General features: G+C 47.5%; 2 protein-coding genes and 1 pseudogene across 4 annotated transcripts; 2 read left to right on the top strand and 1 right to left on the bottom strand.

Moving 5' to 3' along the window:
* Positions 1 to 12,011: 12,011 nt before the first annotated feature.
* On the top strand, positions 12,012 to 61,890 carry CSGALNACT2 (chondroitin sulfate N-acetylgalactosaminyltransferase 2). 3 transcript variants are annotated; one of them, XM_063086100.1, is made up of 8 exons: positions 12,012 to 12,110; positions 32,967 to 33,888; positions 35,993 to 36,209; positions 37,583 to 37,684; positions 40,904 to 41,082; positions 42,975 to 43,069; positions 54,496 to 54,577; positions 59,889 to 61,890. In XM_063086100.1, exons 2-8 carry the CDS (start codon positions 33,228 to 33,230, stop codon positions 60,179 to 60,181), a joined length of 1,629 nt encoding a protein of 542 aa, XP_062942170.1. In that variant the 5' UTR covers positions 12,012 to 12,110; positions 32,967 to 33,227; the 3' UTR covers positions 60,182 to 61,890. The 3 variants fall into 3 exon arrangements, with proteins under 3 accessions (XP_062942170.1, XP_062942171.1, XP_062942172.1); XM_063086101.1 differs by lacking the exons at positions 40,904 to 41,082; positions 42,975 to 43,069; positions 54,496 to 54,577; positions 59,889 to 61,890 and adding an exon at positions 39,303 to 39,453; XM_063086102.1 differs by lacking the exons at positions 40,904 to 41,082; positions 42,975 to 43,069; positions 54,496 to 54,577; positions 59,889 to 61,890 and adding an exon at positions 38,297 to 38,360.
* Positions 61,891 to 68,752: 6,862 nt separating this feature from the next.
* LOC134369155 (transmembrane protein 243-like) lies at positions 68,753 to 69,096 on the top strand (annotated as a pseudogene).
* A 2,969-nt stretch (positions 69,097 to 72,065) lies between these two features.
* RASGEF1A (RasGEF domain family member 1A) lies at positions 72,066 to 80,445 on the bottom strand. The gene is made up of 12 exons (XM_063087154.1): positions 80,251 to 80,445; positions 77,856 to 77,978; positions 76,751 to 76,888; positions 75,774 to 75,995; positions 75,256 to 75,330; positions 74,919 to 75,011; positions 74,461 to 74,563; positions 74,307 to 74,386; positions 73,716 to 73,907; positions 72,813 to 72,936; positions 72,353 to 72,425; positions 72,066 to 72,090 (listed from the first exon to the last, which is right to left on the bottom strand). The coding sequence occupies exons 1-12, from the start codon at positions 80,443 to 80,445 to the stop codon at positions 72,066 to 72,068; spliced, it is 1,443 nt and encodes a 480-aa protein (XP_062943224.1).
* Between the last annotated feature and the right edge of the window lie 63,036 nt (positions 80,446 to 143,481).

The raw sequence follows: 143,481 nt of genomic DNA on the forward strand, positions 1-143,481 counted from the left end.
CCTGGCAAGGATCAGGCCAGCCAGTCGGCAAACACAGGTTGTTGCCGGCGTAAATCTGACCTGCACTTGCATGGCACATTGGATGCCAGGGGCCTGTGTCATTTCTGGAGCTGGTGGCATATGTGTGGCACGTGTGCACGCAGGCCCGTGCTCACAACACCAGGGCCTGCCCTGCCCGTGAAGCCACAGCCCCTGCGCGGTGCCTGCATCTGCTCCTGCTTCTGTTTCCTACTCCCATGTGGACCTCGGGGGCTGGGAATGAATCTCTAGGGCAGGTTATTTGCTGAATGTTGGAAAACTCAGGCCAAGAAAGCTAATACTAAAATCCCCTTTTTCAAGAGCACAGACTTTTTATTGGGAGCATTTGTGTGTGTGTGTTTGCTTTTCATTCTTTTATTTTCTCCTAAAAAACACGCTTTCTGCCAGTCTTCACAAAGGATTCCTTCCCACCATGAGGCCAGTTTATTTGGGTGGAAATCTAGTTGGATATGTCTGAAAGTGGAGCGTGGATAAATGCTTTACATGTAAAAGACGATTCGAAAGGAAAGCATAATTTCCGCCAGTGTGAAGTTCCCTCAGGCAGAAGGAGCAGTGAGCAGTCCCTCCCCTTCCTGCAAGCATGTTCATACGCAGTGTATTTAGCTGTCCAGGCAACTGGAGGGTGGTTGTAGGAAGTGCTGAGAAATCCTGACCTCTCGGGCCCTGAGAAAGATGTGGAGAGAGCAGATGTGAAAGGCATGTGCAGCAGCAGGCATGGCCCCTTATGTCTTCAGCATCCTCGGCTCCTGTGTCCACATGGAAAGCACCCTCTACCTTGGCTGCCACCCTGTCCCCATCTCGTCTCTGAGGCAACAAACTTGACTAGAACTTTGTAGAATCTCCCACCTCTTTAGGGGGCTGGGACTCAAATGAAGGATCGTCTTAGCTGAGATCATAAAAAACCAGAGACTATGTGTAGAGGATTTTTCAGTGTGGGGCACGTTGCTGTGTCCTGCAGCAGTGGCTGGGAGGGTAGCTGTCTAACAGCAGCAAGGGCAAGCTTTCCTCCTAGAGTTAAGCAGGCAAAGGTCATGAACACCCAAAAGAAATCACAGTTAATTTTTCCAGCTACGGTTTTGAGTGCTGAGTCAAATGACAAGATATTTTTGCAGATGTTTGTGGAATGTGTTAGATTTCAAGATCTTGCCAACCAATATATCTCAGCCGAAGCCCAGGCAGGGAGCCTTCACAGGGGGCACATCTCGCTCTGGTGGCCACAGGGACGTCAATATTGCAGGGATCTGAGCTGGGCAGCATGGAGGAACCCGCAGCCCGAGACCACCCCAGCCCCTGTGACTTCAGGAGTTCCCTGCCACCCCAGGAGAGACCATAAACCTGCATCCTTTCAGATGACATTGAGCAATTCAAGTTAAAAATGAGTCAGCAAGCAAAGTAAGGAGACTGCGCTCTAAAGATAAAAGAATTATTTTTCATTTTTTGACAAGGGAACGATTTTGATATTTCATACACAGACAATATTTATCATGCTGTCAACGTCTTGAATAAAAATACAAAGTTCTTTTTAAGTGTCCGAGTTTGTGTTTGTCTTTGTCAATGTTGTAAACAGAACCAGGGCATAGTCAGCCTCTCAGTCTCCCTTTTTGGTTATTTTCTTGATTGTAAGAGGTTGACCAATTCAAGGAAGGCCAGGTCTCCAGATCTTCACAACTCAGGAGTTATTCAGATGTCTCCGGAGTCAACTGTGTCATCATGGTTATCATTAGACAAGACTAGGTTGCAGTGGACAGCATCGTCACCACCACAACAAAAACAAGAACAATTAGTCCCTGTTAGAGGCTTTGAACCAAAAACCCCAACTTACCAATGCCAGCCAAGAGCAAATCCCATATAGGTCATGAGAACCAACCTTGGAGAGCCAAGTAGGTTTTACTTCAAGGTGATGTATGGCCTTTTCTACTTCCCCTGTTTACTGATCCAGGAATAGTATTAGCAACACCAGACTATCATTAACCAACGAGAAGTCTAGAGCAATGTGACTGTCCATCACTACTCACACCAGTGAGCTGAGACTGATATGTGTTCCATCTGGGGAAGAGATTGTATCAATAATGACTTCTACCAAGATTAGTGATAAGTTTCTTACAATCCTAAGTGCATGATTCCTGCTGTTAAGAACACTGCTCTGATTGTTTGCATAAAAAATGAGCTGGTAATTCTCCTATGTAGAGTGCTTGTTTTGGGGAGCTCATCTGAGTTGGAATTTTCAGCCTTGATGATTTATAGAATTAGGGTCTCTGTGGGGTGATCTAAGAATGGTGTTAAAATGAGTATGTACTGACCTAACAATGTCACAAAGAGGAAAGAAAAGTCTTGGAAACTATTCCTAAAGTGCATGAGATGTTAGTCTGAAGCAAACAGGACCAGCTGTCCCTGCCACAAAGGAGGTGTCCTCTGCAAGGACACCTGGAGATGTGGGGAATAAGAGATGTTCATGACACAAGGTCAGAACCAGGCCTTACATTAGCTTGGTCACGTATCTGGATCTCTGTTGGTCTCTTATAGGTGGCAAGTATTTGGCTTATTGCACCATGAAGGTTGCTCAATTCAAATTCAAATTACCTAGGATCTGATCAACACACTGTAATAACTGGTTCTTTTTCTGGGAAAGGAGGATACTAGCAAAGTCACATGTTAACTTATTTAAGGTCATTTTTTCCATGTTGTTGCAAACGGAAATACCATCAATTATAGTCTGCTTTGATGAGACTGGAATTTCCCGGAAGTTTTCATCACAAGGGTCTGATGTCAGATTGCACACTCAGTTGTAAGACCGAGGGGCAGTGGCTACTATTTGGGATGATCTAAGAATGGCGTTGGAATGAGTATGTATTGACCTAACAATTGGAATAAAGAGGAAAGAAGAGAGAGGAAAGGGGCTGTCATTGGAGGGTGACAACCAGGAGTCTATAGAAAATGAGAAGAATGACTATAAAGAAGCAGATAAAATAAAACAGGAATGAGGTGTCTTGGTCCAATATCTTGGATGGAAATTGTCCACTCTGTAAGGTCACCTGCTTGTTCTGAAGGTCCTGAGCCAGATGTCTGCTCCTGAAGATCAGCTGCTTTTAGAGGATCTCTGGGGTTCCCCAGTTTGAGGTTTCCTAGTAGAGCAGCCTTCCAATTATGTGGAATTCTGGATTGCTTCTTTAGTTGTGAAAAGTGAACCCAAGGATTGATACCCTGGAGTTTCACTGCTATAAACATATTCAAGTCCCATGGAGGATGGAAGCTGGATAAAATCCATCTGATGGTGTTCAAAGGGCCCTGAGGCTTTGGTTCCTGGCCATGTCTCATCTTTACAGTTTTTTCAGGATTATGCTGTTGACAGGTGCCACATGACCCAAAAATAACCTCAGCTGTCTCCTTAAAGCTTTACTTCCAATGTTGATTTAAGATAGTAATCAATTTGTCTGTACATTTGAGTAGTTTCATGGAAAAATTTAGCTGATATCCATTTGAAATCATCTGGTACTACCAAGCCACTATCTTGAGAGCACCTGAGGTCATCTGAGTGAAGGGTACAGTCAGTTTTTCCCCATTCTTTCTTTGCAGAACCAGAGACTAAACATGTGTATTTTATAATGGCCTCTTTGAATCGCTCCAGAGATTTATCCTTTGAGGGTTTAGATAGCATCATAACCTTTGTGAAGGCTGCTTGTTTGGTGTAATGATCTGCTAGAGCATTTCCTTTAGCTTCAGTATTATCTCTTTTTGCACGGCCTCCCACCTTTATAATAGCCACCTCTCCAGGAAGTCAAGGTGCACCTAAAAGTTGCTTAACTTGCTGTCCATTTTGGTCAGGCTTCTAGCATCCCGAAGTCATGTACTACTCCAAAAGCATATTTCCTCTGTATATATGTTTACTCCCTGGTCTTTGGCTAGTTGACAAACTGTAGTAAGTGCAGTCAGTCTCCTGGATTGATCTTACCTCAGCTAGAGGACTGCATTCTAATGGAGAGTTTAAATTAATGACATTACGTCCTGCTTGATAACTTCCAGCTTCAGTTCTGAGATATGATTTATTAACAAATAGTATTAGGTGGAGTTCTCAATAGGAGTCTCTAATAAATCTGAGTAAGGTGCAGAGAGTTTCCTAACTGAGATAGGACAACCATGAGGTTCCCCTTCTGTTAGGGGCAGGAGAGAGTGGCAGGGTTCAATGTTGCAATGGTGAATAGGCCCAAGAGAGGGAGAGAGTAAAAGAGTCTCTTGGTTAGTAGCAATGTCTGTACTACATGAGGAATGATGAGGTCAGGCAGGGAGCCTTGACCTAGTTCAGCAGAACCATCAGCAAGTTTTGCAGCAGAGCTACTGCCCTAAGATGGGGGCCAGGGAGGGTCAGGGGACAGGGCTAACCTTTGCACCAGGTCAAAGGTAAGGTTATAGTAAGTGATGGCTTTAGATTGTTCTCATGAAACTCCAAGGATTTGTCCAAGTCACTCATGCACAGATAAACAAAAGAGCTTTCTGTTGTTATGAATTATGAATGTCTAGGGATGGAGGCCATTGGAGAGCTTTCTTCAGGTTCTAGAAGGCTTTTTCATGTTTGGGCTCCCTGAGGAGAATCTCTTACTGAGACTTTAGTCAGTTCGTAAAGTGATCACAATCTCAAAATAATTTAGGACCCAAATTTAATATTACAATTACATTTGCATTCCATTTGTCTGCAATATCCAGTTTAACCTGGAAATCTCAATTGTTGTTTTGTGAGGGGTCTAGGATAGTTTTTAGTCCATCAGGAAAGAGTATTTTTCCTGCCTTAGATAGGTCATGCCCTAAATAATGGGCTGTGTTTTGGAGAAGTTGTAATTTATCTTTTGAACTTTATGTCCCTTTTCTGCTAAGGCTGAGAACAAGTAAATGGAATCCTGTTTCTCTGAACAAGGAGGAAGATTATGCACATATTGTGTCAGACTTGAATTTCAAGGGAAATTTTAAACCTTTTAAGTCTTGATTAAGGACCTAAGAAAAATAGCAGGGGCTTGTGTGTCTAAGTACATTTTGTCCTCCCCGGATGAAGGCAAAAAGGTATTAAATGCCATTATTCAGCTCTAAAAAGGAATGAAATTCTGACACATGCTACGACATGGATAAACCTTAAGGATGTTAAGCTAAGTGAAATAAGCCAGTCACTAAAGGACAAATATTGCCTGATTCCATTTATATGAGGTGCCTAGAGTGGTAGGTATAGAGACAGAAAGCAGAATGGGGGTTTCCAGGGGTTGGGGGGCGGAGGGGATGGGGAGTCATTGATGAGTGTGTACAGAGTTTCAATTTTACAAGATGGAAAGAGTTCTGTGGATGGATGGATGATGGTGGTGGTTACACAGAATGTGAATGTACATTATTAATGCCACTGACCTGTACACATAGAAATGGTTAAAATGATTAAGTTTTATGTTATGTATATTTTACCACAATAAAATAAATATTGACTGTCCTGGTCTGGAAGCACACTAAGAAAAGCCGAACAAAGATCTGCTGCAGTAAAGCGAGTGGCTTTAGGTGGGATTGGTGACAGGATACTATTTCGCTTAGGAACTACTGGGAAGTGAGGGATAACAATTTTGTTGATGGCTCTGGCATCTTGAACAAATGGATATCCCCATCCGCTTGGTTTCTTTATTGGCAGGATAGGGGGTTACAAAGGCTAGTGCAGCGTATGAGAAAACCTTTGGATATGAGGCTTTCAACTACAGGTTTGATCCTTTTTCTGGCTCTGACTTTAAGGGATATTGGGAAGTGTGGGTAATGGTTTGGTAGGATCTCTCTGAACTTTGATAGGTTCTGTTCCAATTATTTTTCTCAAATCATGGAATTTTGAGCCCATAGAATTGTAGGTACAGTGTCAAGCTCCTTATCTGGCCTATGCATCGAATAGATGGAGGTGGCAAAGGTATTCAGAGCAAGCTCAACTTGCTCGTGAATTGAGGAGTCCTCTGGAACCTCCCAAATAGTCCCAAAGGCCCTGTTCTACATTTAAATTACAATTCCATTTGAAAAGTGAGTCTCTCCCGATTAAATTTGCAGGGGTGGTGTCACAGAGCAGGAAGGGGTGTTTGGCAATCAAGGATTCAAGACCTGCAGTGAAGGGCAGGGCATAGAAGAGATCTGAGGGTTATTTGAAATGCTTTCCACCTGTGCCATATTTTTACTCCAGGGGAGAGGTTGAAGGAAGGTGGCAGGGTTTAATGTAGAAAGAGAAGTGCCTATACCTACCAGAAATTAATGAGGTGCCATCTGTAGTGGGTGGAATTGTGTTCCCCCCAAAAGATATATTAAGTCCTCAACTCTGGAACATGTGAATTTGACCTGGTCTTTGCAGATATAACCAAGTTAAGATGAGGTCATACTGGATTAGGGTGGGCTCTAACACAATGACTGGTGTCCTTAGAAGAAGGAAATTTGGACCAAAGGAAGACATAGGGGAAAATGTCATGTGAATACAGAGGGAGAGATTGAAGTGAGGAATCTACAAGCCAAGGAAAGCTAGGGGTTGCTGATGACCACCTAGGGAAAGACCATGGAGCATTCTCCCCAAGAACCTGAAGAGGGATCTTGGCTCTGCCAATACCTTGATTTTGGACTTCCAGCCTCCAGAACTATGAGGGAATAAATCTCTGTCATTTTACACTACCCAGTCTGTGGTAATTTGTTACAGCAGCCCTAGGAAACTAATATCATCTGTATTTAAAGTTGATTCCCCTGGAGTGTTAAAGGGTATGGCAGGATATTGAGGCATTTTTTTCTTCCTTGGGGCATCTCATTGATTTGAACTGAGAGATTTTTCTTTGCCTTGGTTTTCTTCTGTAACAGGGCAGTCTTTTTCCAGTGTCCCTCTGTTTACAGTATCTTTGGGTGGTTGGAGTGTTGGGCCACCCACATATTTGATCTGCAGGGCCACAAATTTATTTCGTTTTTGTTCTAAAGCCCTCTCAATGTGTCCTCCAGGTTTTGTGGTTCAGGTAAAAGGGCTATTTCCCATTATAATTCCTGTTTTCAAATTAGGTCTCTAATTTCAGGTCTACCTACTTGACAAGATGAGATAAAAGGGCAGCTTTCTAAGCTCCCAGACACTGCAGTGTATTTTCTACCTTATCTCGAAAATCTCCTAGAGCTTCACCTCTTCTCTGTTTGCATGTTTGAATTATGGTTCAATCTTTTCTACTGGAAATGTTTTACATATGGCTTTCTGGAGTCTTCACCCTGTGTTTTGAGCCTTTTTTGGTCTCTCGGGTCTATTGTGGACAGAGGAGTCCTACAAGTCCCTTTCTGGGTGAGTCAGGTCAGCTTCAGCCTTTCAGGATTTTGCATTCATGTGTACAAGTTGGAATAAGTCAGGTAACCCTGGGTTGCATGCCCCCCTCAATAGTTCTAAATTATTCTATTAATAATTGTTGGTCTTGTCTGGGTTTGGGGAAATCCTTAATTATACTTCTTAATTCAGCTTGGGTCCAAGATTTAAATTCTATACTTGCCTACATACCTGGCTCATGGGATGGATGGGTCTTGAAAGAGGCAACTGGCATTTTAGGATCTTAGGAGGGTTGCTGGGAAAGGGTGGGGATCTGAACAAGGGGAAGGAAAGGGAAAAGTGGACAGATATGTGGAAAGAGAGAAAAGTCAGAAGGATAAGGAGGAAAAGGGAGAGCTGGATTTAGGGAGGCCACTGGAGGAGAAGCCAGGGAAGATTGGCCAGGAAAATTAGGCTACTGTGTTGCCACTTAAATTTGTCAAACTGCTTGTTAGCATTGGCCAAAGAATCTTTTAAAAAAGCCATTTTTGAATCAGAATTTCATTTGGAGACCTCTAACACCAATCAAAACATGCTGCCCATTGGGCCTGAGAAATCATATTCTCTCTCCTTTCTAAGGCATCTAAGCCATCTCTCAAACAAAGAATTTTGTTCAAGTTAGATGTTCCCCAGGATGGCCACTGCAGGCCCAAATCATCATGGAAGTTAATGCTTTTCAGAGATAGGCACAAGAATTGGGTTTTAAGGAGAGTACATATAAGAAGCAAGAGCTTTCCCTGGAGGAGAAGATTTAAACTTAGACAACACCATGTGACCTGCTGGCCACAGGGAGTAGGAGTGTAATGCTTGTCTCTCCAGACACAGAATTGAGATGGAAGGAGAACCTGAGCCTGTTTTGTTGGTAACCCACAGCAGAGTTTGTCCAGGTAGACTCCGGGCTGTTGAGAACTGCCAGCTCACAAGTCCGTGAGGCCAGCTTGAACAACAGCCTGTATTCTGCCCTATGATTCTCTTTCCTATGACAAACAACACTTTTAGAGAGCATAACACAAAACAGTAACAGTGAAAAGTGATGAAATGGAACAGGCTGATTGTACCAGAGATGCCAAACAGATGGGAATCAATCACAAAACCTGGGTACCAAACTGAGAATAAATAGCCAAGGAACTCAACCCAATGAGAGCAGAGTTCAGACCCAGGGCTTGCTCAGCCACGTCCGTACAGGCTTGATACGCCAAGAACAGTGAGGCATGGGGCCTCCATGAGTACTACACCTGATGGAAGGGGAGATTGCCAGCAGCAAGCTGTGCAGATCATACCTTGGGGCAACCAGGAAAATTGTTGACACAAATGAAGACACCCCCCCAAATGATAACCAGTAAAGCCTATTTATTCCCAACCTGCTGTAGCAGGAAGTCAGCCACCACCACTTACTTTTGGCAGAAACTCAAAGGCAGGCAGAGAAATGGGAAAGCTTTACAGTTTAAAAAAAAAAAAAGGCATTCAGATTGGAGGTTGTTGGGAGGAAAAGTTTTTTTAAAACCTACATTTTTCTGATATTTGACTCACCACAGTTGTACTTTAGTATTTTCCCCAAGGGAGCTACTTATTTTGTAAGCTGCAGTATTTCATGCATGATCTGCCACGGAATTTGAATGCTACATTATCTTCTTTCCAAATTCAAATCACATACATTTAGTATTTGACTTAGCTATATAAAACATAAAAAGCTAACAATTCAAATCAAATGATGGGAGAACCTCATTTACTTTAAAAACAACAATTCTACTGGAGGATTTAAAAGGTGTGACAAGTAACCCTAACCCTGCTGCTTCAATTTCATGCCAGGTCCTGTCCTGAAATAGCTTCTGCAGTTTTCTCTCCAAGTTTTTGTTTTCTCCACTTTAAACTGAGGGCCATAATCTACTTGACAGGGCTATTGGGAGGATTAAAAGGGTTCAGAGAACACTGGGAGAAGCACCCACTGCCAAGGGCACACTCTGTATGTGCCCAACATGTGGGTACACGGTACGATCAGTAAGGAAGGAGGATAAACGGAGGGCCACAAGTGGTAAAGAAACCCCAGTGTCTGTAGGGCTAGTGGAGAAGGACAGAGAAGATGCTTGACGTGGAGGGGAGTGGTCCTGAGCATTGCAGCACATCAGGAAGTGAGGCGGATTTGAGTTTGGTCAGTGGAGATACAGACTTGTCTTTCTGGAGGTTTACCAGCATTCATTCATTTAGAAATCTGTGGGGATGCAGTGAGTGCCCTCTGCCTGGCACACAGATGCTGTTACCAAGCAAGGGCTCGCTGTCTGATGCACACAGAAGCTGATACCGTGGCACCCATTTTTGAGAAACGTAAAAGGCTTTATTTCATAAGCATAGTAGATCAGCGTGGAGACATGAGGCAAGGTGCCTCAAATCTGTCTCCTCATTCCAGAGGCAGTGCAGGCTTTAAGGGGTATTAGGAAAACCTGAGTGGCAAGCTCTGAACCAGGGCATATATGATGATGAGGCAAAACTGATTAGCTAGCTCCGAACCATGCCATCTGTGGTGATGAAATTTCTGGATGCCAAATCTTCCTTGTTGCCAGAACTCTTGCTTCCAAAAAGGCTCTGCAGTTTCAGCTTCTAGCTTTTGAGTTCCACAGACAGAAGATTTTTGGTTCCTGTGGTGCTCAGAAGTAATCTGGAGGGCAAGGTCCTCTCCTTGTATGCTCAGCTTACATCCTGCAAGACAACTTGTAAATGCCAGAGAGAGTAGGAGAGGCCACATCACTGCTCTCATGGAACCGACAGTTCTGTCCAATTTCAAGTGTCCAGGGACTACAGAAGGAAAGAGAAGCCTAAACGTCTGCCATTATGGGACATGAATGATCATCGGTTGGGATGTCAGTTCCGGTCCCGAAATACAGCATCTTAACCAAGGGACACATGGTGGCCTTAAACTTCAACTAAGAATTTCAAAGCTGCCAACCTGTTAACAAAATCCCCTGCCATTTATATTTAACACCTTAAAGAACTTTTGTTTTATCCTCATAAACCTACCAATGTTGTGCTTTGTACCATTTTGCCAGTTTCCCCACTCTTGAATTCTCCCAAGAGAGAATACTGCATCTTTCAATTCACACCCCAAGTTAGGTCGTTGGACTTTCAGGATAAACATCCACGGCAGGTTTATACACTAGAGAACTAATTTACACTAATTAGACTTACACAAAGCTGATCTCCATACTGGCACATAACCAGCCAACCAGACAGAAAGCCTAATCATGACAGGCAGTAAGTGTAATTTGTCATGTCGTCTGCTCAAGGAGCTGGTCAAGGGGCAGAGATTCTGGGCACTGGAGGGATCTTTGCCTGTGCTTATTTTAATCAATTCAATTTGTATTTATTGAACACTTACTATGTGCCATGTACTGGAAGATGAAAAAGACATGGCCCGTACCTTCAGGAGCTCACAGGCTAGTGGAATCCATGACTAGATGAATTCTTTACTGTTAGGCCCGGTTGGGGGGAAGGGGTGTTGGCACTGTAACACCAGACAAGAGTAGACCTTGAAGTTGGGAAGAGACTGGACATTTGGGAAGCCTGGCTTAGAAATAGGCTGTCCAGACCGTCTCAGTCCTCCGGATTTCCCACGGGGCATCCGAGGAGAACATCTGGGATAAAGACATCCCAACCACTGTCACTGAAGACGGATACGATTCGGAACAAGTCCCCACCCCCGCCCCATGCTACTTCTACAGGACGCACCCGACAGTCGCCCCAGCCTTCAGCTCAAGTATTCATTTAATGATGATAATAAACACTGACTTTGTGCCGCATGCCAGGCATAGTGCCAAACACCTGAAATACAAAATTGCGTTTAATCCTCACAACAATGTTAGGAGTCCATAAAACACAGCTGAGGAAACTCAGGTTTAGAGAGTCTACATCCAGACAGCTTTCCAGCGTAAGCCGGTAAAGAGAGCCAGGGTGGAAGGCCGACCTCAGAGTCGGCTTTTAGCAGACGCAGGCCTGGCCTGTGGTGCCTGTGCCGGCCTCCTCTCGCCTGCTCGGGCGGGTGCTCAGGGGCGGGAACAAAGCACTTGGGGGTGTCCCCGGAACAGTTCAGTGGTGGAGGTGGGGAGAGGGCTCCTCGTTTGTTTTCACTCCGTAAAATCATACAACGTCAGACCTCGAAGACAAGTCAACTCTCTCACTTAACATTTGAGGAAACTCGGGTCCAAAGAAACAAAATGAGTAGCCTGAAGGCCCCCGGCGCCCAGCGCTCCCTCGCTGAGCAGCCTGCCGCGGTCCAGCACGCCCGAGGATGCTCGGACACCTCTGCAGACCTGTCAGTCCTTAACCCCGAGCCCGCGGACTGGGCTCCCGGCAGGACAGCGCCGCCCGCTCGGCCGAGCCCTCCCGCAGGGGCCCGGCCCGGCGGCTGCTCCGGTCCCGGAAGGCGCTCCCCGGGCAGGAGCGGTTTCCTGCCTCGGACACCCTGCTGGAGGTGCACACGCGTATTTTTTAACAGTGAACTGACTCATCGATACCACTATGCGAGTTATCGAGCTTTCTGCGCCCGGCGCAGGGCGCGCGGGGAGTGGGCGGGGCCGGGGCGGGGCCGGGGCGGGGCGCGTCGCGGCGGCCTCATTTCCTCGCGCGCGCCGGAAGTGGCCGTATTCGGCGCGGCGGCGCGCCCGGAGAGTGCGCTGCTGAGGCGGTTGCGGCGGCTGCGGCCCCCGCGCGCCGGGCGCCGCTCGGGTGTGCCGGCGGCCGCCGAGGAGCAGAGAGACCGAGCGCGGTGAGTAGCCCCCGCAGCCCCCGCCGCTTGAGCCCGGGAGTGCTGGGCCAGGTCGCGGGCCGGGGCCGCGGGCGCTTGTCAGGGTCGGGTCACCTCACGAGCGAGCCCTCGGGGGCCCGGTCCCTGAGGCATCGCTCGCGGACGAGCCTTCCGGAGTCCGCTGAGGTTTCGGGGAGAGCCCGGTCTGTTCTGAGAACGGCGCTGCCAGAGGCCGTTGGTTCGCATGTCAGTGGTTTTTTTTTTTTTTTTTTTTTTTTTTTTGTAAAACAGCTCGCCACCACTTCTCTCGGTGGATAAACTTTTTAGCCTGCTGTTGTCTCTTTATGGCGTGGAAGCCGTGGTCTCTGACAGACCCAGACACGAACGCCGTTAACAGACGTGGTTCGGGGGCCGAGCCCCTGGAAGTCACTGTATTCCCGAGCAGGGGCCCGAGGGCGATCTGTAAAGCAGCGAAGGGAGAGACTTCTGTTTGCGGTGTTGGTGTTGACAGTGTGACCATTCGATTTCAAGTCCGAAGCACTTCTAATTACACCCTTCCCTTGTGAAACTTGGAGGTATTTTCCAGCCTAATTTTGAGATATAGATGTGATGCCGTGACATTTCACCGCCGTTGAAGGCTCGCCGGAGCTGGGCCTCATTTCTGGTGGAACTATTGTCTTCTTTAATGTGGTAATTAGTGTCGTATCGAGTACCCTTGATTTTAGAAGTGAGAAACCAAGTACCTTTATGACTGAGAATGTTAACGTTCGTTTTGTTTTATTATTATAGTACCATTTGTTTAACATTGCTGTGCGACTGAAAGAATGTTGCATTTCCAGTATGTATGGCTCAGAGAATTTTGACCTAAATAATTAGTTTTAGTTCCACACAGTTTGGAAGTTACATTTTTTATTGAGGTATAAAGTACATATGAAGTCTACAAGTACATAATCTTAATTGTACAGCTCAATGAATTTTTACGCCTTTGTTACCTGTGTAACCACCACATAGATCAAGCTATGACTGTAAAACATTTCTGTCATCCCAAGAGTGTTCCTCTACTTCTTCCAAGTAAATTATACCTCTGCTCCCCAATCTGTATTGTGACTTCTTTCATCATTAGTTTTGTCTATTTTGACCTTCATATTAGTGGTTCACACAGTATGCTCAATCTGTTGCTTGTGGGATTAACCCATGGTATAGTATCATTTATGCATATTGTGGTATGATATCAGTAGTTCTTTCTTATCACTATGGAATATTTCATCATAGATATATGATTACTCTTCTGTTGATGGACATTTGTGTTCCCAATTTTTATATATTTTGTATGCTGGATATTAAGAATGCTATGAACATTCTTGTAAATGTCTTGGTGAGCGTCCATATGCATTTCTGACAGCTGTAGAATGACTGAGTCATAAGGTAGGCAGAAAATTACATTTTAACCAACATGGAGTCTTCCTTTTTTTAAAGTAATAGATTGTGTTATTTTAACTAATATAACATTAAGTTGGTAAAAAGCATAGCTATTATGAGTTCCAGACATAAGTGACTCATCACCATATTATTATTTACCTCTTGGATTTCATGTATGTGACACTCTTCTGTCAGAATGTCATTACTTGTTCAACTGTTAAACACGTTTGTTAGAGCTGTTGATCTCACTCTGAAGTTTGATATAACCCTCAAGTAAGAACTGTGTTACTCAAGTTAGTGGTTGTTAGAGGAAATGAAACACGAAAAGGATATGACTAAAAATGGATTGAAGAATCATGGGATTGCAAGTCAAAGAACTTTGTTATTGTCGTGATACAAAAATACTAGGTATAAATGTAAAATTTAATTATAGGGTTAGTTACAAATATGAATTTCCTGCAAGAGTACAGTGATTTCCACATATACTGAGATACTAGTAAATTTTTAATGTAAACAGACAATGAAACATTTGTGGGAAATCAGTAGTGTATAAGAGAAGCCCCAGACTGAAGAAATACAAAACTAGACCCTGAAACTATGGAATTAATGTAAGAAACAGAAGAATAAATATTAGTATTCTTAAATTTGGGAGGGTATTATGCCTATTGAACATATACAGGCTGCCGTGAAAAAAAGCAACTAGTTCTTGAATATTAAAACATAGAAGGTGGGAAAGAATAGCCATGACATGGAAAGTAGATCCAGAAGAGCCAGTGTACATCTAACAGGAGTTGCAAGAGGGAATAGAAATTGAAAGAGAAGAAATAACCACAGAGATGACAAAGATCCTGAGGGAAGAAGTATCTAGGCAGAGTCTTGGGCAGCCTGGGCCAGACAGAAATATGTGTGAGTTAGGGACAAAGTACTGGCAAATATAGATCAACTCTCTGATCTCTGTTTCCTCATCTGTGCAGTGGAGATGATCAGGAAGTAAGCCTTGCCAGAGAGCTTGCGGAAAGTTGTGTTAGTTGTGCTAACAGCTCCTGTTCCCCACACTCCTCCCCTATCAACTCAAAGTAGATGCCAGATTTCCAATTCCTACCTAACAGTAGAGTGGAAACAATTAAAATACTGTATTAAGAAAACAAGAATATTTCTCTGAGTAGAATTATATTAGTTTATGAATGCAGTAGATACACTGAGAATCTTAAAAGAACACTGATAGAGACATACCTGGATACATTCTGATGAAATTTATGAACTTCATGGGTAGATATACAAACTCATAAGCTTCCAAAGAGAAATATATGGTTATCTATAAAGGAGGAAGTCAGACTTACAATTAGACTTATAATTTGGAACACAGTATGTTAGATGACAGTGGAGCAGTGTTTAAAAAGTGTTCATGGAACTTATTTTGAACTCAATATCTTATCCCTAACCAAGCTGTCTGTATTAGTCTGTTTATGATGTTTGTAACAAAATACATGGAATTGGGTGATTTATAAAGAAAATGAAATTTATTTCTTACAGTTTCTGAGGCTAGGAAGTCCAAAGTCCATCTGGTGTTGGCAACAGTGACCCAGGGGTCTCACATTGCAAGATGGTGGAAGCAGAGAGCAAGAGAGAGAGAGACAGACTCTCCTCTTCTTTTAAAGCCCTCAGAACCGCTCCCCAGACCACCATTTTTAATCCATTCACTACAGTATGGGCCTACAATCCAATTACCTCTTCAAGGCTCTGCCTTTCAATTACTATAATAGGATTTCCCACCCTCTTAACAGTAACAGCTAAGTTTCTAATACATAAAACTTGGGGGACACAATTCAAGTTCCAGTGAGTTGGGGGGGGGGGGACTACTTCAGTCCACTACACTGTCATTCAAATTAGAGATAAAATAAAGCCATTTTCACTTATACCCAATAGGAATACTCCAGGATGTACTATATCAAAATGAAAAATTAAGAAAAATAGATGTGGTATTCAAGAAACAGTGATCAAAGAAAACAGTAACACTTATTTTTCAACTCCAAGTTGTTGATAAGTATACCTAAGAAATTTAATGCAGTGTTGAGGAAGGATTCATAAACCAGAGTAAGTATAATTTTAAAGTCTATGATAATCTAAAGCATAAATTTAACTTGATTTTAAAGTTGGTTGGGAAGATAGGAAGTAGATAAAGCCATGTTGGAAGCTTATCCTGAGCAAGAGAGAAGATATATATACTGAACAATTACATGTTGCAATGAATACTTTAAGGAAAATTAAAAAGCAGTTTCACTTTCAGGGATTTATTCTATAGATGAAATAACATGTCCAAAGTCATCTATACTAAGGCTATTCATACTGAGATATTTAATGGTGGCAGTAGATTTGGAAGGTTACACAAAAACTGGAGAAGGGAATTGGGCCTCTGGAATAAAAGGGAGACTTTTCACTGTATACCCTTATATCATGTTTAACCTTTTTATCATATGTATTTATTTTGTGACATTTTAGAAGTACGAACATTTTTTAGAAGTGTAAAAAAATTTTAAGGTTTTAAAATAGGGGTTGCCAAATCTGGCTGGCCACCTATTTTAGTGTGACCTGTGACCTAAGAGTGGTTTTTACATTTTTAAATGTTTGGAAAAGAAAAATAGTACTTTATGACATGAAAATTATATGAAGTTCAAATTTCCATGTTCCTTAGAAGACAACTGTGTGCATTTATTTCCATATTCTCTATGGCTGCTTTTGTGCTACAAAGCCAGAGTTGACTGGTTGTGACATTTACTATCTGACCTAACATATTTGCTGACATTTGATTGAGAGGTCAGAAATAGACCTCTGTATATATAGGAATTTTGCTTATGATAAAGGTAGCATTTCGAATTAGTTACAAGAGCATGGATAAATGCTAAGAATTGGCTGTTTGAGTAAATAAATATTTTATATCAGGATTACTTCAGGTAGGGGAGCTAAAATTGAGAAGTCTTGTAAGAAAAGACTGATAGATTTGACTCTGTTAACAACAACAAAACAAAAGTTTGCATAATGGGAAATAAAACCTCTTATTGGGCACTTAATGCTTGTCAGATATTGCTTGAATAGTCATTACAATAATACTCCAAGGTACATTCTATAATTATCTCAACTTAACAGATGAGGAAACTGAAGTTTACAGAGATTAAGGAACTTGCCTGTAATGAGAGTTAGGAAATGGTAGAACAAATATTTGAATTTAGACGATCTGGCTCCCAAGCCAGATTGTTTTTACTGTGCCACATTCTGGCACATTTTGTGCCATTTGTCTTGCTGAAATCCAGATACCATGAGTGCAGTTTTCCCCAAAAAACCTCATCAAAAGATCCATCTGATAATACTTGTTCTTGGTACCCAACACAGTGCCTGACACATAGTAGGTACTCAAGTATTTGTTGAATAAGTGCTACCTTCTGGTGATCAGTACTTATATTTCTAAATATTTACAAACCACTTGGTCAATAACATATTGAAGAATCCATGTATCACTGTAATACTGATTAAGTACTTAAGAAATATAAGATTCTAATTCCCTCCCTCCCAAATATTTATACTTTGTAATACTTTAGTTTTCTGACATTGGTTATGTTTCCATCAGAAAACAAATTTTGTGACTTTGTTTTTGCTAGGTGAAAAGTGAACTCAGAATCATAAATTTAGTTTTGAAAACTTTAATAAGAAATTATTCTGTATAGAAAATTTAGAAAGATTTTACAGAATAGATAAAAATAAATAGATTCAAAAACATTGTAATTTTCAGAGGGCAGTAGATTACTGTTATTGCAGGTTAATTTGGCACACTGCAATGTAAGTATCCTGGAAATGATGCGTAAAATTGTATTAGTAGTACCAAAAATTGTAGAATCAAAAGATTGAGTAGAAACTGCTTAAAGGTCATCTTCGTATGTAAGGGATTAGTGCTGTAGAATTAACTATCTTTAATACCTCTGTTGTCTCAAAATCACAAGGCCAAAGAGAAAAGATATAACAAGAGCCCTTCAGAGTAATGTGTACTCTACTTTTGGAGAGAGGGAGTGGCTTAGTTTTGTTTTTTAAATCCAAACTTGTAGTCAGCAATTGTTCTCACTTGTCTTAATGATCAGTTTTCTTACTATTGCCTTGTTGGCCCTACTGCTAAAACTAAATCTGATTTGGCTTTATTTTTTAAACAGCTTCATCGAGGTATAATTGACATAAACTACACATATTTAAAGTGTGCAATTTAAGTTTTAACATAGGTATATACCTGTGAAATCATCACCACAACCAAAGTAATAAACATTTTCATCACTCCCAAAAGTTTCCTCATGACTTTTTATTTTTTCTATAACACTTCCAAGAGGCAACCATTAACTGATTTACTTCCTGTCACTACAAATTACCTTGCATTTTCTAGAATTTTATATAAATGGAATCAAACAGTATGTATTCTTTTGTTGCCTGGGTCTATCGCTCAGAATAATTATTGAGATCAATCCATGTTGAAGCATGTGTCAGTGGTTTATTCCTTTTTGTTGCTGAGCAGTGTTCCATTGTAGGTCTGTACCACAGTTTATCTGTTCACTTGTTGATGGACAGTGGATTGTTTCTAGTTTGGCGCTGTTATATATAAAGCTGAACATTTGTGTACAAGTCTTTTTATTGTTAAAAGATAAACTGAAGCACAGCAATATTTTAAAGAGTTTTATTTGAGAAAACAGCAATTCATGAATTGGGCATAAACAAACTGAAATTGGTGGGGGCACCTCCAAGGGAATGAAAGGGAAGGCATTCATAGGGTGAACAAGGAAGCAAGGCAAAGAAAATATTGATTGGTTACAATTATATAGTTTCCTATTTGCTTATATAAGTTATTTGACAGCCTCTAATTGGTTGAGCTTATGTTTTGTTTTTCTTTAATATATGGATTTACAAAAAATAGTCCAAGTTATGTTTTACTTGTTTGCAAATCAAGCAAGGCGAAGGTTGCCTTGTTGACTTACCTGGCTTTGTCTGTTCAGGGGATTTATAGACCTCCTCTATTTTATTTATTTATTTTAACAGTATAAACATGTGCTTTCGTTTCTCTTGGTAGATATCTAGGAATGGAATGGCTGGATTGTACGCATGTGGTACGCTTCCATTTAACCAGTTAAACTGTGAAGCCATTTCACATTCCCATCAGCGGTGTATTAAAGTTCAAGTTTTTTTACATTGTCACCAACACTTGGTATAGTTAGTCTTTTTAATTTTAGCATTCTATTTTTAGTCATTCTGTATAGTTGTATCATTGTGGTTTGAATTTGTATTTCCCTAATGAATAACAATGTTGAGCATCTTTTTCATGTGCTTATTTGAAGTGTTTAAATCTTGTGTCATCTTTTTGAGTTGTGTTTGTTTTGTTGTTATTGCATTTTGACTTCAAAATGTATTCTGGGTACAAGTCCTTTGTCAGATATATATGCTTTGCATATATTTTCTCCAGGTCCATGACTTGTCTTTTCATTCTCTTTTTTTTTTTAATTTTATTTTTTTTATTTTTAAATTTTATTATGTCAATATACTTTGTGGCTGATTATTGTTGCCCATCACCAAAACCTCCCTCCCTCCTCACTCCCCCCTCCCCCCCAACAATGTCCTTTCTGTTTGCTTGTCGTATCAACTTCAAGTAATTGTGGTTGTTATATCTTCTCCCCGCCCCCCCCCCCGGTTTGTGTGTGTGTGTGTGTGTGTGTGTGTGTGTGTGTGTGTGTGAATTATATATTAATTTTTAGCTCCCACCATTAAGTGAGAACATGTGGTATTTCTCTTTCTGTGCCTGACTTGTTTCACTTAATATAATTCTCTCAAGGTCCATCCATGTTGTTGCAAATGGCAGTATTTCATTCGTTTTTATAGCTGAGTAGTATTCCATTGTGTAGATGTACCACATTTTCCGTATCCACTCATCTGATGATGGACATTTGGGCTGGTTCCAACTCTTGGCTATTGTAAAGAGTGCTGCAATGAACATTGGGGAACAGGTATACCTTCGACTTGATGATTTCCATTCCTCTGGGTATATTCCCAACAGTGGGATAGCTGGGTCGTATGGTAGATCTATCTGCAATTGTTTGAGGAACCTCCATACCATTTTCCATAGAGGCTGCACCATTTTGCAGTCCCACCAACAATGTATGAGAGTTCCTTTTTCTCCGCAACCTCGCCAGCATTTATCGTTCATAGTCTTTTGGATTTTAGCCATCCTAACTGGGGTTAGATGGTATCTCAATGTGGTTTTGATTTGCATTTCCCGGATGCTGAGTGATGTTGAGCATTTTTTCATATGTCTGTTGGCCATTTGTATATCTTTCTTAGAGAAATGCCTACTTAGCTCTTTTGCCCATTTTTTAATTGGGTTGCTTGTTTTTTTCTTGTAAAGTTGTTTGAGTTCCTTATATATTCTGAATATTAATCCTTTGTCAGATGTATATTTTGCAAATATTTTCTCCCACTCTGTTGGTTGTCTTTTAACTCTGTTAATAGTTTCTTTTGCTGTGCAGAAGCTTTTTAGTTTGATATAATCCCATTTGTTTATTTTTCCTTTGGTTGCCTGTGCTTTTGGAGTCGTATTCATGAAGTCTGTGCCCAGTCCTATTTCCTGAAGTGTTTCTCCTATGTTTTCTTTAAGAAGTTTTATTGTTTCAGGGTGTATATTTAAATCCTTAATCCATTTTGAGTTGATTTTAGTATATGGTGAGAGGTATGGATCTAGTTTCATTTTCCTGCATATGGATATCCAGTTCTCCCAGCACCATTTGCTGAAGAGGCATTCCCTTCCCCAGTGAATAGGCTTAGTGCCTTTGTCAAAGATCAGATGGAAGTAAGTGTGTGGGTTGATTTCTGGATTCTCTATTCTATTCCATTGATCAGTGTGTCTGTTTTTATGCCAGTACCATACTGTTTTGGTTGTTATAGCTTTGTACTATAGCTTAAAGTCAGGTAGTGTTATGCCTCCAGCTTTATTTTTTTTGCTCAGCATTGCTTTGGCTATGCGTGGTCTTTTATTGTTCCATATAAATGTCTGGATAGTTTTTTCCATTTCTGAGAAAAATGTCTTTGGAATTTTGATGGGGATTGCATTGAATTTGTATATCACTTTGGGTAGTATGGGCATTTTCACTATGTTGATTCTTCCAATCCAAGAGCATGGGATATCTTTCCATCTTCTTGTATCCTCTCTAATTTCTCTCAGCAGTGGTTTATAGTTCTCATTATAGAGATTTTTCACCTCCTTGGTTAACTCAATTCCTAAGTATTTTATTTTTTTGGTGGCTATTGTAAATGGGCAGGCTTTCTTGATTTCTCGTTCTGCACGTTCACTATTGGAGAAAAGAAATGCTACTGATTTTTGTGTGTTGATTTTGTATCCTGCTACTGTGCTGAAATCATTTATCAATTCCAAGAGTTTTTTTGTCGAGGTTTTAGGCTGTTCAATATATAGGATCATGTCATCTGCAAACAGGGACAGTTTGACTTCATCTTTTCCAATCTGGATGCCCTTTATTTCCTTCTCTTCTCTGATTGCTCTGGCTAATACTTCCAACACTATGTTGAATAGGAGTGGTGAGAGTGGGCATCCTTGTCTAGTTCCTGTTCTTAAAGGAAAAGCTTTCAGCTTTTCCCCATTCAGGATGATATTGGCAGTGGGTTTGTCATATATGGCTTTAATTATGTTGAGATACTTTCCCTCTGTACCTAACTTATAGGGGGTCTTTGTCATGAATGAGTGCTGAACTTTGTCAAATGCTTTTTCAGCATCTATAGAGCTGATCATATGGTCCTTGTGTTTGAGTTTATTAATATGGTGTATCACATTTATTGATTTGCTTATATTGAACCAACCTTGCATCCCTGCGATGAATCCCACTTGATCGTGATGAATAATTTTTCGTATGTGTTGCTGTATTCTGTTTGCTAGTAATTTAGTGAGGATTTTTGCATCTATATTCATCAAGGATATCGGCCTGTAGTTTTCTTTTTTGGTTATATCTTTACCTGGTTTTGGTATCAGGATGGATGTTTGCTTCATAGAATGAGTTTGGGAGATTTGCGTCCGTTTCAATCTTTTGGAATAGTTTGTAAAGAATCGGTGTCAATTCCTGTTTGGTAAAATTCTGCTGTGAATCCATCTGGTCCTGGGCTTTTCTTTGTTGGGAGCCTTCTGATAACAGCTTCAATCTCCTTTATTGTTATTGGTCTGTTCAAATTTTCTACGTCTTCATGGTTCAGTTTTGGGAGCTTGTGTGTGTCCAGAAATTTATCCATTTCCTCCAGATTTTCAAATTTATTGGCATATAGTTGTTTATAGTAGTCTTGAATGATTCCTTGTATTTCAGATGAATCAGTTGTAATATCGCCTTTTTCATTTCTAATTTTTGTTATTTGAGTCTTCTCTCTTCTTTTTTTTGTTAGCCATGCTAATGGTTTGTCAATTTTATTTATCTTTTCAAAAAACCAACTTTTTGCTTCATTGATCTTTTGAATTGTTTTTTGGGTTTCAATTTCATTCAGTTCTGCTCTGATCTTAATGATTTCTTTCCATCTGCTAACTTTAGGTTTGGATTGTTCTTGTTTTTCTAGTTCTTTAAGGTGAAGTGTTAGGTTGTTCACTTGCCATCTTTCCATTCTTCTGAGGTGAGCATTTAATGCAATAAATTTCCCCCTTAATACTGCTTTTGCAGTATCCCACAGGTTTTGGTATGATGTATCATTATTTTCATTAGTTTCAATAAATTTTTTGATTTCCTGCTTGATTTCTTCTTGGACCCATATGTCATTAAGTAGAATGCTGTTTAATTTCCATGTGTTTGTATAGTTTCCAGAGTTTCGTTTGTTATTAATTTCTAGTTTTAATCCATTGTGGTCTGAGAAAATACATGGGATAATTCCAATTTTTTTGAATTTATTGAGACTTGATTTGTGACCTAATATATGATCTATCCTGGAGAATGATCCATGTGCTGATGAGAAGAATGAATATTCTGAGGTTTTTGGATGGAATGTTCTGTAGATATCTGCCAATTCCAATTGGTCTAGAGTCTTGTTTAGATCTTGTGTTTCTCTCCTGATTCTTTGCCTAGATGATCTGTCCAGTATTGACAGTGGGGTGTTCAGGTCCCCTGCTATTATGGTATTAGTGTCTATTTCCTTCTTTAGGTCTAATAGAGTTTGTTTTATAAATCTGGCTGCTCCAACATTGGGTGCGTACATATTTATGATTGTTATGTCTTCTTGATGGATCAGTCCTTTTATCATTAAGTAGTGTCCCTCATTGTCTCTTTTTATGGTTTTTAGTTTAAAGTCTATTTTGTCAGATATAAGAATAGCTACTCCAGCTCATTTTTCTTTTCTGTTTGCATGGTAAATCTTTTTCCATCCTTTCACTCTTAGTCTATGTGAATCTTTATGGGTGAGGTGGGTCTCTTGTAGGCAGCATATAGTTGGGTCCTCCTTTTTGATCCAGTCAGCCAGTCTGTGTCTTTTGATTGGGGAATTTAAGCCTTTTACATTAAGAGTTGTTATTGAAAGGTGATGATTTATTCCTAGCATTTTATTGGTTGTTTGGTTGTCTTAGGTGTCTTTTGTTCCTTGCTTTCTGATTTACTGTTTGTTTTCTGTGTTTGTTGGTTCCTTAGGCTGTAGATAGCGTTTTTGTTTGATTGTTTTCTCTTCATGAATGCCATTTTTATTATACTAGTGGGTTTTGATTTTTCTTGGGTTTTTAAGGCAATGGTAGTTATTTTTCAGGAACCAAACCCAGTACTCCCTTGAGGATTTCTTGTCAGGGTGGTCGTGTGGTAGTGAACTCCCGCAGTTTTTGTTTGTCTGAGAAAGATACTTTTTGCCCTTCATTTCGGAAGGATAGCCTTGCTGGGTAAAGTATTCTTGTCTGGCAATCTTTGTCTTTTAGTATTTTGAATGTATCATACCATTCCTTTCTAGCTTTTAGGGTTTGTGATGAAAAGTCTGATGTTAGCCTGATTGGGGCTCCCTTATAGGTGATTTGATACTTCTCTCTTGCAGCTTTTAAGATTCTCTCTTTGTCTCTGAGTTTTGCCAGTTTGACTATAACGTGTCTTGGAGAAGGCCTTTTTGGGTTGAATACGTTTGGAGATCATTGAGCTTCCTGGATCTGAAGATCTGTGATTTTTCCTATACCTGGGAAGTTTTCTGCCACTATTTTGTTGAATATGTTTTCAATGGACTCTCCATATTCCTCCTGTTCTGGAATACCCATGACTCAGATATTTGAGCGCTTAAGGTTGTCTGGTATCTCTCTCAGATTTTCTTCAATGTCTTTGATTCTTTTTTCTTTCTTTTTGTCTGCTTCTGTTATTTCAAACAGCCCATCTTCAAGTTCAGAGGTTCTCTCTTCAACTTCGACAAGCCTGCTGGTTAAACTCTCCGTTGTGTTTTTTATTTCGCTGAATAACTTCTTCAGTTCAGCAAGTTCTGCTACATTTTTTTTCAGGACATCGATTTCCTTGTACATTTCCTCTTTCAGGTCCTGTATACTTTTCCTCATTTCATCATGATGTCTAGCTGAGTTTTCTTGTATCTCATTCAGTTTCCTTAGAATTATCACTCGAAATTCCTTGTCAGTCATTTCAAGGGCTTCTTGTTCTATAGGATCTAGAGTTTGAGATTTATTAACTTTTGGTGGTGTACTTTCTTGATTTTTTGTATTTCTGGTATCTTTTTTTTGATGTTTATTCATTGTGGCAGGGGGTTTCACAGTCCACCTGTTTGAGACTATTGACTAAGATGTTGCTGTGGTTGCCAATTTGGTATGGCTACCTCCGTGACTGCTCAGTTGGCCTTTAGTGCCTTGTGTGTATGGTTGCCTCGGGTCTTGGGCCTCTCCGGGGAGCCACCTTTCTGGTCAGCTCGGATTCTGCTGGGCTGCTGGATCATGTACCACAGGGTGTGTGATCTGTGTTGAGCTTTCACTTCCTGTGCAGGACTTCTCCCCGTTCCGTGTGCTCTGGCCCGGGCTGTTGGATTGTGCAGTGGCGACCCCACCGGGTGTGTGGTTTCTGTCGAGTCTCCGCCTCCCTGTCCGCACTTCGCCGCGCTCTGTGTGCACTGGGCTGGGCTGGGACATGTCTTCTGCAACCCTCGTCTATCAGCTGGGCCTTCAAGACCCTGCTCGGCACCGCCTCGCCCAGGAAGTCTACCGGGTTTCTGCTAGGCACAGATGACCGGTTGCTCTGGGTGCCTTTGTAGCACTGTGTAGATCTTTCTCGGGACTTATCACCTTCCTCCTGGTATCGCGGTTATTTGTGTACTCGTGTTATCTCCCACACCAGAGCGTGAGCTCCTCAGGGGAGGAGCCCGCAGCCCACAGTTCACCTTTGTATTCCCCTGGCCCGGACAAGTCCAGTGCCCGCCTGCAGACAGCTCTCCGGCAGGTTTAAGTGGACTTGGGAACTCTCCTACTACACTATTCCCAACCAGAAATTGGTTAGGCGTTTTTCCGAACTGGTGGCCGCAGAGATGGTATGTGCCTCCCAGTAACAGGAAGTTTACCAGGGGCCAGAGTCCAGGGTGTGGTGGAGTGACAGTCGGCCCCGCCAGTACTTCCTTGCCCTCCTGACACTGGCCGGGGAAGCCCCATGCCACCAGCCCCACCAGAGAACTGCGGAGGGAGTGGGAGGGGAGGCCAGCCCACAGGCCCCGGGAAGCCCCACGCCGGGGCAAGCAAGTGGGAAGGCTCAGTGAGGGGCTGAGCCGGGCCGGAGCTGCCACCACCTGGAAAAATGGAGGCAGCCCCGGGGCTGTGAGTGGCCCGGTGATGCAGGCAGAAGCTGGGTGGGCGTTAGCCCCCCGAGCAGGGCCGGGCCAGGGGTCACTCACAGGGCTGTGCCAGGTCGGGTGCTCACTCTCTGCCTCTGGTTTGTCGCCTTCCCCGTTCTCGGTTCCCGCCGCCTCGGGCTGCTTGCTCAGTCCTGCGGCGCGGCTCGGGCGCTCCCAGGAATCTTCTTTTATGCCGGCCTGAAACCTCGATTCATGAATAGGGCAGCAGGCCGCCTTCAGCACGGCCCTGGCCTCCGGGATCCTGTCTGCATCCACAGCAGCCCTGGCACCATGTTCCCTGTTTAGAGACTCGCTTTTGCAGCTACGGAACAGTTCTTTTCCTGCTCCATACTTCAAAGCTGTTGCCTGTAAGTGAGGCAGCCTCTCCTGCCAAGGGCCCTTTTCATTCTCTTAACAGCGTCTTTCAAAGGGAACAAGTTACTAGTTTTGATGAAGTACAATTTATTAATTGTGCTGAGAAATCTTTGCCTAACTTAAGGTCACAAAGATTCTATCCTATCCTTTCTTGTTTTATAGTTTTAGGTGTTCTGTTTAGATCTATGATTCATTTTGAATTACATCCTAGTGGATGTGAAGTGGTATCTCATCGTGGTTTTGATTTGGGTTCCCTGTTGGCTAATGATGTTGAGCATCTTTTCATGTACTTACAGGCCATTTGTATATCTTCTTTAGGGAAATGTCTATTCAGAGCCTTTGCCCATTGAGTTATTCATCTTTTTCATATTGAGTTGTGAGATTCTTTATATGTTCTAGACACAAGACCCGTATAAGATTTACAAATAGTTTCATTCTGTGTGTTGTCTTTTCACTTTCTTGATGATGTCCTTTGCAGCACAAAATTTTGATGAAGTTCAATATATTTATTTTGTCTTTGATCTTTTGGTGTCATATCTGAGAAACAATTGACTAATCCAAGGTCACAAAGATTTATACTTATGTTTTGTTCTAAGTGTTTTATAGTTTTGGCTGTCACATTCAGATCTTTGACCCATTTGGAGTTAATTTTGGAATATGGTGTGAAGTAGGAGTCTAATTCTGTTCTTTTGGCTGTAAATATCCAGTTGTCCCAGCACCATTTGTTGAAAAGACTATTATTTTCACTATTGAATTGACTTGCTACCCTTGTTGATAATCAATTGACCATAAATGTGACAATTTATTTCTGGTCTCTAAATCCTATTCCATTGATCTATATATGTCTATTCTTACTCCATACCACAGTGTCTTAATTCCTTGTGGTTTTGTAGTAATTTTTGAAATGGGGTAGTGAGTCCTCCAGTTTTTTGTTTGTTTCTTGTTCAATATTGGGCTATTCTGGATTTCTTGAATTTCTATATGAGTTTTAGAATCAGCTTGTCAATTTCTGCAGTGCAGTCAGCTGGGATTTTGAAGAGGATTGTGTTGAATCTGTAGATCAGTTTGGGGAGTATTGCCCTCTTAACAGTATTAAGTCTTCAGATCCATGAGTGTGGGTGGCTTTCCATTTATTTAAATCTTCTTTACTTTCTTCTAACAGTATTTTGTAGTTTTCAGAGTACAAGTCTTGCACTTCTCTTGTTAAAATTATTCCTAAGTATTTTATTCTTTTTGTTTTTATATTATAAATGGAATTATTGTCTTAGTTTCATTTTCAGATTGTTCATTTCTAAGTATAGAAATATAATCTTTTTTGTATGTTAATATTGTATCCTACAACCTGGCTGAATTCATTTATTAGTTATAATGGATTTTTAGTGAATTTCCGAGCTTTTCTATATACAAGATTATAACATCTGCAAATAGGGATAGGTTTACTTCTCTGGTTGCCTTTTATTTTATATTTTCTTGCCTAATTGCCCTAGCTAGCAATCTTTTTAACCTCCTCCAATACAGTGTTAAGTAGTTATGACTGGAACATTCTTGTCTTATTCCTGAAAAGCATGCAGTCTTCCACCTTTAAATATGAAGTTACCTGTGAGTTTTTTCTAGATGCCCTTTATCAAGTTAAGAAGTTCCCTTCCATTCCTAGTTTGTTGTTAAGCGGTTTTATCAGGAAAAGGTGTTAGATTTTGTCAGATGCTTTTTCTGTATACATTGAGATGACCATGTGAGTTTTGTCCTTCATTCTATTGATGTGATATATTGCATTAATTGATTTTTCAGATGTTAAACCAACCTTGCATTCCTTTTATAAATCTCACTTGGTCATGGTTGCTGGGTTTGGTGTAGCTGCTAGTATTTTTTTTTTTTTTTTTTTGGACCAGTAAGGGGATTGCATCCCTTGGCACGGTGTTGTCTGCACCACACTCAGCCAGCAAGCGCACCGGCCATACCCATATAGGGTCCGAACCCGCAGCCTCGGCACTACCAGCGCCACACTCTCCCGAGTGAGCCACAGGGCCGTCCCAAGCTGCTAGTATTTTGTTGAAGATCTTTGCATCTGTATTTATATGGAATATTGATCTGTAGTTTTCTTTTTATGTATTTCTGTAGTTTTGGTATCAGGCTAGAGTTGTGAAATTGGAAGAGTTTGTGAAGAATTCATATTAATTCTTGTTTAAATGTTTGGTAGATTCTGCCAGTGAAACCATCTGGGCCTGCACTTTTCCTTGTGGGTAGTTTTTTAATTACTAATCCAATCTCTTGTTATATATCTATTCATATTTAGTATTTCTTCCTAAGTCTGTTTTGTTAGTTTGTGTCTTTCTAAGAATTTGTCCATTTCATTCACCTTTTAAAGGGCTTTAGATAATAATAAAACTTTTATAATTATCAATGAATCAGATTTTTCAAGATACTTGGTTACAGGGCTGGCCCATGGCTCACTTGGGAGAGTGTGTTGCTGATAACACCAGGTCAAGGGTTAAGATCCCCTTACCGGTCATCTTTAAAAAAAAAAAAAAAAAGATACTTGGTTACATTTGGTTTACTAAAGTAATAAAAGGCTAAGGGGAGTTAAGCCCATTATTTGTGGTTTACTAGCCAAAAGAAGTTTTAATCTTTTCTTATCTTTCCTTTTTCTTAATAATCACATTTTAAAAATCAATAATAATTTCTTCATGTAAATCAAACATTAAACATGTTTAAATTTCTCCAATTCTCTTCCCCTCCCTCTTTCTTTCTTACACTTGTCAATATCCAAACAAATTCTCCTTATTGCATTGGTTGCTATGTCAGCTGTCTCTTAAGTTTCTTTTAGAAGTTAACATTTCTGATTTTCTTCATTGTTTTGTGCAGATCCGTATTTCCATTTGTTATATCATTTTTTTCCTGCCTAAAGGACCTGTAGTACATGTCTGATGGTGATGAATTCTTTTAACTTTTTGTGTCTGAAAAAGTATTTGGCATTTGTGTTTCAAAGGTAATTTTTCTGGGTATAGAATTCTCAGTTGGCATATTTTTCTTTTCATTTCTTTAAAGATACTGCTCCTCTGTCTTCTTCCAAGGAGTCATCTTCTGTCATTTCTCTCTTATTCCTTATCTGTGATGTGCCTTTTTCATCTGTCCACTTTTAAGATTTTCTCTTTATCATTGGGTTTGAGCAATTTGATTATCATGTGCCTTGCTGTAGTTTTCTTTATGACTCTTGTATTTGGGATTGGTTGAGCTTTTTAAAAAAAAAGAAAAAAAGAAAAAAAAAAAGCTGACCGATAAGGGGATCTTAACCCTTGATTTAGTGCTGTCAGCACCATGCTCTCCCAAGTGAGCTAACCAGCCATCCCTATATAGGGATCCGAACCCGTGGCCTTGGTGTTATCATCACCTCACTCTCCCAAGTGAGCCACAGGCTGGCCCTGGTTGAGCTTCTTAAATCTATGTGTTTACAGTTTTTTTCAAATTTGGAAAATTTTCAGCCTTATTTCTTTAAATATTTCTTCTAATCTCCTCCTCTTCTTTTGGAGACTCCAATGACATGTATATTAGGCTGTTTGAAGTTGTCATACAGCTTACCAATACTCTGTTCATATTTTTTATTTTTTCCTTCTGCATCTTGCATTGTTTCTGTTCCTATGTCTTCAATTCACAAATATTTTCTTCTGTAATATCTAATCTGCTATTATTCTATCCAGTGTATTTTCTCATCCGACATTGAAATTTTCATATTCTGAAGTTTAATTTGGAATTTTAAACATCATTTGTGCTTCTACTTAGTGTTTTAAACTTGAACATCTTTTTAAACACAATTATAATAACTTTTAATGTCCTTTTCTATTAATTCCAACATTTGTCTCAGTTCTAGGTCAGTTTTAATCATTAATATTTCTCATTTATGGGTCATATTTTTCTTTATACCTGATAATTTTTGTTTGGATGTCAGATATTGTAAATTTTATTTTGTTGAGTGCTGGTTATTTTTATATTCCTACAAATATTCTTGATGATTGCTTGTTGTGCTGTTACTTGGAAGCAATTTGGTGTTGCTTTTAAGATTTTTTGGCAAGACCAGGGCCATATTTAGTCTAGAGCTAATTATTTCCCACTACTTAGGCAAGACCTTTTTGAGTACTCTACCCAGTGAGATTTTCCACTGTGTCTGATGGGAACATACACTATTCCTGGCCCTGTATGAATGCCAAGTTCTGTATCCTCTCATTTTTTGTGTGGTCCTTTCCTTTAGTCTGCTGGTTTCTTCATAAGCCTGCCCTGATCCGTGCTCTGCTTAATATCCAAACAGTGTCCTTTTCAGATCTCTGGAGTTCTTTCTATGTCCAGATTTCTCCTCTCTGATACACTAACCTTTGAACCCTACCTCCTTGCTTTCCTCAGATTGTCAGTTTCATCTGATCAACTCAGGGTATCTGCTGGGCTCTGCTTAGGTTCCCCTCCCTGTGTTACCTCCTGGAAACTTCTTTGTTACCTGATGCTCAGTATCTTGAAAACCATTGTTTCATATGGGGGGGGGGGTGTTTGTTTTTGTTTGTTTCAAGCATGACGATATATCTGGCCCGCATTACTCCATCTTGGCTACAAGAGGAAGTCTCATTAGTCTGTTTGAGAGAGTTAGAACGGAAGGCTTTTAAGGTTTCTCTCAATTCTGAGATCTTTGATTCTGTGTTATAAACCTTTAACACCTCATTTTCCCATATCCACAGTATCCCTTTCTCTCCTCAAAACACTTATTTTAACTATCTGTGTTTATGGTTAGAAGGTTGGTTGGGATTAACTGTAGGCTGTAAATGAACCTTATTTATGATACAAACAACATTACATAGAATGATGGCAGTCAAGGTATAACAGCAGAAAAAATGGATGTTTAATATTCTTAACATATTTAAAGCTGTCATAAACTAGTCTTCTAGGAGGTGGCCAAAGAGTTCCCTTCAGGAACTAGGCAAGTAAGATTTTAATTGAAATCTTTTATTTTTAACAACCACAGAGCTATACAACTTCCATTTGCATTCTGAAGTAATTACAGTAACCTTTCATTTCAGTGGAAAATATTCAACTGTAGTGAATGTTAAATAGCATGTAAGATATCTCAAAACCTGTATTTTGCTTAAGGGAAGAGAAAGATAGATGATCTTAGCTTTAATGCTAGCACTTAATAGCTACAAACCTTTAAATATAAACCTTTAATTAAAACCTAATAATATATTTAAATATTTTTTCATTTGATACTATTTTTTCAATACAAAATGAAAGTAATATCAGTACTCTTCTGAAAGGATTGCATTGGATATGTATAAAAATACTTTTTAAACCAGTGTTTTTCAGGATTTTTTAAAAAATCATAACCCAGTTATAAATACATTTGACATGGAGATCTCATAAATATACGTATATATAATCACAACACAAAACTTACTATTATTTAAGATTTATACTGATATTTTCTATTCTATTTCATTGAAAAGTAAACCTTTAGTAGTGACTCATTTATGAGTCATATGTCAGTTTAAAATACATTGTCTATATGAAGGAAAAAAACTATGAGGTACCGTATTAATAAAAGGTAGTGATACTTAGATTACATACTGTCAGTTCTGTTATCAAGTTGCACTTCAAAACAGTTTGAGTATAGTATGGTTATTAATAATTTATACACAATTGTGTCTCCACATTTTCAGTCCTAACCTTTCTTTTCCCTAATAAGTGGGCTACGAATAACTCATAAATAATTAAAAGAGATGCCTCTAAGTTTACCTTTTAAATAATGAAATTCTAGTGGTTTTTTTATGCTAAGGATTATGGTTTTGAGGCATGGTAAAAGTCCTGGAAGTAGTAATAGCTTTGCATCCTTATTTGTTAATTAGATAGCATTTCTTAAAACTGAAATTGTTTCCTATTTTTGTCCTATATCACTTAAACTAGATTCATAATCCATTAAACAAATGCTGTCATAGTGAAAGACTCCCTTGCAGTGAATTAAATTTTTCAAGATACTTAGTTATCATTTGGTTTACTTAAGGAATAAATGGCTAAGGGGAATTAAACCCATTATTTGTGGTCTGCTAGCCAAAGAGGTTTTATTCTAGCCTACATTTTATACAGACATGTGCCACAAGAAAATACACATTGCATCATTTTCCACAGAAGACATTCAGGTTTTCCTAATAACTAAGAGAGTGACTAGGCTAGGACTTAGGTTTCCTAGTAATCTTCCATAGGTTCTGCTGTAACAGAGAAACCATTACTGTTAAAAGCCTCCTGTCATCCCACATTATCCTTCTCAACACTTTGTTAGAACAGAGGTTCTCTTTGTAGCAGAGGCCTCCCTGCCTCCCCTCTCCTAATTTTAAACTTCTCTATTTCTAGAGGTAAGAATCCTTAGTTTAGAAAGAGACATGAAAGAGCTCATACAACTGGTTGTAGCAGTAAGGTAGCATGTAATTCTGTAAATTTATAAACGGTTTTTGAATTTTTTTCTCTGCAGATAAACATGACTAAAATGTTCATGTTTTTTCTTTATAGACCTCAAACTTTTCCAAACTTGTAGGAAATCTGTTGCTGTGTAATTACAGTGGAAAGAATTATGTGATCTAATGCTCAAATAATCTACTGGAGGACATTGGATATGAAAATGTTTTCTTGATGTGTTTTCAAGATGTCTGTGACCTTTCGAAATTGTTTTTCCCCACACTTAATTTTAAGGCTCCTAGATTGGCTGAGTTGAGCAATAGAAATTAATGAGGTAGAGTGCTTGAATTGAATAAACTGGAAAAAAATCTCTCTCTCCAGTAAACTGTTATTACTATACCAGAAACAATTTATAGAAACTCAATTCCCAAATGGTCATATGCTTTAGTTGGGAAATGGTGCATTAATCGAAATATTATGTTAATACAGAGTTATAAGCAATACAATTTTCCTATAATTAGAGAACATTAGAATCTATGTAACATAAAGTATGCTGAACATAATTTTAATATTTCTTTGATTTAGGAGGTTATGGATATGTAGATATAATGATTAGAAGTATTATACATAATATTTTAGTGTTTTGTAAGGTATTTTTCTTAATAATTTCTCCCAGTGTATCCTGAATATTCCAAATTATATCAGCACCTGTCATGGTGTTCCACATATAGTAGTCACATAGCTAAGTTTATTGAAGCTGCCAACAATTTGATATACTTAAGGAAACAATTCTGATTGATTCTGATCTGTTTCTTTCAGAAAAGTCGTCATTCATATCATGGATTTTATAGATCACATTGCTTTATTCTGGATTTCTTGGTAACAGTACAGGAAGTATACATAATTTCTCATTTCTGCAAGTAGTCATGACTGAAGAAAGAAATTTTTTAAGCTACGGCAGAATTCATTGTGGTACCTTTTGTGGAAATCCTGATTTTGTTTTTAATTTTTGATAACTTTTAGCTAAAGGTATGAACAAGCAAAGAGCTTATTTTGTTAGGCAAATACACATTTATAAGGATGCCTAGAAGAGGACTGATTTTTCAGACCCGGGCCCACTGGCTGCTGTTGGGCCTTGCTTTGCTCTGCAGTTTGGTATTATTTATGTACCTTCTGGAATGTGGCCCCCAGACTGATGGAAATGAATCCCTTCCTGGTGTTATCGGAGAAAGTTACGGCAAAGAGTATTATCAAGCCCTCCTACAGGAGCAAGAAGAACATTATCAAACCAGGACCACCAGTCTGAAACGTCAAATTGCCCAGCTGAAACAAGAATTACAAGAAATGAGTGAGAAGATGAGATCATTGCAAGAGAGAAAAAATGTGGGGGGTAATGGCATAGCCTATCAAGGCAACAAAGAGCATGCACCTAGTGATCTTTTAGAGTTTCTTCATTCCCAAGTTGACAAAGCTGAAGTTAGCATAGGAGCCAAACTACCCAGTGAGTATGGGGTTATTCCCTTTGAGAGCTTTACCTTAATGAAAGTATTTCAATTGGAAATGGGTCTCACTCGTCATCCTGAAGAAAAGCCGGTTAGAAAAGACAAACGAGATGAATTGATAGAAGTTATTGAAGCTGGCTTAGAGGTCATTAATAATCCTGATGAAGATGATGAACAGGAAGATGAGGAGGGTCCCCTTGGAGAGAAACTGATATTTAATGAAAACGACTTCATAGAAGGTAATGTGAAAAATATGTTGGTCAGTAGTTACGTTAGTATGACAAAATGCTACTCTTGTATGCTGATAATGTGTCAGTCATAATCCTCAGTATTAAAACATTTAAGTTTTTACCCATTTCATTCCACCAAGAATTTGAAGTGGATTTTTGGGAAAAGTTATAATGAGATCATAATAAAAATAGAGCATAAGGACCAGAGAAATAGAATAAATCTAAGCTTATATAGAGGAATACTAACCACTGAAGTTGATGGGCTCTTGTGGGCTCTGTGTGTATTTATTTGCAGGTGTATGATTTGCATTCCTCTCTTTTCTGGTCTTGATGTTCCTTTTTTACGTTTTAAAAAATGTATGAACTATGGCTCAAAATTTGAAAACGATTTGATAAAGGAAGGAAAAAAACTAATTTAGTAGACTAGTTTTTTTTCTGTGTTGGAGGAAGCACATGTCAGAACACCAATGGGGTATATACATAGTTTTGAAAAGCATATTTGGCATTTGGAAAAGTAAAGAAACAACCTGTTTTCCTAATACAGATTGCGGAAAGGGTATGGGATTTTTATAGTATATCAAGATGAGATATGACTCAAAGGTTGAAGAACACTGTTATAAATTTAAGATATTTGTTGATTGATGTAAGCAGGAATGATTATAGATCCCTATCCATTTCCATCTCAACACCCCTTGCTAGATATTTAATTGCAGGCTTAAAACCATTCTGGATATAAATCTTTCTTAATAGTTCTCTTTGCTTGATTCTATAAACAGTATACCACATGTAGTTTTTATGACCACACATCATCAAGGCTGTCACTTGCTGTACTGTGGTATAATACACTGAAGCCTGAGGAGGCCATCAGGGTGGGGTGTTAGGCTTTGCTGTGGCATTTCAGCTGTCTTCTCCCTATGTCCTCCTCTTTTCTCCCACCACTTCCTGTCATTTTGATGGATTGTTTTTCTTAAAACTCTTCTAATTTTTCTGCAAGCTCAGCTTTTTGTCTTTGTAGCTCATGGCAGAATTGAAAGCTGCAGAGGAAGTAAGATAACTAAATAGTATGTTTAAAATATCTCCACTTCAGCTCTGCCTAAAAAAGAAAGGAAGCTATGCCAGTGTTATATTCTGCAACTTTTGCTTATCTTGGATTCTGTCACTTTCAGGATTTTTCTCTGCGTGGAACGTATTCAGTCCCTCAGTTTTTCTCCACTCTGCCAGTGCCCCTTTTCATCCCCCTCAAATAGTTACTTGTAACAACTGAGTAACTCCTATTTCTCTTCCAGACTTTAGCTCAGATGTCAGTTCTTGTGTTTTCTTGTCACTTCTATACTGCATCCTGTTTCTTAGTGCTTGTCACAGTATATGGCATTGCCCATTTCCCGGTTCATATTTCCTGCCAGACTGTGAGCCTCGGGAGGGTTGGGACCAAGTCTGTCTTGTTCACCATTTTATTCTCAGAAATTGACTGAGTGATTCACTCATCTATAGGACTACTTTATCTCTCCTGAGTATCACACTTAAAAGTCAAATTGCTCCGTACTTTTCTCCCAAAGGTATCTCAAATCACTGCATCTAAATGAATGCCAACTTTTCTTTGTCTGACTTCATACTGTTCACTGAAAAAATACGTGTGTGTGTGTATCACTATATTATTATTATTTATTTTCGTATCTCCTTCCTCAAAACTGGTACCATGTGACCCTCTTTATGTCACTGTGACTGACACAAAGGCACTCAGTTCATTTTTGTTGAGCTGAACCGAGCAATAGAAGTTTTGACTCTTGGGTTCAAAATTTAATATTGTTAGAAGTAATTTCTTTGTTTGTCGTATGGTTACTGTGTTCATAGGCTCTAGTATTAAAAGAAAGTCATATGTAAAAAGGAATAATTGTCATTTGTACCATATTTAATGAATTAAATAATATAACAGAACAGTGAACTTTTTTTTTAACCTTTTCTCTAAAAGGAATAGTTGTTTCAGACTTTACAGTGGGGATAAAGATTTTCACAAATAGATGAAACTCTACAGGTCTGGTTTAATACTTTTGATTCCCATCAAATTTGTTAATTTTGACATGTAGGCATCTTTGTTCCTAAATCTTTCTTTTAGGTTATTATCGCACCGAGAGAGATAAGGGCACACAGTATGAACTCTTTTTTAAGAAAGCGGACCTTATGGAATACAGACATGTGACCCTTTTTCGCCCTTTTGGACCTCTCATGAAAGTGAAGAGCGAGATGATTGATATTACTAGATCAATTATTAATATCATTGTGCCACTTGCTGAAAGAACTGAAGCATTTGCACAGTTTATGCAGAACTTCAGGTAACTCTTAGGACTTAATGATTTGGTTAAGTTCTCCGAGAAAATCATATTTTGTGCAGATTTACTTAACTTATCTTCATTAAGTATTACTACTTAGAGTAATTTTATAGGTTTTAAGGGAACTTTATCTTTTGATATTCTATTTTTTCTTAAAACATGTGTAGTATATTGTGCTATTGACAATTTGAACTATGAAATAAATTGAGGGTGGCAACTATTAGAAACTAAATTTGATGACCTTTATAATTGTGTATGAATTTATTGAATTCATTTATTGAATTTTTAAAAATCAACTTTGAGGCATAATTTCCGTACAATAAAATCCACATATTTTAGGGATACAGGTTTCATGACTTTTGACAAATGGATGCACTCACAAACCACCACCCCATATAAGATACAGAATGTTATCTGCTAAAAAAAATTCCCTTGAAAACAATTTGAGTTGTAATATTGAAATAAATTTAGAAATGCAAACATTCAACTAAAAATGGGAGAAAGTTATTCCATTTTGGGAAGCAGAGAATTTATAAAGGTTTTTTTTTTAATCATTGCATTTGGATATTTTAAATGCTGAAAAAGTATTAACTACAACTTAGAATAACTATTTGAAAAAAATATTGCTTTATTTTAGTTTAACAGTTGCCATGTTTTAAATATTTTAATATTTCTTAATGTTTTAGATACTTTAATGTGCTAGTTTTAATGCTTTGTGATCCTAATCTTTATTCTTATAGTGAAATTTTTGGATTCAGAAGCTTAATTAACACTGTTCTGCAGCAAAATATCTGGAACTCATACTTTCAAACGAGTTTTACCTCTTTGAAATAGCTTGTTTGAGATATGATTTCCTAAAGCATTTTTTATTGCCTTTCTTGGAATTGCCTTCAGAGGCTACATAATTCTTTACAGTAAGTAATCTCAGCCATGACAACTATCTATTTCGCGATGATAGGTATAATTTTTGGAATTACAGTCTGAGGACAATATTACTCTTGATCCAAAACTTGAATATTTATTTATTTGGTTCTGAACTGATTGAATTTATTTTCTTAAATAACTTGTACTGTGCTTTTGAAAGCAATCTCAAAGCAAAAGTTCCAAAAATGTTTTGAAATATGGTGACAATGTTGGACTGCTTCCATGGCCCTTCAAAGATTGTACTCATTTAGACATAGACCTTGTGCCTTTGCTGTGATGCCTTCAATAATTCAGCAATATTGCCGCTTTTATATTTACTTAACGCTTCATGTGATTTCATTTTGTATTAGTAATGCCTAATTTGTTTTCTTGTTAAAACTTCATGTGATTGCTTTCTGAATGAGTAGTGCCTCATGTTTTCTTGAATGAACTTTATTTTTCAATTCTGTTAGGGATGTTTGTATTCATCAGGACAAGAGGATTCATCTCACAGTCGTATATTTTGGTAAAGAAGGACTGTTTAAAGTCAAGTCTATCCTAGAATCTGTCACAAGGTTGGTGAGCCATGTCCACAGTGAAGTCCTTGATATACAACGTTATTAGAATAGTGAGAATGCAGAAATTTAGTGAGTTAATAATTTGTAATAACTGCTGTTTAAAAACTGGCTGAATATGTGGGAGGTGGTAGTGATAATAAGTTCCTCATTTCATATGCAACTTTACATGACTGCTGTTCTCCTAACTGCTTAGCAGCCAGCCTGGCATGATCAGAACATTCTCCCTCTGTGGCCCTCTCACTTTCTATATATTTGCCTCTTCTTTCACTTTTTCTAAATCTTATCCATTCATTTTGATATCATCATCTCCTGAACTTGTCTCTTACTTGTCACCTTCTAATTTCTCAAGCTCCTTCTTCTCCCCCTGCAAACGATGCTTTGGGCTTCCATATCCTTAAGAAACCCCCGAGCTGACTACAGTGCCCAGTAGCTGTTATGTTTCTGTTCTTTCACAGCTAAACCTCACAGAACAGTAGTTCTATATCTAAGCAACCCAAATAGTACCTGGCACATAGTAGGTGCTCAGAAATTTGAAGGAATGAATTAGTAACTTTTAACACTTAATTATTAATTCTTTAGCTTCTCAGCCTTTTCCTCTCTAAATTACAGGTCCAAAAGTACAACCTAACTGCCAAATTCAGCTTTTTGGTCTGTTATCTTCTCTGATCACTTTCTTATATTTGACAACCTTACCAGTACTACCTTCTTTAAATTATTCTTCTTATGTTTGTAAAATGTAAGTATTTTGTAAATGTAAATATGTTGTAATGTAAACTATTAAGTTGATTGTCTTCTCTAACCATACCAACTCTGTCTGTACCTTTTATTTGCTTCTTTACCTTTCTGCTAGTTGTGGTTCACATTTGGCCGGCCATTCTTCTCAAATCATTCAGCTAACATTCGTTGAGTCCTACCTTCTGTGTTCCAGGTACACTGCTTGGGAGTCTTACTGGGATAGTTGGAAGAAAACTGGGCACAGATGAATGAGTCTTAGTCCCTGCCCTGCAGGGACAATCACAGCCTAAATGTATATAAACATGACTCACCGTCTGACCCTTCCCTACACCAGCTTGTCTTCCTGATAGCCCTCTTTCAGTTCAGAGTGAGACCATTCTCATGATGCCCTGAGCTTGACATCTGGGAGCCAGATTCTTTTACTCGTTCTTTACTACTTATTACTTCTAATCAGTCAATTCCTACTTACTTCATAGGACCTCTTCTCTGTCCCTTCCTTACTACTGCCTCCACCCTAACCCTAGTTCCCTCTGCCTCCATTTCTTTCCTTCCTCTCTTCCCTCCTTACTGTTTTTAGATCACCTACAAAGTGTCAAGCACTCACACTGGTACTACTAAACTCATTCCTGTATTGTCAAGACTCCTCTGTAAGAAATGGTGTAAACCTACCTTGAGCTTGCTTACAGAAAATGAGAGTGGTAACTAAGAATCCTAGATACCTCCCAGAAATAAAGGGATTGTTATACAACCAAATTTGGGGAAGAAAATCAAAACTTTGGTGAGTCAGGGACTGGAACCAGAGATTTGAATACCATCAAAGTTCTCTTGTCGTCTTCTTGTCTGTTTTTCTCTGCATGTTGACTTCATTCTCCTGTTGCAGATTGGCTTCTTCCACATGGTGAGGGATATGGCTGTTGGCGGCTCTGGGCTCACATCTTCTCAGCTTTGCCATCAGAGAGGAAAGAGTTTTCTCCCAGCTCCAGTTGAGAAAATCCCAGGGAAGGACATTTTGCCCACTCTTGAGCCATCACTATGGCCAGGTGGGGTGGGAGTATTATGATTGGCCCAGCTTGAGCCTGGTCCCCACCCCTAGGAAATCACTGTGGTTGGGGTGGGTAGAGAGTGAGGGGTACTAGGTGATCAGTACCTCCACTTGGTGCTGGACATGCGGGGTGGTAAGGGGCAGTTTCCCCCAAAGAAGGGAGAGGTTTATTTACCATAAGATGTGGAGAAGAGTCCTGGGTGCTCAGAGCATTTGGATTCCATTCCATGCACTATTTGAGCCTTTGTTTCATCTCTCCATTGCCCATTCTACAGTTTTATAAGAATCATCTTCCTAAAATGTCACTTTTTTGATCGAGCTGCACTCTAGTGCAGAGAGTTCTCCAACTTTAGTAAAACACAGATGCTTGGCTCCACTCCTAGCATCTGGTTCAGGGGGTCTGAGGTGGAGCCTGAGAATTTGTATATCTGACATGTTGCCAGGAGAAGCTGGTGTGGTAGGTTTGGAGTCCTCACTGTGAGAACCACTGCCTTGGCAGAAAAACCCTGCTGATTCCTCCTTGCCTTTAGGATACTGACCAATTTCTTTAGCCTCGCATGAAAGGTACTCCTCAGTCTGACCCTTCTGTCATTGTTCACATTTTAGGGTCCCTTTATTCCAGTCTGATTTGTCTGATCCCTGTTCTCTAAAGTGCTTTCTACTTTCTTACCTCTTTGCCTTTGAGAATAATTATTTGGAATGACCTTTACACTCACCACTAAATTCAGGATTTTAACCAAGGCATAACTCAAGTTCTACTTCTAACATCTTCTCTAACTACTCCAGACATAAGCGATCTCTTTTCTCAGAACTGCTGTTCATTTATTCATTCACCATATATTTATTAAACCCCTACTCTGAGGGGCACCGTGTCCATAGTAATGAGCAAAAGAAAATCTCTGCTCTCATGGAGTAGAGGAGACACTTAAACAAAATGTTTGGTAGTACTAAGGAGAACAGCTGGGGAAGAGGATAGAGATTAGAGAGAGGGAGGTTGGGGCTACTTCACATGTGGGGTCAAGGAGGATCCTTCTGACAAGGGGACATTTGTGTGAAGACCTGAAGGATATGAGAAAAGAACATACTTTGCATCATTCATGTAGAATGCATTATATATTGCCAAACATTATGGCTGTTCTCCCATGTGTGTACTGCTTATGTCCCCAGTAGGTTTGTAAGAACCCAAAGGGCAGTGAGCACTTAACATTCTTTAAACCTCACACCACCAGCATGTTGCCTCAAATGTGGGCATTGAGTGAATATCTGTCCCTGATAATGATCATACATGTGATGCTGATGATTTTCTTTCCCTGTATGACTGTAGAGCCAACATAATAAGATATTTGAAGTGTAAAACATATTTTTTAAGTTGTGTTGAAGGAAGAGAGTTGTTGACTTTAAGTGGGACTTATCATTTGTTGTATGTGCTTTCCTCATAGTGAGTCTAATTTTCACAATTACACCTTGGTCTCATTGAACGAAGAATTTAATCGTGGACGAGGACTAAATGTGGGTGCCCGAGCTTGGGACAAGGGAGAGGTCTTGATGTTTTTCTGTGATGTTGATATATATTTCTCAGCCGAATTCCTTAACAGCTGCCGGTTAAATGCTGAGCCAGGTGCGTAAAACATTGGTAGATGAACTGAGTATAGAATTTAGAACGGGATTGGCGTGTCCTATATTATGAATCAAGTTAATTGGAAGGAAAAGAAGTTTTAATTAAACCCTAGTATGTTTTTTCTTAAGTTATATTAGGCATAATTTAACTGGAATACTAAGTAAGAAATTGAAAATTTGACCCTTTGAAGTTCATATCCTTTGTTCTCTTGGGCCAAATTTCAATGACTACATGTAAAGCCAAATAAAGAAATGTAGAGGAGTAGGAAGTCTGGAAATTGATGAGAAGGAAGCAGTGCAGGTCAGAGCAAAAGCCAAGCAGACTGTGTGGAGATGTGTGTGAGTCAGAAGTGCCAGCCTTGTGCACATAGTGCCCACATACACGCACACACATACATATGCACACTCATGCCAAGATCTAGATGCAGGTAGTGCTTGTCTTCAGGCTATGAATTTTGGGATTTAGTGAACTTCGCTTTAGATGGTAGATATTTTTTGAAAATTAATGAGCAAATGACATTTTTGTAAATCAAATTTTATTTTAAATGTGAAAAGATACTTTTCTATATTAAGCTCAACAAAAGGAATTAGTTCAGGAGATCTAATGTACAACATGGTGACTGTAGTTAATGACAATATGTTGTATACTTGAAAATTGCTGAGAGAATAGATTTTAAATGTTCTCACCACAAAAAAATGATAAATATGTAAGGTGATAAATATGTTAATTAGCTTGATTTAATCATTTCACAATTTATACATATATCAAAACAGCACGTTGTACACCATAAATGTATACAATTTTTATTTGTGAATTTAAAATAATTTTTTAAAAAAGGAATCTCATAGTAAATGTTCTTTTGTAGAACTCTTCATATCCTGCAAATATTAACTTCTTATTAATAAGTTTCATTAGAGGGAGTTGTCAGGAAGTCTCTGAGAGCCTAATGAGTAAATGAGGGTTAGATTTATTTTTGTTACTCCAGACAGCATGGAATTCAAAATGTGGAAGTTGAAGATGTATTTGTTCAGTGTAAAAGAAATATTTTTATATCCAGAAATAGATTCACCTCTAGGAAATTGAACTGCCATCCCTAAATGGATTAGAATGAAAGTGGAACAGCATCTTCTAGGGTTCTTGTAATAAAAAGGCTTCCATGTTATTCCCACACTCCTTGACAGTTATTGAGCACTTCATGTTATCAGGTCTGATTGAAGCCAATCATAGCAAGGGTTTCTCTACTGAGGGGAGATGGACCAGTTAGCCTTTAAGGTCCCCTATCCATTCGAATGCTAATGACAAGATCTTCTGCAAAGACTATTGTATCAGGTATTTTTAACCCTCGTCTTCCCAACTTTTCTAGATCTTGGATCAAATCTGTCTGCAGTTTTATATTTTAATTATTCTCTACCTACCTATTTATTGTACAGTTTTCTTTGGACTTACTGTTTCTCATGATTCATTTTGAAGGGTAGATTTAACAGAAGTTTTTGTAAGTTTCTTGGTGATTGTCAGAGGTTAATGTACATCTATTACTGCCGATTAGGTGAAATAATGAGTAATAAATGGCTCACCTAATGAGTAGCTGAGAGAATACATTTGTGTTTTTCCCCAAAGTCAAAGGGAATAAACATGTGAAGCACCCTTCAGTCTGTTTTTTTCTCTGTTCTTTTGCAAGGTTATAGATTCATAGCCTGACCTACTGATATGTTATGAAATCATCATCATGTTCATCAAATTGGTATGATGTTCAGTGGCCTGAATATTGATAAAATAAAACCATCATATGTGGTAAAAAGGACTTCGATAAAGTGTTATTAAATATTGCAATAAAGATCAGTCCTTCATTTTATAACTTCTTTGTGTGCTATAAACATATATTTTATTTATAGGTAAGAAGGTGTTTTACCCTGTGGTGTTCAGTCTTTATAATCCTGCCATTGTTTATGCCAACCAGGATGTGCCACCGCCGGTGGAGCAGCAGCTGGTGAGACTTTTCATTGATTCAGTTATGCAAGTCTCCTGAGACCTTTCGTAGATTCTTTTATGTTTGTTGTATGAGAGTTCTTAAGAAGTTCATGGGAAGATTCTTATTGTCTTCTAATTCTACTTTCCCACAAACTTTTTGAAGTACCCTCATACAAGTAGAAAACAAAGTTTCAATTAAAAACTGTAGTTATTATAAACATATTTCCATAGTCTCTCTTTTATATCCCTACCCCCAATCAAATGCTTTCACATCTATTGCTTCAGTGTTAAGTATCATTGGGGGCAGGAGGGAAGGTTTAGGTCACGAAGAAAAACCTCATGTTCCAGAATGTGGAAATTATACAGTCATTTCTGCCAACTTATAATACTGAACTTTTGTAATACTGAAAATAAAATTTAATTTTAAAAACCCTACTACTAGAAATTAAAACTACTCTGCTAAATAACTAAGAGGAAGTAATATACTACTGAGAGGGAAATTACTTAGAAAGTCACAGAATGCGAATGCCATGTATCAAAAATTATAGCCAAAGCTATACTTACATAAGCTTTTAAAAATTTTTAAATAAAATTATTATTTTGGAATAACTTAGATTTATAGAAAAGTTGCAAAAATAATACAGAGAGTTCCTGCTCTTTACTCAGTTTCCCTTAATGCTAACATCTTCCATAGCCATGGTGCCTTTATCAAAATGAAGAATTTAACATTGGTAAATTACCACTCACTACACTACAGATTTTATTAGGATTGCACCAGTTTTTCTACTAATGTCCTTTTTTGGTTTCAGTATCCAGTCCAGGATACTAAATTGCATTTAGCACAATAATTTTTTTATTGAAACATAATTGATTATACATATATGTGGGATACAGAGTTGAATATCATTACCTGTGTACAGAATGTCATTATCAAATCAGGATAATTAGTATATTCATCATTACAAAATGTAATCATTCTTTGTGACTCTTTACCAATTGCTGGCTAACCTCCTCTCCCTTCCCCCTTTCCCATCTCTGGTAACCACAGTTCTGTTCTCTCCTTTTGAAAGTTCAGTGTATTATTGTGATTGTTTTATCTTCCCTTCTTTCTTTTTTATTTATTTGTTTATTTTTTAGCTCCCACTTATGAGTGAGGACATGCAGTATTTCTCTTTCTGTGCCTGGCTTATTTCACTTAACATAATTTTCTCCAAGCTCATCCATGTTGCTGAGAATGGCAGAATTTAATTCTTTTTTGTGGCTGAGTAGTATTCTGTTGAGTGTGTGCATATATATATATGTGGATATATATATACACACACCACATTTTCCTTATCCAGTCATCATTTAGGTGGTTCCATCTCTTGGCTATTGTAAATAGAGCTGTGATAAATATGGGAGTGCGGGTATCCCTTCGACATGATGATTTCTGTTCCTTCTAAACCCAGCAGTGGGATTACTGGATCGTTTGGTAGTTCTATCTGTAGTTGTTTGAGGAAACTCCATACCATTTTCTGTAATGGCTGCACTGACTTACAGTCCCACCAACAGTGTGGGAGGGTTCCTCTTTCTCTACATCCTTGCCAGCATTTGTTATTCTCCATCTTTTTAATAATAGCCAGTCTAACTGGGGTGAGATTATATCTCAGTGTGGTTTTGATTTGCATTTCCCTGATGCTTATAGTTATGTTGAGCTTTTTCACATATGTTTGTTGGCCATTTATATATCTTCCTTTGACAAATGTCTATTTAGCTCCTTTGCCCATTTTCTAATCGGGTTATTTAGTCTTGCACTGCTAAGTTGTTTGAATTCCTTGTATATTCTGGATGTTAATCCCTTGTCGGATGTATAGTTTGCAAATATTTTCTCCCATTCTATAGGTTGTCTTTTCACTCTGTCGATTATTTCTTTTGCTGTGCAGAAGCTTTTTTAGTTTGATATAACCCCATTTTTTTGTTTTTTCTTATACTGTTTGTAGCATAATCTTCTATTGTTAACATTAAGGAAAAGTGGAAACAAATGAACTAAGAAGTCATTTTAAGATGTTAAAAAAAAAATAAAAAATAACTCCAAGGAAAGCAGGAGAAAATAAAGATAAAGGCAGAAATTAATGAAACGAAATTAGGTTGATAAGTATAGGAGCTTATTGTTTATGTGCTAAAAATTTTTTTAAAATCATGAAGTGGGCAAATTCAAGGTAAAAAGAAAAATGCGACATTGGAAATTAGAAATCAGTTTTATATGGTAAGTTTTAAAAACTCTAAATAAAAGGAAAGATTTGAGAATTTATAAAATACACAATCTAAGGTCATATTTGTATCTTATAAATAAAAGTGATGGAAGCTGTGAAGAAACCAAGCCATTTGAAAAATTAGAACCGTGATCAAAAAATTACCCTGTAGGTGTATAAATAAAATGTTTTATTGATGAGTTTTTCCATACTTTTAAAGAATAGATAATATTAGTGCTATGTGATCTACTTAATATATTTCATGAAGCCAGCATTATCTTTATACCAGCCTTGGCAAAGCACATACACACACACCTGTACCTTATCTTTAGGCCAGTATTACTTAGGAATAGAGGTACAAATAGGATCAAAATGGCAAACACATCTGCCTTATCTGACACCCCTAACCCTTTGTAAAACATGAATTATTAAAAAGCAAAAGGGTCTGGCCCGTGGCTCACTCGGGAGAGTGTGGTGCTGATAACACCAAGGCCACGGGTTTGGATCCTAAATATGGATGGCTGGTTAGCTCACTGGCTGAGCGTGTTGCTGACAACACCAAGTCAAGGGTTAAGATCCCCTTACTGGTCATCTTTAAAAAAAAAAAAAAAAGAAAAGAAAAAGGAGTATGGCTGGTTAGCTCAGTTGGTTAGAGTATGGTGCTGATAATGCCAAGATCCAGGGTTGATCCCTGTGGCCAGCCACAAAGAAACAAAACAGAAAGATACATTAGTTTTAGAAAATGAGAGTGTAAGTTTTGGCAACGGTTGGTGTAGGATTGCTGGAGGAGAGAGTCTAGAACGTGTTCAGAACAGTGAGTGAAGATGGAGCTGCTTTGCTCATAGCAGACAGGGAGTGGAGGGAGCATGGAGTGTGTGTGCTTTTCTGGGCTGTGATGAGCAGCAGGTATCTCAGGGGGTGACTCTTGAGCTAAGTCAGTGTGTGTGGTCCGTGGAGCTCAAGAGCCACATCAGGCTGGATAGGGAGCCCCTAGACTCCAGAGGTAAGCAAGCTGCTGTTGGCACAGTCCCCCTGAGACCATGTTCTGCCCCTACACTCTACTATTACTGAAGATGGGCCCCTGTAATCATAGCTAACCGTCATGGGTTTTTGAACAATAATTTTTGAAAAAAAACTGAGCAGCAATTAATCAAGAGTAAATATTTGAGAAAAACCAACACTCTGAAAGAGAGGCACCAAATTTAAATAAACAGAAAAATTAACACATGAAAATGTGAATACAGACAGAAAATAACTTTAAAGTAACTATATCCTTTGGGGAGATTAGAGAAAACATTAAATTTGTTGCTTAAAAGGAATCAGAACTTGGAAATTTTGAAAATATAAAAATCAGTAAATGAGCTAAATAGCAGAATGGTCACAGTTGAAACGTGTAAACTGGAAGACAGGCCAACTGGATACATAAAACCCAAGAGATAATGTGAGAGAAAAATTGATACATGGAGAATCAATCCAGAAGCTCCCAAATGTTTAATAGGAGTTCCAAAAAGGAGAAAATAGGGAGGGGAAGAAATGGAAGAAAGCTTCTCAGAGCTAAGGAAAGACATTTTCTGGTATTTGAGAACAGCAGTGAAGGGACAATCCTAATAGCTTCCAGAGACACTGCAAGTAGCAAAACCCAGCTTGTCCACAAAGGAATCAGAATCAAATTGGCATTTACCTTCTGTTTGATAACACTGATGCTAGAAAACAATAAAGCAATACCATGAAAATTCTGAAGAAAAATAACTTTGATTCTGGAATCCCTATTTGACCTACTTGTTGAAGGCAAAATAGACATTTTTGGACATTCAGAGACTTAAAGTTTACTTTCACATACCTTTTCTATCCATTCAGCAGAATGAGAAAACACACTAAGAGAGGAAGACCTGAGAATAAAACAGTGTAAACAAAGAAAAAACAGTAAAATTTTATTTGTCTAAATAGTTGTTGCTGAAACTTAATAAAAAAGAAATGGGAAAAAAAAAATGGATAGGAATTTGGGATTAAATGTTACACATATGGTATATATATGTGTTTCACCTAGCTCTCTCCCCTGAGAGGGCCTAGAACCAGGTACACCCCAATAGTAATAAGCACACCCTGCTCTCATCTTTCAGAAACCAGTGGTACTGGTTTCGAATTCCATTCTCCAGTAAAAAGAACCAGGGCTCCTTGGGGAAATGGTTCATTCTAGGGCTGGAGCAGGAAATATACAAGAGGAGCCTGGAACATCTTATAGTGGCAGAAAGTAATAAAGTGTCCAATCAACAAAAGGATGGGGGTGTATCAAAGGGGCACAGGAACTAACCAAAAGAACTCCTCCCCATGGCCAAGTTGGAGCAACTTGAGCAACAAAAGAAATAACGTAGACCTGGATTATAACCCAAAGCATAAAATAAATATCCATGAGTCCACACTGATATAGATGAATGAGTGAAAAAGTAGATAAATAATAAACGAATGGATAGATTAGATTGGGAAGAAGAGACAAGTCTTCCTTATAGAATTCCAGATATCATATAGATACCCCCTCTTCCAGAAGGTGGAACTAAGTGACTCACTTCCAAAGACAAGGCTATGGAAAGAGAAAGACAAACTTCAGTGGAGAAACCCAACAAACACTACCTTAGCCAAGTCATGAAGGTTAACATGGCCAGTGATACCATGTAGCCCTGACATGTTGTAACAAGAACAACACTTCAGCTCTGTGGTCTTTCTCCCGAAAACATGTAACCTCAATCTAATCATGAGAAAAGCTTCGGCAAACCTACATTGAGGGACATTCTACAAAATACCTGACCATTACTCCTCAAAACTACCATAACCAAGAGAAGTCTAAAGAGACGTGACAGCTGAATGCAGTGTGGTGTCCTGGACTGGATCCTGGAACAAAAAAAGGGGGCATTAAAGGGAAAATTGGTGAAATCCAAATAAAGTCTGGAGTTTACTTAATAGTAATATACCAATGATGGTTTTTTTGTTTTGAGAAATGTACCACAACAACGTGAGATGATAACATTGGGGGAGCTAAAACTGGGTGAGGGATAAATGGGAACTCTCTATTGCAACTTTTTTGTAAATCTAAAATTATTCCAAAATTTAAAAGTTATGAATTAAAATTAATTGTAAGACAAAAAAAAGTGCCAAATGAATTCAACACATAATGGTGAAAGGAATATAAAAGCATGCTAAAATTCTTGTTCAGTTTGGAGGGATGTGGGGGAAGAATGATTTGAATGCTGGTTCATTCTAGTTATTGAATAGCATTTCAAGTTCTAGTTTCACCACCTGAAGCCTTTGCAAGTTGCTTAACTTTTCTAAGCTTCAGTCTCCTCACTTAAAAGACAAAAGCTTCCTCTTCTTAATGTTTAAAGATATATTAGAAGTAAATGGGAAACATGCCCAATAGAAAAAAACAGGCGAAAGACATTTGATAATAATTCACAATAAACATATTTAAATAGTCAACCTTACTAGGAGTAAATTAAAACATCAGTATAATACTTTTCTTCTTCTGTAAAATCACTGCTGTTAAAAAGCACAGCCATCCGAGGCTGGTGGGATGGGAGCTCTTCCATCTCTGCTGGTGGGAATGCAGGCCAGCTCTCTGGGTCAAGGGTTTTAACAGGCTCATCCCTCTGTTTCAGTAATCTCCACTCCCAGAAGTCTCTCCTGAGGAAATGCTCAGAGCTGTATAATAGCAGTATGCCTAAATTGACAACATTAAAAGCAAGCGAAACTCTAATTAAATAAATTGAATTGTAGTACATATGTTGGTGAACATTATGTATCAAGAGGAAAATGTGAAATGTAAATCAAGTAAATACAGCAGTGTAAATGTAGAGGAAAATGTAAAGTTAAAAATAGGAAATGGTGTATGTATACACCATTTTAGATGACATTGTAATGATAACAATAGCTAATATTTTTGTGTACCTTTTACTATGTACCATTCTGTTCTGTTTTGCCTACATCTTAACTCATTTAATCCTCCTAAACAACCTCTGAAGTAGCTGCTGTTATTAACCCCTTTTTGCAGATGAAGACACAGCTGTGCTGCAGTTGACTGCCTGCCCAAGTGCACAGCTGGCCAGAGTGGGGCCGGGAGTCTGGGCAGCGTGGCCCCACAGTCTCCACTTTTATCCACTGCTCAAACTGCCTCAGTGGTATGAATTTATCAAATAGTGAGGGTCCATTCTATGTCAGGCACTATTTACCACTGGAACCCCAGAACCTAGAACCCTACAGACATGATTATTGCTCCCAAGTATCTTTATTCTGGTAGGAGGAGATAGACAATAAAATCAGATAATAAATGCTACACGGATAGATCATTAGAACAGGTTGAGCTATGAAGAGTGACTAGGTGTTTTCTGTGGTGTGTTTGGTCAGAATGGCCTTTCTGAGATGGGGCTGTGGAAGGAGGCATCTGAATTACAGGAAGGAACCACTAGACAGTGACGGGCGGGGAAGGTGGTTCCAGGTAGAAGGAACAGCTGCTGGATTTCCTTAGGTGGCTGGAATGCAGAGGGTGAGGGGGAACAAAGCTGAGCTCAGCTGTGTAGAGCTTGTTAAGCCCCTGTAAGGAGTTTGGATTTTATGCTGAGTGCCTTAGAGAGCCTTTGGAGGGAGAATGGATTGTGCGTGGCTCCGGTTGAAAGCAGCCAGTTAGGCTTTTGCAGTAGACAGGAGGAGGTGATTGTTGACAAGGGTGTTGATATGGCTTGGAGATAGAGCCAATGGAGCTTGGATCAGATGTAGAGAATGAGGGAAAGGAATCAAGAGAGGAAAGATCAGGACTTCAACTTGTGTTATTTAGTAGACATCCAAGGAATGTGCCAAGTTGCTAGTTGACTTCGTGAGCCTGTCGTTCCATGAGGGACTGAAGGCTGAAGATTGTAGGTTGTATGTGGATAACTGCGTCTTAGGAGAAGGATGGATGAAACAATGCAAAAAATATTAACAATCAGGATTATAGACAATTTTAGTTTTCTTCTACTTTCCTCAGTGAAAATGTGTTCTTTAAAAATCAAACAAAATCACACTACAGCTCAGGGGAAGAGGAGGAGAGACCTATGGAGTTCATGAAGGCGGGAGAAACCATGATGAGAGAGAAAAAAACTGCCCTGAGTGTTTCAGGCTGTGTCCGCTTTAAGGCTCAAGCTGCTGAGTGCATGGAGCAGGAGCCGGCAGAATACGCAGCTGTGCTCTTCAGATGGAGTTACTTGGAGGCGGCAGGGGAGAAGAGGGCCTTGGAGGCCCCCAGGACAGCAAGACCACTAATAGGGTTCCCATGGACCCATGCAGGAATGAGGAGCCAGAACAGCTGAAAAAGGGGAGCCATTCAGAGGCTGGTGAGTCATCGCAAGGGACCAGCACAGGGCCCGTCCTATGGGAAATGTTTGGAGCACGGGCAGTGGAGGAGACAGGCCCACCGGGAGTACACTGGGACACAGCAAGAACAGCTGGCCTGCCCCCCAATCAGTGCAGGACCACTCAGAGGAGACTGGTTGGGAATGCAGAATTGCATGGGGTGCAATTTGTTGAAAAAACCCATGCCCAGATCAGAGTTTCTATACAACCCAGGTGCAGTGAGTCTTTGGAGAGTCAGAAGTACCTATAAGGTCAACCATTAAATCCTGAGCTGCACAAAAAACCTTCCCTAGGGAAACAGCAGCAGAGCAGTAATTTAACTCAACCACACAGCTCAAGTAATGGTTCCCTCAGGAAGTTCCCCTGTTTTAGAAGTAAGCAAAGAGCACAAAATTGGTTCTGGCCCAGGCACACCACCAGCACCTTGGGGCCTGCCAGGGGACGTGAGATCTGGAGCCAGGTACCGGACCCCCACCCACAACCACTCACACCGCCAACGTCTTGGGGCCTGCCCGGGGACCCAAGGCGTGGAGAAGGGGACTGGATCCCCCTCCCACAACCAGGCAACACCGTGCCAGTGCCTCAGGGCCCACCACAGCCACCACAATAACCATGGCTACCGTGAAAGTGGTGAGATGCCACAACCACCACTCAGATGGTCTGCCAGCCACTGGAGTGCATTGACACAAGGAGTTGCCAGCAGAGATAAAGAAAAGAAGAGGACGTCCCTCCCCACAAAGCCCATTTCAGAGTGACAGAAGCAGCATGTGCTCTATGATAATATTGGAGGACCTGATCACACCTCTCAGCATTGGATAGATCATCTAGGCAACAAATCAACAGAATAACCATTCTTTCAGAAGGAGAGAAGAAATCAGAGGGGGCAGTGGAGAGGGAGAGAGGGATGGGGAGAGATTGGACAAGGGGCATAAAGAATAATTGTGATTTATAACAACATATATGCTAGTAATATTGATTTGATCAACATATCTCAATATTCAAACCAAAAAATATGTATAATCAATTTTGATTCAATAAAAATAAATAAATAAATAAATAAAAACAAAATCAATTATTTCTTTCCCCAAGTCTGATAATATTTGAAGAATTTTTACAGAAACTAAATTAACAAAGTCATAGTATTTTTAAAATCAGAATTTGGGGTAGAGATGTCAAAGTGGCTGTTTTGTTTTAATACTTTGCACTATGATTATTATTTTGACTAAGAAGATGAGAATATTAGAGTCCAGTCTTGGTTCTTCCACTGAAATTACACCCCTATCAATTCATTTATTTCCATTCACTCAGCAAATACTGATTGAAAGCCTACCATGTGCCTGGCATTGTTCTAAGTGCAAAGGATATAGCAGTGATCAGAATACACAAAATCGGAAGCTACCCTCAGGGAGCTATACCTTCTAGAAGAGGAAGAGGAAGAAGTCCTCCCACCCCAAAAATAAAATAAATAGAAATAAATTTGGAAAGGGAAAATGCATACTTCATCTATCAGCTCCAAACTGAGCTGAGCCCTCAGGGTTCATTCTGTGTTTTCCAGTTGGTTCTCCCATTCTGCCCAGCAGTATTTTCACATTGTCCCTACTCTTAAAATTTGTCTCCTCTACAGACCTTTGTATTCCTGCCAATTTCCGTGTGGCTTCCCTGCAGATCGCTCAGATTCATTATGGCCAGAACCCAGCTCTGCATTGTTCCTCTCTGGGCTGGCCCTTCCCAGGGGCTCCATCTGGGGCATGGCAGCATCACAGACCTGTTGCTCAGAACAACAGGCTGCTGTCATCCTTGCTTGATCCCACTCTCACACCCCACCCCTGCCCATTCAGTCACTTGCTGACTTCTGTCAATTCCACGTCCTAAATCTTTTTCACATCCACCCATTTTTCTTTCTGTGCATACCACAGTAGCCTACACCACCAGCTTCTCATTCCCTGTTCTAGCTGTGCCTCTCCTCGTGCCTTCCAGCACCCTGTCCCTCACTGCTCCTCACTCTCCACTTGCCTTGCGTCCAGTTTCACTTGGAAAGAGAAGCAGTCAGAAGTTCTCTTCCGTATTCTCCTCTCATGAGCTCTTTCAGCCTCATTGCTTCAGCTTCCTCCATTCCTGTGGAAGAACTGCCCACATCCCTAGTCCCTTCATAAGGCCAGCGCATCCTTTTGGAGCTCATCCCACCGCTTAACAAGGACCCTCTCCAGCCACTCTTCAGTTTCTCCTGTCCTAACATTTTGCCTTTTCTAAACCATTCCCACAATCATACAAAAATGCTATTATACCACTTACCTGTAAGAGATACTAAAAGCCTTTTCTTAACCCCAAGGCCTCATATGTTTCTGCTCTTGCCAGTCATTCCCTTGCTGTTTGTCAAACACTCCAAACATGCTCCTGCCTCGGAGCCACTTGCTTGCCACCTCCTTGCCTGCAGAGACCTCCTCCAGTATTTGCATGGCTCAGTCCTGTGTTTCATTCAGGTCCCTGTTCAAACGCTACCTCCTCAGAGAAGCCTTTTGTGGCTGTTAGACCCAGGATAGGCCTTCCCTGTCTCAAACCCTCCCCTTGTCCTGTTGGATTTTTCTTCCCAGCATGTGTTACCACTTAAAGTGTATATGTATTTATTTACTATTTTCCCACCAAAACAAAGGCTCTGTGATGGCAGGGACATTGTCAACCCTGTTTACTGCTAAGTCCCAGTTACTAGAACCATATCCAACATATTGAACATTGTTGAAAGTGTGATTAAAATAAAGGAGGTGTATCAGGCTTCATCTAAGTAGAAGTGTTTCTGGGGACTTAATGTCATTTTTTCTCTATGTGGACTTCAGTGGTGACAGCTTCATTTTAAATGGTTTTCCTGGTTTCCCTCATGGTGGAAAAGGACTTCAGTAGTTCCAAGCTTTGTATCTGCATCCTACACCAAGGGTTGGCAAACTTTTTCTGTAAAGAGCCAGATAGGAAATATTTTAGGCTCCGTGGGCCATATAGTCCTGTTGCAATGTCTCAACTCCACTACTGTGCTGTGAAAGCACCCATATACAAATTGTAAACAGATGAGTGTGGCTGTGTTCCAATAAAATTATTTTCAAAAGCAGGCAGCAGGCAAGATTTAGCCCAAGGCTGTGCTTTGCTCACCCTAACCCTACTAGTGTTTTTTTCTAGTAGCTGTCTCAGAAGAATGAGGGGTCTTTGTTTTCCAAAGTTCCCCCAAACCCTCCCCTTTTAGTAAGTTGGCCTGAAATTTTTCTAATACCTGTTAGTGAACCAATTCCTGCAGTAAGTGGATGAGTCTGTCTCATGTATAGAATACGCATGGCCCACTCTGAAGCTATAGGTGACAGGAGCTTCCCAAAGCTCATGGTCTGCATAGGGTCAGGTGATTACAGAACAAAACTGTACCAATCAGGAAGGGAGCCAGGGGAATGGATGCTGGGTGGGTGCCCAAATAAGGTTGATCACTGTGTGTTGCAGGATATGTTTGTGCAATTGTTGTCTGTCCTAGAATGTAAGCCCCCTGAGATCAGGCACCACAGTGTTTGGTTATTAGTAACCTCAGCTTGCACCCTGTACTGAGCTTCAGTTCATTAAATTGAAAGTGGCAGGAATCCTTTGCTTGTGTGGATTACTATATTTTTGTTTGTATTGTAAGGATTTAATAACATAAGTGCATGTGAGCCTTTATCCATTTATGTGATCCTTTATGTGTCATTTATAAATGACAGGATAAAAATATTTTTTGGAAAATATTTCAGTTTGTTTCATTGTTGATTAAAACGTCTAGCTCTTAAGGGATTAAATTGAATTTTTTTCTTTTTTTCTTTTTTTTATATTTAAGGTTCATAAAAAGGATTCTGGCTTTTGGCGAGATTTTGGCTTTGGAATGACTTGTCAATATCGATCAGATTTCCTGACCATTGGTAAGTATACCTTACATTTAAGGATAGGACTTCGCATACTTACTCTAGACCTTATGGCACTTTTCTAAAAGGTCTCAGATTTGAGTGTTTCCCTTTTGAATTATGAGTGTCTTTGGTTAGCTGAAAAGAAGAGTCTGGAGATAAAGGCAAAGTGAGTTTATAATTAATGTCTCTGAGTAGCAAAAATGAGGTCATAAAGATAAAAGTATAATATTTACTTGTTCCTTTAAAATCAAAATACCACTAATTTTTAAAAATACCTGTTTGACTTGCTACCCATATTTGCAGTTGTTTAGAGTTCTCTTATGAGAGATCTCTATAACTTTACTGTAGTGCTCATGGCTTGTTACAGCTGGCAGTAATCTTGGATTATCTAGTCTAAGGACTTTATTTTTTTATTTAGAGATGAAACCCCCTTTGTTTATTGAACTGTTATACAAAATCCAGTATTTTAGATGAAAAAAGAGCTGCTCTTTCTAGCTCTGATTGAAGTTGGAGTTGGGGACTTGGAGTTACTGGCTTAGTTGTCCATTCTTTCTTCTAAGCCCAAAGATGGCATATGAAGAGTCTTATCAAATCTTTCCCCACCCCAGCTTTGGTTTTACCCAGCAAAAAATAAAGTATCAGAGAACAGTTTAATAAGGCAGGATAAATCTAATCCTATATCTTCTGATTCATTTAGTGACTACCTTTCCACAGCATAGTAGAAGTCATAGAATAAATTTTATGTACATTCTTGGTCCATGTTACATTAGTTTTTTATAATCAGCCATCTGTTTTGAAAATCCCCTACTTTGTCTCTTTATCATTATAACACTTGAATTATGGAAAATCAGGAAATAATAATAAAAAGAAATAATAATAAAAAAATGAAGCTAATGTCCTTTTCCCTTTATTTCTTTTTTTTTTTTTTAACCGGTAAGGGTATCGTAACCCTTGGCTTGGTGTCGTCCGCACCACGCTCAGCCAATGAGCGCACTGGCCATCCCTATATAGGATCCAAACCCGCAGCCTCGGTCTACCAGCGCCACACTCTCCTGAGTGAGCCACGGGGCCGGCCCCCCTTTATTTCTTTCTTAATAAAATAGTAAGTTTTTACTATCCCTCAGGAAAAGATTTTTGTATATTTTTTTCAGCAGTATCTTGAATCATTAGAATTCTTTATCTCTTTTTTATATAACAATTTCATTGAGCTATAACTCAATCATAAAATTTACCAATTTAAAATGTATAATTCACCAAGTTGTACAGCTATCACCACAGTCAAATTTAGAACATTATCATCACCCCCAAAAGAAACCACATACCCATTAGCAGTCACTCCTCGTTTCCCACCATCCCCTTCCTCCTCAAACCTAGGCATCCGCTAATCTACTTCCTATTGATTTGCCTCTTCTGGGCATTTAATATAAATGGGATTATACAATATGTGGTCTTTTATAACTGGCTTCTTTCACTCAGCTTGATGTTTTCAGGGTTCATCTGTGTTGTGACATGTATAGGTACTTCATTGCTTTTTATAGATGAATAATTTTCCATTATATGGTTTTACCACATTTTGTTTATCTGTCAGTTGATAGACATTTGGGTTGTTTCTACTTTTTGGCTATTATGAATCCTACTTGCTATGAACATTTGTGTATAAGTTTTTGCGTGAACATAGGTTTTTAATTCTCTTGCTATATACCTAGGAGTAAAATTGCTGGGTCATATATGTGTTTAACTTTTTAGAAGCCACACTGTCTTCTAAAGTGGCTGCGCTATTTTACATTCCCATCAGTAGTGTATGAGAGTTCCAATTTCTCTACATTCTTATTAATACATGTTATTATTTGTCTTTTTGTTTCTAGCCATTATAGTGGGTGTAAAGTGGTATTTCGTTGTGGTTTTTATTATAATTTTTCTGATGATTAGTTATGTTGAACATCTTTTCATCTGCTTTTTGGCCATTTCTTTATCTTCTTTAGCGAAATGTCTATTCAGATTCTTTGCCCATTTTTAATTGGGTTATTAGTGTTTGTTGGGGTTCTCGGATATATGCATTAATGATTTTCATCACATTTGGGAAGTTTCAGTTATTATTTCTTTGAATATTTATTTGCTCCTTTCTAATTGTTTTCTCTTTCTGATACTCTTAGCACAAGGGTACTTTTTAAAAATGTTTGCAGAAAAATAGAATTAACAGATTATACAATCTTAACATGAAATTTTTGAAGTACCGTCTTATATGTTGGTACATTTAATGATTTCCCACATTTTTCTGAGTGTCCATTTCTCTTCATTCCTTTTTCCCTCTGTTTTTTGGATTGCAGAACCTCTGTTGATCTATCTTTTACATTCTTTGATTTTTTTTTGTTGTTGTTCAGATCTACTGTTGAGCTGCTCTAATGAATTTTTCATTTCAGTTATTGTACTTTTTAACTCCAAAATTTCCATTTGGCTTTTTTATATATAATTTCTATCTCTTTATTAATATTCTCTATTTGATGAGACATTGTCATCTTACCTTTTGTTACTCCTCTAAGCATGATTTCTTTTAATTCTTGGAACATATTTATAATGACTGCTTTGGAATCTTTGTCTGCTAAGCTGACATCTAGGCTCTAACACAGGCAGTTCCTGTTGCATGCTTTTATTCTGATGTATGGATCACACCTTTCTGTTTCTTTGCATGCCTTGTTGTTTCTCTTTTGAAAACTGGACGTTTTAGGTAATATATTGTGGCAACTCTAGATACTGATTCCCCCCACCTTCAGGGTTTGTTTTTGTTTATTTATTGACTTGGCTGGACTATTTTAGTAAATTCTTTCTATCCCCACACCACCTCTGCCCCCTGGCAATATGTAGCCTCTGATGTCGTTCCTCAGGGCATGTGCAGAGTCATCCTGGGATGGCATTGGCTTTAGCAGGACTCTCTTTGTCTCTTTCCATACCCCATTGGTATCACACCCAACTGTTAGGCTCTGCTGATTGCTCACTAATTGCTGTCTTGTTTTAGACAATGCTCTGTGCCATAAATTGCTCCACAACCTGACTGAATTAAATTGGGCCCTTTTGCAGGGATAGTTTTTGAGGCAAGTCTTTGAGGTTTGTTCAGACCCCAGGAGGAATCTTCTTAGGTGTCTCTTTCCCTGGTTCTCTCTGGTAAACTAGCTGGCCAACAGTTTAGCTTGCTGCTCTTGTAGATCTACCAGTTCCCTCTTAATTGCTTACTACCCAAATCTCCATTATTTTCAAGAGGCTTGAACTTCTCTACATTCTGAATTTCTCTGTATTGTTTCAAATAAAGTGAGTTCCTTTTGGAAGGTCTTGGAGCAGTTTATTCTTTTGGACTGCTTCTTCCCCTGGGAAAAATCTCTGAGCTTCTAATCTGGATCTGGGGCCTGGGACAGTGGCACACTTCTCATAAAGCAGAGTGACACCTCTGTAGGGAGCAGCAGTAGGGTTCCCAGGATTCTTGGCCTGCTGCATCTGGAGTAGCACCTCTGCCCTATGAGTGTGGGCTGGGTGAGAAAGGAAGCAGCAACTGTTGGGAATTTAGCCTCTTCCATTTGAAGCTTCTGTTCCTTTCTGTTTCCTCTCCTGATGGTTTTACCATTACATGTATGTCACACCTTTTGTAGTTGTCCCACAGTTCTTAGGTATTCTGTTCCTTTTTTTTTTTTGCTTTGTTTTTCTGTTTTGGAAGTTTCCATTGTTATATCCTCTAGCTCAGGGTTTCTTTCTTCAGCCAGGTCCAGACTACTAATGAGCCCATCAAAAGCATTCATTTCTTTTGCAGTGTTTTTGATCTCTAGCACTTCTTTTTGATTCCTTCTTAGAATTCCCATCTCTCTACTTACATTACCCATCTGGTCTTGCTTGTTATCTACTTTTTCCGTTAGAGCCCTTAGCATATTAATCATAGTTGTCTTAAATTCCCAGCCTGATAATTTCAACATCCCTGCTGTATCTGAATCTGGGTCTGATGCTTGCTCTGTGTCTTCAAACTGTTTGTTTGTTTGGGGTTTTCGTTTGTTTGTTTTCGCCTTTTAATATGCCTTGTAATTTTTTTGTTGTAAGCTAAACTTCATGTACTGGGTAAAAGGAACTGCAGTAAATAGGCCTTTGGTGATGTGGTGTTTAAGGTGTGGAGGGAAGGGAAATGTTTGAGTCTTTTAGTCAGTCTATGCCCCTAGACTGTGAACTTCATACATGCTTCTCAGTCCCCACTCCTCTCCCAGACAGGATGGTTAGAAGAGGCTGGAGTTTGGTATTTTCCTTCCCCCAGATCATCAGGCTCTGATAAAACCCAGGAGGGTAGACTCTGATTAAATAGCTTCTCCTGAGGGCAGAGCTTGTTAATAAGAATAGAATGCTGTGGCATATTTCAAAATGGTAACTCCCCCACCCCCCCACCACCACTGGAAGCATTAGGGGATCTTTCTCTGATCTTCACTATGAGAACTCCTAGAGGTAAAACAAAGTGTGGGAGTCCCAGTATGACTGGGTTCCCCTGGAGTTTTTAACTCTCAAACTTGTCTACGCTGAGCCTCCAATAATTTGTCCATTATAGTTCAGGTTTTCCTATCCCAGTACTGGTTCCTGCAGAAATTTCTGTACCAGTAAGGTGTGATTCTTAGTTCGGGCTGTCTGTCTCTCCAGTTTTGGGGGCAGCATTTTGTCCTCTGACCTCACCTCTCTGAGTAGTAATCTAAGAGGAGTTGTTGATTTTTCAGTTTGTTCAACTTTTTACTTGTTAGGACAAAGTAATGACTTCCAAGCTCTTTACGTGCCAGACCAGAAACCAGGAGCTACCCGTTTATTTTAAGTATCCACACCATCTCTAATATTTGAAGAGCTTATTTGTATCTACAAGGAAGAAAAGCTGAGATGTATTAGATGTAGCATTTAGTAAAGCTATGATTGTTTAAAGTAATACTTTTCATAGATCTCAGGATTATTCATACTGTGAATGTGAAATTAAGTGGGACAGAATTATTTGACAGGAGACATAATTTGGAAGCCTAACTCTTAATTAAAGAATTAATTTTTTCTGAGTTTAAGAGTCTATTTTAGAATTTTGAAGTTTACAGAGTGTTCTCATATATTTAACCTCATTTTGATACTGTGAACAACTGACCTTGAGCTCCTAGAACCTAAATGTCAGCTTGTAACTGAACTTCCAAATGAGGAAATCAGTCCTCTATGTCAGGTGTCTTTGTGTTGTGTTATGCCGTCTCATTCGAAGCAGAGCATTTAAACCTTTGTAATGTCTGCCTGTGCTCTAGCTATCAGGCAGTTACTTATAATGTCAATTTTGATCCTGTAGGTGGATTTGACATGGAAGTAAAAGGCTGGGGTGGAGAAGATGTTCATCTTTACCGAAAGTACCTACATGGTGACCTTATTGTGATTCGGACTCCGGTTCCTGGACTTTTTCACCTCTGGCATGAGAAACGCTGTGCTGATGAGCTGACCCCCGAACAGTACCGTATGTGCATCCAGTCCAAAGCCATGAATGAGGCCTCTCACTCTCACCTGGGAATGCTGGTCTTCAGGGAGGAAATAGAGACACATCTTCATAAACAGGCGTATAGGACAAACAGTGAAGCCGTTGGTTAATGTAATCTGCAACACCTTACAGCCTGAACCACAAACCAGCACTATTTATTTAGCCTTAATTCCAATTCCAGATGCAGTGCCTCTTTCAGAGAAGACATGTTTGTTTTTCATGTTCTTTCTGACATTTATTTTATTTTAACAGTTCAACCTGATATGAAAAGAAAAAACAAGTGTCTCAATGCAAAGCCTCTGTTTTGTGAGAATACTGCACTATGGAATAATTGACAAATTGAAATCTAATGTTTTTCGCAAAAGTTGTTCTGAATTTCTACCTGGTACCCATGTTCTGACTGCATGTGGCATTACATGGTGTCTGGATTGCATCTGGGTAGAAGGACGGAATGTACTGGGCTGATGGTGGGACGGGAGCAGCATGGTCCTACAGAGGGAACAGACTGTTAGGGACGTAGTGCATGGACAGGTATCTTCACCCACCATATCCCTAAGTCAGCGTGCTTGATTTTTAAATGAAGAGCTTTGGTTGATAGCTTGAAGAATTCTTGTTCACTGAAGCAGAGGATAATTAAATGGCACATCTGAAATCCCCAACCAGTCAGGAGAAGGCAGAAATCAAAATCCCTTAAGTTAATGTTGCTTAGGCCCCTGAATGTCTGTTTTTAAACAAATAAGAGAAAATAGGTTAGAGTCTGTGGCTTGATTAAAAATATAGTGTGTTATTACATTAGCATCATGTTCAGGATTGCTAGTCAAAGTTGCTATAGACTGTTTTGAACAAACAGAAATAAGCATGGAAATATTTTTAACAGAGCATTTAATTATGTTGGAGTGTGAGATACTAGCTTTGTCTGGAAACATCAGTTTATGTGAGCCAACTACATCAGGGCCTTCCTGTGGTGGTTCAGCATAGATGAGCATAGCAGTTTTCTTTGTTTTTTACTTTGTGTTTTCTCATTTAGCATGGATCCATATGTATTTATTATCCTTTATTTTCTAATATGTTAATATACGCTACATCTGTATTTGCATTATTATAATTCTTTGAGTTGAAAAGAGAATCACTGTGGGGAGAAAAAACAATTTAATGAGGTATACCATAAAATCATTCTGATTTTGGAAAAGGAGAGGAGGAGAAGGTAGTCTGAATGGAAATCGGAATTACAGAATATGTAAGAGAAATATGTTACTTGCAGACAGAGTGTTGTTTTAGTTGAGGCGTAAAGTATGTTAATGAGAAAAGTGAATAAATATATTCAGTTAGGACTGTACTATATTATTTATTACACATGAATCTTCTACCATCAGTTCAATTGCTACATCTAAAAATTGGAAATAAAGTGAAAGGCATGCATAAATTTTTTAACCTTTGGCTTTTAAAAGAAAAGGGACCTATATTGAATTCTGTTTGTACATAAACTCCTGAAAATTCACAGAAGAAAAATTATTACTCTTTTTTCTCAGTCAATCGTTTCATCTGAAATATTACAAATTCCAAATTTCTAGGTGCTACATGAATTCAATTTTATAATAACTAATTATTCTTACAAGTTTTAAGTTGGGATAGCACGTAGGTATTTTTTAATACATGTATAATGTTCTGTGCAAAATAATTCTGGCCATTGTCTCCTTTTATACACAGTTATTTATTATGAAGACAAGTGAATTATGGTATTTGAAGTGAAAGAACTTAATTATTTGCAAAGGTAATTTGCAGCTTGTTTTTTGAGAGAATCAAATGATTTTAGTTTTACTCCTGTTTTTTTAAACTAGCTTTTAATTTAATGGAAACATTACTGTGTTTTTGACATTAAATGGTACCAATAAAGTATTTTATTACCAAAAGTTAAATGAAAATGAGATAAATTAATTTCTTTCTGTTGTAAAATATCATAAATACCAAAAAGTATATAACATATAATTATGTACTTTAAAGAATAATTAAGCAAACACAAGAGCCCCAGCTACCCAGATTAAGATATGGGCATTACCAGTGACAGGCCCTTTGTGCCCCTTCTCAATCACATACCCTCACCCTCTCCATAATAGTCACTACATGATTTTTGTGATAGTTTTTCACTTGCTTTTCTTCATAGTGTATGTATCTCTACCCAACATACTGTTTAGTTTTGCCTGCATTTGAATTTATGTACGTTCTTATTTCATTATATATTCTCTAACTTTCATTCAGTATTGTTTTTGAGGTGTGTCCATGTTAATCTCAAAATTAGTTCACTTTTATTACTGAATAGTATTCCATTGTATCGTAAGGGTGAAAAAACTCCCCTCCATATTCTTAGGATCCTGGCTGGGTCTGAGAATTAAATTGACATAAGATAGATTAGCAGGAGAAAACCATATAATTTCAATACAAATTTTACATGGCACAGGAGCCCTCATAAAGAAATGAAGACCCAAAGAACAAATTAAGAGTCAGTTACTTATTGTAGGGAAAGTGAAGATAAATGGTCAGGATCCCTCGAGGGTTTCGGAATCTTGCGGTACATTTGATGTAAATATGCATGTGCACCCAGGTGTTCCGTGGTTATTATCTAATGTAATTGTGCATGTGCACCCAGGTGTTTTCTGGTTTTCTGACTGCGCCCAGGTGTCCTAGGTTATTGGACTTAAGTATAAAGGACAAGTGGCTCTGATCCACAGTTCCCACCACTCCCCACCCTGCGGGGGGCTACAGGAAGGCTGCTGCTGCTGAGGAAGCTGAGGACTGAGTTTGTGTCCTCTGCCAGTGGCTCCCGGGATCTTTGCCAATTACCTAGCTCATGGACCAGTATGTGAGAGGTCTGGTGACCCAGTCTGGCATGTGGAGGGTCTGTGGGCCCTAGCTCAGCACTTATATACTGAATTGGACAAAGAATAGTAAACTGTGAAAGTATAACTAAATTATGTGGGGAGGCTTAAAAGATAGGAGTTATTCTAACAAGGTCTGTAAAGTATTCATTTGGTCTCAAATTCTCATCCTTGACAATAAGGATGTTGGCCTTTCTAGAGTAGGGAGAGTGAAAGACACAAGAATTTCATCTTCTGCTATTAAGAAACAGCACAAAGGTCAGAGTGATCTTTTTGCACCCGCTATTTTTTCAGGTGTCTTTAGCTTAGTCAGTATGGCAAAATAGCATATTTTAACCCCTTCAGTATAAATATACTATAATTCTTCTAATAATTTATTAGAAAACTCTTCTAATAATTCTAGTTTCTTTTTCATTTTTTGTGTTATACAACGATATCATGTATCTATGAGTAGTGAGTTTTGTTTCTTTTCAATTTTTAGATCTTTATTTTTCTCATCTTCCCACGCTATTGAGATTTGTAGTGCAGTGCCCATGCTTCTGATTTCAAGGGCAACGTCAGTAAGCATGGTGTTTGCTGAAAGTGTTTTTGTAAGCACCCTTTATCAGGTTAGGAAAGTTCCCTTCTATTATTACCTGGAGAGTTTTTATTATGCTTAAGAGCATTTATCAAATACTTTTACTACATCTACTGAGATGATTATATGATTTTTTTCCCCCTCCTTTAATATGTTAAATTGATGAATTAATAGGTTTTCTGAAGTAGCCTTGCTTTCCCGGGACAAACTCCAATAGGTCATGATGTATGAGCCTTCCTTTGCATTGTTGGATTTGGTTTGCATACACACATGCACACACACATTCATTTACATATCTGTATGTTTTCATGTGGGTGGGTGTGGGTATGTATATATTTCAGATGTTTTTCATCTGTGTTCATGAGTAAGATTGTCTATAACTTCCCTTTCTCATCCTTGTTAGGCTTTTCTATTAAGGTTATGATAGCTTATAAAATAAGCTATAGATGTTCCTTTTATTCTGTTTCTAGAAAAGTCTTGTAAAACTGGGATTATTTTTTTCTTGAATATTTGGCAGAACTGCCTGAAAGCCACCTGGCATGAACTTTTCTATATGGGAAGATTTTTGATCACTGGTTCAATTTATTTAATTTATTATAGAACTATTCAGGTTTTCTATTTATTTCTAGAGTTAGTTTTTGTTTTGTTTTGTTTCTCCATGTGACAGGCAGGGATACTCACCACTATATGTATAAAGATAGAGCCAGTTTTGATTGAGTTATTTTGGCTAAATTATAATTGTCTAGAAATTCATTCTTATAAATTTGAAAATTTAGATGAAATGCAGAAAGTTATTTGCAATATCCTGTTATTAATATGTATAGGACTTATAGTGATATCCTCTTTTTCATTCTGATATTATTTGTTTCTTCTAGGGTTTGTTTTAATCAGCCCTGCTGGGGTTGGCAGTTTTTTGTTTTTTTTTTAAGATCTTTTCAAATAAATGATCCTTACCAGCCATGTGTGAGAGATCCAGTTGTTTCACATCTTCCCCAACACAGCATTTTCAGTGTTTTTAATTTAGACTCTTTAATTTTAATTTCTGGAGGGTGCGTACAGTTACCTTATTTTGGTTTTAATTTAGTTTAGCATCAGGGAAATGCTATTCAGTACCTTACATGCTTATTGGCCATTTGGATATCTTCTTTTGTGAAATGCCTGTTAAGGTTTTTTGCCTTTTTTTAAAAATTGGCTTTTCTTTTTTTTTAATTGATTTGTGGGAGTTACTTCTATATTCTGGACTTGAGTTCTTTGTTGGATTTATATATGGCAAATATCCTTTCCCAGGCAGGGGCCTATTTTTCACTCTCTTAATGGTATCTGTTAATAAACAAAAGTTCTTAATAAAGTCCTATTCATCAATTTTCTCTTTTATTGCTAGTGATTTTGGTGTCTAATTTAAGAAACCTTTCCTACTCCAAAATAAAGAAGAAATTTTTGTGTTTTCTTTTACACACTTTGTAGGGAAAGTGAAGGAAAATGGTCAGGGCCTCTCAGATGTTCAGAATCTTGCCAAGCATTTGATGTAAATATGCACGTGCACCCATGTGTTCCTTGGTTATTGTCTAATGTAATTGCGCATGTGCACCCAGCTGTCCTGGCTTATGAACTTAAGTATAAAGGACTAGTGGCTCTGATCTACAGGGCCCCTTGTTCCCCAGATGACCATGGGGAGGCTGCTACTGTTGCTGAAGGCTGTTGCTGCCAGTGCCCCTGGGGTGCCCCGAGAGGCTGCCACCGCTGCTGCCGCTACTGCTGAGGACTGAGCTTGTGTCATCTGCCAATGGCTCCCAGGATCTTTCCCAATTACCTAGCGTGGACCTGTGTGTGAGGGATCTGGTGACCTAGTCTGTACAATGGGTTTGAAGGGTCTGAGCCCTTGCCCTAGCAATACACACTTTATTGTATTGCCTTTTACATTTAGATCTGTGTTTCTGGAAATAATCTTTGTATATGCATTGAAATAGGAGACAAGATTCATCCTTTAGTATTTTCCTTTTAGTGAAGGTCTGCTAATAGCAAACTTCACTTTACTTTGTCTATAAAATATCTTTATTTTTTCTCATTTAAAAAAATATATTTTTAATGGTTTAGAATCTTAGGATGGCAATTAGTTTTTAGCACACTGATGTTATCCTACTGTCTCTTGGCTTCATTTATTTCTGCTGTGAACTATATCACCTTAACAGCTTCCACTCCTTTGAAGGTAATCCGCCTCCTTTTTCTCTGGCTCTCTCTAAGATCACATCTTTATCTTTGTTCTGTACCACTAAGATATATCTGTGTGGATTCCGCCCCCCCCCAGTCCTGCTTGAAATTCTTTGGGTTCCATGGATTGTTGGCTTCTATCAATTCTGAAAAATTCTCAGCTATTTTCAAATATTGTCTTTCTCATTCTCCCTCTCTCCTTCTATAACTCTAACATGTTAAAATATTGTATCTCCTATGTCTTTTAACCTGTTTCTTCCTTTCCTACTCTTTGTTCTCTGTGTATTGTATTTTGGTAATTTCTTCAGAATTATAACCAAACAAATTTGGAAAAGAACCAAATAGAGCATCTAGAAATGAAAACTACAATAATCGAATTTTTACAATCCAACAGATGAGTTTAACAGAAGACGACACAGCTAAGGAGAGACTTTTAAAACTGGAATGTAAATCAGAATGTTTGCTTCTGCTGTGTGTTCAGAGGTAATACAAGTTCAGGGACATGTTAAACTAAACCTTCAGTTTGAGGTTTGTTGGACTAGTGTGGTTTATGCTGCAAAACTTTGTGAAGCTCACTGACTTGTTATAAATTATCAGGAGTAAATTTTCCCTGCCTCCATTCCATGTTGAGGTTCAAAACAAGCAGTTTTCCTTAACCCCCTTAGTGGGGGTTCACTGTTACACTGACAGGTGGTTCTTTAGGGTGCCAGCTTTATGAGCTGAAGTCCCACCTGTTTGACTCCTCACCTTGAGCAGGGCCTGGACTTTCTTCTCCATTCCCCAGTGGACTTGAAAAGGGAAGCGCATGGTCCCTGTCCTCAGAGCAGAAGCTGGTTCAGAGCTGGGTTCCTGCCTTCACTTGGATTTTTAAATTTTATACAACTTTGTCAGTTGTTTTCAGCAGGCAAGCACTTAGTCTTTCATGCTGCCAGAAACAGGTACATAATCTACCCTCATTCTTTGCACACCATCATTGCTGAACAATTCAACCTGGCTGTTGAAAGTCTATACCTGTGTGTCCAGGCTGGCCAGCTAGACACTTGGTGGGGGTTTTAGCAGCCCCTCACCTTCCTCACAGTGTCTTGATTTCTCTTTTGGGAATAAAGATAAAATTGTGTTAACATAATCTAAACTTGCCTGTAGGTGAGTTGTAGATTTACATTTATTTTTATTTTGGGGGGACAGGGGGCCAGTAAGGGGATTCTGAAGGTTTTGCCTTTAGAAAGTAGTTTTGCATTGCAAATTTGTGGGGATTTTTCCCCATATGTTTCTACAGTGATTGAATTTAACACTTAAAGGGCCTCTTTGGTGATGTTAGCCTATCTTGGTATTGACCAGGACTTCAGGTGTTCCTTCAAGAAGGGCACTTACAAGCCTTTGCTTCACTTTTCCCAAACGCTGCTGTCTGCAGAAGTGCTGCTCAGCATCACTGGTGTCACCACCAGCTCACAGGCCACACCAACTGAGCTCTGTGTCGTCTACTATTACAACAGCCCCTGAGACAGAGATTATCATAATTGTCAATTTAATCATGACAAAATGGAGGCTTAAAAAGGTAACTTGTTCAAGCATGTCCAGCTGGGAACCGGAGACCAGAACTCAAATCAAGTAGTTGAACTCTTGATTCTCTGCTCTTACTTGCACTGTTGCCTTGTTTTGCCTCCCTGAGGCATTTTATGTGTAGGTGTGTCTGTCACGAATCATCTTAGTTTTTGTTAGACTAGGGCTCAGACCCTTCAAACAGACTGGGTCACCAGACCCCTCACATACAGGTTGCGAGCTAGGTAATTGGGAAATATCCCAGGAGCCATTCACAAAGTTGACAGTTCATTCCAAGGCAAGCTCAGTCCTCAGCTTCCTCAGTAGCAGCCTCCCGTTGGTGGGGGGGCACTGTGGATCAGAGCAATTCGCCCTTCATACGAGTCGAACAGCCAAAGAACAGCTGGGTGCACATGTGCAATTACATTAGACAATAACCAAGGAACAGCTGGGTGCACGTGCATATTTACCTCAAATGTTTGGCAAGATTCTGAACATCTGAGGGAAACTGACCATTTACTTTCACTTTCCCTACAGCTTTGTTACTGCAGTCTCTGTGTCCTTAGTAGAGATCCTTGGCAGATCTTTCTGCCACAGGTGATGTGCTGACACAGATTTGCTCCTGAAGCATGTGTGAAGTAAGAGGTGACGTTCAGTCCTCACGCAGTGCTGTTCAGACATAGCTCCGTAAGAAGCGGCCAAAACCAGTGCATGAGACAGACTTGTGCACACAGCCACATGCTGTGTAATGGGAAGGACAGGCAGGCCTCAAGGAGCACAGAGTGCTACTCAGCTGGGAGAACTGAGCCTCAGCTCTGGGCTGCTGCAGAGCGTGGCTGGTGATGGACAAGAGCTCGGTGCGCCTGAGGAGCAGAGAGCGCCTGCTGTAGGTGGGCTTCACTGCTGGCAGGAGCTGCCCGCAGGTTCTCACCTGTGTTCTCATCTGCAGGTCTGGATTGGGCCCAAGAAAGTCCATTTCAAGCTGGTCTGAGAACTGCCACCCCAGAGAAACTGCCCCACGGGGAAGTTTGAGCTCTTTAGTCCAAGGCATAGATCAAATTAGGTGCTGCCCTTTCTTCAGCTGAGGCAGCTGGAAACCTCCCAAAATTTCTTTCCCAGGAAATTAAGGATGCCATTGGATTAAAGACCTAAAAAGTGCTGTCATTTACCCAAAGCTCTAGCATCCTCACTTACCTGAGCCAATCAATCACATGCAGACCGCTCCACAAGGCACTGGGGCACTAGATGACAAGGCCCTGTGGGCCCACCCTCTGGGCAGTACAGTATAAACTTAAATTAGAAATCCAGGCAATAGTGGCCATAGACTCAGGCCAGGGGCTCTGAGAGACACTGCCAGGAGCCCCCAGGAATCAGGCTGGGGTGGGGTCTCGGCACATGACCCCAGTCCACACCATGTGGGGTTGCAGGCCTGTAGCCACGCTGACTCACCTTTGAGTGGCCTGAGGAGAGGGGAGAAGCACCCAATGGAGGCCTTTGCTGCCAGCACCTATGGCACCAATGGGCTGTACAGCAGCCCTCTGCTCAGGGAGACATTGGCCAAGGATTGAGTCATCCATTTAGTGTTGGCAGCATAACAGCTGTATTGATTCTCGCAACACCCATGAGTGCTTTATTTCCCTCAACTACCTCCAAAACCGTCGGGTACATTTTTTGCTGTCTGCCTCTCCTTGACTAGTGCTGCCTGCATCCTTACCTGCTGGCATCGTGGATGAGGAGACTTGGGACAGAAATGTAGAACACTAATTTACTTACCATACTTTCTATCGTGTTCTGTGGATGGATGTATTTCCATGATGTGGGAAAGTGAGGCTGGCAGAGAAATACTGAACTCTTCAAAATGATTTATTGAGGACAGTGAATAGCTGTTGCATAAGGTAAGCTGAAGAATCTCTTATAAAAGTCTGATACGTTATTTTCATGTTAATTGTAAATTTAAATTCCCTCTTGTAAGGGGAACATCAGATGACTTTGCTTTTTCTTTAAGGAGCTGATGTTGCACTTAAACATTTCCAACCCTTAAAGCTCAAACAGCACAAGTAATCTTCACTTTTGAAATTAGAATTGCATGGCAAAAAGCTACGTAACAAGTAAAATCTTGTGTTTTAAGACAAGTATTCTTTTATTTCTGTAAACTGAATTATTGTTCTCTAGGCTACCAACTTTTGCTTATAACTACAATTACCCATTAACAAAATGCAGACAGTGAAAAGACAACTTTGATTGTGAAGATCTAATTACAATAATAAAAACAATTTATACAAGGGGAAAAAAAGTTCAGTTCCTCAGTCACCCTGGCCACATTTCAGTGTTCAGTACCCACATGTGGTCAGTGGCTGCTGTGCTGGACGGTGCAGATACGGAACATCTCATCTCCACAGGAAGCTTTCTGTTGTGCAGCACTGGTCTCCCAGGAATGAGGGACACTGAACAGGGCGTTAAAAATGAGCTGAGTCAGCTCTGAAGGTGCAAGGCAAAGTTCAGTCAGAGCTGTAGTGACAGGCTTCGTCCACAGCAGGGAGCGGGCAGGCTGGAGGTGGGGGCGTGGGACTGGCTTCCCATCCAAGTGGTGCCTGTGTTCTCTTTTGATTCCCCAAGCTCTCATGTGCCCTCAGTAAATCCCTCGTCTCTAGTGCTCTTGAGTGCAACTCACAACAGGAGCACCGCCTGGACCTGTATAGTGCAGGCTGCCCTGCAGGAAGATGCTAGCAGGTGCCCCAACCACCCCCGCCCCAGGAGACAGCCACATGGCCCACGGGCACGGAAGGTTCTGCCTAGCCCTGCAGTAAAGGAGCCTTTGCAGTGTTTAACTAGGTGTCCCAAATGTACGTGACCAGGCATTACAACAGCTAGTGATGTCTTTTTGGAACTCACTTTGAGGAAAGTGGGACCAGAATGCCCCTCCTGTACAGCTTTTTCTAGTCTTGCATTATTTATTTGAAAAGCCCTTTGTCAGAATGTGTTCTTCAATTGTAACTGAGAGCTCCTTGCCCGGGCCCTCATGGGAAAGCCCGTGGTGGCCCTGGCAGTCTCATCCCCCGATCCCCCACCCACCCGCACATCTGTACCTCCTGCCTCACCACCACCCGCTCCCCATCCCCACACACACACACACAGAAAACAAGGGAGGGAAGCAACGTGTTCTTTTATTGGTGCAAGTATGTCCAGTCACACCACGAACTGACGTCCTGAGCATCGTACAGCGTTATGCTCAGAGGTCATCTCAAAATAGCAAAACATCCAATTTAAGGTATGTATCAAATTGGGAAAATAAAGTAGCAAACGCAGACACTGTTTCAAGTAGAAACGAGAACTGATGACCCGTGAAGTGCACGTTGACACGAAGGCTCTTTAACATGTGTGCAGAAAACGTCCTAACACTGTATTCCAAATATAAACTCTCAAATATTAAGCCTTTATCTCAAAGACATAAAGCAATAAGAATATCAATATACACTCCGTACTAGCTAGAACATCCGAAAAGTGCAAACACACTGTGACAATACAGTGCCACTGTTCTTGCTTCCCCCAGGGCTGCCACCTTCCCGACGCCTGGCCTTGGCATCTCCAGGCTCTCCCTAGGAACTTTGGAAACTGTGATCCGACCCATGCTCACCCCGGCTTCCCGGCTCCTGCCGAAGCCAGGCGTGTGGAAAGGGACGAGGGCAAGGCGCCCCGCAAAGGGGACAGCCAGCAGGCAGGTGACTCCGGTGCGGAGGGAGAGCACCACCCACAGGAAGGCCTGAGGGTCGTGCCAGGAAGTCAGACGCGGAAAAGGGAGACAGAAACTCCCTCCAGTGTCAGGCAGTTTTATCCGAATGGGCACCACCTGTATTGGCCCGGCTAACGTTCTGTCTCAGATTCCAATTAGGGGCACCTCCTGCCCAGAGGAGGAGGGGACAGTACACAGACACGTCCATTCAGGAGCTGTTTCTCTTCCTTCCTACAGGGCTTCACGAACAGCTTCCAGCGCCACATCCTCCAGTCAACTCTTTGTCACAGCCCCATGTGACTTCCAGTTACAGCCTGGAAAACTGACATTCCCACAACTCCCCCCATCACGTTATTTTAGATGTTGTCTTTTCTAAACTGTAATTGAAGAACAATCTACCAGACATATTCTCGCAGAAAATATGCTGCCAGGTGTCCCCTGCCCCTCCTCGACACCGTAAATCCCTGATAAAGGAAAATGAACATGTAAACTTTGGAAAGCCCGTACTCAAAGGCTCACTTCCAGAAGTGTGTGGACGAGACCTCCCGGCCACCCCAGCCCCTCCTGCTGGAACCTCGCAGCCTGGTAAGGGTCGGCGCCCCGCGGCCGCGATGACAGAGCAGGACACCGGCCCCCAGTACCCTCTAAGGCACTAACCCCGACGTCAGAGACACTGGCTGGAAAGGCATCCGAGCAGGCAGGGCTCGCGTTGGTTTTGGTTGGGTTTTTAAATACTTTTTTTCCGTAGGATGTTAATAATCAAAAGTAGAAAATAAAAATCTACATTTCATTAGAGTAAGATGCCATCATGGATGCCATCTCCCATGACACTCTCTCCCCGACCCCTCCCCAAAGCAGGGCCCTGCCCTGTCATTTAAAATAAACAAAAAACTTTAAGTGCCAAAGGTTGATGCATGAAATAATGACCTTTTTTTTTTTTCCATAAAAGTTATATACAAAATGGACCCCAGCCAGTGAGGCTTCCTCATCTCAACCCACGTCAGTCACGACTAAAACTCGATTCACGCGTGTGCTTTATCCAGCGTCCGCAGGCTAAGTCCACGCCGTCAGGCTCTGTGAAGGAGGGTGGTCCTGTAGGTGGGCAGGGGACAAGGCATGGCTCAGACTCTTCAGGGCAACAGAGAGGGCAGGCCACGTCCTGGTCCAGCCGGTCCTCAGCCTCCCACTGATCGGAGCCCCTCCTGGCAGCCCCGCACATACTGTGTCTGCCCACTGCACCCCTGCCCAGCCTGTGCAGAGGTGCCCCGGGCCCCTTCCAGAAGAGCAGGTCCCTCATGCCCACCCCCAGGCCTCTCCCTTCCTTGCAGACTCGGGTGTCCCTGGAGTCCTCTACCTGAGCGTCTTCCAGCTGTCCTTTTCCATGTGGTTCTCGGGACCCTCACTTTCGAAGGAGGCGATGAAGAGAGCTGAGGGACAGAAGAGCCCCTCAGACCCTGAATCCCCACGCAGTGTCTGCCCACTGTGCCCAGTCATCCCTGGATGGCCCAGAACTAGGAGGACAGTGACCTCTGGCAAGCCATACACAGGTCTGCTGTCGGGGACTCTGGAAAGTTTCCTCGTTCTGCAGCGCCTGTCTGACCCCGTCCTGGCTCTCTTGCGTGGCCTCTGGATCCTGACCGTCTGTCCTCCTTCATCTGTCATTTGCCCCCAACCCACCCACATGCACACTCGCCCACCAGCTGAGCCGGGCCCTGCGTGGCATGGGGTCATGATCAGGCCGCGTCCCGAGGCGACCCCAGAGGGTGTGTGTGTGCACAGGGGAGGTGCACGTGCTGCCCGGGGAGGAGGCTCACCTTCCTCGTTGTAGATGGGTGCCGTGAGCAGGTAACTCTGGATCTTCTTGTCCTTCTCAAAAGGACACTCTACCTGTGTCCATGTCATGAACTCATGGATCTGTCTGGAGATCTCCCAAAATTTCTGAAGGGGCAGAAGACCACCATGTTCATCTGTCCCCGTAAGCTTAAAACTCTTGGTCAAAGGCAGGGGACATAAGTTCTAGTCTCAGTCTGCTGCTCATTGTGCTGTCTACTCAGCTGACCCAGTGCCTGTGGTGGCACTTCATGCAGGATTAGAACCAGCAGGCCTGATTCTGATGCTGCAGAGGCCACTCTGTAGGCTGGCAGCAAGGTCTGTGCCTCCCCCGTGCGGGGACCCAGCCTGAGGCAGGCATCCTGGCCATGCCCAGGACAGCAGCACTATCCAGAACATGTCATGATCCCCCTCTCTGGGGCCTGAGTAGGAATCCCCAGCCCCCTCCACTGTACCTATCCACCACCCCCTGTCACCTCTGTCCTGCCCTCCTGACCTCGACCCGGTGCCCTTAGCCCCAACTGGCAGCTTCTTCACCTCCACCTGGAATTCTCTGCCACCTCCTCTCTGCCCAAGTCTCTTTTTGCCAAAGCCCTCCTGACCCCAAGCCCCTGGGGGTGACCCTTCTCCTGTCTCCCTGGTGGGTTCAGGCTGGCACCAGGGTCTCTGTGGCGCCCACACTGTTAACCATGTCATCCCCCCAGAATGGCGGGGTTGTGCCTTGCACCTCCCGGTCAAACAGCACCCCTAACCCACCTTCCAAACCCCAGGCAGGGCTCGGGAAATCTGCAGACCCTGCCACAAAGCCACTACCTGGGAGCTGCTGCAGCACATACTGTTTCTGCCACCCCTGCACCATGTTGGGACCCCAAGAGGGCTGAGCTCACCTTGAAGTTTATGTGCCCATTAGGCAGGTGGTTGGTGTGGATTTTGTGCAGGAAGTAGATGTCCTTAACAAAAAGGTTGAACACAGGAATGACAATCTTCTCGCGACTGCTGTTGGCCATCTGGGACCTCTGTGTGGCCCCCTGCAGGGCGGTGCGGTAGTTGCAGAAGTTGCTGGATGGATCCATGTGGTGCTGTGGGCACAGGGAGAACCTGTGAGCGGCCGAGCCCTGCGCCCCTCACATCTGCTCAGGACGCCCCTTCACAGAGTGGAGAGTGGCCGGGAGGCCCAGCGTGCTGGGAAAGCCATGAAGACGCGTCACAGCCCTGCCCTGTGCACCCGTCCACCCTGCTTCCTCCGCAACCTGCCTTGGCTCATCTGCCTGTACAGACACCACCCAGACCCACAGCAGAGCACAACTGTTCTGCATGGCAGACTCTATGATCCACTGCGTCGGGGTAAGGCAGCAGATCGACTTATCCAGGAGAGCCGGGGCACCTGCGCCCAGGCAGTGCACTTGGAGTGGGGAGGTGGGCATGGCGGGGAGCCCCACCCGAGGGGGCATGAGGCCTGGCACGGGCTGGGGCTCTACCTCCAAGACGTCGAACTTGGCTGTCTTGACTTTGGACCATGTTTTCTTCAGCCGTGCCACAGGGCTGAGGTTCATGCCGGCTGCGGGGAACAGCGACGGGGTCAGGGCGGGGCGGGCCAGGTGGCAGCACCCCGGCCTGGACCCCGACACTCACAGATGATGGCCATCATAGAGTTGAAGTTCCCGATGTTGAAACACTCCCGGGCCACATCGATGAAGAACTCCAGCACGCGGGTGCGCTGCTTCTTCTTTCCCACCTGAAGGTGGCGGGAGGCCTCAGTATGGCACTTCCAGGGGACCGCCAGGCAGGGAGGACCACAGGACTGAGCTTCCATGCTGCGGCTGTGCCTGGGAAGCCCAGACATGCACCCTACCCACGCTCAGTTTCCTCAGCCATGGAAGGGAGGAGCTGTCTGCCCTGGAGGCACGGGCAGAGGGCGCACTCCACAGTTGGATGGGGGTTGGGGGGCACCACCAAAGCTCTGGCAATGGAGACTTCATGCATTTACTTTCAAGTTCCATCATCTCCCATGAGGTAGGGCAGGAATCGGAGCCTCCTAGGGTAGAGACAGGGCAGCCACCCCGCCTGGGACTGACATGGGGTGCACTTACCCGGCACACCTCAGTGGCCACTAGCATGCTCAGGCAGTTGAACCAGTTGTCGTAGGCCTCCAGGCTATAGGTCTTGGTCAGGTCCCCTCGGCACTGGGGGGCACACAGTGGGTCACAGGGAGCCTGGAGGACCTCGGCAGGAGATGTCCAGCCCTGCCAGCATGCTCATCCTGTGTGGTCATTGCCCACCCCTTGAAGCAGGTGCCAGGAGGGCCAGTGCCACGTCCATTGGGTCTCAGGGCCCGACACCCTGGAGGTGCTTGAGCATGTGGTGAAGCCCACGCTCCCCTACAGGGGGTGCAGGCCTCAGGCTCAGCCGTGGCTGCAGCCCACTCACCCTGTGGTTGTCCAGGGAGTCCATGTGGCTGATGACCTGCATCAGGTCCTCGGGGTGAATGCTGCCGACCCTCTCCTGGGGGTGGGGAGAGGGCAAGGGAGGATGACAAGCTTCCCCTGGGGGGCAAGAGACCAAGCTGCACGGGAGTGTGGCAGAAGCCTCGGGGTCAGTGGGGGCGTGTCCAGGGCACAAGCCCTCTGCCACCTCCCGGGCTAGTCCTCGATCTGGGGGCAACTGCAGTCCCACCTCAGGATGATTCAACCCAGCCCCTCCCATTCACACAGGGCTGCTGTGCTCCTGCAGTCCCAGGCACCAAGTGCAGAGGTGCCCAAACGGACACACACTGGCCCGAGGCACAGCAGTCAGGGCTGGCAAGCCCACTTCCCCTGACAACCCAGTCTGACTGGCGGGAGCCCTGCAGACCTGTGTTGAGAGGGACCCTGGGCTCCGGCAGCCCTAGACGAGCCACGCGGAATGCACCCCCACCCCACCTGGGCAGGGCACATGGCGGCACTGACCAGCTCAATGTGAGTCAGCTGCTGGGCCAGCACCAAGGGGTCACAGCACACGCCCAGGATGTCCTTCTGGGCAGCCGGTGGCTTGGCCTTGAGGATGGGCCCTTTGTCCACAGCTGGCAGCCGGAGCTTCTCCCGCAGCTCCTGGAGCTGGCTCCGGGCAGCCAGGGACAGTAGCAGGCTCTGAGTCATTTGGGCAATGGCCTTCTTCACCGTGCCGTTCTCCTGAGGGGGTCAGGGGGCCATGAGGATGCTGGCGTGGGCTCATGGCAAGGCCACCACCACTATGGAGAGACCTATCTCATCTCCAGGAACATGCCTGATAAGCCTACATTTCCCACCCAAACCTGCCACGAGCCTCTGCACCTTTGATGACAGGACAGGGTACACTGTGAGCTCCTCTGAAGGCTGCTGGGGAGCATGGGCTGTCCTGCTGGGGAAGGGGGCTGAGAGCAGGGCCAGGTCTCGGCTTCTGCTTCTCACTGCCTTCCTGAAGCAGGAGGGACGCACAGAACAGACCAGGGCATCAGGAAGGACCTCTTCTAGGCCAGCAGCCTCTGCTCCCTAGATGGGGGCAGCTGGGGTCCCTGGGCTGCCTGAGCTGTCCAGGCAAATGGGAGCTGCTGAGCACATGGAGCTCTTCCACTGTGGGGACGCAGCTGGCCCAGGCTCCCTGTCTGCTCCTCAGGTTTCCTGTCTCCACCAAAGGCCAAGAGTGAGCTGGGAGCCAGGAAAGGCCGTCAGACTCTTACAACCTCTCAAAAAGCCCCCCACTCCAGGGACATGGGTGCCAAAGGCCTGGTCCCCACACACAGTCTGGCCATGTCTGGCCAGTTGAGCTGTCACTGGGGGGTGGAGGGAGTCGAATGGAGCTGCCCAGCAAGCGTCCTGGGTGAGTGACAGGGAAAGGGAAGACTCCACCCTCCTGAGGACACATGCCCCACACATGCAGGGAGGCTGGCCACGGAAGGAGACTTCACCTCATCACACTGGGTGACACGGTGAGTGATGGCCTTCAGCTCCGCCATGGCCTCCTGGTCCTGGAAGTCGTAGGGGAAGGCTTCTGTCCACTCCTTCAGCAGCTGCACAATCTTGGCTGAGAAGCACTTCAGCTTGGCCTGTGGCAGCGGGGGACAGAGTGAGGCCCCACAGGCCATGGTGGGCCACAAGATGGCAGACAAGGTCCCCGGCCCCAGGCCCCGGCCATCCGTGCGCTTACCGGGCTGTGTGCACCTGCAGCTGCACGGCGCTACACAGCTCCTGCGTGTTTCCTGTTCAAGTCGGCTTTCTTTCATTTAAATTTGTTTTTACAAAACCTACCCCATCACTACTAGGACAGAGGAAACTAGTTTCATTTGCTATCATCAGAAGTCACCCACAGAAAACACAATAAAAACCAAGCAAACTTATAATGGTAAACGAGACTCTCACCTGCCCCTTCTGGGTCAAAACCAGGTGGGCAAGTGCTTGGGAAGGGGTCGTGTGTGTGACCCAGAGGCGGAGGTGATGTGCAGCTTCCTGTCTGCCGGGCACGGGGTTCACCTGCGCACAGCCCAAGCAGTGCGGCCACACCCCAGCACCGAGCTGAGGGGACGGGGGTGCCCATCCCGCTTGGCTGCCACTCTCTCAAGACAGCTGGCCCGGCCACGCCCTTGCCCCCAGCCGGGTCACCAAGTGATGGCTGTCAGTGCCTCCTCGCGGAGCCTCATGGAGCCTCTCCCCGCTGGCCCTGGCTCCCAGCAGCCGCTCCTCCCGGCTGCTGTCCAGCACGGGGCCCCATTTTGGGTTTCCCTGAACTGACCAGGAGGGCTGGCAGGGGTGTGTGTCTATGGGGACCCTTCCCTGGGAGGAGATGCAAATGCCCACCAACAGCAGTTCCTTCCAGCAGCCTGGGAGGAGAGCTCTGCTCTGTCCACACCCCTCTGGACCCAAGGAGCACATCCCAGGTGTGCCCGAGTCCAGAGCACCATCAGGGCCCTGCTCAGCCACACCCTGTCCTGCCAGCTGACTCTGAACAGGCTTCTTTCCAAGTCTGGGCGGGAGGATAGCCAGGGGCACAGATCGCATCCCTTCAGCACGTCTTACCTTTTCAGGCCCGGCCTCCAGCTGCTGCCTCTGCTCCAAGCAGATTTGCCCCACACGGGCCAGCAGATCATGGGGGGGCATGAAGACCCGGGAGCTCAGGAGAAACGTGAAGATGTATGTCCTCTGTAGAAAGGACACAGGGAGAGAGGACAAAGAGCCGGTCAGGCCTGGTGGTGGCCCCCCAGGGGACTCGCAGCTGCTGCTCCCCATCTGGAGGCCACACCTTCCCTGCTCACCTCGTGAGCCCTTCCTTCTCTCACCACTAACCCCAGCACTGCCCACCCTGGAGGCACAGCTCAAACCCCACTTTCCAGCAGCCATCTGACTGCTCCCAGCAGTTCTGTTCTTCTGGGATTCTCTAGAACCTCTGTCCCACCCCACAACAGGGGCTAAACCCAGCCTTGGAGGTTGGTGGGGCTCTCCAGGCCTGGGTGGGCCAGGTGAGCCTTGCTCGGGGTCAGAGGGCGGGTCTAGCTGGCAGGGGCGTGGCCTACAGGGCAGAGCGGGTCTGTAGGGTGTGGCCTAGCCTGTGTGGGCGTGGCCTGGTGGGGTAGGCAGAGTAGGTGGGTGAGAGCTGGTGGATCTGGGAGTCAAGAACTGTTGTAGACCCCAGGCAGCTTCTCTGACCAGCTGTGGGCCTTGGCCCCAACTGCCACACCAGCGCCCTTCCATCCTAAGTTCTGGTGCCCTCATTACCGGGATCCTCACAGTCTGGACTAAAATGCAGCAGAGAGGATGGCCTATGGCCAGGGGTTCTCAGCCTTTTGTCTGCTGTGGGTCGGTGCCTACAGGGTGTTCACACTGGTCCCTACCTGTAGATAGGGTGGACTTGAAGGTGTAGGAGGCCGCTCAGCGCTCTCAAGAGGGACTCTACCCTACTCCGACTTCGCTCTGACCCCACACGACTGCTGCAGGCTGGGCGGCCCAGGTTTTGCTTGCTCCAGCCTGAAGCAGGCCAGGCAGCGTTTGCTGGGAGTGCAGGCCTCCTGGAGTGGGACTGGGGACCGGGGCCCTCGCTATCCCCATGTAGCCCTCTGTGTGGAGTACCAGGGGTTCCTGTAGCCCCCCACCAATGTCCCACGACCTGTCCCATGCTGCACAGCATGAGTGCTCAAGGGTCCTAGTCAGCAGGTAAGACAGGCAGGAGCACCCAAGGGAGGAGACTGCATGCGTGGCAGCCTGGAGGAAGGGAGGGAACGGGGGTAAGAGACCAAGGAGCCTGATGAAGAGCCGATGCCCAGCTGGACTCCCCTGCCCTACTTCCCGCCCCTGCCATCCCTCTCCTCTGCCAGGAAGCAGGTGGGGATCCCAGGACACAGGGTTCTGGGGATGACCCTGGGTGACAGCTGGCTAAGGCAGCTCCTCTAGTGTTGGTCTATAAGAGGGGTGGGCCTCCTGTTGCCACACAAGGACACTGCCCCACCGGGCATGGAGGCCCGCAGTCCTGCCCCAGGCTTCTTCATGACCTCTGGTCCCTCCTTCTGGCTCTGCCCCCTGGGCACTCAGCGGCCAAGTCTGTACCGGTGGCATCAGTTCCAGCCAGGCCTTGATGGGGCTAATGGAAGGTCAGAGGGACAGATGGGGTGGTGGACAATGCAAAGGCCCATCCCTCCCCAGGCTCCGGGAGGGCACAGGAGGCTGACGGGTGGGGAAGCTGAGCTGTTGCCACAGGTGGAAGCTGGAGGGTGCTGCTCCTCCCGCCCACCCTCCCCTGCAGTTGGGTCTGACTATCCAGGGCCCACAAGCACCACTCTGCCCTCCAGAGGGAGAGGCCAGGCGCGGTGTGGCCAGGACCGGCCCTCCCAGAGGAGGGATGCTCAGCTCACAGAAGGGAGCAGGCAGGCCCGCGATGCCACCATTGTAAGCGACAGCATCCAGCAGAAGTGGAAGGGAAGCACTCATGACAAGGGAATCCTTTCTCTGTTCCAAGAACATACGATGCCATCTTGAGGTGGAGAGGGAGGGGTGGTTGTAGTGGAAGAGCGCTGCAACCTGCACTTGTTCTAGATCACAGGATTTATGCACAAAACAGGCCTCCCAGCTCAGCCTCGGGCTCCAGGACCCTAAGTGCTGGTCTTGCCTTTTAAATTCCTCTTCTTCCCCCAGGGCCCTGCCCTGAACTCAGGCCCCTGCTTGGCCCTCGTGTATCTCTGCTTTCTGTGCCACCAGGGCCATCTCCACCTGCCTGGGGGCCACAGCAGGAAGTCACTGCAGGTTCCTCCAGGCTGTCTGCCTAGGTAGGAGTAGATGGCGAAGAAGGTACAGGAGGTGGAGCTGTGCCCCCGCTGCTCTGTCCAGCTTTGCAGCTCTGTCTGGGCCTCCCTACCCCTTCCAGAAGCAGCCTCTCCTGGAGCCCAGGCAGCCCCCAGCACCACCCCCAGCCCCAGGCACTCACATCGGGGTAATAGTCCACTGTGGGGACCAGGTGCTCCATCAAGGCTTCCAGGGACCCAGAGATGAGGCGACCGTCTTGGAAGATGAGGTCCCCGGAGCCGCCAGCCCCGCCTCCCCGCTCCCCCATGCCGGGCTGCACCTGTCCGCTACAGCTGGGTCCGAGCATACTGGAGAAGACGACGGATGTCTGGGGCATAGTTCCCTGAGAGAGAAGAAGGCGGTCATGAGGCATCAAACGTGGCTCCACAAGGCCCTCCTCCTAGGTGGGCACAGCCTGGTGCCTGCAAGAGTGCGTGAGGATTGCCAGCAGCACCAGCAGCAAGGGGCACCCCCACCAGAGGATGGGGGGTTGGGCTCCCCGGTGGTCCCCAGCTGCTGTGTGTCTGATAAATGTTTCCTCAGCATCTGCCTGTGCTCGCCACACCTCATTCCTGGGGCCAGGACACACAGAGCCTGCCTCCTGGGGTTTACAATCAATGGGAAAAGAGAATCCATAGAGAAAAATGCACCACGGAGGTGCAGGGAAAAGTGGCAGGTGGTCAAGGCAGCCTGGAGTAAGTTGGCATTTGAACAACTGATAGCATTAGCTATGCAGACCCCAGGGATACAAAAAGAACAAAGGAACATTCTAGACATGAGGGACAGCACGTGCCAAGGCCCTGAGGCCCCACGGGTGGAGGGGATGAGCAGGGGCAGTGGTCTGAGAACTAACACTGACCGTGCGTGCCCAGGGCCCAGGATGCGGCGGGAGCGGGGAGCCGGGGCTCCGAGCACAGTGACCCGACCTGGTGTGGCTGCAGTGTGGAGACCAGAGAGAGCAGGCAAGGCAGGCTTCTGGAAGCCAATTGGTGAGTTTTGCCACCACCCAGAAAGAGACTGTTGGGTCAGGTGAGGAGGAAGAGGGGTGTAAGATTGACTCCGGACACTGTGAGGGAGGGTCTCCGGCCGAGCCATTGACCTCTATAAGGCAGAGCATGAGGGCGGGGTTTGGTGAAAGATCTGGAACTTGGTTTTGGACACGTGGGATCTGAAGTGCCCATGAGATGCCAATGTCTGAGCGGGCGGAGCAGCTTCCTAGTGGGCACAGCTCCCACGTGCTCGGTGCTGGCCTTGCAGACTGGGGGCAAGCCTCTGAGCCATGGTGGCCTCAGTTTCCCCACTGTGCAGAGCATACATTAGCTGCCGCCCTCCAGGGGCTTTACAAGCAGGCACCAAGCCCACTGTATAAATGCCACAAGGCCTCCTTGGAATTCTTGAGAAATCCTTTGCAAGGAGGGCGAGAACTCAAGGAAAGTTGCTGGGTGGAGGCCGGGGTGAGAGGTCCAGTCCCCAGGCTCAGTGCTACCCTCATTCCAGATGGGGTGCGGCTCCAGACTCACAGAACTCTCCTCAGAGCGAGGCCCACAGCAGCACCTCGCACGTATCAGAGCACACACTCTCAGGCCCAGACCTGTTGCACCAGGAACCCAGGCTGGCCCGAAGTCTGTGCTTTAAAACAAGCCCTCCAGGGGCTTCTGCTGCCTCTCAAGCTCAAGAACCACTGACTTGAGCAAATGCTCCATTTTTTAGATGGTGAAACTGAGGCCCAGGGGGAAGGAACTCAGGTAAAGAAATCCTAGGATTTCTAAGTCCAGCCCCAGTGTCACCACTTCCAGGAAGCCTCCTTGGTTAATCCTAGACTGCTGACCCATGAGGCCAGAAGTGGCTGTATTATTCGCCTTTGTGTCCTCCTGCGGGCCCACAGTGGTGCTCAGTAACCATTTGTACATGAACTAAAAAGGTGACAGGCCCCAGCAGCTCACCCAAGGCCTGTGTACTGTGGGATAACTTCCACAAGATTGCATAGTTCTGGGTTCAAAAGGTGACTGGTGGGTGGTAACCTTGGTCAGTTGGGCCCTCACTCCAAGCTCTTAGGGTCATCAGAGATAGCGTTTTCCAAGCCACTGGCCTCTCCTGCTGCAGAGGCAGCAGGGTGCCCTGGGCAAGAGGTGCTGTGCAGGGACACACTCTCATACCCCACTAACTTATGCAGCCCCTGCTGGTGCCCCACAGGGCAAGGCCACCCTATGTCCAGCCTGCAAGGAAACCCACCTCAGTGCTAGGGAGACCTGCCTGGGAGACCAGGAGACAGCCTGGAGGCTTGGCCCACTGGCCCTGCTGCCAGAGAGGGGATGAGAGATCCTCGCTAGAAAAGGTCACCTTCAAGGGTGGGGGCCTCAAGAGGTGAACTGGTAGTGGTGTCTGAGGCAGGCAGGGGTTCAGCAGGGGATCAGAATCCCCTCTGAGAATATGCAGAACCTGAAGGGTCCATGTGAGACCACCCTAGTGTAGGAATTCTGGTCAGAATTCACTTCACCCTCATGGCCTTCAGAGTTATGGCTTCAATTGTTACAATTTTTCCCATGCTCAAGTTGCTTAGCAACTGAGGAAGGAAAAGGAACAGAATGCTATGCTTGTGTAAGATGATGCCAACAACCCCAAGGATAAGCAACAGAAGGCTGTGAGGTGCCTGGGAATTTTGCACTTCTGCAGCCTTTCTCTCTGACATAGCCCCACTTTTGTCTCTGAGTCCCTTATAAGCCTCAACTCCTCCCCTCCGAGGTTGAGGAGAAAGCAGCCGCACAGCACTCAGATGGCTCAGGCCCTGTAAGTAACCACCTGTCAATAATAATAATAAACTCCTTGTAAACCATAGGGAGTTGTCTGCTTTGTTCTTTGGTCTCAGGATACGTTCTCAGTTTGGTGGGCATTATACTGTTAGCTCATACTTGCACACCCAGCCCAAGGGGTGAGGGCAGGTGCCCCAGGATCTTCTTGTCCTGATTGTTCTGAGACCCACCTGGGGATGCTGCCCAATGCAGGGTCTCCCCCAACCCCCATATCAAGCCCCTGCAGGTCCTGGGGATGCTGCCAGAGTCCCTCCCTCAGCCGCCCCTGCCCGGACAAGGAGCACTTTGAGGAGAGTCTCCAGGGCTCAGTGCCAAGTGGAGAGGCAGATTCCCCAAATGGCTCCTCCTGGCAGGAATGGAGAGCACCTTCAGGTTGGAATCCCAGCTCTGCAACAGGCTCAGCTGTTAAATGGGGTGGCAACAGCACTGCCCCTGCTGGCCACCCCCACCCGTCCCTGTGGTCTCTCTGTTCTTGCACCTGGGGTCCTCCTCTTCCATCTGAGCAAGAACAGGAACTGTGACTTGTGGCCATGCACCTGTGTGTCCATACCCCCCGCCCCCACTGGCCCCCTTCTCAGAGAAGGGGCCACTCAGAGCCGAGCACCAAGAACTCTGGACCCCAGCCTGGGAGGAAACAAACAGCGATTGCAATCAACATAATAAAACCATAGCTAAGACGCTGAGTACTTAGTATGTGCCATGAGTGACACTAAGTGCTAGAACTAAGTAATCCATCTACTCGTCACAGTAACCTCCCAAGAGAACCGGTTATTCTCCACATGAGGGCAAGGCATAGAGGGCTGTTACCAAGGCAGGTCACAGAGCTAGACTGCAACTGTGCAGGATGCAAGCCAGGCTAGCTGCAGCAGCAGACAAAGAGGTCTCAGTCTGAGCCTGGCTTGGCCACTTGTCATGGCTTTGTCAGGATCCTCAGCCTCTTGGAGCCTTCATTACCTCATCTGTAAAATGGGCACAAGGAGCACTACTTCAGAGGTTCACTGGGAGGATGAAATGAGCCCCCTTGTGTAAGGTGCAGTCACCAGACGCTTTATCACCTCCTCCCACCCCCAACTGCTTCCCACCGGTGGGACTGCTCAGCGCCCCCTGCAGGCCATGTGGGTGCCCAGGACACACTGGCCCCCAGTGGCCATAGAAAGCCAGACCCTGCATGGATGCTCTAAAGCCATGTGTGGTCCCTGGAGCAGCAGCAGCAACCACAACTTCTCCTGAGTCAGAAACTCAGGTGGGAGTGGGCCCAGCACTCACCCTGCAGGTGGCTCAGCTGCATACTTGAGTTGTAGACCCTTCCTCTAAAGCGTTGCTGCTCCAAGTGTGGTCCCTGGACCAGCAGCATGGCCCAGCCAATGGCTGAAATGCAGGATGCCAAGTTCCAGGCCAGGCCTGCTGGGTCAAATCCGCATCTCAGTGAGACATGCAGGTGACTTGTGTGCAGGTGGCGGCAGGCTGCAGGAAGTCTGCCCCTGAAAGTCTCAACCTCCAGTAGTGCCAGCCAGACAGGATTAGTGCTTCTCAGCTGTGGCTGCACACCAGAGTCAGCTGGGGACTTTTCACAGACACTGTGTGCAGCTCCCACCCCAGTGATCCTGATTTAACTGGGCTGGCGGACAGTCCCGGCACTGGCATTCTTCAAGGTTTTCCAGGTGCAGGCGGGAGCAGAAGCACAGGGAGCTTCTCTTCTGCCTCAGTGGCTCCTGGCTGCCTCCAAACGCATTTTGAGGCTGAGACACTGCGAAGAGCTCAGGAAGTCCTCAGGCCAGGTAGAGAGATGGCGCAGACAGAGCTGGGGTGGACCAGCGTCGCAGACCAGCTTCTGCAGGGCCCAAGCATGGATACTGCAGGTCCAGCTGGGGACAGGCCTACACACCAGCCAGCCTCCTCGTGACTCCTTGCCACTCTCCTCTGTGCAGACAGGAAGGCAGCACCTTCCAATTATAGACTTAACTCAGAAAAAAGTGCGCTCACAGCAAGCAGAGTAAAAGTGACTCACTGTCTCCTTGAAGACAAGCCTTGTTAGCTTCCCACCACCCCTGCAGGGCCAGGTGGGCCGAAGGCGGGCCTGGATGCCCACATGCTCAGGCGCCCAGGCTCCAGGTTGAGAGGAAGGAGCCCATTTCCATACTAGGGTTTATGTGGCTCTCTGGGGCACCCTTAAGGAAAGGGTTCCTCCAGGCCGGGCTACACAGGGTGCCCGCAGCCAGGCGAGCAGGCCACACCCACGGCCTGCACAGCCAGAGTGCTGCTGGCAGAAGCTGAGCCCCGAAGCCCTGTGCTGCCTGCTGGGCAGGGTGAGCTGCAGCCACAGCTGAGGTGGGCAGAGCACCGCACTGGGCCTGGCTGTGCCCGCCCACCAGGCCCCCTCTGTGGCCTGGTACAGGTGACGCTGCCCTGGAGGCCCCCATGCAGCTGCAGCCCCCAGTCTCCCACACACTGTTCCTCTCACGCCCTTGTCTGCACCCTACACCATGACATGTGATCCGTACACGCCTGAGTCCTTGCCTGTGGCTGCTGGGCCGAGGCCCGGGACTATAGTGGCAGAGTCCAGCACGTGGAGCAGAAGCGTTCTGTTGTCTCCACATCCTTGAGGAAGCTCTAAGCCTATTTCCTCAGCTGTAAATTGGGTGTCATTTCTCATCCCACCTCCCTGCAGGGGTGTGGTGAGGATCCAGTGAGGAGATGGGAGCTGATGTGGGTATGTCCCTGGAACCACACGAGATGTGGTTAGGTGCCCTGCCTTGATGGGGCCTGAGTAGCCAAGCACCGGCTGCCACTGCTTCTGACCTCAGTACACGTAGCCTCCTGTCCCGGCAGCAGGTTCCCGCTGAGGCGTGAGACATGTACACACATCCAGGCCATGTACTCAGCCAAGTAGTCAGGCTGGCACAGATGACACCCTGTAGCTGATAACACTCTGTGGGGCAGATTCCGACCTATGGGACCCAGGAGCCAGTAGGCAAACACCCCTTCCTCACCCCAGAGGACTGTTTCAAGACACAAAATCTTCACGGAGCCTCCCCAAAGAAACACAGGGAGACCGACTGATGGGGGAATACATCTGGCATCTATGTGCTCTACCCCCACTGCCCCACGCCCCAGTGACATGTTTGCCCGCCAGCTTCTGCCTCAGTTCTGACCTCTAGGGAAGCAGAGCTGGGATGCTGAGCAAGCACGTGCAGATGCTGATGGCTCCGAGTGCCCTGACGGAGAGGGTGAGGGGCCCCACGCAGCCCAGGCTCTGAGACCTGGACCAAGCCTCTCTGCAGCTGTTGGTTTGGGGCAGCTCTATGTCATCTGTGAGAGCCTCAGGGGCTGTGTGGCTGCCAGCGACGCTGATGCCTGAATCTTGCAATGGCTGTGGGAGTGCAGGAGGTGGGGGGGGGGGGCGCAGGGAGGTGGCTCCCAGCCCTGAGCAAGTGCTCATGGGGGGCAGGGGGGCGTGCTTTAGTGCAGAAAGGGAACACTGCTGTTGGGGTTCTGCTGAGGGACTGCCAAGACATAGCCCTTGATCTCTGGATCCTTTCCAGCAGGTACATTCTGGAATTCTGCATCCGTACAACTCAGCAGAGAGGCCCCTTTTCGGGGACACAGCCAAAGACTTTAGCTTCTGAGTATTTGCAGCTCCCTGACAACACACACTCATGCACACACACAGGTGCACACACACCCTCACATTTTCTAAGGAACACACTATGCTGAAGCATCCAGAGTATTCTGGAAGCTACTGGACAGAGGCCCCAGGAGAAGAGGGGAAGAACAGCAGGGCAGCCAGGTTCTGAGAGGTTCGGGTCTGCTGAGAGAGTAATAGGAGAGATCTTAGGCGGCTGTAAACGCGGAATCCCCCCTACACACACTCATGTATACGCTATAGAACTAACTTTGCTTTCTCCCTTAATGATTAACTAAGATTGTACTGAAAGCAGCTGTCTGTCACACTTGAAGACTCAGTCCTGTCTCTCCAGTACATCTACCTATAAGAATCCTGGCCCTCAGTCAATGATGGAGGCAGTTGGGGCTTTGCCCTCTGTCACCCGCTTGACATCTGCTGAAATAAAAAGACTGTCCTTTAAGTTCTGTCTGGCGGGTGTGACTGGCAATCCTATAGCAGCGGGCACATGGACCCACATGGGTCAGAGTTCCCCAGTTAAGTTGGCCTCTCATGCTGGCTGACAGTGACGGGGAATCCTATGGGACTCATTCATTACCACAGCCAGTGCTGGAAGAGACCCTGGGAGAGACAGGAAAAAAGGGTTTAGGAAGTTTTTGCAAAGAGTATGAATGAAATTCCTTTTTGGAACCTCTTTAAGAGACTTAAGTTTTAGTGCCTCTCATTGCCACAGTTGCCTTCTAACGTGGTCCACACTCCTCCATCAGGCAGCACAGATAGGGAGGAGGACATCTGCCTCTGGCCACACATGCACAAGAGCCGGACACCTGCCCCAAGAGGGGTGGCCACGTGCTCATGAACCCATGACTACACGAACCCATGACTACACCTTCCATGATCTGGGCACAGTCCTTCCTTCCACTCGCAAACTCCAGCTGTGCCCGAGACGGGCTCAGAGACCCTGCACCTCCCCCATCACCCTAGCCTGAGAGCTGCAGCTGCGACCCCAGGCCAGCCGTAGGAGTCACCTCCACACACACTCTGGTGCTTGTCCAGGCCTGGGTAATGACTACATTGTTTCCCGCTGCTGAGTGCTCTTCCTGCATACTTGGCTGAGGGTACCCAGAGATGATGAGAGCTCAGTCAGGCCGGGGTGGCCTGACACCACCTGGGGGTCTCATAAAACACCCCCACAGCTGAAGTCGCCGCAAACAATTTACTTCAGTGTTTTGGGGTAGGAACAGAAATGACATTGACTCTAGAGGAGCATCTGATCATGACACTATCTGCATTCAGGGTCAGTTGTCCATCCTCACATCTGTCTGGGGCAGCCCTGTGCCCTGCAGAAGGATGCCCGCGCTGCAGTTCTGCTCTCATGGGATGTGCCCTCGTCCCTTGCCTCCCACCATGGGCACAGCTGGATGGGAACAGGGTCAGGCCTCTGTTCAACTGTAAAAGGAGCTGCTGTCTAGGGCAAATTCCCAGGACCGTCAGAATTCTAGGATCCAATCTGGATCCTGGAGTCTGCAATTCTGGAAATTTCTGAGAAATATAGAAGCAGGAATACACTTTCATTTGACCAACGCTGTCATACTTTATATGTTCATCATTAGGGGTTAGAGCAGAGCCGCGTGCTGGGCATACTGTAATGCTTCTCACTCAACGACATTCTCCCCTCACCCATTTCTCAGGTGAGGATCCCAAGGCTCAGTTCGCGGGACCTGCAGACACCACTTGGGCAGGCAGTGATGTGCGGGTCTGCCCAGGCCCACCTGCCCCCAGCCCTGCTTCTTCTTGGGATTGTCATTTCCCCTCAACATCATCCCTAAGTGTTCCTGGCTTCGGATGAAGATGGAGGCCCTTGCCCAGACACGCCCACAAATGAACATTCCCACGGCATTCTGCACAGGATTCCAGGACGGATGGGCTCCCAGCAGCTCACCCATTGACCCCAAGTTAAGCTTCCTGCAAAACTGGGACAAAATGGCCCTCGGGGCACATCTTGCATGAGTCCTCAGGGATCTGCTGGGAGGTGGAGGAGGGGCACAAGCCAGCCCCAGCCTCTGCCAGGCTTGGCAGGGGGCTTCTTTTTGAAGCAGCATGTGGGCTTCTATTTTTTAACCTACTCAACAAAAACGGAGACTATTTTTAGCTCAGCAAGCTGCAGGGCATCACAATTAGCAAGTGAAAATTACACATCTTGCCAGTCCCCCCTCTGTTGGCTGGGGAAAGGGAGGGAGTGTTCCTGGAGGGAGCTGGGTGCCAGCCCTGTAACCCAACCCTGCTGGGCCACATAACCAGGAGGGCAGACTCAAAGGCCACAGTCAGAGAGAGAAGCATGTTGGCTACCTGGACCTGGGCCAGCGACCCATGAGCCCAGCTTTGCATGGGACCACGGAGCCCTTACTCTTTGTCCACCTGTCCATCCATCCATCCATCCACAAATGTTAACAAGACCTGCCTAGACACTGGGGACACATCAGTGAAGGAAACAGGGCTCTCTGGCTCCCAAGGAGCCCACTGGCACGGGTGAGGCCAGCAGCGTGGAGATCACACAGATAAGGAAGTGATCTTCTGGGTCAGAAGAAGATCAGTGCTCTGCAGAGGTGATTGCTGAGCAAAGACTTGAAGGAGACTTCTGGAAAAGGAGGAGCGGAGGGAGAGACGGAAGGGCTGTGCCCAGGCCCGGGGCCTCCACCACATTTGCTCCCTGGCAGCCTGCGGGGAGCCCTTCCTGGCTGGTTCACTCTTCCGAACAACTATCTACTGATCATCTACATGCCAGCCCTGCTCAACGTGGGCCTGGGTGCGGGGCTGCTCCCAAACCTAGCCTAGTCCCCACTCTGCCTGGAGCCAGGTCACCTGGAGTCACCCCTCCCCTGGCTCATCCCACTGCAGTGGGTCGTCCCCTGCACGGTTCTGCTCAGCTCTGCGCACATCTCAGGTAGGTACCTCCCACCCCAACGTCCTGGATGAAGCTCCCCTTCCCAGGAGGCTCACCCTGGATGCCTCAAGTGAAACCTGTCCCCTTGGGGGGCAGTCTCAGGGAGAGGAATTGGCAGTGGGGGCCCTCATTTTACATAGGAGGGAACTCTAAGCAGGACGTTGAAGGCAGGTGAAGTTTGTAAATGACATGCTTGTGTAAGTGCAGGGTGGGGGGCTGTGGTGGGGATACTACATTTTACTGGATCCCTCCTGCAAATGCAAACCTTCTGTGGGTCCTTTGCGTAGGAGGATTTTGACCGACTCTTTGGATATGAGGCAGTTCGAGTTACAGGGCTATCCCTGCCAAGAGAAGGCTATCAGGAGGCTGGTGTTGGCCTCTCTGGAATGCAGTGACTGAATTATAAGCAAGAATCTGCCTACTGTGGTGGCCAGAATGGAAGGCTCGGTGTGCCGGTGGGTGAGCCAAGGAGCCCCTTCGTCTGCAGGCTCAGCCACCCATCGGGAGAGGAGAGGCCAGGGGCCCACGTGCTCTTCCCATTTGGACAGAGGCTCAGTGCCCTGCAAGGTGAGGCTGCATCTTCTGTGACGGCCAGCCTCTAGGAACCTGCTCCCACGGCCCCAGCATGCAGCCGCACACCTGTCCCCACCCCCCAGCTCACTTACCCTGGACAAGTCAGATGGCGGAGGCAGCTGGCCTCCTCCTCCCGCTCCCTTCCCCTTCCCCAGCTCTCCTCTCCTGCTGTTACTGAACTGGGTTCACAGACCAGAAAACACAGAAAAAGGAGGCGGCCAGCTATGGTGGGGCCTCTGAAGTCCCACCTACATCGAAGGGCATCACAGGAGGAGGAGGAATGCAGTGGGGGCCACCTGCCTCTTGGATCCCACTAACTGGTGTGGAAACCCAGGCGGGGAGAGCCCGTGGCCGGCGGGGAGAGCCCGTGGCTAGCGGGGACAGCAGGGTGGCTGGGCCCTGGGCTGGCAGGATCCTGGGGGGGGGGGCTGCGAGCGGCCTGAGGGCGCCACCTGGGAGGGAGGGTTGGGGGAGGGGTGTCTGCCCCAGGCGGCCGGACTCCCCCCTTGGGTGCTCTTTCTGCTCCCCAGTTCTCTTCTCTAACACCCCTGTCCCCGTAAACTCAGTGGACTCACTCCACGCCTCCCTCTCCTTCCCACGCCAGAGGGACTACTGCAGTCCCTGAACCAGCCTCGAAGGCCTCCACCCCCACCTGCATCCAGGTGGTGCTCCAGGTCCTCAGTGGCCCAGCATGTCTGGGTGTCACCTGCACAGTTCACAGGTGAGTGACACCTGCTGGAGTCTGCGGCTTAGTTCTCCATTTCTAGACATTCCATGGGTGCAGGAGGGACCTGGAGCCAGAAGCCCAGAAGCCAGACCCTTCTCTGTCCCAGGTAGGCCCCAGGCTTGCCCTGGGCCTCAGGTGGTGGTTCCTGGGCTACAGCAGAGTCCTTGCCCCAATCCCGCTGCCATCCACCTGCTGCTCCTCCACCCCAGGCCTGGAAGGGCCCTCTCCTCATGACCCAGATAGGACACTCCTGGGGCAGAAAGCTTCCTCCTGGGGACTGTCCTCGCTGTTCCCAGAACCCAGCTGTCAGATCTTCCTAACTGAGCTGACATGTGTCTCCCTTAAGCTCTGGAGAGCCCAGGTCCTGTCCACTGGGGCCACACAGGCAGATCAACAGGGTCCCACTGCAAGCACAGGCAGGCCCTGAGCAGGGGCTGGGTGCACAGCAGTCTGGGAGTGAGCCCCAGCCCACCCACCAGCTGGGAACTGGCACCCTCCTCTGTGAGACGTCCCCTCCAGCACTGGCTTCACAGGTGACATTGAGCATGAAATGCAGCCATGCAGCTCAGGACGTGTGCAGTCCTGATGACATCAGAACTACAGAACGCTGATGGGCACATGTCCTACAGGTGATGCGGCTGCCTTCCTAGACACACAGATTATGGGGGCTGGTACTGCTCTTCTCACCTGCCATGTCCAGGACAGCCAGTGGGCCCCTGCTGCAGACAGGGAAAGTGGGGAGAAGCTGACTCCTGCTAAGTCAGTGACCTGGCTGCACTGCCCTGTTCCAGGCATGCAGGCTCAGAGCCGGCTGTGGCCTAGGGGTAGCTGCTCGGACCCTGCCTGGGTGGTAGGTGGCAAGGGTGATGTACCTCTGCCAATGGGCCTCTCTAGTCCTCACCCTCTGCTCCCTCCAGACCCCTGTGACTCCGCTGCAGAGCAGGACTTGGGAGCCCAGCTGGCCCACCTCTGCAGAGCTCCCTGCAGCCCCCCACCTCCATCTTCCTGGCCGTATTTACCTTTCTGTACCCCCGGGCTGGCCAGGGCAGCAGGAGGCCTGGTGGAGGGCACCCGAGCCAAGGCACCTCGCAGCTGCCTGTTCCACAGAGGCCCTGCCATGGAGCAGTGCTGACAATTAAAGCTTTGTTACAGACACATGATTCATTCTGTCCTTCTGAATTCCCTTCTACTACCAAATGCCACTTGAACTGACTGAAGGGATCTTGCCATCTCCTCTTCGCACTCCCAGATACAAATACTGCTGAGTCCGGGTTTTCCTCTTTTCCTCCTCCTTTTCCCCTTTCTGTCCAGTCAGCTTCTTCTGGTGGCTGCCCAGGGCACAGAATGTCATTGTCCACCAATAACTGTCCCATTATTGACACTGGAGAGGCCATGAATGGAGCAGGTGGGATTCCAGAGAATCTGTGCCCTTCCCGGCAGGGTAGGGCCGGGGCTTGCCTCTCACTCAGGCCTGCCCCAGGCCAGCTGTGTCCCCTGGCTGGCCGCTCACCCTCCTACCCTCCCCTCTGCCTCTGGCCTTGCTCCCTCTTTGGCTGACTCCATGGGATTCAACAGGGGTTACCAAGCGCTCTGCAGGTGATGGGCCACTCTGGGGCTCTAGAGGCTGAGCTGGACACGCGTGGACAGGAGGTGTGCAAACTGTGGTCATCATGGCAGCCAGTCCTGCCACTCTGGGAGTGCCCCAGGGTGCCACGAAGGAGGGAGGGCTGGGGGTGCAAGGTGTGGGCCCTCACCTCTGAAACCACCCCCTGGGATCCACTTCCTAGACAGGGCGTCCACTGAAGACTGCTGCAACAGGACAATTGCTGCTAATCAGAGTCTGGTGCCATGACCAGGCTCCCACCTGGCTCCAGGAAGACACCAGCGTCCTGCCCAGGCTCTCGGCCGGCAGCACCAACCAGCCCCAGGGCCAGCACAAGGAACAGCAGCACATGGCCAGAAGAGAGGGACAGCGATCTGGCTCAGGCCCTCAGGAGTCAGGAAGGCTGGACCAGAGGGATGGACAGCAGGGCAGGGGGCAGGCCGTGGGGCAGTGGGGCAGGGGAGAGGCTGCGGGGCATGGGGCGGGCCATGGGGCAAGGGGCAGGCCACAGGGCAGGCCTTTCCAGCAGTGATCAGCAGCCTCCACCCCTCCATGGCTGCCTGGGGTGCTGGGATATGGAAAAAAAAACGTGCAGTTCTTTTATTTTTAAATGACATCTAATTAGGCTGAGGGAAGATTTTTCCTTTGTGTTTAAAAACAAATAAAAATCCATTTCCCTCGCTTGAATTGTCATCCTCCTGGCAGACGCCCAGCGCAGCCCCTGAGACCCCGCAGCACTGTGGGAGCAGGGAGCTTTCTGTGTGCTGGTCGATGGGGTGGGAACAGAGGGGGATCCAGCTCCCTGCTGGGCCTGGAGAGCCCTGGCCTTGTCCAGTGGCCTCAGCCTCTTGGACACTGGACCAGGACACATGCCCTAACATCCCCCCCACACACACACACGCCGTGTACACAAGAGCTTTCCTGCCACATGCCCTGGCCCTGGGGGCTCATAACCAGGTGGTCAGACCCTGGCCAGCCCCCAGTAGTACCAGCAGCACTGCCACCCTGTCCTTCCCCAGGGCAGCTCACCTCCTGCCATCCCATTTTCCAGATGAAGGAACAAAGGCCCAAAAGAGCTTAAGTCATGAGCAGGTCTGCCTGCAGGCAGGTTCTTCCTGCCATTGTTAAACAGGTACAGTGAGAGGCTGTGATATTGTGGCTTATAATAAGATAAATGTGTGTGTGTGTGTGTGTCTGTGTGTGTCTGTGTGTGTCTGTGTGTGGTGTGTGTGGTCTTCTTCCTGTTTCCTGGCACACAGATCCTAAAACTCTTGTCATAGTATGTTGATAAGATGACTCTTGGCTGTGGGCTCCTGCATAGCCTCAGGATGAGGGCCTATTGCCAGGGGAACCAGCCACATGATTAGAGTGTTGGAATTTAAAGGCACATCCCCCACCTCTGGGGAGGAGAGAGGCGGAAGGTTAAGTGGATCACCAGTGGCCAGTGATTTAACCAATCTTGCCTACATAATAAAGCCTCCATAAAACCCCAAAAGGACTAGGTTCAGAGAGATTCCAGATGGCTGAACAAGGGAAGGTTCCTGGAAGGTGGTGCCTGGGCGCCCTTCCCTATACCCCATCCTGCACACTCCTTCATCTGTGTCCTTTGTAACGTCCTTTTTAATAAATCAGTACATGCAAGAGTTTCCCTGAGTTCTGTGAGCGGCTCTAGCAAATTAATCAAACCTAAGAAGGGGGTCATGAGGACCCTCATTTATCCAGTTGGTCAGAAGCACAAGTTGAAACCTAGAGTTTGTGATTTAAAAAAAAGAAAAAAGAAAAAAAAAAACAAAACCCTGGGGTTTGCTATCTGCATCTTAAGTGGGGGTGAGGGTGTGGGCAGTCCTGTGGGTCTGCACCCTCAACCTGTGGATCAGATGCTATCTCCAGCTGCACACTATCAGAATTGAATTACAGGACACCAGCAGGTGTCCGCTGGAGAATCTGGTGTCAATGTTGTACTGAGTCACTGAGAGTAGAAAGTAGAGAAAACACTGTTTTCCCCCAGCCCTATCAGAGGCAAACTCTTGAGAACACAAAGCTGTGCCCAAGTGCAGCAAGCACCTCTTCGCAGGCCAGAGAGACAGGCAGACCAACAACCGAAACTTGCTACAATTCAACAAGTGGTGGACACCCAGAGGTGAGTGGTGGGAAGGGACGAGAACACTGAGGGTACAGGCTCAGGACGGGGTGGAAACATGAAGAGACAGAGGAATGAAACAGTGGGCCTCAGACACAGAAGGGCACAGCCCTCTGTCCAGAGTCTCCATCCACATCATCATACGTCATCCCACCAATGAAACCCAATAAAGTCCCCAAGCAGGAAAGCACAAGGGACAGGATGACGTGGACACAATGAAACACTGAGGGATATCGATAAACAGTGAACCAAAAAATCCACCCCTTGATTAAAAAACTTCCCTACATCATGTTTGTGTTAAAGAAGCAATCCAAACTCCAATTGCAGACATGTCTGAAAAATAACCTTTACAAGAAAACTCCGTATCGAATTCGATGTGGCCAAAGCCATACTCAAAGAAAAATTAATAGACCTTAATCCATTCCAAGTAAACAAGACTAAGCACTAGATTCAAAAAGCTAAAGAGAGCTTCTAAACAAAACAGATTTATAACAAAGCAAACTGGAAATTTACTAAAAGGTAAATTTGTGGATTTAATTTTAAAAAAGAGTAAAACTGCTTATTAAGTTCAAGAGCTGATTCTTTGAAAACACAAATTAAAAAAGATAAGCCTCTGGCTAATCAACAAAAGGAATGAAGAAATAAAGGAAGGAAATAAAGGAAGGAAAATACACTGGACATGAAAAAGAGAGTTTAACTAAAAGAATTGATCATGTAAATCTGTGCTAAACCATCTGAAAGCTCTTTGAACTGAGATATTGTCTAGAAAATATAAATAACCAAAACAGACTAAAAATGTCTAGAACCCCAAAAGACCAATAACCAAAGTACACATTTAAGGAAGTTCACAGCCAACTGAACCTTAGGGAAAAATAAAAGTAAACCCTGACTGGGATAGTTTCTAAAATGAATTATTTCAAGCCTTTTAGAATAAGATAAAATTTTATATGATATTTAAACTATTTCAACTACACAATTCATATTGAAAGCTTTCCTATTCATTTTATGAAGCTAACATAACCGTGACTTATAAATGTGACAAATACGTCTCCTGATAGAAAAGTACCTACAAAATTCTACCTAAGAATATAGATGAATAATACCCTAAGCAAATTAGCAACATATCAGTAAAATGAACCCAGCAGCATTTTTAAGCACAGTAAAGCCTGACCCAGTGGGATTTATTGCAGGAACATGAGGATGATTTAGCTCAGAAAACTAACAAGTCAACACATCAGTAGGTCCAAGGAGGAAAGGCATTTGATGGTTTTGCTAGACACAAGAACGCTTCTGATGTAACCGAATATCCATGCCTGTGACACTCTCGGCATCAATGTGGGACACTGTTCATGATAATGAGGCACACCGTTCATGATAAAGAATATCTTTTTAACATACAGGGCCAATTTCAGACAGTGAGCACTAGAGGACATCTCATTAAAATGACAATCAAGCCAAGGACAACTGCCATGATTTAATGTTGCTCTGCACCTTTTAGAAAACACAGAGAAGAAAATCAATAAAGATTCACTACATATGAAGAGGTGGGATGTTCCTTATGTGCAGGTAATGTGATTAATTTCTTGAGTTTTCCAGGACATCAAACTAAAAATCTGTTCAAACTAATAAGAAAGTTCAATGATCAATTACCTAATATAATTTTTTTAAAAAATCAATAGCTTACCTACCTCCCCTGGGTGCAGGTGTCCCCACACAGGTCCACATGAAGTAGATATAAGGATGCTCATTCCAGTGAGGGGAAGGGGTGTATGTGTCTGTGTGTGTGTCTCTGTGCCTATGTGTGTGTGCCACTGTGTGTGTGTGTGTTTCTGTGTCTCTGTGTGTGCCTGTGTGTATCTCTGTGTCAGTATATCTCTGTCTGTGTGTCTCTGTGTCTGTGTGTCTGTGTGTCTCTGTGTTTCTGTGCCTGTGTGTCTCTGTGCATGTGCCTGTGTGTGTCGCCTGTATTAGTCCATTTCTGTTGCTTACAACAAAATACCTGGAACTGGGTAATTTTTAAGAAAACAAAATTTATTACTTACACTTTCTGAGGCTGGGAAGTCCAAAATCCAGGAAGCACATATGGTGAGGGTCTTGGTGGTGGTGATAGTGACCCAGGGGTTTCACATGGCAGAAAAAGGCAGACCAGAGAGAGACTAACCTCTCATGTGCTCTCGGAACCACACCCCTGACAACCATTATTAATGCATTCGCCACAATGGCACGGTCCTACAACACCTCTTCAAGGCTCCACCTTTCATCTACCATAAAAGGATTTCCCCGGGCCGAGCCTGTGGCGCACTTGGGAGAGTGCGGCGCTGGGAGCGCGGCAACGCTCCTGCCGCGGGTTCGGATCCTATATAGGAATGGCCGGTGCACTCACTGGCTGAGTGCCGGTCACGAAAAAGACCAAAAAAAAAAAAAAAAAAAAGGATTTCCCACGCTCTTAACAGTCACAGTGGGAATTAAGCTTCTAATATATGAACTTTGGGGACACAATTTAATCAATCCACAGCACTGTATGTCTCTGTGTCTGTGTGTACCTATATGTGTGTTTCTGTGTCTGTGTGTCTCTTTGTCTCTGTGTGTACCTATGTGTGTGTCTCTGTGTGCCTGTGTCTGTGTCTCTGAGTGTGTCTGTGTCTCTGTGTGTGCCTGTGTGTGACTCTGTGTCTATATGTGTCTGTGTATCTCTGTGTGTGTGTGTCTGTGTGTCTCTGTGCCTCCTCGTATCTCCCAGCTCTGCAGAACCCACGGCCATCATCTAGGGACACTCCGCTGTGCTGCAGCCCCCTTTCCTGGCCACACCTGTGACACTGCACCACCCCGCCCTGAGGCTGGGCACTGCTGGTTTCCAGCCCTCTTCCCCCCATGAGGATGTCTGTTGTGTGTGGCCTGCAGACCCAGGATGGCCCCAGTCTTAAACGTGGTTTCCTCCTGCTCCTGCTGCTGCCTTAGACTGGGGAGCCTCACCTGTCACCGAAGAGCAAGGCCAAGAAGGTTAAAGGAGATGACCCCACAAGCTCTTGCCACTGAGGCTCTCTGACTCACAACCACCAGCCCAAGGACAGGCAGAGGCGGCAGCACACAGCCACACTGACATTTGAGAAAGGCCAGCGGCTGGGCCCCAGCCAGGAAGGCGTGTGTGAGCAGGATGGCGGGGCGGGTTGTGCCAGCACACCCCACCAGCGGGCGGCACCTGCAAGGCCACGGGTAGCTGCAAGGGGGGTCCCTGGCTGCTGTCCTCCTTCCAACCACTGTGCCGCCCACGCTCTCCCACCAGACAGCTCACGCTGGGGCTCTGCAGCCTCTCTGCCTCAGTGTTCCCCCTTATCCTGGCACCCACAGGGTCCCAGGCAGCCCAGAGGCATCTTGGTCTGGGACCTACCTCTGACCTCTGACCTCCTGGTTGATCTCAGGCAAGGCCTGGCCCCTCTGCCTCAGTTTCCCCATGTGTAAAACAGGGATATAGAACTAGATGGTGTGCATGGGCCACTGGCAGACCTCATGTTTGTTCCTTCCTTCCTTCCCTCACTCATTCAGTCAACAAACATCCATTGAGGCCTTCCCAGCCTCAGCTGCACACACAAGAATGGAAGAGCCCATAGGGAGCTCAGTGTCTCCCAGGGGAGACAGACAACACCACGTGATCACCGCGGGATGAGGCATCTGTGCTTGGTGCCAGGGAGGCACAGAGGTGGGAAACTAATTCTGTGGGGAGAGGTCACCAGAGGGCTTCCTGGAGGAGGTGACTTTGAGATGCCCTTCCAAGGCTAATCAGGAGTTTTTCTGTGGGTTGAGGGGAGGAAGGACAGGGAGAGATAACAGTTTGGCTCCTAACCCAGCCTTCTCTGGTCACTCACTCACCACTACTCACCAGCAAGGCCCACAAGCCCAGAACTGTGGCAGGTGCCAGCAGCTTCCACAGGTAGGCCAGCTCCGTCTTGGGCTGGTGTTGGTCCCTCTTCCCCTACTCATCCCACAAAAGCCAGATGTGACTCTCCCCAGGCAGCCCTTCCTGACTGCCCAGCCTTCCATGGACTCCACACCACTTTGGTCCACATGGTCTGTGGGTATGTGACCCTGCAGGAGGCAATGTCCCCAGTGCTTCCTGCACCCTGCCCAGGCCTGGACCCCAACACCCACAGGGGGCTAGTTGTCATGAGATGCTGTGGCACCCTCTCCTTCTGCAGTCCATGCCTCCCGGGAGAGCTCACATAGAAGCGGCCCAAGCAGGCAGGCCCAGCAAGATGGGGCGTGGGGCAGCTGAGGCCCGGGCTGTCCTGAGCCATTAGGGACAGCTGTAGGCAGGGGGGCCAGCAGGTGGCAAAGGGCCTGCAGCATGGAGCAAGCAGGGCTCCAAATTAGCACACAGTCCAGACTTCTGCCTGAACTGTAGACTGGCCACCCCCTGCCAGGCACGGCTCTTGGGGGCAAGCAGAGAGGTGGTGTCAAATTGTCCCCTTCCTCCCGCCTGCCCCCACCTGCACAGCAGCCTTTACCACTCCCACTACAGCAGCACTCTCCTTCCTGGAACCGGCCCATCTCCTCCACATCTCCATGGCGACATCCCCACCATCAGCAGGGCCTCTTGGCTTTGCCTTCAGAATGGGTCTCATTTAGCCACTATCTCCTCCTCCTCCTCCTCCTCTTCCTCCTCCCTGGTCTGAACACCTGACCTGTCCCCTGGCCCACTACGATGGCTGCTGCCATCCTCGGCTCCTCTGTGCGGGACCACCACAACCCCAGGCAGCACCTCCCTGCAGGGCCCCCGCCCCCACTGCACCCTAGTCACCCTGCCGGCTCCCACCAGCCATGCCACCCACGGACCGCACAGTGCTCTCGCCAGCCTGCCTTTTCCTGGTGTGCCCCCCACTCCCTCTCCCTCCCTGTGCTCCCTCACCACCCTCCCCCATTACTCTCCCTAAGGTACAAGTGACACTCCACACTGGAGGTCAGCACGTGTGCCCTCCAGCAGTGAGTGGAATGGCATGTGTCACTCTGGGCTGGGGCGTTTAAATGCCAGCACAGGGTCCCCTCTCGTGCTGTGCTGTGTAGCCCTGTCAGCCCAGGTCCCTGTGCAAGGACGATGTGAAGCAAAGTCCAGCCAATCCATGGCGGACACCACAGGAGTGAACGCTACACTGTGTTGCTTTAAGCCACTAGACTTTGGGGATTGTTTAGTCACAACAGAATCACCTGAACTATCCTCACTGACACACTCTTGATACAGTCTATTCCCGTTTTCTATTTTACTTTCTAGCTTTTATCAATCACCACGGAACATTCCATAGAGTTTACTTATCCACTGTGCGTTTTCCCCGTGTGAGCCCCATAAACACACGGACAGGGATGTGTTTGGTTCCCTCTGAGTCACGGCAACTGCACACAGCAGGTGCTCAATAAATGTGCTCGGGTAAGTGAAGGAAGGAAAGAACGATGTGTTTGTTCTGTGTGTCAGACACAGCCCGCGCTGGCCACCCCGCCGAGCCCCACCTGCACTGGGCCTGGGCTCCAGGGTCTGGGCGGGTCAGCACCACGCTTAGGGGGCTCAGAACAGGGGCGCACGCTGCACCTGTCACACTGCCCCGCACGTCTCAAAGGAAGCTTTAATAAGCAGCTTGGAACTGCAACAGTGACCAAAGCTCAGGATTAATTCCAGAACCGTCTCAGGCTCCTCCCTGCAGCACCTCACCCGGGAGCCCAGCTCCTCGCAGCCCCCCGCCGCTGGCTCCACTCAGTACACACGAGGGTGGGCGCAGCCCGCGCCGCCTCCGCCTCCGCACACGCCGCCCCCCCCCCCCAGCGCTCCCGCCCTGGCCACGCCCCCTCTCGCCCCGCCCCCCGCCCGCTCCCCTCCCCTGCTGCAGCAGCCCAGACCCCTCCCGCACCTGCTCTGCGGCGCAAACAGGTGGTTCTGTGCCCCTCAGGGCTGGGAAAGGATCCAGGGTCCTCTGGACTCTCAGAGACTGACTGTCCCTCCCAGGAAGCCACCCTCGGGGGCCCTGCTGCCGGGCGGCGTCTCCTGCCTGCCATAGCGGTCACTGCCATCAGCAGGCCATGCCAGGAGGGGCAGTGGCAGCCTGGGCGCGGACGCTCTGGCAGCCGGTGCCCCAGTGGGGACATGCAGAGGGAGGAGCGGTGGTTCCCCAGGGCCGGCTCCCTCCCGAGCCGGGTTAGAGATGTTCGGGACCGTCACACCGCTTCCCGAGCTCGGCAGTGCAAGACCCGCCACCCTGCGGTCCTGCAGCAACCGAGCCACTACCCCGCGAGCGCGCCCACGTCGCCGCCTCCCGGACCCGCCGCCCCGCTGCCCTACCTGGGGCTCCAGAAACATCCCGGTCGCCGGCTCCGCGCGCTGTCCCCAGACCCGGACGGCGTGGCGCGAGCGACCGCCCCTCTCCCCGCGCGCGGACTCTCCCCCGCGGCCGCCCTCCGGCTCGCCGCCTCCCGCGGGGCGGAGACCGGGGACCGAGGGGGCCGACCGGGGCGGGGACTGGGGACCGCGGGGGCCGACCGGGCCGGGGCGGGGCCGGGGCGCGGCCGGGAAGGGAGCGGAGGGGAGGAGCACGACGGGGAAGGGACCGGGCGGGGGCGCGGGGTAGAGGCGGTCGTGTTGGTGACGACCCCTCACCCCTGCGTCCCTGTCGCCTGCCTGACGCCTCTCTTACCCCTCCGCAGACTCACCTCCTCGTAGGTGTCCACTGCCCTGCTATGGCAGGTGGCGGCTAGCGTTTGGCTTGAATGCCTCCTCTGACGGGGCGCTCGCTGCACACCGCTCTGGCCTCGGGCGTCTCACGGAACTGTCCTTCCGTTTCCTTGCGTGTACAAGGGGACAGGGCAGCTGCTTTTGTGGGAGGGCTAAGCTGAGACACGGCGTGGGGAGGGCCTGGCACAAGGCACAGGGCGGCGTCATTCCCCCCCGCCAGGATCCCCGGCACTCAGGAGGAATCCTGCCAGATGACCGGTCCCCCTCCACCGTGTCCCTGCGGTAGCCTCCCACCCAGCTCTGAGAATTTGGGTGGAAAAGATGGGCTGAGCCGAAGAGCGCCCTCTCTGGGGGACCTGGAATTGGAGAGCCCAGAGGCTGGGTTGGGAGAGGGACTGGGGCCGAGCTGTGAGGGGAGTCAGAGCTGGCCGTCAGGGGGACCACTAGGAAGGAAAGGGGACACTCTCAGCTTGAGTGGTACAGAGAGGAGCAGGGGATGCCCAGAGAGAGGGTGAAACAACCCCAGGGGCGCTGACGAGTGAGCCACCAGTGCTGATCGTGACCAAGTTCGGTGGTCCAAGAACTCCCGTACCCTGTCCCTGTCCCCGCCTGCTCTCTGCCCAGTGGCTGTGTGAGCCGGCCACCTCTCCTCCCAGCTACCCCTTCTCCTTGGCCTGCTCTCTAACCAGCAGCAAGAGTAGCTACCAGGCTGTCTTGACTGATGGTTATTTCTGTCTTGAGGAATTAGGGTCTGTGCAGGGTCCATTTGCTGGCCTCCCCCAAGAGGATGCAGGGTCTAGAGACAGTGTCCCTGTCCTGCGACTCTGTCCTCCCCGCTTCTCTGCCAGGTAGTGCTGGCCCTGGACAGAGCCACTTCTCATTGCCCCAAAGCCTGCACTGTTACTCTCCGCACATCATATGCCCGCTTGCACACTGTGTCCCTCCGCTGCTGCTGCTTTTGCATCTAGCTTCAGGCCAACCAGAGGATGCAAAGCTCACAGTGGCCTCTGTGGGTGACTGGTGCCTGCATGGCCACCCCAACACTTCAGAGCACCTAGAGGGGTGACGCCTGTGGTCTTGCCCCTGGGGAAGACTGCCAGGCTCCTGTCCCCTGCCTTCCTTAGCCCTGTTCCTGAACCCTGTCGGACATCTGGGCCCTAAGGTGACCACGGTACTTCCTCAGAAAGTCCATGTGGACAATTAACAGCCTGGAGTTGGCTGCTGGGCATGCAGCCCCAAACCTCCTGTTCCAGAGGCACTTCCTGTCATGCTCGCCCACTGATTTCACCAGCATCACCCAAGGACCTGGAAAGGGAGACACTCCCCTAGGGGGACGGAGGGCCCTCTGCCCCGCTGTCTCTGGCACACATGGAGGGTGCTGTCTCCTTTGCTCATGGCTGTGGCCTCGGCGTTCATGCGTGTACCTGATCCACATCCTTCCTGGTGCCCAAAAACTCAGGAGGCTGGCATGCCAGGGGCTGACCCCCGCTGGGTGTCCTCCTCTTTGAACCTGTGGGTGGGGCTGTCCTTCAGGGAGGGCTTTTGGGGACTAACTTAGGATCCCCCAGCTCTTGCCAGAACCATCTTTAGAAAGTGGAGAACAAGCAGGTATGGTATGGCCACCTCTGCTGGGGCTTCCGGAAAGACAAGACACACAGGAAGAGATGCCCTCCTTCCTGCAGACGATGGGGGCTGGGCGCAAGGCCTGGAATAGTGCCTCCATCCCCGACTAGGAGAGGCCACTCTGAGGATGGCAGAGCAAAGAACAGGGAAGCCTGGCTCAGGGATGACAGTGATCCTGGATGTCCTCACGAGTGCAGATGCCTGGGAGCCGACAAGGACCTGGACACGAGGCCAGACCACTGCAACAGGCTCCCTTAGTGCCCACCCTTGCTGCCTCAAAATGGCAGTTGGAGGGGCCATTAGGACCTGGGTCAGGTCCTGTCCCTCTTCTGTCCAAAAGCTCCAATGGCTCCTGCCTCAATCACAATGGAAAGCAGAGTCCTCACGGCCTCCAGGCCCTGTTCACCTGCCCCCATCTGAGACCCCAGCCCCCTCTGCTCCAGCCACAGCAGACCCTGCCCGCCCTTTCCTCTGCACAGAGTGAGCTTCCCCAGGTGTCTGGTGGCCAGATCCCCTAGATCTCCACTAACATGTCACCTCAGTGACATATCTCCAATGTCACCATCCAACCCAGCACTTCTCCCTTTCCACTGAGCTTTTCTCCTTGGAGTTATTCAACCCGACGTGGTCTTTCCACTCCCTTATTTGTTAGTCTGCTCTAATAGGAATACAAGCTCTGCGAGGGCAGGATGTCTGTCTGTCCTGTTCACTGCTACACCCCGGTGACTGTAACATGCTCGCACATACCAGCACTCAGAGCCCATCTGCGAATGTGTGACTGCAGATATGGAGATGGAGATGGACATACATAGATATATAGGTATAGACATACGTAGATTAGATAAAGATATAGACAGGGATATAGATATACATAGGTCTACAGATATATAGACATAGATAGATATATGGATATAAATACAGATGTGGATATACATAGACACATAGATTAGATATAGATATAGATACACATAGATACATAGACACAGATATGGATATACATATAAATATGGATATAGACATACATAGAGACATGGATCTGGATATAGATGTATATATACCCAGCACAGGACTCATAGCCACAATACATAAAGAACTCACACAAATCAAACAAGTCAGAAGACCCAATTTTTAAAAAATGGGCAAAAGAGATACTTCACCAAAAAGGTTATCCAAAAGGGCAATAAACACAAGAAAGAGCATTCAACCTCATTAGTCATCAGGGGAAGGAAAATTAGAACCACAGTGCGACACCCCTGTACACCCACCAGAATGGTTCAAATGAAAAGGCAGAAAATGCCAAGTGCTGATGTGGAGGTGGCACAACCAAAACTCTCCGCTGCTGGTGGCGTCAGCCACCACGGGTTCAGTCATGTGGGAAATGGTCCGATTGTGCCTGCAAACACTGAGCATATGCAGACCCAGAAATTCCACCCTGGGGGCAGATCTGGCAGAAATGCTTACAAACTCACAGCACACGACACATCCCAGAGCGTTCACGGCAGCACTGTTTGCGAGGGCTCCGTGCTGGAAGCAGCCCAAGCGTCCTCCACAGAGGACTGGCTTACTGCGAGCTGTGGTGTGTTCACTCAGCAGAATGCTCCACATCCACGAGGATGGACAAAGACAACCACACGCAGGGGCAAGTCTCACCACCACCACGTGGAGCAGGAAAAGCCAGGCAGAAAGAACATCTCAGGTAGGACCCGATGCATACCCAGCTCAGAGACAGGCAAGGCACCTTGTCTGCAGGAATCAGGGCAGTGCTAGCCCACAGGAGAAGGGGCTGGATCTAGTGTCCCTGACCCAGGTATTCACCCCATGAGAAATCACCGAGTTGCACACATGACTCATGCACTTTTCTGCATGCCTGTTACACTTCGAAACAATTAATGCTGAGAAAATAGGAGAAAAATAACGTTTGGGTGGGGCAGGCAGAATCTGTCTGAGTCCCAGGGCCCTTCCAGATCTGCTGCTGCCACACCTCAGCAAGAGAAGCCTCTCCCTCCTTTAAAAGGCACAGCCTGAGAGGTAGGCAGTGGTGCGCAGGGGTGCCCCTGTTTCTGGAGGATGGAAGGCAGCCTGAGCAGGTGACAGGGCTTGCAGGACAGAGGCGGCAGGCAGCCAGCGCCCCACAGCAGGGGCTGACAAGGACAGCACCGGCACCTGCACTCATAAAGACTGTGTGAGGTAAGAGCAGGGGCACAGGCTCCGGGACGAGGAACAGGTGACAGTGGGCTCTGGCTCCCCACCTCCCTGCCGCCCTACCACTCTGCCGCCCCGTCACCCCTCGGTGCATGCTCCTCAAGCCAATAGCTTTGGGTCCAAACCCCGCCTGTGAAGGGGCAGCTGCGCCTTTCTGAGCTGTCGTTTCCTAGGAATGAGGCAGCAACCATGTCACTGGCACACAGGGGATGGGCAAAACATGAAGTAAAGCAAAAGAAGCCCTCGGCGAGCTTGGGGGGGCTCCCAGCAGCCCCCCACTCCCCAGGGGTCCACAGGCTCCATGTCTGCCCCGACTTGAGCCTCCTGCATGCACCAGCTAAGAACTGGGACATGGCAGGGCTGGGGGCTGGGCAGCAACCCTGGGCAGTTGTCCCCGATGGCCCTGGTCACACTCATGCCCCAGCATAGCCATGAGCAGCAGAGCAGCTGGCCCTGTCCCCTGCGTGTGACCCGATGTCAACTGGGGAACCCGTATGGCTCCTGGCAGTGCCCCAACACTGTCCCATTAATTCACCTTTTTGGAGAATAATATCTAAGCCAGCAAATCACTAATCACTAGGCACCATCAGAGTAAAAGGGGGAGGGGATGGCTGACCCTCCTGGTGACCCCACATCACAGGGGTAAATACTCTGTGTGAATAAATGGCCCCCGAGGGCAGTGAGTCTTCTGAGGCCTCTCCCCATGGCCTGCTGCCCTTTGACCTTGTCCAGACAGGTAATGGATTAGGAGTGAGTTGTGCCATCACCCTGGGTGTGCAACTAGCAGCGTGTGTGTAACTGTGCGTGTAACTTGATGTAACTCACTGACCACTTGGACAGCGGCTGCTCCCTGTGCCAGGGGCTGTCATCGCTCTCCCATCAACAGGCTGGCAGCTGGGCCCATGGAGAGGGAACCTCAGCTGTCCATACATCATCCCCCGGGCCCAGCCCTTCCTGCCCCCTGCAAGCCTGCCCTGCCGTGCACAGGGACCAGGTGGGCAGCAGGAGTACTGAGGGCCAAGGTAGGCTAGGTGGGGACCCAACGACAGGGGCTGGCAGGGTGACAGGGCATGGAGGAGGGGTGGCTTTATCACACCAGCTGGCAGGTGCCCATGGCACAGGGAACCACGTCCCACTGAGGGAGGCCCCACTAATGCATCCCTATGCTGATAGCCACTCTGGTGCCTTTTGGGAAATGAATTAAGGTGCCACAGTGGATTTGTCCCTTTCTACAGGAGGCCTCCCATGAATTTGCCCATCCATTCTGCCTGGAGTCATGTCCTAGGCCACTAGGAGCTGGCTCTACAGGCTGGGGGACCACATGCCTCAGCTGGCCCTCCCCAGCCAGGACTCAGGGTATCTCAGGGCTGCCAGAGACACAGGCACATGAGAAAAGGCAGCATTCCCAGGCAGTGAGGCTCCACCCTCCAAATTGTCCCTCTCCTTTCCCCCATACCCCCAGTGCCTTTCAGATCCACCCTGCTACCTGTTCTGGGAAGCCTTCCTGACACTTGGAGCATCTTCAAGGGCCCCCCTTGGGCCACAGACCCACTCACACCCTAGTCTTCCTCCCAGTGGCTCTCAAGGATGGCTGGCAGCTGTGAGGATCTGAGCTTGGAGCTCCTGTCTGGGCTGCAAGGAATCGAATGTGCTGTGTTAGATGGGTGATGCCTGCCTCAGGTGGGGATGGGGGAGGAGGCGCAGGGCCCTGGCTCTAGTCTTTCCTCCAGCTCCTCATCTAGGATTCTTCAGCGACTGGCTGGCATTTTGCATTCCTAACTGGACTATACACTTATTGTTTTTAAAAAATTACTGAATGTCTGCTATGTGCCAAGTTCTCAGAGAACAGTCTCTGCTCTCAAGATTTGTATTCCTAGGGGCTGGGCCTTGGAGAGGGACAGTAAATAAGGGAACAAAACCCAGCCAGGATGAGAAAAGCAGTGACAGAGCCTGTGGGCCAGAGGGGGCGTTGCCGGGAGGGGAGCCGGGAGCGGAGTTCCTGTGAAAGCACCAGGAGGGGTGTCCAGGCAGCAGAATAGCAAGAACAAAGGCCCTGAGGCCAGGTAGTGCTCAGGGCACTCAAGGGACAGAAAGACTAGTATGGTGACCTGAAGTGAGAGACGCCCAGATGCATAGGGCTGTCCTGGGAATTCTCCAGAAGCTCAGCCAAGTGGCACAGTTGGGCCGTGCTGCTGGGGAGGCCTTCACACCTTCCCGTCGGGGGAAGCCTAGCAGGGCCCTGAGCAGCCCAGTGCAGCTGGGATGCCAGCTGCTCCGGGGCCGACCCAGCACCAGCCACTGCCCAGCCCCTTCACTATCTCAGACCGGGTCTACCCTTCCGTGGTTGCAGCTGTGACGGGCTGGCCATGTCCCATGCAAAGCTCTGTCCCCCAGGCCTCACCGGGACTTCCTGCAGTGCGGGGCTGACTTTGCAGATTAAGGCCTTGTTTCCATTTTTAAAAGGGGATGGGGCTTGGCCCAGTAGGGTGGCATGTGAATGGGGTTGGAGAGAGCAGCACTGGGAACCCACCTCTCAAAATCCACAGCTGCCAGGGAGTTTGGGAGTATGCTCCCTCTTTCTCTTGGAATCAAAGGAACCAGTTTTCCCATGTCTGTGTCATCCCCAACCTCCAGGAAGATGTCCCAAGACCACCAAGGGTATCTGCCTGTCTTCTCCTGACACTAAGCCTTGGGGTCTCTGTGCCCACAGGTGCTGGCCCCTGGTCTGCTGGCTTTTTGTTCTCTGGGCAGAGGACAGATGCCTGCAGCATGATTTTGGAAATGCAAGCATGGCTTCTGTGAACATTGGGTATCTCAATGTTTCAAAAATACTTTTGCAAGAAGAATAAACAGAAACCAGAATCCATCAATAGTTCCTCCTGGCGGGAGATGAAGGAACCCAGGGCCAGCCCAGTGATTGTGGATTAGTCCCCATCACAGCAGATTCGTGGTGCAGGCATCCGTGCACAGGTGGGCCTCAGTTTTCCTGTCAGGGATGGTAATTGCCAAGGGCCCTACAGCTGGCTACCTCTGATTCTGCAGAGGAAAGTTCTGAGCTGCTGGGCAGAGAGGAGGTGCAGATGGTGCATGTGGCACAGGCAGGAACCCAGCAGGGGGATGAGGTGCATGGGGGACGGTGGGCTCCCGTGCCTCCTCTGCTCTCCACACCAGAGCCTCCCAGAGGGCAACGCACACCCTCGAGTGCTGTGACCTCCGAGGAAGAGGGCTCCGTGTGCTGTCACTGCCACTGCCCGCCCACCGCCCAGCCCTGGCTCAGTAGGGCCGTGTGACCCAGGAGTGTGCAGAACGTGCCCGGGACCCACCCGTGGAGGAGAGGCCTGGCCTCCTGTCTCTGCATCCCACCCACGGCAGGATCCCAGGCAGGGTCGTGGCTCCCCTGTCCTGGTGTGCACTGCTGCCCCCACAGTGAGGACAGCGGCTGGCCTGGGCCCTACGGGGAGGGGGAGACTGTGCTGCCTTTGCCTCCTGTGCCTTTTCTGTCCTCAGTCTCCCTGCCTGGGACCCTGCTCTGTGGGGAGGCCCGGGGAAACTGGATGCCTGAGAGCAGCTGGACAACTGTAAAGTGCTGTGCCCTGTCACAAACACGTCTAGGCCATGACAGGATGCCAGGCTGGCCTTGCTCTCCCCCTCCTAAGCTGCTCCTCCTGGGGGACCCCTCCCAGGCACAGCCCCAGCCACCTAGCCTGGAGCCATTCTCTGCGCCAGGCCCCAGGACTGCCATGACCACCTCCTCTCCTACAGTCACTTGGGCAAAGAGACATAGTGGCCCACCCCTCATACCCCATGCATGGGCAGCAGTCAGGGCCAGCGCAGCCCATGACCCACCCTGCAGGTGAGCAGACCCAGAGGCCACGGTGTGCTGGGCCTGACGCCTGTGCACTTGAGCTCCACCTTCAGGTTTTATCTGCAGCAGAACACATGGCCTCCTACACTCAAGCTTCTTGATTTACTTCACTACCTTAAAATATTTTGGATTGTTACACTACATTTTTTGACAGTTTACTTACATTTTATTCCATGTTTGGGGGAGGTCTGGGTCCCTCCCCTGACCCCTTTGTTTGTTGTCCCAGCTCTATGTCTACATACAGTCCTGCAACTCTGCAAAGGGTCCTGTGGGCTCCCCCCTGACCCCCTCTCTACTGGAGGGTCTGTGTACCACACTGCAGTGCAAGGGAGGGGCTGTCTGTGACGGGCAGGGCCCTGAACAAGTGGGGACACCAGGGGACTCTGAAGGAACATTAGAGGAAGGCTGGTGGGCAGGCAGGGCACGTGAGCAGCAGAGGGCTAAGGAGCTCTGCCCCCTCCTGCCCTGCGAGCCAGCGAGGACAATGCCCCAGGCTGGTGGACAGGGACCTGACGTCAAATAGAAATGAGGTGACCCACCACACAAGTCTATTCCCAGAGCAGACACAAATGTTCTGGAAGGTTCTTTCTCAGTCATTTCCAGAATCACAGGCTCTCGAAGGAGGAGTATTCAGCAGTCAAGAGCAGCAATGGTACTTGGAATGATGCCACTGTGGCCTCTCCTCTTGCCCCTGACACCTGGGGCAGCCTGGCCAAAGCCACCCAGTTCCTGGCCTCACTCTCTGCATGGCTGCCCAGAGCCAGGGCTGGATGCGGCTGCCCAGTGAGACAGAGCTGAGAGCAGAGCACATGCCTGGCCCTCAAGTCCTACCCCTGTCCTGGGGCCCTGGAGGAGTGTTGGGCACAGCCTGCAGAAAGTGTGTTCTTCATTCTCCCCACCAGAACCAGGGGAAGTTAGGGGTGCTGGGCCCCAGGGAAGGCAAGGGGAGCAGACCTGGGGGACCAGAGCCTACCCAGGCGCATGCCAGGCCTACCATGCATTCGTGCATTTAGTTTTCTTCTTTATTTTAAAATTGAAAATGCAATACATGCTCATGTGAAGCACTCAACAGTACAAAAGGCCGCACAACAAAAAGCCAGTTCCTCCTACCCCAGGCTCCAGCCCCTCCCCAGAGATCTACTATTAACAGTTTCCTGTGAGCAGCCTTCCAGAATTTTTCTGTGTCGTGAAATTATTGATATGTGCATACAGGATTCTTTTTCTGAATAAAGGGCTCATACTTCGCACACTATTTTCAACTTTCTCTTTTCTCCAGGCAGCTCCTCATGTTCTGCAACAGCTGCAGGATGTTCTGCTGGGTGGCTGGGCTGTCACATGTGTGATTAGTACCTTGGCAAAAGACACTGAGGTGTTTTCCAGTCTTTGGTGACTACACACATTCCTGCAATGAGCATTCTTGATCAAGAGTTTTTACTCAAACGTGACCATATGTGAAGGATAAACTCCTAACACTGGGTGTGTTGAATCAAAGGTTATGTGCATTATAAGTGCAAGGAGACATCACAGAGTGCTTCCAAAAGAGGATAGCCAGATAATAAAAATGGTGGAGGAAGGACTACCAAAAACCCTCTCTCCCATAAAAGCAACAAGAAAACTAGCAAAACTCATCAGAATTGACTTTTTAAAAACTTTGGAAATCTACCAAAGGCTTGCAGAAATCCAGGGAGCATTTATTCACAAAATACAAGTGAATATCAGTGAGAACTGCAAACTTTGTGGTGTTGGAACTTGCCCTACTTCCACCCCTGACTCTCTACTCTCCAGTGCCTTGAAAATAAGACCCCACATTCATCATGAAAACTAGCAGTCTGGCAGCCACTGGAGGGAGCAGAACAGGGTAGAACTCTTCTGAAGTCTCATTCCCAGAAAATTGTCATTATTCGGCCTGTTTGGTGGTTCCCTTGGAGACCCCACTTGCAAGGGTGTCTGTATTTGACCTGACTCAGAGCTGGCCAATTCTCTAGGGCCAATTGTCAAAAACAATTACAGGCATTTAACTTCAGAGATGCCTGAAGCAGTGGATAACAGCAAAGCAAGCAATAGACTAACCAAAAAGCTTAAGAGAAAAGTTCAGTAATGCAACATCCATAGGAGCTTTGAAAAGCTGCAGTGCATTCCTGGGAATCTAGAAGCTCACATGCATGCCCGGGGCCATGCATGTGCTCAGGAAAATCCTAAGGAGGGCGTATTCTCTCAATTCTGGCTGACTTTGATGTTCTATGCTAGCAGGAAGTGAAGACTAAGGCAGAGTTGTCAACTGCCTAGCTGAGAACTGAAGGCATGCCCAGCACACAGACCTCTTCACCAAAGACTAAGAGAATTATTGGTTCCAGGCATTTACAAAAGTTTCTATCCAATCACTAAGTGACCAATAAGATAACTGAGCAGAGATTTGAATGACAAGACAGGAGAATACAGACTTTGCACAACTAATTCAGAAATATCACAAAACAAACAAACAACTATTACTATAACAAACAGCAATAACAATAATCCCTGAAGAGGGGTGAGAATCTGATCTCAGAATTGACTTACTAGACAAGAACTTTAAAACAGCTACTTTGGGCTGAGCCCATGGCGCACTCGGGAGAGTGCGGCACTGGGAGCGCGGTGACGCTCCCGCCATGGGTTCGGGTCCTATATAGAACTGGCTGGTGCACTCACTGGCTGAGTGCCGGTCACCAAAAAAAGACAAAAAACAAAAAACAAAAAAAACCAGCTACTTTAAGTATGTCCAAAGAACTGAAAGAAACCATGTCTAGGGCTGGCCTGTGGCTCACTCAGAAGAGTGTGGTGCTGATAACACCAAAGCCCTGGGTTCAGATCCCATATAGGGATGGCCGGTTAGCTCACTGGGTGAGTGTGGTGCTGACAACACCAAGTCAAGGGTTAAGATCCTCTTACCAGTCATCTTTAAAAAAAAAAAAGAAAGAAACCATGTCTAATGAACTAAAGGAAAGTATGGAAACAATGTTTCACCAAATACAGACTATGAATAAAAGAATATGAATTATAAAAACAGAACCAACTAGAAATTCTGCTGTTGAAAACTAAATAAGTGAAGTGAAACGTTAACTAGAGGGGCTTGACAACAGATTTGAACAGACAGAAAAAAGAATCAGTGAACTTGGAAAGAGGTCAGTTGAGATCATCCAGTCTGAGGAACATTAAAAAGAAAAAAAGATTAAAAATAAACAGTACCTCAGACACTGTAATGGATATCAACATATGTATAATAGAAGCCTCAGAAAAAGAGGAGAGAGAGAAAGAGGCACAAAGAAAATTTGAAGTAATGATGGCCAAAACTTCTTAAATCTGATGAAAATATTAATCTCCACATCCGAGCTCAACAAACTCCAGGTGCATTTCCCTTAGTAACTAGAGGGCAAAAGGCAGTGGGATGACATAGCCTAAGTACTGAAAGAAAAGAGTTGTCAACCAAGAGTTCTTTATGCAGCAAAACTGCTCTTTAAAAACAAAGAGAGCTTCAGCTCTGTACCAGCCAGCTGCCAATAATAATAATAATTAATAATAATAATAATAGAAAAAGGAGGGCTGGCCAGTTGGCTCACTCTGTTAGAGCGTGATGCTGATAAAACCAAGGTCAGGGGTTCAGACCCTGGTACTGGCCAGCTGCAAAAAAATAAAATAAAATAAAATAAAGGAGAAATTACCCAGGTAAAAACAGAGAACCCATCACTAGGAGACCTGCCCTGCAAGAACTACTAAATAGCACAAAGGAAAAGAGAGGCAACAGAGCTACAGAGAAGCAAAGTTTTTGTTTATTATTGAAATTAAGTTTATTCATCTGAACTACATTGTTGTAAGTTAAGATGTTAATTATAACCGCCAGGCAACTTCCTTAAAAACTAAGGAAATAACTCAAAAATACATGCTTAAAGAAATGACAAGAGAATTAAAATGGAACACTAGAAAATATCTATTTAACACAAAAGGCACAGATAATGAAGGCATAGAGGAACAAAAACAACATAAGACATGAACAGCAAAAAGAGATTTGGGAAATTTACAGATATGTGGAAATTATACAACACATTCCTAAATAATCAATAAGAAAGAAGAAATCACGAGGGAAATTTTTAAAATGCTTTGAGATAAATGAAAATCAGACACAACATACTAAAACTTATGGAATGTAACTAAAGCAGTATTTAAATAGCAATTTATAACTATGCACATCTATATTAAAAAATAAAAAAGATCTCAAATTATTAACCTAACATTCCACCTTAAGAAGCTAGGAAAAGAGGAGCAAACTAAACCCAACAATAACAGATCATAGATTAGAGTAGAAATAAATTAAATAATAAATAGAAAAACAATTAAGAAAATTAATGAAACCAAAAGTTGGTTCTTTGAAAAGATCAACAAAACTGACAAACCTCTAGCTATACTGAACAAGAAAAAAAAGAGATGACTCAAATTAATAAAGTCAGGAATGAAAGAAAGGACATCACTACTGACTTCACAGAAATAAAAAGCATTATAAGGGAATACTATGAACAATTGTTTGCCAACAAAATAGATAACCTAGAAGAAATGGACAAATTCCTAGAGAAACACAAACTCTCAGACTGATACTTAATCAGGAAGAAACAGAAAATTGAAATAAACCTATAACAAGAGATTGAGTTAGTTATCAAAAAATTTCTCACCCACAAAGAAAGCCCAGGACAAAACGGCTTCACTGGTGAATTTTACCAAACATTTGAAGAATTAACACCAATCCTTTATAATCTCCTTCAAAAAACAGAAAACAGAGAGCCCTAACCAATTCATTCCATAAGGACAATATTGCCTTGATACAAAACCAAGCAACTATATCACAAGAAGAGAAAAGTACAAAACAGTATCCCTTATGAATCTAGATGCAAAAATTCTCAACAAAATATTAGCAAATCAGATCCAATAGCATATCTTAAATTATTCCTCATGACAAAGGTTGGATCAACCTACCCAGAGCAACCAATGTAATATATCACACCAATAGGATACAGTATAAAAAAACACGTTATCATCTCAACATATGCAGAAAAGTCATTTAACAAAATCCAAAACCATTTCAACATAAAACTGCTCAACAAACTAGTAATTGAAGGGCACTTTCTCAACCTGATAAAAGGTATCTGTGAAAAATCTACAACATTGTACTTAATGGTGAAAAACCAAAAGCTTTCCTCTTAAGATCAGGAACAAGACAAATATGAGTATTTCTTCTTGCACCACTTTTACTCAACATTTCTCTGGAGGTCCTGGCCAGGGCAAGAAAAAGATATAAAAGACATCCATATTGAAAGAAAGACATAAAACTATCTCTATTTGCAGATGACATGATCTTATATATAGAAAATCCCAAGGAATATGTGCACACACATGCACACACAAATGCATGCAAACACACACAAACTATTAGAGCTAATAGCTCACAAGGTTTCAGGGTATAAGATCAATATACAAAAATCAGTTGTAATTCTATATACTGGTAACGAACAATCCAAAAACAAAATTAAGAAAACAATCCCATTTACAATAGCATCAAAAAATACTCAGGAATAAACTTAACAAAAGAAGTGTAAGACTTGTACACCCAAAACTATGAAACTTATGTAGAAGAAATTAATGTAGACTTAAATAAGTGGAAGGACATCCAATGTTCATGGATTGGAACATGAAGACAATATTGTAAGATGGCAATACTCCCCACGTTGACCTACAGATTCAATGAAATCCCTATCAAAACTCCAGCTGCCTGTTTTTTGTTTGTTGGTTTTTGACAGAAATCAACAAGCTGTTCCTAAAATTCCTGTGGAAATCCAAGGGACCTAAAACAACTAAAGGAATTTTGAAAAAGAAGTACAAAGTTGGAATACTCACACTTCTCAACTTCAAAACTTACTACAAAGCTACAGTAATCAAGATTGTGTGGTACTGACATAAGGGTAGATATATAAGTCAATGGAATAATAATGAGAGTCCAGAAATAAACCAGTACATCTATGATCAATCAATTTTTGACAAGGATGGCCCAATGGGGAAAGAACAGTCTCTCCAGCAAATGGTGCTAAGACAACTGGACAGCAACATCATATACAAAAATGAACTCCAAATGGACCAAAGACATATACAAAAATGATCCCCAAATGGACCAAAGAAAGACCAAAAATGTAAGGGCAAAAACTATAAAACTCAGAAAAAAAACATAGGTAGAAATCTTTGTGATCTTGGATTAGGCAATGGCTGCCTAAATATGACACCAAAAGCACAAGCAACCAAATAAAAAAATAATAAATTGGACTTCATCACAATGAAAAACTTCTGTGCTTCAAATGGCACTCTCAAGAAATCGAAGAAAATTACCCCCATAATGGGAAAAAATATTTGCATCGTATGTGTCATAAGGGCCTAGTATCCAGAATATATAAAGAACTCTTACAATTCAATGATAAAAAGACAACCAAATAAAAATGGGTGAAGGATCTGAATAGACATTTCCCTAACAAAGACATGCAAATAGCCGATAAGCATATGGAAATCAAATTAGGAAAATGCCAATCAAAACCACAATGAGATACTACCTCATACCCACTGGGATGTCTATAAGAAAAAAGGCAAATAACAATTGTTACTGAAGATGCTGCAGAACTGAAACTCTCATACATTGCTGGTGAGAGCACGAAATTGTGCCATTGCTACAGAAAACAGGCTGGAGCTCCTCAAACTGTTAAACAGAGTTATATGACCCAGCAATTCCACTCCTAGGTATACAACCAAGATATGATATCATTCATAGCAGCATTATTCATATTAGCCACAAAGTGGAAACAATCTAAATGTCCATCAACTGATGAGTGGAGAAACAAAATGTGGAATATCCATACAACAGAATATTACATGGCAATGTAAAGAAATGAAGTACTGATACATGCTACAATGTAGGTGAACTTGAGAACATTATGCACAGGTTAAAAAAAAAAAAAAAAAGCCAGACACAAAAGGCTACATATTGTATGATTCCATTTATATGAAATGTCCTGAACCGGCAAATCCATAGTCATAAAATAGATTAGTGGTTACCAGGGGCTGGTGGGCGGGGGTAGGGAAGTGGCTCTAATGGGTGTTGGGTTCCTTTTGGAGATAATGAAAATGTTCTGAAATTAGGTAGTGCTGATGGTTCCACAGCCTTGTGAATGTACAGAATTAATCACTCTAAAAGGCTGAACTTTATGTTATGTGAATTATACATTTCGATTTTTTTAAAAAAGAAGGAAAGAGGACGGCCGACATTCCCTCCCAGGACAGCACACGATTGTCCTCACGGTCACCACAACCTAACAGGAAAGAAGGACGTCACGGCAAGCTCAGTGTGCACGTCTCCATTTCTTTGATTATGAGCAAGAGTGAACTAAAAAGGCTTGTTTTCTCCTGAACTGCCTGCGTTGGGTTTCGCCTTTATCCAACGGGCTCACGGGCTTTCTACTCGCTCATTCAATGACTCTCTACTGAGCTCCTACAATGTGCCTTGCACTGTTCTAGGCAGTAACAATAGGGTCACAAATACAATTGCAAGACGCACACGGTGGAGGGAAGACACGAGTACTAAGCAAGCAGACTCACGCCAGCTGGCGGTGAGTGCCGTGGAGAGAACTAGAGCGGCCGCAGGGTCAGGAGCAGAGGGGAGGCGTTGTGTTCACATCAGGTGGTCAGAGAAGGCTCTTCTGATAAGGTGACTTCTCGGAAACCTGCCTGAAGCAACCCATGTGGGTCTGAGGGAATGGCAAGGGCAAAGGTCCTGGGGCAGAAGCATGCATGGCCTGTTGCCAACAGCGAGGGGCAGGGTTGCTGGGGTGAAGCGAGGAGGTGAGTCAGGATGAGGGCTTGGATTAGCTTCCTAGGGTTGCTGTACAAATTACCACAAACTGGTGGCCTCTCCTCTGGGATTTCTTTCCCCTTACAGGACACCAGTCACTGGATTTAGGGCCCACTCTGATCCAGTATGACCTCATTTTAACTTGATTACACCTGCAAGACCCTATTTCCAAATAAGGTTCCATTCACAGGTTCCAGGTGGACATGGATTCTTGGGGGACAGCATTCACCCAGTACAGGGCTCCTCTTCAGACACTGGGGTCTGTGTCTGCACCAACCACGTACACACTCTCTCGCTGTCCATGGAGGGCCCGACTGAAGAGTGACCCTCTAATCTAAAGCACTCTGGTTGATTTATGGAGACAAGACTGCGGCAGGCGAGGTTGAAGCAGGGGACCAGTTAGAAGCCTTGAAAACTCCACATGCCCAGGAGGGTGGTCTGGACCATGGAGGTGACAGTGCAGGGCAGGAAGTGGCAGATTCTGAACTTCAATGGGGACAGAGATGCAGAAGTCAAGAACAGTGTTGCAGTTTTGGCCCGAGAAAGGGCAACAAGACTCACAGTATAAAGTGAGGGCACTTTACACTTGAATCCTCCTGACGGCAGTCCCAGGTGGCCAACAGAGCACACACACTCACCTCCCCGCAGCCCACGGCAGTAGGAGAGCGATAGGAAGAGGTGTGGAAGGGGTGGGTTGGATGGATAAGAGACTGACCCGCTTCTGGAAAACTGAAGGCAGAGGGGCCAGCGGATGAAGCCAGATCAGTAAGCTCCTCCTTCGAATGGAGGAAGTGGCAGGCAAACAAAGACCACGCCAAGGTCTGTCCCCAAGGCTCCCCACCCTCCTGCCACAGGACATGGGCAGGCTGTTTCCAGCTGGGGGCAGAGGGCAGACCCTGCCTGAAGCGTGTCCTCTGCACAGTGTCCAGCATGGATCTGGCCCCCAGGGTAAGGCCCTCCTAATTCCAGCACCAGGGGAGGGGCAGTGCCCCTGCACCCAAACTTGCTGCACAGCCAAGTGCTGCCATCCCACCTCACCATGCTGTTTCTGCCCCAGACTCCACACAGGGGAGGGCTGCTGAGGGGCACAGTCCAACCCTGAGACAGCAGTGGGAGCGCACAGCACCCCCTCTAGAAAGCAAACCTTGGCAGAGTCCATGTGCTGCTAATTCTGCAGGTGCACAGAGTGCGTGAGCTGTGGCATCCTAGCTGACCCCACCTAGAGTTCAACAGCCACCACAGAGTGTTCCTACCAGGGCAATGCCTAGCAGGGCCATGGGAGCAGGGCCACCCGAGACCCCAGAAGCAGCACATAACTCCGACCCTGTGAGAGCTGCTGCATGGGCCGAGCCCAGCAGAGCCACAGGCAGGGCTGCCTGAGGCTGCAGGGGCCAAGCCCCGCCCTGGTGTGTCGAGGAGGTGGGACATGGAGTCAAAGATGATTCTGGAGCCTTAAGATTGATGTTCCCTGTTGAGTTTGGGACTTACTTGGGACCAGTTACCCCTTTTCTCCTTGACTATTTCTCCCTTTTGGAATGAGAATGTCTGTCCTGCACCTCTCCCACCACTGTATTTTGGAAGTAGATAACCTGTTTAATTTCACTCAGGATGAATCATGCCTTGAATCTCACCCTTACCTGATTCCAATGGGGCTCTGGACTTTGGATTTTTGAGCTTTTGTTAGAACTAGTTAACAACTTTTGGGGTTATGGGGCTGGAATGAATGTATTTTGTATGTGAGAAAGATGTGAGTTTTGGAGGGCCAGGACAGAATGCTGTGGTTTGAATGTCCCCTCCCAAACTCAATTAAAATTTAACTGCCATTGTAACAGTACTAAGAAGTAGAACCTTTAAGAGGTTATTAGGCCATGAAAATTCCATCCTCGTGGGTGGAGTTAATGCCCTTTTAAAGGGGCAAGTTCAGCCCCCCGTGCCCTCTCTCTTGCCCTCTCTCCCTCCTGCCATCTGCCATGTGATGACACAGCAAGGAGGCTGTCACCAGATGCCAGCACCTTGATCTTGGACTTTGCCTCCAGAACTGTGAGAAAATAAATTTCTGTCCATCATAAATTACCCAGTCTCATGTGTTCTGTTATAGCAGCACAGACAAAGGGAGGCTCTGCCCGCCTCCACTTCTTACAACACTCTAGTGTCTCCACCGCATCAAGGGGGAAGACAAAACTGTTGACTCGGCCCGCAGGGCCCAGCCTCACCTGGTCCCATCCCCACCGCTGTCAATGGCTCTGCTCCCTCCCACCCTGCAAGGCTGTCCCCCCACTCAGAATGCTCTTGGGCCATCTCACTTCCCCACCAGGACCCCCAGATCAGGAGCCCTCTGTCCACAGCACTCCCAGGTCAAAGCTGTGCTATTCCTGGGGTCATTCCAGGACTGCCTGTCTACCAAACCATCAGCTGCCTTCCCCACCTCCTTCCAAGCAGAGCTGGTTTGCTTTGATCTACTTTGCTTTATCTTGAGTTTCTTTCACTCAAAGAAGGACTTCACTGCTAAAGAAAGTTTAGAAATGCCTGCCACATACCACATGGCCTCACCAGGAGACATAGGTGCTGCAGCAGGAGCAGTGTGGCTTCCAGAACACACCACATGCATGAAAAGAAAAAGCTACACAGGCCGACTTACTGCTCCTCAGTTGTAGCTGAGCACGAGGCGTCTGTGTGTGTGACAGTCACAGCAGCTGTGAAAACTGAGTTGTCAACCCAGAGCCACAGCCACGCCATCTCACCTCCATATACGGCTGGGGAACAGCACAGTCCTGCTAACTGTGCAAACCCTGAGCACACTGAAACATGCTCACTGTGTTCACAATCTAGGTCGCTGCCTCTGTGCTCTTAACGGGATGCCTGCACTTCTGCCTCCTGTCCCTGGCTCCTGCAGGACTGCAAGATGGGTAGGTGCCACTGGTCAAGGACCAAAGCCCTTGTCTGGCCCAGTGGGGTGGCTGTGGCCCAGCCCCAACCCTCGTGAGCACCAGATCCTTCCTGTTATTGTTGGGTTCTGGGAGATCAGGTGAAGGCTCTGTGCCATAGGGAGTTCCCACACGTGACTGATCACTGGTGACACAGGAACAGGCAGATGGAGAGATCCTGCTGGCAGCACCCCGGGGACACACAGGGGTAGTGTCAAACTCCCACCTGGCCCTGGACGTGGGGCATCTTGTCAGACCTCTGGATGAGGACAGAGGGCACCTGTCCCCACCAATGCCAAGAGGACCAGGGCAGTGACTTAGATCAGAGCAGCTCCAAGTCAGGCCCCCAGTAGCAGACAGGGCTTGGTGCCTGGCGGGCTAATCCAGGCACCACTCTCATATGTACAGGAAGCACTGCCACATCCTTCACACACACACACACACACACACACACACACACACACACACACACACACACACACACACACTCTCTCTCTCTCTCTCTCTCACTGCCACATCCTTCACACACACACACACACACACACACACACACACACACACACACACACACACACACACTCTCTCTCTCTCTCTTTCTCTCTCTCTCTCCACGTCAGGGGATGCACCCCAGGCCCAAAAGTGAGCCAGGTCTTGGAGGCACAGGAGCCAGACTCAGTGAGCTGAGGGTTTTAACATCCTCTGGGGTATGGGGAGGGGCTGCAAGGCAGGTCGGGCTCCACATCTAGCAGCCCTTCCTGGCAGGCTGGGCAGCCATGTGGGGTGGAGGCCAGAGGCATGGGACACTGTTGGGGTGCTGCCAGGGTGCCACCAGGGCGTCACCAGGCCCTGCAAAGGAGGGCAGGAGGGAGACCTCCATCAGCCGCCAGGCAGTGTCCCCACACGGGCCTGCTGGTAGTGAGTCCACAGTGCTCTTTATATTTATTTTTGTTTTTTAAAAGGATTTTTGCACTATATTTAAAAAATAAAAAATAGATCAATCATCATATATCTTAGAAGTCTTTCCAAGAGTCTCAGTATCCAGCAGCCGCAGAGACTTTGTCTTTCTTCTTTGCTCAGTCTGCAGGTCATTTAAGGATCACTGGAGATGACTCGTGCTCTAATTCTTAAAATCAAACTCATTCTGCCAAATCCAAGACCCCGAATTTACCCAAATTGTAGAAACATGCTTTTACCACCGTCCACCAAAATACCTCCCATTCAGATCATCAGCAGCTTTAATTGCTTATTCAACTCTCAGATTCTAAAAATATTCCTACTGCTTCATCACAGGGGCACCAGGAATTCAGATGCCACACATTTTCCACCTGCGCCACACTCCTCACAGTCTTCCTTGGTTTCAACCTCCAAGTCTGCATCCACCTCTGCTGTACCAACCCTGTTCCTTTAGTATTTCAGCGAATGGATTCGAATCCGACTTCCTGCAGGTGTCCTGCGTGGTGCTGGCCACACCGATCTCCCTGCCCGCTTGCTGGTGTCCTCCGCCCCGGCGCAGTGCTCACCTGCTCCTGCTTCCCAAGACCCCGGCCTTCCGAAGCTGGATCTCCGCGTGCTCTTCTGTGCCACCCACATTAGCAAGGAAGCGGTCGCTAGGCCTGCTCAGAGATCTCGGTGTGTCCTGCTCCTCATACACTGGGGGAGGACCAGCAGCTCTAGAAAGCTGTGACCGCGTCTTGGAGTCCTCTTGGTGAGGACAACCTCAGGGTAGCTCTGTCTGTCTTGGGAGGCACGTGGGGCCCCGGCCGCTCTGCCCCGACTTGTTTGCCGCCTCACTCGCTCATACTGTTCATCTGCACCAGAGTCTGGACCCAGCCACCTTGAAACCACGAGCTTCATGTCATTCAGGCCTCAACTCCCTTTCTTCCGTCTCCTTTGGTCTTTCCAGATCCTGCTGTCTCAGCCCTTCCTGCCCTTGGTGCTTCTCAGCTTTCTCATAATCATTCGGAAACAGGTTCACACCATCAGCTAAGGGGATCAGAACTTCCCCCACAGAAAGCCGGCTGCAGACATGTGGTGGTGTGTCCACAATTTGCAGGTCGTCTTGGACCAGCCTTCTGTTTTTGAGTTACTGGTCTCCACTCCCAGGAGTACAGCGATATCTTCTTTTCCATTTAATGCTGGCCCCCCCGGCCAACTCTGCCCATGGCCCGTGGCAGTGGCAGCACAGAGCCAGGGTGGGCTCCACGGACACCCACCGTCAGCCGGAGCCCACCGCCGTGCCCACCCGCGGCTGACACAGTGCCCTTTCTTTTTAGAAGGTCTGTCTACTCTCATCTGCCCCAAGTTCTGGGGTTTTTAGCAGCGGTATGGGAACCCATTCTGGGCTCGGGCTGCAAGGACCACCAAGACCGCCTGAGCTGAGGGGGTGCTGGAGCACCTCTGCAGAGGCTTGCAGGGGAGGGCTGGGGTGCTGCCCTTCTGCCCTGTGGCACGGGCTTCAGGGTTGGGGCGCCCTCTGGTTGCCAGCACTCCTGAGAGTGACCCCTGGGCCTCCTCCTCCCTACAACACAGGCCCTTGCTCCGACCACCTGCTCCTCCTGCACCCTGACCACTCACCATCCAAACACATCAGAACCCACAACCTGCAGCAAACTCCTTTCCCCAGCTCTCCTCACATCCCCTTCATTCAGGACCACTCGAGTTTATGAGAAGCCGGACCCTGGGCGAGACTCCATGTCTCCTCTGTGTCCATGCCTCAGACAGGGGACACACTCAGCCCTGGGAAAGGCGCATGGGCTGGGGGTCTCTCCCACACATTCCCACCGCCAGCAGCAGTGAGGCTGGGCCACAGGAGGGGGTCCCAACCAGTTCTGTCTTGGGCTGTGACCACCCAAGTCCCCTCCGCAAGAGGCCTCCCTGAAACCCCCACCCAAACACTCCCCCCACCTCATCCTGATGCGTCCTTCAGGGCAGGGTTCATTGTCTGTCCAGCTCCCCAAACTGCAAACCCCTGGAGGGCAAGGGTCTGTGTTGCTTGCCCCACAAAAGGGGTAGGTTTTAAGAGGCTGATGGCCTCCAGCTGCTGCCCTTTGGGTCTGTGGTCCCAGCCAGTGACAGGCACAGCGGGTGCACTGGGGTCACCCCCCCCCCGATCCACTCCTGCCCCAGGGTGGGGGCTCCCCTGACAGGCAGCTATCCTGTGAGCCCTGTCAGCTGGGCCCAGACCACCTCCAGCTGCAGCTCCCCCACCCCGTCCTCCCGCGCACTCAGGGCTCACAGCAGCGTCACTACCACCTACCCCACCCTAGTTTCGTCGGCAGTGACAGCTGCTTCTCAGAGGGCCCGGAAATGAGACCTTCACACCCCAATCACCGCACTGACATCCGGGCCTCTTGGGCCCCACTGCAGGCCGGGGCTGGGTGGGGCTGGGAGGTCACGTGGTACTGCTGCCCCATAAGGTTGTATTCACTGAGCAGAGTGTCTGGAAACCACCACTGGAGCTCACAGAAGTGGAACGGGTCACTGAGGGGTCACTGAGCACCAAGCAGGGGCCCTTCCTGGGGTCCCCGAATCCAAGGGAACAGCCCCTTCATGGCACAGGAGCAATGACGCAGGTGACAATTGGCATGTCCCACCAGATCAGATCACACGGAACCCCCATGTGTGACTAGCGGCCCCACAGAGATGGGGAAGTGAGCCTCCGAGCTCCAGGGCCATCTCCAGGCTTCTGACACAGAGCACCAGAGCACAGCTGAGAAAGTTGGGGACTTTTCTCCCAGGAAGAGGTGGCCGCACTCCTATGCATCTGAAGAGGAGACCACAAAGCATCAGAGTTCTCAGCACAGGGCTTGGCTGAGCTGGACATGCCCTGAGTGAAGGATATATGGATCCGGACTGCCCTGCAAGGCCCCTCCCAGGAGCCAACACCCTCCCGTCCCTGCACACCGCCCTGGCCAGCCCACCAACCCACCCGGTCCCTCTGCCTGCTCAGCGTCCCTCCTCCCTGGCCAGCCACCTGGGCTTGGACCCCTCCAGAGATGTCTTGGACAGTGGAGCAGGCTGAGGGGGAGAGCTGACCCCAGTCCTGATCCACACTAGGGACTGTGCCTTTGTTCAAAGGCTGGGGAGGGCCGCCCCCACCTCGTAGACTGCAAGCTCAGCGGGGCAGGAGCCACTCCTCATGTAGGGCCTCGGCACATGCTGAGCAGTCCTTGGAGAATAAATGGGCTGAGATTGAAATGTTACAGCTCTGTCATTGACCCCATGCAGCAGCCCCTGTGAAGAGAGCTACCGGCCTATTTTACAGAAGCACAAACTAAAGTCAGAGATGTGAAGCATTCTGTCCAAGGATACAGGACATTGGTCAGGGCCAGAGTCAAAATCAAAGCCCAGACTCACACATCGGGGCACCCTGGAGCCTGGTGCTGGGCCTGGGGCAGGCCAGGTCTCTGGCTTGGGAGATGGTGGGTGTATGGCCATTCCAGGGGTCCCACTCATCCTTGGCTCCTCTGGGAAGATGCTCTGGAAGGAGAGCATGGGGCCACTGGGCTGGTTCCTGGCTCTGTCCACCTGCAGACACCCCACACCCCAGAGGAGGACCAGTCCAGAGTGGAGGAGCATCACTGTGGGCTAGGCTCCCTTCTGACACCCTCCCTGCTCCTCTGGTCACCAAGCAGCACCAAAAGCTGCCTCATGCATGCCAGTTAGGGAAGCCCTGCCCACCTCCTCCCCTGACCCCTGCCTCCGTCAGATTGTTTCAGATAGGGGCTGTCCCCTGCCTGGGGGAAGCGTTGTGCTGGAGGAGGCCCTGGAAGGGACTCAGAGTAGTCCTGGCTGCAGGGAGCCCAGGATGCTGACTGTCCTGGCCACACTCAGCCATGCCTAGTGCCCACTGGGTTCACCCACTCCTGGACCTGGGACCTGGGACCTGGGAGAAGGAGCTGAGGGAGCCCCACTGGGCCTGGAGCTGGAGCTCTGGGAAGGTGGGTGATCAGAGAGCACCCACTCCAGGGATGGGCAACCTTGCCTTGCCCTTCAGCAATTCTACAGAGGTGGTGTCTGAGACTCAGAGTGGCTGGCCACCTGCACCAGGCAGGAGGCAGTCAAGCTGGGCTCCCATGCAAGGCTGGACCTGGCTGCGCACACGCATGCAGGGGAGACATGGGGCAGGGGCCAGGGCTGCAGCCCAGCAGTCCCAGAGCAGGACACTTGGGGTCATCTCCAACCAGGGCACCAGGGACTCATGAGAGGGACAGGGAGGGAAGTGGGCTGACCCAACTTGCACATGGACCCAAGGAGAGAATCTTTGGGGGCTCATGAAGGGAGTGCCCTGGAAACCTGGGGCCTGCTGCCCCCTGGGCAGTGTGCATAGAGCCTCTGTGTACCCTCGGGAGAGTAGGGGTAGTACCTGCCTGACTGACCACCATGCGAATCAGATGGGGAAACTGAGGCTGGGGGTGCCATGCTGCTTGTCCTAGGCCCAGCCCAGCTGCAGGCCTTGGCTCTGGGCCAACTCACATGGCCTCCAGTGTGCCTCCTGCCGAGGCATGAGGACAGGAAAATGCAGGGCACGTATGGCCACCACATCCTGCCCAGTAACGGCAACCTGAGAAATTGCCTAGCTCTATTGGGGTGCTGTGGGCAAACTCAGAAGCCAGACCTAGCGGGGATGAGGGGCAGCTGTGGGCCTCTGAGCTGCGGTGGACTGCCCAGAGAGACCAGGCCTTCCTCTACAACGTGCCCACAGAGTGACCTCAGGGAAAACAGGAGGCAACCCAATGTCGAGTGGACGGCCCGGCCTGCAGAGAACCTGCCAGCACCCCTCAGTGCCCTTCCTGGCCCCTCTCATTACATCTGACAGGTGGGCCCCTTCCCCACCCCGCCCAGCACACTGGGGGCCAGGCTGGGAGGAGGAGTCAGGACGGGCATCTGCCACCCTCAGGGACCTCCCAAGGCACCTCCCAATGGGCATGAGGCCCAAGGCCACCAAGGGCCCACCGCTCCCGGAGTGAGTTTCCCCGGAGGGCCATGGCGGGGCTCTCCTCACGCTGCAGTCAACGGCGCAGCCTGGGCCACTGCGCCGCCGTCCTCCTGCCAAGCCCCCAGCTCCCAGCTTCCTCGTCTGTGACACGGGACAGGAGCAGCCGCCTCCCAGCACTGTGACGGGGTTGGATGAGTCAGCGCACCTGAGCCGAGCCATCTAAGTGCTGGCGTCTGTGGTAACACCCTCCACCGCACCCCTGCACCGCCCCCTGCCCACATGGTCTGCCACCAGGAGGCTCGGAGGAGGAGACCCACGCGTCCCCGGGCGTTATCTGGGCCTGCCCTGCTGAGCCCTCTGCACCCATGGCCCCCACCCATGCCCCCGGAGAGGGAGGGCAGGCCCTGGTTTGCCTCCGGGGTCCCTGGTGCCGAGAGGAGGAGGGGTGGCAGGGGCGGGCCCGGCAGCCCTGCTTCCTCTCCCTCTTCCTCTGGCTCCCGGGGAAGGCCCCACAGCTCACCGCAGGCCTGGGCTCCGGCTTGCTTGAGATCTGCATTCATTCTGTTTGCCCACAGGAAGTGGGTGGGCTTGGACTTGGGGGGGTGGAGTGGGGTGCAGCTGCAGGCTGTGGGGCAGCCCCCCGGCAGGCTGTGTAGGGACAGAGGCTGCACCTGGCCGGGGTCAGGGCTCTTAAGAGTCACAGGGCCTTGACAGGGCTTCAGCTCCAGACACAGGACCTGAAGTGGCCAGGGTGCAGAACAGCCCAGACTGGTGGTGCCAGGTTTCCAGGAATCAGGCCCCAGGCCGGGAAACTGGGAGAGCTTGCCAGATGGGCTCCTGCACTGCCCAGAACAGGACAAGATGGGAGGGCAGGGTGCCACAGGGAGCCCAGGCCCAGAGCAGGGGCCATCGCCTCACTGAGGGGTGGATGGGGAGGGAAGCAATCACCTGCATCAGTCAGTGGGTATGAAAAAGCCCAGAGGGTGGGCTGAGGCCAGCAGGGCCAGGGAGGGGGTGGCATCTGTGGTGAAGAGGAAGCCCCTGGAGAGTGCCCTGGGTGCCAGGCCACCACTGGGTGGGGGAGGGGCAGCACAGGCAAAGGGCTTGGTGCAGGCACATGGTGAGCCCTGCTAGCTGGTGAGTGAACGCAGCTCAGCTGTGCAGCGTCACGCACACCCTCCCCACCTGGGACTTCCCTGGACTGTGAAGGCTCAGGGCTCCTGTCCCCCTCCCCCATGTCTACCCAGGACATGCGAGGGTTAGAAACTTGGCGGCTCCACCTGGCAGCCAGGGCTCCCTCTGGGTTCTGGGAGGTGGCATAGCCCGTCCAGAGGCCTTTCTTTGCTTGCTTGCCTCTGCGTGTGGTGAAGGGCCCTGCTGGGCAGAGGGAAGGGTAGGAGCGTCAGCCTAGGCCCCTCGAGTGGATGCCCAGTCTCCCCATGACCCCCTGGATCTCTGTGAGGGATGCAAGCCCTCACAAAGACCCCCTGCCTGAGTCTGGTGGCCATCAGCCAGGCTGTGGTCACCCAGGCCACATCTGGAAGCTGTTCTTCCCACAGGGGCATGCTCCACACCATGTTCCACATCGACTAGCAGAGGGCAGACCAGGAGAAGGCACCAGGGCAAGGTCCCAGCCTCTCCAGACACGACCGCAGAGCTCTGGCCCACAGCTGCCCTCTGCAGTACCCAGCCCAGGCCTTCCTCACACAGGGCCTGGGGAGCAGCAGCCCCCTCCCCCTGGAGGCCTTGACGAGCCTCTATGCTGTTCCCCTCCCAGAGTGTCACAAACCACATGAACATGGCTGCAATGGTCCCAACACATCCCAAGGTAATGATATCAATTTAACTTGTTACTTGATCCAAAATTTCTCCCCATGTTTCTGGGGGGAGGGGAACGCCCATTGTGCACTTGCTCCTGGAGGCCTGGCTTGTGCAGACCCCAGTTTTTCCTGATAGGAGGACTTGGGGGCTCTGGGGATGGCCAGACTGGGCTTGAGTCCAGTCTGTGACCTTCGTGGGATTTCTCAGCCTGTCTGAGCCCACATTGTGCTTCTATAGAACTGGAGGAGAGCCTTGTCTTATGGGCTCTGTGAGGGTGAAAAGACCTTGTGTGCAAACGCTCGGCATCCAAACTCCCCAAAAGTGCAATGCCCTCCCTTGCCATCGACCCTGCTTCTCTCCCCTCCCCTTCCTTTGCCCAAAGTCAGGAGTCTTTCATCAAATGATCCATTTAAAGAAAGTCTCTGCCAAGTTCGACATTCTCTTACTTGGAGTCTCCTAGATGCAGATGTTGTTTCGCCTGAGGCAGGAAGAGAAATGCCAAGAAGAGATGTCAGCTCCCGGGGGTCCTGGAAACCCTTCCACACTCCAAATTCCTGAAGGCAAATTATGGGAAGTCTGATTCATCTGTGCTGAGAACAGTGACACCCGAGTGACACCGTCTGAGAGTGTTGGGGTGACAGGCAGGGTGGTTGGGAAGTGAGCACAGAGACCCACATGCCCTGGCCCTGGCCCTGAGCCACTAACCTCCCACAGAGTCCCTTGGACACAGCCCCTGACGACCACCCCAAGGATGCTGTTAGCACCATGTGGGGCAGATTTCTGCACCATGATTCTGGAACTGATACTGAGAGTCAGCCAAATGTCACTCTCATGAGACCAAAGCAAATACAGTGCAAAGGTAAGTTTTGTGTTGAGCTCAAAGGTGCCCTGCACTGTGGGGAGACCCTCAGAACTGGCCACACCTGGTCTCAGAGGTGTTGGCAGGGCAATCCCTTCCAGGCCTCCAGTGTAGGGAGCGTCCAGGCCCCAGGTTGATGCCATCACAGGTTGAACTTGGCATCTGGGAGTGGGCCTGGCACTCTGCAGGGCTCAGTGGGCTCAGAACTACAGGTTGTGGTCTGGGAAGTTTCCAGAACCAAGGGGAGGGGTCTTAGTCTTGCCCAGGCCTGAAGCCCAGTTCTCAGACTTCAGCAGGCATCAGAATCCCCCCAGGGGGCTTGTGAATACACACATTGCCGCCCACCACCCACTCTGAGTGTTTGATTCAGGAGGTCTGGAGCATGGGGTGCTGATGCCACTGGCCCTGGGATCCCGCTCTGAGAACCACTGATCTAGAATCACAGCTGGGCAAGGCCAGCGCAGCAGAAGCAAGGGGCACTGCACCCAGAGCCCAGCGCCCTGCCTGGACCCTGCCCAGGTGAGGCTGCTGAGTTGCAAGAGAAGCACAAAATGTAAGTGCCAGGATTCAGCTGGAGACAGGGGGCTCCAGGTAAGAGTCCCATGATGGGGGAGGTCACCCCAGCCTTCAAGGAGAAGCCCATGGGTATGCAGTGCCCTTGCCTGGCAGTGCCACAGGGAAACCTGCTTCCTCCCCATGAGCAGGGTACAAGTCAAGGCTGGTCTGCAAACCATTCCCCACTGGGAGAGAGGTGAGCTCGTTAGTGGATTCCATACCTGGCGGGTTCTTCTGGCCAACGGAGTGAGAGACCTTGACTTCCTGCCCATGCCTCACCCCAGTGTCAACTGCCTTTAGGCCACAGCTCTACCAGACCCTGATAGCTCAGCCTGGACGGGAGGGTGACGCTGAGCTGGGGTCTGGAGCTCACCCCTCCTTCCGTACCCTGCTCTCCTGCTGGCCGCAGCTGGCCCTGAGCAGCTTGCACAGGACCAGCTCAAAGCCCTTCGCAGAGGATACCCTGTTCCCATCTGTTCCCCCAGCTTTACCTGGGCTCCATGAAAGCCCCACCTTCTCTGTGCTCTGGGAGCTCATCACCTGGGATCTCTGAGAGCTAGAGCTGTCCCCAGACTCAGGGAGGTTCCCCTGTCTGGCATTCCCTATGTCTCAACCACACAAAGCACCTCTTTGGTTTCCACTGTGGACCTGTTGCCTTCTTTCTGAGACTCAAACACCTCATATCCCTGGATGGAGGAGGAAGGGTCCCGGGCAGGCCCCATGCCACGCAGGCCCTTCACCAGCCTCCTAAGTGTGCAGGCATTTCTGCTACAACAAGACGTGCCATTCTGGAAAACACCTCCCACCAGTAAGGCTGCCCCTCATCACACCAGGACTAATGGGAACAACTGCTGGGTGCCCACCTCCACAGTGAACACAGCACAGCGGACAGGGCACGTCTGTCCTGCCAGAGAAAGGAGCATGACACAAATATAGGGTGTGCTGAAAAGGGGTACGGGGAACTTGGCAGAAAGGAGCGTGGGCAGGTGAGGCTGCTGAATTACAAGAGAAGCACAAAATGTAAGTGTCAGGAAATCGCATGTTGGCAAAGGAAAGAATTTAGCACTTACCCTGCTTTAGATTAAAGAGGTTTAAGAAAAATAACAACCAAATGCCACATGTGGATTTTATTTGGTTACCCATTTTACAGACCAATTGTAAAAAGGCATTTTCAAGACAATTAAGGAAAATTGGATCTGCACTGGGTGTTAGAAGACAGCAAGGAACTGCTGTTCATTTCGTTAGGTGTAATAATGGCCATGTGGTTTTGTATGAAAATGTCCTTGTTTGTTTGTTTTAGAGATCCAATCTGAAGTATACAGGGACAAATGACTGAGGTCGGGGATGTGATTGAAACACTTCAGCCAAAAGAAAAAAGAATAAGTGAAAAGAGAGGAGAAGACAGGGGAGGGGAAGGGAGGGAAAAAAAAAAAAACAAGTAAAAGAAGCAAGCTGGTAAAATCTTAACGGCTGCATCCGGTAAAGAGTATGTGGGAGCTCATGATTTGTTTCTCTGCCTTTCGGTACATTTATAAATTTTCAGAATAAAAGTTAAACATGGTCATCAGTACATGAATATACAGTCAGAGCAATGAAGCAGACAGGAAATTCTAGAATAACCCCAAACGCACATGACAGCTTAGTATATGGTAAAAGTGACTTCAAATCAGTGAAGAAAAGGTAATTATTTAGAAAGGGGCATTGGACATATGGTTGGACGTCTGGAAAAAAATTAAGTTGGAGTCCTACCAGATGGATCAAATATTCACATTCGAAAAACGAAACCATTAGCCTATGAGGAGAACACACGAGAATTTTTTTTATACTTTCAGATAGGTAAGGCCTTTCCTTAGCTTGAACCCAGTGAAATTAGCGATAAGTAATCATTTATGAGCAACAGAAACAGTCATTCTACAGGACTCACACCTAATATGTATGTTACAAAACCCCCAAAACATTTACAAAAATTTTTTTTAAAGATAGTTCTAGCTATTTAGAATTTTTAAAATTCTGCACAGCAAAAATCATAACACAAAATGAAAACAATAAATTTGGAAAATATTTGCAATTCATCCTCCAAAGTATCCGTTTGCTTAATGTAGAGAGAGCTTGTATGAATCAATAAGAAAATTACCAACACTACAACAGAACTACTGTGTTAATAAGACAAACACCAGAAAATACAGGAGGACGTCACACATATGAAAAGACGCTCCATCTCATTCATAGTAAGAGAAACGCTCACTGAAATTGCAACGAGAAACCTTTTCTCACCTATCAGGTTGCAAAGACAAGGGGCTGGGAAACGCACTCAGGTCCATCGCCACCAGAGGTATAAATTAGCACGGCTGTGGGGACAGTTTGGCAAAATCTGTCAAAGTGACAAGTGCGCCTCCGTTTCTCCCCATGAAAATTAGCGAGGCCGCTCCCCGCACACTGACATAGGGCTCCGGGATGCGAAGTGGCCGCCCGGCCACACTGTGACGCGCACTGCACATGTGCACGGACAGGACGCTCGGTGGGGACTCGCCCAGCGGCCACCCACAGAGCAGCTGGGATGGAGAAGATGTGCTCACACATGGACCATTTTCACTTTTCGAATGCTGTTAGAACAAACAGCACCACGATTTGTAAATCGAGGCAGGGGAGGGAGCTCTGGGCTCTGGCGCTGGCTTTACCCCTAATCTGCTCTGGGACCTTGGGGAAGTCGTTCCTTTCAGGGCACCTGCACCTCCCACCTGAGGACAGGGATGGGCTGGACCCTTGCTTCTCTCTGTGCCCCTTTAGCTTTGGGGCATCGGCCCTGCCTCTTCCAACAGCTTCCAGGGATGAGGCAGATGAAAGGCCCATTTGCACGGCAGCAGGAGGAGGAGAGACAGGAAGCCCTGAACGCTGAGCCCTCAGAACCCTCGCATGGGGGAGTCCAAGGCTTCTTCACTCCCCCTCACACTGATGGGTCTGGGACACCCGCCTCAGGCTCCAGGCCAGCACCCGTGTTGGCCCTGACTTGCTGCCCTGCCACACACTAATGGAGGGCCTGGGGCTTCGGAAGGACCAGCCTACACCAGGAGTCCTGTCCTGGAGACCAGCCTAGCGCCCCAGGACCACCCACTCCACCCAGACCCTGGAGCCAACCCCCCAGGCCCGATCCCCCTGCTGCACTCTGCCCGATGGGACCCCAGACAGGCCATGTCCCCCATTTGCCACTTATTGAGCACTTACTACGTCCCAGGCCCTGCGCACCTGCTTTAAGCCCTGATGTTACTTCATTCTCCCAAGAAGTAAGGATTTACCCGTCTTACAGATAAGGAAACAGATTCAGAAGCATGAAGTAGCCTGGCCAAGGCCTTGCAAAATTTTAGTGGCAGGATTGTGGCTGAAACCCAAGCTGAAAATCCCCAAATCAATGACTAAGGCCTCCCAGCCCTGCCTAGCTCCCCTGCCCCCTCATTCAAGCCCCAACTACTGAGTAGATCCAGGCATACCAGCTGCTCTCCTGTGTGCCTGAGAGCTGGGCTTCCTGTGGCTGTGCTGCTCCCACAAACTCAGCCCAGAGCCCACAGAGACGCAGCTCTGCCAGTGGGGACAAGGGGGCAGGAAGCACCAGACAGGCATTGTCCAGGGCAGACAGCAGAGAAGAGGCATGAAAGAGGATGGTGCTGCCCAGTTGTGCATACACCCACGTGCACACACAGACACACACACACACATGCATCCATGCAGGCCTGGCTATTCTCTAGCACAGCATTCCTCAGATTCAGAAAGTCACTTTAGAATTACAACTAGAATAGTTCAGAAATCCAAATGAAATATTCCCCTATTACCACCACGACCACTTCCACCTCCACCACCACCTCCATCACCACCAAAACCACCTCCATCATCAATACCACCACCTCCATCATCACCACCTCTACTGCCGTAGTGGATTATGTCCCCCCAAAGCTCACTGGAACTTGAATTGTGTCCCCCAAGTTTTGTGTATTAAAAACTTAGCCCCCACTGTGACCGTCAAGAGGGTGGGAAACCCTATTATGGTAATTGAAAGGTGGGGCCTTGAAGAGGTGATTGGATTGTAGGACTGCACAGTAGTGAATGGATTAAAAATGGTGGTCAGGGGTGTGGTTCTGAGGGCTTTAAAAGAAGAGGAAAGTCTTTCTCTCTGCTGTCTCTGCTCCACCATTTTGCAATGCAAGATCCCTGGGTCACTGTCACCACCACCGGATGGACTTTGGACTTCCCAGCCTCAGAACCTATAAGCAATAAATTTTGTTTTCTTTATAAATCACCCAGTCTCAGGTATTTTATTACAGCAACACAATGGACTAATACAACCTCCATCACCACCACGACCACCACCACCACCTCCACCTCCACCATCATCACCACCTCCATCACTGCTACCACCTCCATCACCACTGCTTCCCATTTATTGAGTTTACCTCATTAAGTGCAACACGTATATTGTCACAGTTTGATCTTCAAACCAGGAATGTCATTACCTTTATCTCTATTTTGCAGTGGAGCAAACTGAGGCTGAGAGAGGTCAAAGAACTTGCCCAAGGCCACCTGCCTAATTTGAGACAGACCTCAGCTCCTGTGCAGCTTTGCTGCCCCCTTCTCAACTGTGCTGTGCCTTCTGTTGCATAAGTGTCAACTGCCATGCTTAGCCCCAAACTCATGGGGCCACACCACTCCCACTATGCAGGAAGAGAGGTCAGGCCGGAGAAGGTTGCAGGGCCTCAACACAGAGAAAGCCTTCTCTCCCTGCCTCCCCACTCTGCCACTACACTAGGGTCAGGTGGAGGCTAGTGCCTGACAGTGGAATGCCGGGGACCAGCTGAGGTAGAGGGGACAGAGGTCAAGAGCTCTGCAAAGGAAGCAGTTCTGCAGCGAGGGACATGGAGTGGTGAGACCAGACACCTGCAGGCAGGAGGGAGGTGAGGAACGCGTGTCGTCTGCACCTTCCAGGTCCTGGATCTCCAGCCCTAAAGGCCCAAGTGGAGGAGGAGGCAAAGGGGGCTGAGAAGAGCTGTGAGAGGAGTCAAGGGACACCCAGGCGGCCGAGGAATGAGTGCAGGAGAAAGGCAATTAAAGGCAGCAGTTGCCACCATCAGACTTCAGAGCTGTCAGATTAATGAGAACCAAGATGCCCTCTGTATTAGTCCGTTTCTGTTGCTTATAACAGAATGCCTGAAACTAGGTAATTTATAAAGAAATGAAATTTATGTCTTACACTTTTGGAGGCTGGGAAGTCCAAGTTCCAGGGAACACATCTGGTGAGGGCCTTCTTCTAGGTGGATCACTCTACAAGGTCCTGTGGTGACCAGGGTGTCACATGGAGAGAAAGGGCTGAGCAAGAGAGCTAACCTCCTCATTCACTGTCCTCATAAAGCCATCAGAACCACAGCCATTACTGCACAAATGGGTCAATCCATTCACAGGGCACAGTCCTCATAATCTAATCACCTCCTAAAGGCCCACTTTTCAAATGCCACAATTGGATTTCCCACCCTCTTAACACGGTTACAATGGGGGTTAAGTTTCCAACACATGAACTTTTGGGGGACACATTTGACTCATATCACCACTGAGGATGTCAACAGAAAGGTCATGGGCTTTGGCTGGAGGCGGGGCCGTGACCACGACGAGGAGAGGGCAGAGGGAGAGGTAGTGCTGGGGGGATAAGGCTCTGGGAGGCTGACAGGCTGGGGCTGCAGCCTGCATGGTGTCACAGGGGGAGTAACAAATGCACACAGGTGACGCAACAGAGGCCTGGAGCCAGGACGAGGCCCGGTGCAGGGGCAGGGCACAGAGTTCAGCTGGGGGTGAACTCCCTCAGGGACTCACACTGGCCTCCATCGGGCAGTAAGTGTGGAGCTTGGTTCTTGGTCCTGACCCAGCTACTAAAGTCGTGGGACTGGCTGTGACTTCCCTGGAGCGTGTGCTCAGAGAGAAGGGCAGGGCTGAGGGGGGTCATGGCACAGGTAGAAAAAGAGCCGGGGAAGGGGGCCCCTCCCAGGCGGCTAAGCATGAATCCTCAGCCACATGCAGACACGGATGAGCCTTGGAGGTGGCAAGAAACCCCAGGCCCATGTCCTCTGGCTTTCTCACCATTCCTGGACAGGTCAGCAAGAGTCCACTGCAGCCTGCACAGCTGTTCCCTCTGCCACCAGGTATTCATCCTACATGGAAACCCCGCATGCCTCCTTCCCTGAATCATTATGTTCATTTTGTACCGATTTTTAGATTGTGTCTGCACTCCCAGAGCCTGGTCTGAGCCAGGCACGCAAGCAGCAGGTGGTGTGACAACCAGACATCTCTCCCAGGCCGTCTCTCCATTCCTTAATGGCTTTGCCCATGTCCACTTCACAGGCGAGGGGTGGGGGTGGGCAGCTCCTCAGAGTGCGTTCCTCACCTGGCTCCAGAGGTCCTGGCAACGTCGGAGGAAGGATCAGGCATGGTCCATGCCCTGGACTGACCACTTCTTGGTTATCGGCCTCAGGCAGGGCTCTCAACCCTTCTCCAACATGCTAGTGACGATTTCCACACACCCTGGGCCCACTTGTGCTGACGTCCCCTCCGTGTCAGGTGGGAAGAAGAGCACAGGCCCGGGGGGAGGATTCCTGGGGGCGAGGGCTGTCTGCCAACCCCACTGCCCTTGCCCTCCACCTGGGCCTCATCCCACTCCTAGCTGGGAAGTGACCACACAGAGTGCTGGGTGATGACAGGGTCCAGGCCAGGCCTCATTCTGCACTGCCAGCCCTGCTGCCGCGTCAGGCTGCTTGCCATCTTCATACCTGCAACATAATCCGATTGTGGCCAGGGGTCCTCCCCACGGGGTTCCCTCACTCCGGCCTGGGGAAGAGTGTGCCCCCTGGGACTGATGGATTCCTGGGGCCGCAGCTCATCCTCCTCTCTCTCACCATCCAGGGCCTGGTAGACCAGGCACATGGCGGCAGCTTGTGAGGGTGGCCGACTGGGCCAGAACAGGAGGGTGTCCAATGTCACAGTTGGAGAGGCTCAGAGACCACCTGGGCTGGAGCAGTTTCTGCCGGTTGTCTGTAGCAGTGGGACACACAGCTGCCTCAGAAAGACACTACAGCAGGGTGGCAAATACAGTGTGGCTCCTTCAGCAGGAGCAGGTTGGACCTGAGGCTGCTTCCCCAGTCCCCCACAGACTGGCTGAGGGACTGTGGGCAAAGCATGCAGCCTCCTGCCTGCAGGTGGCAACAGCACCCCTGCAACGTGCTGCCAGGCCCACTGGATCCCCACCCACCCAGCTGCAGGCATGCCGTGGTCATTCACACCTGTGACCTTCTCCAGAGGACTGGAGCCCCCAAAGCTGACCAGCACAGGGGTCAGACCCCAGCTGCCCTGCCTCAGAGTGAATCAGACCGTGCGGTGCAATTCACACTCAGGAGTTCTGCACCAGGTTAGGCTGAGGCGCTACTTGACCTGAGATCACACCTTTGTCCAGCCTGCCCTCCAGCACAGTGCTGTCACTCCCTTCAGATGTGTCCCAAGGGCATAGCCTCTCTACACCCCATGCATCACAGCGCCTGTCTCAGGCCCTGTGTCCAGGGCACTGACCTAAGTCACAATTCCACAGGTGTGGACGAGATGAGAGGACACAAGGAGGATGCAGAAGAACGCTGGCCCACGGGACACCGCGGGAGCCAGGCACTGCTATTACAGTCCTGACAGCCCCAGAAAGTGGAGCAGCTTCCTGCTGGCCGTCCACACAGAGCCCGGGGCAGGAGCATGGGCCGGGGAAGCACACTGGGGAGGGGGCCACCGGCAAAGGCAGGGAGGGGCGGGAGCCAGCTCAGGGGCTGCACAGGGCCAGCAGCTGCAGGAAGGCACAGGAAGATGAAGGCAAGCACCCGCAAAACAGGCCAGGCCCTCTCCCCAGTCAGCCTCGACACACGGGAGAGACCTGGACAAGCTCTGCCTCGACCTCTCCCTCCAGACCTAGGAGGCTCATCAGCAAAATTGGCAAAGCAGTACCAACACCAAAAAAAGAAGGGTGCATGAAACTAAGTCACGTGTTAGGAAAACGACCAGCAGAGCCCTGGGGACAGGGGGCTGGGCGAGAACCCCTCCACGCACCTGCATGTGAATGTGCACACACAGGGCCCTTGCACATGCCAAACACACCGAGGGCTGAGCACGGACAGGGTGGGCCTGGGCTCTGGCCTCTGCCACGCTGCTGCTGTCCATCCTGTCTCCACTCTGCCGCCTCGGTCCCTTTCTCAAGTTAGTCCTGCCATAGAAATCCCCTCCCATTTCTTCCCTTAACGGTGTCCCCAGTCACTTCACACAGACAGGTCTCCATCTCAGCCCGACCTTGGGACACGCCTGGTGTCCTCTCCTCTATAGCATGTTGACCTGGAGCCCCACCCTGGTGGCTACCGCAGGCCAGAGTTGTTTTAAAACCCTTGGTCTCCACAAGGACACAGGCCAGGTGGCTTCCCTGACCCAGCCCTGGCCTGACCTCAGAGAGAAGCCAGGGGATCCTGCAGCCTCTCAGGCACCCCATAGGAGGCAGGGATCCCAGACGTGGATTGGAGGCCCTGCCCCCCATGCACAGCCGGCTCGCCTGCCTCTAACTCCTTCCCAAGGTGCTGGGTGCTTCCTGGCCTCTCCCCGTAGTAGGAGGCCAAGGACGGGGTGCCTGAATGTGGACTCCTCAAAGAACACGGGCTCTCCACACAGGAACAGCAGGTGATGTGTTCGCAGTGCCAACATGGCCATATCCTGCAAGTGTCCCTCATCATAGTTTTTACTTTTTTTTTTTTTTTTTTTTTGTGGCAGCTGGCTGGTAAAGGGATCCAAACCCTTGACCCTGGTGTTATCAACACCGTGCTCTAACCAACTGAGCTAACCTTCCAGCCCTATAAACTTGTTTACATTTTTTTCTCATCATATTTTTATCATTTAATCCAAAGCTTTTTCTGATTCCCATTATAATTTCTTCTTTGATCCATTTAAACATGTGTTTTAAATTTTCCAAATATTTTAGAGTTATCTGTTTTGTTATTAATTTCTCTAGTAACTGTATTGTAGTCAGAAAACATGGTCTCCACGATAGTGTTTCTTTGCTATTCGTTGAGGTGTTATTAGGGCCAGTTCACAGGCTGTTTTCACCAATGTGCCTGTTAGACTCCACCACCAAGGGCGTGGTCCAGGTGAGGCCAGGTGGTGGGCACCTCCCCTCCAGGCCCCGCCCACTCTTGGAAGTGGTTCTGGCAGCCTCAGCCTTTCTGTGATGAACAGATGGGACCACTGAGGACCCCTCCTCATCAGTCCTTGAGAACACTCGCCCCCCATCGCTCCCAGGGCAGGTGATTTGATCCAGATACCTGCAGGCTACCTTACAGCAGGTCCAACCTGCTCCACAGTGTTGGGGTGAGCCCAGCTCCCAGGAATACCCAGGCCAGAGAAGGGAGGGGTGCAGGGTATGGGAGGCCCCTTCCCCCCGTCGCTGGGCAGAGCCAGAAGGGCCTTGGCCTGCAGCGGGCAGCGTGGGCAGAGGTGGGCTCTCCCAAAGGCAGCCTCGATGCTCACCTGCTCCAGGCCTGGTCTGTGGGGGACTCCACTCCTCATCCAGCCTGGCATGGGCCACCCACTACTGATAGTAATGATAATATGAATAATGGACCTGGCCTCCTGCCTCCTCTTAGTACTTAACTCATGAAAGCATCCAGGTGCATCCAGGAGGGCTCATTCAGAGCTCAACAGTGGAAGGGGCTGGGTACAGGGCACAGAACTAGTCTGTGAGGACCTCCCAGGAAGAAGTCTGGGCCTCTGAGCCTGGGAGGTGCCTGGGGTCAGGGCTGGCACATCCCCCCATGCCCCAGGTAGGAGGCCCTCCAGGGACGGCCTCAGTGCCCCAGCTGTGGCCAGGATTCAGGCATGCCCAGATGGAATCTAGGCTCGGTGACATTCATATTGGGCATGTCTGAGTACAAGAGGTCTGGAGAGCTCTAAGAGTGGAGAGGGTGGGGGAGGGTCCACAACATTTGGGCGGCCTTGGTTGGGGTAGGGAATCAGACTCTGCTAATAAACCCTTCAGAACACACACCCTCTCTCAGCACCCTCAGCTTCTGGTGAGCCAGCCTCCTCCACAAAAGCTACTCTTTGTTAACAGTGTTGCCATGGCAACCAGATCCAGGGAGCACTCTCTTCAAGGTAGAGTCTGAGGGTGACACTTGGAGAAACGCAAGTGGTGGTGACAACAATCAGGGCGCTGGCCTCCCAGCCCTGCCTCCACTATTCTTTCCAGAGCAGGTCGGGGTCCCCAGAAACCCCCTTGTCTGTGCCAGAGCTTTTGGGTCTGCTCTCCTCTCCTCTCCCTGAAGGGGGACAGTGACATGGCCCAGGCCAGGCGCCTCTGCTCACACTCCTAGACACAGATCTGTGCTTTGTCCCCACCACACACAGCGGCTCAGAGACTTCCACACACATCCCACAAATGTTTGCACCAGTGCAGTCATCACCTCAGAGCTGGGGGGCCAAAGGTGCCAACAGGCCTGGTGTAGAGTGGACTCCCAGGGCTCACAGACAGACAAGTACACAGGGCAGCATGCTGCAGAGAGCCCCGGGCACCTGCACCACACACTCCAGCAGGAAGGCACCCTGAGGAGGGCTGGGAGGCAATCAGGGGAAGAGGGACTTGGCCTCTGCTGGGACTCCAAGTCCTAAGTGAGGGACGGGATTACAGGGAAAGGAGGCCACTGCAATTGTCCAGACCAGGGGATGGCAGACCAGCCCATGACGGTGGCAGTGGCAGGGAGAGAGGAAGGGGTAGAAGAGAGGTCTGGGGTGCGGCAGGCCAGACTGGTGAATGACTCAGTGCAAGGGGTGACCTGGGAGAGGGGGTGAGGGAGATCCCAGCTGCCCACTTGCTTGGATGGGGAGCCTGGGGCAGCGAGGTTCGGGGGCATGATGGCACTGGACATGCCATCTGTGGTCACCCTGGTGGAATCCAGCAGTCACTGCACACATGCTGATGAAGCCCAGAGGACAGGCTGGGGCTGAAAGGAGCCAGTATGCGTTGGATCAGGGAACAAAAGCTGTGGTAGGCGAGAGGGTGAGGGCCCAGGTCCTGAGCAACAGGGATACTGAGTGTCCCAGGATAGGAAGAGAAGCTTCAGGGAGGCCTGCAAGGAGGCCCGATGACAAGGAGGACAACCAGAGGCCAGCCCACGGAGACCAGGAGCTGAAGCGCCTGGAGTGGGAGTGGAGAAGGCCACAGCCTCTGAAGACAGCCTCCCTGGACTGAAGGGGTGGGTGCCAGGTTGGAGCCGGCAGGGTGGGAGTGGGCAGTGAGGGTAGGGAGTGAGCCAGCAGAGACCCCGTCTTCACAGTCAGCCTGCACAGGCAGCAGAGCCGAGATAGCTGGGGAGGAAGTGACTGAGTGAGGCTCGTGGTCGCTTGTAAGATGGGAGAAGCTCATGCAAATAACCTCACCTCTGAGACCCACTGGTCAACTGGGCGGCCACACCTCACCTGCGAGGAGATGGTGCAGGAGCTGGACAAATGGAACAGAGTGCCCCAGGGCCCAACACCGTGCCCCAGGACTGAGTGGATGACAGAACTCACCACGTGTGAAATGCCCAGCCCAGGAAGCTCTTCTGGAGTTGGGGAGGATCACCCAGCCTCAGGCCTCTGCTTCCTGAATTCACAGAGAACTCCACAGCCCACCTACAGGGGACAGGCAGGCCTCCGAGCCCCTGCAGCCACCCTGGGCAGCACAGGTCCCCAGGGTAGTGCTCCTGGTGGGGAGGGCAGCCACAGGCTCTTTTCTCTTGTGCTGGGTCCACATCCCAGCTGCGAGAGGGCCCTGGGGAGCTTCCATGTGGAATGAATGAGGTTGGGATAAGAGTCCCAGGATAGGACCTAACTCATGCTCAAAGGTGCATGTGTGTTTCTTAGGAGATGCTTTTGACAACACAGTGATTAGACACCCAAGGTCATCTGACTGTGCCCCCTGCAGAACTTTCCTCTCTGTCCATCCTCAGGCCCTCACACCCACCCTCCCTCGCCTGGCAGGCATTACTACAGACCCCCACAGAACCCCCTGTCCCCAAGCCCCACTGATACCTCTTTAGCAGCCCCCCCCCCCACCTCCCTGGCACATCACAGCCATGCTAAGCAAACGCTCATCTGCAGGAGGGAGGTGGGCAGGCAAGAGCACAGGAACCAGAGAGGCAGCCTGGAGTGGGTGGGAGTTACAGGAGCAGATTTCTGCTCAGCACTTGGGAGCTTGAGAGAAAAACAGCCAGAGCAGACCAAGGCTGAAGCAGATGGCCTCAGGAGGGAAAAGGGAGGGAAGGAGGGAGGGAGGGCAGACTGGAGAGCCCCATGGGCAGCAGGGTGGGGTCTGGGAGAAGCCCTGACCCAAGTCTCCCTCCCCCGTCCCTGCTGTGCCCTGGGATCCACCCCCAGCAGCCCACAGCTCCTCCGGCAGAGGGCCATGCAGAGAGGCATATCCCTACACCAGCCCAGCCAGGCCCCTCCTGCACACAATGGGTGGGCCTCGAAGCCCCCTGCCCCCAGCCCCACCTCAGCAGACCACCTTCACTTGACCCATTTGACAAATCTGGCTTCTGTGACATGCATGGTTTTGTGGCTAAAAACCAAAGGCCAACCAAAGCTGTTCCCACCCTGCCCTTCAGCCGACATTCTACAGGTGAGGGAGGGACATGCTCAGGGGCTTCCGGCTGACCTAAGTGTCCCAGCCTCCACTTGCTCTCCTCCCCAGGGGATGGACTGGTGGGTCTGCTCTTCACCTGGCCAGGCAGAGGCGACCCAGGGGCCACCTGTGCTGGCGGCCCTCCACACGCAGCCTGGGCCACAGCCACTGCCCAGCACAAGTGTGGTGGCACCCGGCATTTCTCCCTCCTCCTCCTCCTCTGCCTGCAGTTGCTAAGTTACACCAAAAATCCCCTCTGCTCTGTGTGAACTGTTCCATTTCCACAATTTGCCAAGTGGAAGGGAGCCATCAAGCTGGCAGCTCAAAGATACTTCCCAGAGAAAAAGCAACTCGCTGGCTGGCTTTCGCCCCTGTGGCACACCTGGGAACACCTGCTTGGGCTCCCAACCCCAGGGCCACATGCAAGAGTACACAGTTTCTAGGCTCCGCTACGGAGCGTGGGGGACTGTTGCCATGTGGATCCATAGTGCTCACTCCCTTTTCAGAGCAGGGCCTGTGGGTCTTCCCGCACCCCTGCCAGAGGGCTGCCAGGTCACTATGAAAGCTGGAGGAGTAGAGAACCCACCCATGTGTCCCCAGGCCACCCAGCCGAGTCCTCCACGTCCTGCCACTCCAGATCTCCTCTTCCTGGGCTGGGGGCCTGAGGTTCCAAAGCTAAGTGTCACTGGACGTTGGGGTAGAAATGCCCTCAGAAGTCATCAAAACCATAGTGTCATTCTACAGATGGGGAAACGGAATCTCAAAGGGGCCTGAAGCCTGCCCATTGTTCACAAGTCAAGACCTGTGGTCCCCCAGCTCGCTGGGCCCTGCTCGCCACAAACAGGGGCTGCTGCTTTGCCCTCTAAGCCCTCCTGCCTGGGCTGGGAAGGGCCCAGACCCAAGACAGGCTGGGCTAGCCAAGACTGGGGTGGGGCTGTGGGGCACAGCGGACCAGGCGTCCCTGAGGTTCCCCGTGTGCTAGTCTGACTGGTGTGTCCACGGCTCCTGGGGCAGGTGGCCCTCTGGGCCCTTCTCTTGCCGGACAGTGGGAGAATGACAGCGGTGGGAGGGTGAACCAGAGGGGGGCTCTCTGCTCTGAGCAGGGAAGGAGGGAGCCCAGGCAACTGCCATGCCTCAGCCCCCAGGTGGCTCCCAAGAGGCAGGCGAGGCCTCCCTGTAAATACCCACCAGCTCTAGCACTCAGAGACAGCTGGAGATGCAGGGGGCAGGGACCTGCCAGCTCATCCCTCCTCAAAGAGCAGCGACACCCCTCACTCACAGGCACTCAGACCCGAACCAGCTGCACCTGTCCCCGTCCCAGCAGCCGGCAAGGCCCGGGGCAAAGACAGCCATGGCCCTTCAAATGACCCTTGCCCACGGAGCTGGCATCTCTCCATGTCCCTGGCCTTCTCTCCTCAAATGCAGAGCTCTCGCCCCAATTCCTCGCCCAACGGCAAGGGCGTGAGATGCCACCGCGGGGCCCAGAATGCAAAAGAGCAAATGGAAACTTCCAACTGCGCAGCCCCGAGCTCCTCAGATTCCCCAGCCCCCTCCCCCACGCCAGGTCCCCGGCAGCGACCTGCCAGCGGTGCCCACGCCCGCCTGCCGCGTGCGCTCCCGCCGCGCCCGCCCGGAGCCGCCCGGTGCCCTGCGGAGGCGGGGGCGCAGGGGGGTCCCGGCGCCGTTCGGTCGGGAGCGGAGTTCCCAGCAACTCCGCGCGCGGGGCGCCCGGCCGCCCCCCACCCCGCGCGGCCCGCGACCCGCGCCTGGAGCCCGTGCCCCGACCCCACGACGGCCGCGCGGGGCGGGACCCCGGGCCCGCGCACGCCCCGCCCTGCCCGCGCCGACG

This window comes from Cynocephalus volans, chromosome 2 (assembly GCF_027409185.1).
Source record: "Cynocephalus volans isolate mCynVol1 chromosome 2, mCynVol1.pri, whole genome shotgun sequence".
Taxonomy (NCBI): domain Eukaryota; kingdom Metazoa; phylum Chordata; class Mammalia; order Dermoptera; family Cynocephalidae; genus Cynocephalus; species Cynocephalus volans.

Coding starts and splice junctions, on each gene's coding strand:
- CSGALNACT2 (XM_063086100.1), top strand. CDS start 33,228: ATGCCTAGAAGAGGACTGATTTTTCAGACCCGGGCCCACTGGCTGCTG. Junction 33,889..35,992: donor TGAAAACGACTTCATAGAAG/GTAATGTGAAAA, acceptor TCTTTCTTTTAG/GTTATTATCGCACCGAGAGA. Junction 36,210..37,582: donor CAGTTTATGCAGAACTTCAG/GTAACTCTTAGG, acceptor CAATTCTGTTAG/GGATGTTTGTATTCATCAGG.
- RASGEF1A (XM_063087154.1), bottom strand. CDS start 80,445: ATGCCCCAGACATCCGTCGTCTTCTCCAGTATGCTCGGACCCAGCTGT. Junction 77,979..80,250: donor CAGTGGACTATTACCCCGAT/GTGAGTGCCTGG, acceptor TCCTTTCTACAG/AGGACATACATCTTCACGTT. Junction 74,564..74,918: donor TGGCCACTGAGGTGTGCCGG/GTAAGTGCACCC, acceptor CGCCACCTTCAG/GTGGGAAAGAAGAAGCAGCG.